We start from the raw sequence: 144,179 nt of genomic DNA, 5'->3' as shown, positions 1-144,179 counted from the left end.
TGGATGCAGAATCCCTTGACTGGTAGCACGTTGGTAATTGATGAGGAAAAAGATCTGGTGACACTGTGAAATTAGGCTGGGAGCTCAAAGAGTTATTCTTTGGGCTATTTCCAAACTAGGCCTGTTGGTGGGGGGAAATAAGGTGTATTTATTCAATCCGTTGTCGATTTTTCTGTCTGTTGGGGCATTTTTGATATCTTATTATCCAAGTTTGCAGAGATATAACCTTGAATTAGTGTATGGCTAAACACAGTACACTCAGAAGCTCTCCTAGAAAGCTATTTCTACAATCAGGGATGAAAGTCTTGTACTATAAACTGAATATAGGAACAAACATTCTTCATATATTGGGTCTGGATCAAAATATTGATAATGGTTAAAAATTACCAGGGTCAGAAGCTAAAGTCAGAGGAGTAAACACCTATTTTCACCAGCCAGAAAATAAGGATCGCTGACCTTTATAGCCTCAATTTGCAATCTGGCTCATTTGGAGCTTAATCCTGTTTCATCAGGTTGGCCAAGTAAGAAGACCCCAAACCTCATCTCCAGTGAAGTTCTTGGCATTTGACGACATTCGGTCTGTTAAAATGATAGCATTTCTCGAGTGTAACTGGCACTGTACAACTCCATTGAAAGACATAAAGCCAAGAATTTCAGGCCCTAATCCTGTAAATCCTTGCATTTTCTTTTAAAATTTATTCACATGAAAAGCTCCCTTGGCTTCAGAGACACCATTTGTATTCACGACTTTATGCGCGTGAGAATTTTGTATGATCAGGGTCTAAAACCAGGAGAACCAACAAGCCTCAGCATCTGACTCAAGTTTCCACCACCCAGTCCTACAAGGCTTTTGGCGGCTGTGGGTTTGGCTCTGCCACCGGCCTCCCCGTGCAGCCTCCACAACAGATGCCCAAGCGCTAGCCGTCGCTTTAACACGTCGCTAGTTATGGCGTGGTGGCAGAGGTTATGTTCTCTCGCGTCAGTACGCAGTACGTTGGATGAGAGGTGGGAAAGAGGCGCTTGCTTGTGGGTCTCAGGATGGGCGGTCCTTTCACGGGAGCAAGTGGCACGGACGTTGTCCTGAGAGATTGCTGGATTTCTGGCTGCTTTGGTTTTTTTTAACAAACTTAAGTAAGCAAGAATGTAGTCAGTGAGAGGTGAATTAGCTCCTCTCCAGCCTTCATTATACAGAGTGGATGGCAACTGTACTCTCAAAGATTCAGAGATGCATTTATTATCTAATTATGTATTCATCACCATGAGAAAAATTATTCATTGCAGTATTGCTGTTCTGTGCAGAACACTCCAAGAGAAGGGAGGGAGCTGGATACCATGCAGAGAGGGGGCTTTTTGTGGTTAGTGGTGTTTAATACCTACTCGCCAGGGAGCTTGATGTGTGGTTTATAGATCTCCTCAGCTAAGGCTAAAGTTCTTCAAAGGTACCAGTTAAAAATTAACTGTTTATTGTCGAAACGGCTTAGAGTGGGTTTACTCCACCTTGTAAGGCTTCTGGTCCTTGGCTCTGCTGATGTCAAGGCAGCTTCTCACCAGCGTTTGAACTTTTGCTTTCCTCTCGTCACCTGCCTGCAAGCAAAATGTTGTGGATCTGTCAATGTTTTTGTGATAGCACTGAATCATCCTTAGAAGCTTGCTCCAGTCTACTCGGTACATACTAATGTGTTTTGAACATGTTTTTTAACATATATGTCTGTTTAATCATCTGGAATCATTTGGGAAGGGTAATGTTAATCTTTGGGGTGCAAAAATTATCCAGTAGCTTAAAAGAAAGGCAAAACCAACAAACAGCTGCTCGCTTAACACCATTCAATCTCCAGTACAGAGGAATCAGCCACTGTGGAAGATGACTAGCAACAACGCAGCAAGTGAATCTGTGGCAAGAACGCGAGAAGGGAAAGGGGATTCTAATCTGCTTTTGGGTATTTTAAAACAATGGTGAAAAATATAAGTTAATTTAGTCAAATGAAGGGCATTGGCAATAGGGCAATACCTCGTGAGAGTAGTTCACCTACACACCAGCACTGTGAAAGACGCCATATAAAGGACTGCTAGAGGTGGTCAGGGAGGACTCCCCGGTGTCTACGAGCATCCCTCTCCCAGGCTGGCGGCGGGTTTCTGCCCGGCTGAGGTGGCACAGTGGGAGTTACGGTGCTCAGCACCGCGGTCTCTGCTCGTCTGTTCTCCTGTGGGACCAAAGGCTTACAAAGGTGCGCTGTCTGTATCCATCTGTGTGTCCCCTGCTAATGACTTTTGAACTCATTTGCTGATTTCATCTGAACTTGACAAGAAGATAAAGGTCTCAAAGATCAGTAAGTTCCTACAGGTTTCAAGAGGTTTCCAATTAGTCTTGAGGCAGGGGCCCAAACTGTAGAAAATCAATATAGGAGAGAATAAAAACCACATATATAAATGACCAATTATGTCAAATACTTCTACCGGAACTTCACCCTCAGGCACCAAAGGCAATGATGAGAGGTAAATGTGTAGGAAACCAGGTTTCATTAGCTTCGTTAGCTTGCAGAACTGCTTGTTCCGTTTTGGGTGGTTAAACAACCGCAGGAGAAGTTTGATTGCTGAAAGGGCAGTAGGATCTGGGAAGCGCGTGGGGACAGTGGATGCTGGCTCCGGCAGACCTGTCACTAGGCCAGACACATTCGGAAGTCTATGCAATGAGGTGTCCAAACCCAAATGACCTAATTGCCCTCAAATGGAGACAGTTATGGAGGAAGGTGCAATTGTCCAAATACTTGGAAATTTGGAACCTTGGAGCAAAAAAATAGTCTGGATAGCTGAGATAGCAGATGAGCTAATGATTGGTTTGGATTTCATTATGACTGGTAACTTTGTACTAAATGCCAGGAACAGTCTGTGGAAACTCCCTTTAAAGATGTGTCTTGGATCAAACAAATGATTTGCAGGCCATTAGTTTGCTGTGGACAAATTGTCCAGGGACAGACAGTGTAATAATGGCTACGTGTTGCAGGAGTTTTCCAGCGAAAAAAAAAAGGAACGACTGAAACCTGTTTAAAGATCGAGCGCTTTGCCGGGGATTTCAGCTGTGCGAGCTGACGTTGGTCTGCAGCAGACACAGGATCTGTCCACTTTCCAAATCCAGGTTTCTGACAAGCAGCCAGTAGCAGAGGCGAGCCCCGCGGTGATTCAGCCCCGCAGATTCCCTGGTTCAGAGAATCAAGGACAGACCGGTACAGGTGGAGGAGACGGTGGTTTGCCAGGGTCTCCTTTGGAAGGATCTGCTGCAGATCTGTACTCATAGCTGGGGAGTGGCAAAATCATCTTGGGAAGCCTGCAGCTTGGCCGCGGCAGTGATTCACCCTCGCTCCACGCCAGCCAGACCCGGGCGAGAAGCTGCGTTAGCGTGGCAGAAAGTAGCAAGCCGTGGTGGGGGAGCAAGGCGAATTAGCTCAAGCCGTGATGGTGTGGGTAAGCAGCGGCTGGCTCCGCTCTCGGCAGCCTGGAGCAGGGGCAGAGCAGGACCTAAAACAAAAATAACATCAGAGAAATCCGTGCTGTAGTAAAACGCCTCTCCGTGCTACTGGAGAAGGCAACAGCACAAATATTATACAATGTCTTGAGAGGGCGATGGCTGACTGCGGAGAAGCCTTCGTTTCCTTTGCAGGACTCGGCTCGCTGCTGCGGAGGCGGTGGTTGAGCAGTGTCCCTCTCGCTCACGGGGAGTGCTGGCACCAATACTGGTGTTTGCGGTCAGGATGCACTCTGCGGCTATTTTCTTTGAGTAAATAGTTTCCTCATTCAAAAAAAGAGGCCTCCATCACACTGAAGGTAATCACAGGTGGAAATAAAATTTTTCAAGTCATTTTTTCAAATAGTTTCAGCAGAGGAAGGAATTGGAGTGAAATCGCTGATGCCTTTGGTGCCGGCTCTGTCACTGAGCTGGTAATTGAAGGAAGAAGCCATTGAGAAGATATTTCAAGGCTTATCCTTCATCCTCTGTTTTTCTTACAACTCCTCAAACAGAATTTTACTTTTGTTTCATTTCAGGGCAGAAGGAGCCAAATCGATCATATCCCTCTACATAAAGCACAAGTGTCTTTTTCCTTTTTTTTTGGTTTGGGTTTTTTTTCCCCATTTTGTCAAGAAAGGAGGAATGCACTGGTTTTTTTCTGCCCTTTTCTAAGCAGATTTTGGTTCAGCAGCCAAAATGGTTAATGCTTGCCCAGCCCTAGCCAGGAGAAACGTGTCTCCATCCCGTGGCTCTCCAGGCTGCGTAGAGGGAGGGGGAGCTCGCCGGGGGGCCGGAGCGAGCGTGGGGCTCCCCTCCCGTGGGGCCGGGCAGGCCCCAGCGTGTGCGTGCCAGTGGCGTGGCCCTGTGCAGACTGGTTTGTTGGGAGACTAATTGCAAACCTGCCCTAACCGAGCGAGCAAAGAAAGAGTTGCTCAGGGGAATATATGTGTCCAAAGGAGGTGGGGGTTTGCTGTTGCCCTGAGTTGTTAGACGTGCAAGCACGCCTGGTTTTGCTGCTGAGGGACTGGGTGTGCTGTCACCAAAACGGCCTCCAGAGCTGCTCAGGGATTCCCAAAGGGGAGACCCCGATACCTTCGTAACATGTGGTTGGGAATGGCTTGGTCACAGCGGGGAAAAATGTAAGCTTTAAGGTGATCTGTGTTTAGGTGATGGGGATAAATCAAAGGATGCTGAGAGCAGCTGTCAATGGGTAGAAAAAGATAGTGATTAAAGGAAAAAGACAACAATTCATTGCTGTGGACATAGCGAGAGGGGTCCCTGCCACGTGACTGAGAGGAGACGAGAAAGGGGAAACAAAATCTGGAGAGCTTTTCGTGGCACTAAAATTGCTTTGCTTTTTCACGTGCCCGGCTAGGATGTGCTGCAGGTCCTGGCACCGCCTGAGGCTCCGCGGAGGCGACGAGCGAAGCCGGGGTGGAAGCGCCGCGAGGGGCTGATGTACCCCCAGCCCCGAGGTCGGTCTCCTCGCGCGGCCGCGAGCCTGCGCCGTTCCCACCCACCGGCTCGTCCCGGCTGCTCCCTCCCGTCCCCTTCCCGACCGGCAAAACCGCCGTCCGTGGGGCCACGTCGTGAGCTGGCTGAGGCATCTTATCCTCCCGGAAAATACCCTGGCACCAGTGGAAAATTTTTTTTTGGCTGCATCAGCTCTGCGATCCACTTCACAGTGTTGTGGCAACACATCCCGGGGGGGCGGAGGCCGGAACAAGCAGCAGGGCGTGGGAATATTTTGGTTTGATATTGCCATCAAAGGTAGGAGCCTGCCCTTCCGTGTCGCTGAAATTTAGAGAAAGTGAGCGCCACTTTCCTTACAGGGTCACTGTGAGCAGCAGTGTAAACTTCTTTCAGAAATCAGGTTAAAACAATCGTGGCTTCCAACTCAAACACGCCAGCGCCGAAAATGCCGTATCTGCAAGGCCCACGGGAAAGGGCTGCGGTGGGTGTCTTTTGGTGGCGGCTGGGATGCTGTAGGCAGCACCGAAGCAAAAGTTTTCAAATAAGCTTAAAAAAATAAGTAATTTGTCTGTTTTTCTCACGTGTTCTGACTCATTTAGGGATCACGTTTTCTACCTAAACAAGAACATTTTTTAAAATGTAATCAAAATTACTCCAGAAGGTAGGGCTTTAAGCAAAATAGAAATGTATTGAGACTGACACGAGAAGTGTGGGAGTTGATAACTCCAACACATTTACTTGTAACTACCGTCAGGATTTTGAAATTCAGTTGCGTCGGGAGGTTTCATGAGGCAGCTAGTTTAGAAACATTTGAAGCTGGGTAGTTGTGCCTCAGCCCTAATTGCAAGCAGAAAGAAAAGCATGTTGAAAACAACAATCTCCTCTTTTCTCTGGGTCCCAGTGAGCAAAAGGGAGGCTTTAAAGAAGACTTTGTTGCAGAATTTCCACTCCCAGCACTGAAGGATTATAGCCCCACTTTTTTTTCCTTTTTTTTCTTTCCACTATGAGAGAAAGGCAAGTTCACTGTAAGTTGAAAAGCAAACAACCAGGCTAGGAATTTCTATGTACAAAGCAGATGGGCGCACATGGCCCTTTTTGAGATACTTGGGCAGGTCTCCTTAACCACGGCTTGTTTTGCACGCGTATCGCTCCACGCGGGCCATTGTTGCCACGCACCTGTCTGTAATTTTGGAGGTTCATCTACCTCCAGCAAACTATATTTAAAAACTCAGTGCTGATTAGAGGAAAAAAAAAGTTCAGGGGAAGGGATTTCCTAGTTCACAAATAAGAATGTGCAGTGGAGCACTCGCTAAGTAAACAGAAAACATGGGCAGCTGAGAGAAATCAATTTAGCTGAACAAACAATGTTCCATGTAATGAACTACTAATTATCCTTTTATGCCATGTCAGTCTGAGTGATTACAGAGCTGTGCAGTTTAATTTGACGTTTGAGCATTGCCTTGCTCCATTAGCCTCATATAAAGCTACGACACGTTGGGAGGAATTAAAAAAAAAATGGTGGTGGGCTGGGGGGAAGGGGGCTGCGTTTATCCAGAACTAAGTAAGCACCTGTAGCAGTCAGGGGGAAAAGAGCTTCCTCATTTTTCCTTCTTTTGGCTTTTTAAATTCTTGATTGTGGTGAAAGGGGCAGCACTTGGGAGACACGAAGGAGCACGTCTGATGCTCATAGAAAACTCCTTCAGCATGTTGATAATGTCCCAGATCTTTAAAGCCTGCATTAAACTATCATCAAGGGCTAGAATAAATAAATTGCGTAGATCAGGCACACGTACAGATCAAGGGGAAAGCAGATGGTAAACAACACAGTGTCGAAGCAAATATCTTTTCCTGGATACTTTCTTTTTACTGGCGATTTGCACACAGTAGGTAAATCAAATCCCTAGGTGCTTGGGAAATCTCGTGGTTAATCTAGGACTGAAGGACATGTATTATAAATACTGCTTTATTATCATACTGTTTGTCCAACTACCTGTACTGATAACAGGATTAGGGGGAATTAACATATGGAGAAAGCTAAAGACAGTTTGTTGGGATATATATTATGGCTATTAACTCTAGGAGTACCAGTGCAATACCTATAGTCTGATATAGAGCTACATATTTTGGACTAGATTTTTGTTGTACAAAAGGTAAGCCAGGCCCAACATCGCCCAAGTTCTAGGGGAAATTTCCATGGGAAAGGTGCCGATGCAGAGAGGACCATGCCCCGTGTCTAGGTCATACAGCTACATGTGAAACAGTGGCATGAGGGATAAGTATGACCCAAGTGTCCAATGGGAATGTTTATGGGGTTGCATTCACTTACGCACAAATTGAAAAGCAAATGTTTAAAATCCATTTGGCCTAACTACCTGACATTTCTGATATGCACACCACTGAAACATATGCCATGGCACCCTCCAGGCTCGCTCTTCTCCCAGTGTGAACATAGATGAGAACTCCCAAGTTGGGGCAATGTTTAAAGAAATGCCTTTTCAAAATATGTCTTTAAATTTTACTGTAAATCTCAACGAGAATGAGTAGCAACTTGAATGGAAAAAGAAAGAAGAAAAAGGAAAGTAAAAAGCCTCCCCAAAACAGGGAAACTCAAAGATCCAGTCGACTATTTTGGCTCAGACGTCACTCATACAATGCCGGATCCTTGGCATGGGCAAGCTGATTTCAACGAAGAATCCCTCTGTTGTCAGCTAAGGATGGGGCCTGAACACGCGCGCAGAGGACGCGGTGGCCCCTCTCTTGCACTTGCTGACACACAGCCTGCTGGTTTTGGCCCTCACCTAGGCTGTCCCCAGGGCCTCCATCCTGTCCCCCTTCCTTTCTTTTTTTTATTTTTTAGGTCTGTTGAGAAATATCACTTTGACAACCCTAGAGACTGGGGGCTTTTTATCCGCCACTGAAGTACCGCAGAAGTGGAAATTTTCCTGACGCTGCGCTGCCGAAAGGCTGCAGCCCCGGCGCCGTTCAGCGCGGGCACGTGCTGATGCTGGGACACCTCTCTGCTGCCCGTGCCGCGGCCCTCAGCCTGCTCGGTTGGCGTTTCTACATAGGACTCGGCCACTTACAAGGTGATACCGTTTTTTTTGTTGGGCTTTTTCTTGCTTTTGGCGATTATCCCCTTAGGCTGGATTGAAGCTGAGCTGAATTATGGCTCCGGCTCCGCTGCAAGGCATGACCGAGCTGCAGGCTCTTACCCCAGGGCTGAACCGGCCCCTCTGCTTCTTCCTAATGTGTGTTAGACACATTGGGGCCTTTCTCCACTGTGCATTTGTAACTCCCATTGACGCTAATGGCTGTGACATGTGTCTGTCCCGCGGAGAATAGACCGCATTGACTACAGCAGTTCCCCAGCCTTGAGCGATGCTCGTCACTTGATTAAGCCAAACTAATGAGGCACGACCGGGGCCAATGGGAATGTGTGGGACTCGGGCGTCGCAAAAGCTGGTGGAAACCTGCAGCTTTTACTGGGGGCTGGGTTTTGTTTTGCCAGGCAAAGCCACAGGATGGGGTGCACCGTAACGGGTGCTGTCATAGAAATGAACGGTGCGGAGAGGGTTCACCATCGCTGACGAGAGCACCCCGAGTTGCCCTCTTCTCGGGGCAATTAAATGTGAGAGTGTCCTGTGTGCCCAGGGGGGTTTAAAGCTACGTTTGGTCTTGGCTCCTGCTCAGTGTCTTTCTACCCTGGATCCTGAAGTGGCTCTTTCTCCAGGGCATATGTACGGGTGTCTTTTTGGCTCTTTAGCAGGCAGCCTACAGGTGGCTAAGGCAGGCGGCATCCTTTTCACCCACATTAAGCAGCATCAGTTTGGGAAATGTGAAAGGTGGGAAAAAGCAGAGACCCTGCAGTGAGTGTTCCTTGCAGGTCGCCCACTCTGCCAGAAGAAGAGCCACTGGAGGCACAGCTCCTCCGCCGTGCGCTCGCCCTCCTGCGCGCTGCTGGCCACCGCCTCCGAGCGCAGAGCACCCGCTGCACTCAGGAGGAGCTGGGGGAGCGTGCAGGGCTGGAGCCTCTTTTGCTTTGCCTGGGCCCAAATCATCCAAACTGGGCCAGATGCAAGAACGCAAACTGAAGGTATGTGCTTGGGATCTCAGTCTAAGTCTGAGAGTGACTGTGCTTGCAGAGAAACAGGTTGGGGGGAAAATTAGGATTTAGGAAGAGGCTGACACCTGAGAAACTGAGAGCTCGGATACGGCCTCTGTGAGCAGGCGTGTACCCCGTACGGACACGAGATGCTGCTTGCTGAACTGAGGCCAGGAGCCCTGGCCTTCGTGCAAACGCAGCATCAGCCAGCACCACTGTGTAAACGCGAGGGCACAACCTCGTAGTCCCGGGCCAGACTGCAAAGGCAGATAGGTCAGATGTAGAGCATGAGAGAAAACAGCATTAAAAAAACCTAAGCTCTATTTTAGGACTTGCTGTTTTGGGGAGCCTGGTTGAGAAGTTGCCTGTACTTTCCCCTGTACTTTACCTGCTGGTACATTCCAGGTCAGAGGAGGTTTGTATTTTTGTCATATTGCAATACTTGCCTTTATGTAAGTGCTGCTAAGAATAAAATTAGCAGTGGGAGAAAAACATCAGTTTGATGTCTAAATTTGGAAAACTTGATGAATAAATCTATTAACTTCGTTGTGGGGAGAGAAAAGAATAGCAACCCTTTGTTTAAAGAAAAGATAAAATAAATATAAAATAAGAGCTGATTGCCCCCTCTGGTTTTCTGAGGTGGGTTTTTTAATGTTCTCTTGTCCCCTTCAGAGGATAAGTATTAATTGACTCCGATTTGCGAGACTCTGGCTTGAGAAGATATGGTCAGTTGGCTCTGCGAGGCTTTGTCGTGATTATCAAACGCTTTCAGCATTTGCGAAGGGAGAGAGCAAAGGGGGAAGGAGGGTTCGTCCGCTTGAGTAGGCGTCCTCCCAGAACGCAGGCTGCTGCCAGGCGTTGGGCACCACCTCCGTCCTCGCTGGCACGGCCGCGGCGGGCAGCCCCCGTCCTAGGACACTCGTTAATCAGCAGGGAGGCTGTGACGGGAAGCAGCGTGGGGCTCTCCCAGCCTTGGCACAGAGACTCCAAGCTTAAAACTGCCCCGAGACCTCCAGCCTCCTCCCGTCCCTGTGTCCTAGGCTGTGTGCGACTCTGTGCTCCCATCAAAAACCATGGTGATCAGAGGACACATGAGAGTCTTCTGGCTTTGTCCAGAGCTGTAGGGGACACTGCCATCTGCACCTTGCAAGGTGCCTCCTTCTGCCTGCCCCAAAGTTTAGCACAAGGTAGTAGAGTCCCTGTCACAGACCGTAGCGTTTTATGGCAAGCACCATCTTCCTTCGCCCAGCATCTCTGGCAGCTGCACCCACCACTTCTCTGAGCATATCCAGAACAGGTCACCTTTGCCTTTATTGGTAAACTATACCTTCATTGGTAAATTAGAAATTATTTATTAAACAATTGAGGTTGAAAGCAAGAGGCTAGAAGTGAAAAAATTTATTAGTCAGATACTCAACTAGTATAGTCCTGGTCTATCTTAAGAGGTGGATAACTTCCTAGTTGTCTCATCTGTTTTTCTCTTGAGGTCCCTTATTTTTGTTCCAGCTGTTAGAGCTGAAAGTTCAGCGTTCACGTTCTGCAGAAGCGCTGCCTTCAACCTGTTCCTTCTTTCCTCTCATCCTAATCCTCCCCTCTAAATCTTTTTGGAGTAAGAAGCTGGCACACGGATGTGAACGTCCTGTTTAGTAGTTCTGCCCAAGTGGCAGCCTTGGGTGCTTAATGACCATTTCCCTCTCCTGTTTCGTCCTAAATTGGCTGGGCATGGAGGAGAAGCAGTGCATAAACTAAGCAAATACTGTTTATGTTCTTCCTGTAGCTGCGCCTTGGACACCTACGGGTCATTAATTCCTTTGTTCCCAGCCAACCTGCCAGCTGGTGGCTCTCCTGCCCAGTTTGAGCCGTTCCCTCCGTGTGGGCTGCTGACCTGCTCCCACTGAGCCACGCTACGGGACGTCTTCAGGAGGGATCGGGACTCTTGGGACGTTACTAACTTTCTGCTGAGACTAGAAGTGCTACAAGTGATACAGTCATAATACAGATAACCAGGAGCTCTGTCTCTTTTCCCACCCTACCCTCCACATATTGGCAGTGTTAAATGAAAGAGTAATATTATTACTTTGGTGGGGGCATTGGGCTATGCTAGCAGGTGGATGCCACTGCTGAAGAGAGGCCAAGAGCTACGCTGTGACTATAGATCCATCACACAAAAGCCCAAAGGTGTTACTGCAGCCGCCAAGAAGCAGCCTCTGATAATGGAAAGAAAATCAGCGTCATCTCATGACACTGCTGTTCCTGTAGGTTGTGAATTTAAAAGAAGGCAGGCTGAGGAACAGAGCATGGAAATCCCTGCTGATCAGGAGCAACACTGTTTTCCTCCTATAAGAACATTTGCTCAGCTTTTTGATTTCCAGTGTTTCCAGTTGCCATATCAACCTGAGAAATCTGCCTAGCAATTGACAGCATATTTTTCAACAGAAGATTTAAAAATTTAGTTGCATCAGCTCCAGCATCTGATTGCTGGGATTTCACTTCATCTTATTTTATTTTACTCCTAGTATTTGCTTTCCAAGCCACGTTAGCAGATGACCAAGGATCCCCACCCTCCCTTTGACCAGGCACATCTCAGGTTCAGCAGTCCACGCGTAGAAGTTGGGCACCAGGTCAAAATGCAGCAGACATCAGTAGCAGGGATAAAGCTTGAGGGACACATCCTTCTCGGGTGGCAGGCTGCGAAAGGCCACGAGCATCAACAGAAACACTCTGGCTTAAGCTAAGAGGCAACTTCAGCTTTTGCGCTGCTCTGAAGGGCAGGTGCAGGAGGCGGAGTGGAGGGCAGGGAGGTTGCTCCTGGCTTTGCCGCTGGACAGTGTGTTGGCGTTTTTGGACCTGCATCCACCCCCGTCTCCCTCCCAGCACCGTCGGGGTGGGGAGGAGCAGCGTGGGGAGGGAGCCTGCACCCATTCCCGATGGTAGGCCAGGACCTCCATGTCCCCCCATCTGTCCATCCATGTCCTCCCTCCAGCCCATCCCTGGCCATTCATGGGTCACTGGTGTAAATGGGGACTGAATCTGCCCCAGTGCAGATGAATCTGCAGGGACTTTTCTGTGGTGAATATATTGTTTGGTTTGTTGTGGGTTTGTGGTGGGTTCTTTTTTTTCTTTAAAAGGAATAAGAATGGAAAACAAGAAAGTCAAAAAGCCCTGAATCTTTACCTTTTTAAAGTGGAGACACCGCCACAGCGGGACATAATGGCTCGCTGTGGTGGTGGTTTGCCTGAGAGCCTGGAGATTTATGTAATGAGAAACACAATTCCTGCAAAGAACATTGTTAAATCTTTTCAAAATTTCAGCTATAAGCCATTTTATTGCTAATAATATGGCTAGATTCTCCTTTTGAAGAATCTGGGAATGTTTGACAAGAGGGGAAAATGGAGAGGACTTGAGGCTCCGTAATCTGTATTTTCCATTTACCTTGCTTGAAGCTTGAACAACACATGTGCCACAAATGATTTGTTTATTCCTAAGCGCCCCCAAGGAGCCCAGTCTCCTTTCTCAGGCATATAATGGCTATTCAAATGAAAGCTTTAATAGATTGTTGCAGATCTGATATCAATGCAGCAAGAGAAAGAGATATGCAAATATTCAAAATTAAACAAACTAGCTCCTGCCCTTTGCCTTTGGAGGTGCAGTCTCAAATCTGGATGGTGTCACCAATGCAATGAGTTTGTTAGACTCAGCTCTCTGGAGAAGTAGTTCCTTTTTTCTTTTTTCTTCTGCTTTGCCTCACAAAGCTGTCGCATTGTTGAAGGTATTTTCTGTCTGTAGCACTCGTGAGTAAGGAGAGCCCCAACCGTGGCTGAAATCCATGATGTGTTCTGATTTGAGACCGAGGAACGCTGGTAGGAGAAGCTCCTGCTGTGCTGGTTTGCTCCACATCTTCTTAGACCAAGGCCCTTAACCTCCATGCCTTTCCCTGGGCATTTCCCCATAGAGTAGAAACAAGTTTGGAAGAGTGACACAGTCAAAAGCTTGCAGAGAGTAGAGCTGTAGTTCAATTTGGGGCTACGGTCTAAACAATATTTGGTTCTGTCCACACTGCGATACAGATTAGGGGCTTCACTGGTTCTTAACACAGCCCGCGTTCCTCTTTCCCTCCCTGTAATGTGTGTGGGAGCTGGGCCCAAAAACCACTTCAAAAATGTAAAAATAACATGTCATCCACCTAACCATTGAAACTGTGCCAGCAGCTACTGTGTGCATTGAACAGCAGGGAAAAATAGTAATTTTACATCAAAAACACCATAAAAGTTTTCAGTGTCTTCTAGGCTCTTGTAAAACTGCTATTATCTTGTCCAACCCCCAAGGCTTTTCACACAATTATCAATTATGCTGCGTGGATTTCAAAAACGGCAGCGTCTGAAGCACGGGCCGCGTGGCAGATCGCACAGGCAGCGGCGGCAGCGGGGCTGTGCCCGGTCGGCAGGAGGTCCCCATGCACCTCAGCCGTGACGAGGCTGCCGGCCCGGAGCATCCCTCTGCCTCCGTGGCCTTCCTATCTTCTGTGCTCTGAGCACAAGAGCCTTGAAGCAAGGCTTGCCTCTTGCTCCATCATTACTGCTGATCAACCACATGTTCCCAGCAATGATGGGTGGGGCTCAACCTAATATATATATTTCTCCAGATATACATATAAACATCTAGAAAAGCCCTTGCTACAGTATGAGCAATTAGAAATGAAGACAGAGCCCAATGCCCAGCAGCAAGCATGAGAAGGACCTTGCTTCAGTTGGGGTATGTGGAGAGTCTTCGGGCTGTAATGGGGACCAGACTATGTTGGAAGTAGTGTGGGAAGGTGGGTTAGCATCTCAGAGACTTGATGCTCTGCTTCATTAACGGTAGCCAAGGCACCTTGGGGTTTGGGGGGTGGAGGATCTGATGAGGGCAGATGAGGAAGAGAGCTTCAGAAAATAAACTCTCAACTTTAATTTAGCTAGTCGTTTATTTCAGAAGCAAGGAGGGAAATGTCCAACAGCCCAAATGATAGGGTAAAGAAGATCTTCCCATACAAGTGTGAACAGTATCATACAGAAATGTTCCTCAAAACTGTATTTTGTGAGAGCGCTTGGAGCCATAGCCAAATCCCATATTTGAATGTGGCTAGACAGTTGGTTTCTACTTGTAATTAAAGGCGATCTTTGAAAACCATGGCCATGTTTAAACACGAACTGGGCCGTAAGCTTCTTATGGGCTGTGGTTACCAGAAAAAAAAGGCTGACTCACAGTGGGAGAGGATTGGCTTGGAACGTTCCCATGCAACCCTCCCCGCTTTCCGAAGGGGCCCAGCCTGTTCCTAGAGATCCTGGACACCCCGCGCTCCCATAGACTTCCCTTGACACTCGCAGGTCGTTAGTATTTCTGAAAGACCGACCTAAGGGCTTCGGACGAGAGGCGTTTCTTTTGGCCTGTCAGCAGTGCAAATGAGAAGAAAGAAAATGGACTTCTCTGAAGTTTTTCCAAAATGCATGCCCAATTCAAACAGATTCGTCCAGTTTCCTTGCAAGCGTGAGTTCCAGATCACAGCTAAGTCTAGCACAAACTGCCCTAATACCATCGCCAACTGCATCATTTCTTCATCGAGCCCTTGCTAAACAGTGTACAGAAGCAGCTTGGTACAGGAATTTTCCAATTAAGCATTTTCTAATTCAGAAATATTCATTAAAAACTGATACATCTTGTGGGAAGCTCTTGGTTTTGGCATATCTCATTTTCAATTTAAAACATTTTACTTGGTCAGCATTTTATAATGAAAGATATTCTTTTTCAGATAGAAACACGTGATTCTATAGGAAAAATATATTAAGGAAAAAATAATATTTAAGCATGAACTAATGCCAAAATGTTTCATTAAGATCCAAGCAGCATCTAACCAGTTTTTGTTTCTTTCAGACTACTGGTTTTCAGAAATTGAGATTGCCATTTCTGGTCCTATTTGAGATTGGGGAGAAAATGTGAAATTCTGAAATCTTTGCAACACTGGAAACAGTTTTCCACCAAGCTCTCCTCAGATGGGATTGCAGAAATTCTTCTGTGTTCTCCTTCCTCCCTGGCTCCGTTACCATGCAATTCTGTTCACGCTGTTCTCCAAGACAAAATCTGAGCCAGGCTGAGATTTATGCTGATGGTGAGTGCCTGCCTTTCTTTTTTTCTTTCTTTAAATAAAACAATTTCCTAAGGCATTGAAATGGGGCTGATAAAAAGCAGCTTTTAAAATTCATTTTAGGAAATAGTTTGAAAGCAGACCATAAAGTCTCGTAACTGTAGGTTTGCCCTTAATTGTACCTCACTGACAGCCCATTTTCCTTCTGCCCTGCAACCAGTCTCCTTTTTCTTTAAGAGCAAAACATACTGTATGCGACTTCTGAAAGGTTTGTGGGGTTTCACGCCAATTGGACAAGATCCGTAGGTAAACAGTGTCACCTAGTGGCTAGACGGCACCAATTTTCCCAAACTGGGAAAGAAGTTTTTCCATTTTGTCCTAGAAAAATATTATTTCAAGTCGGAAAGAGCCCTGTACTGAGAAGTGGGATTGTTTCCAAATCGCTGCAGAACCGAAGATGCACGATGCGGTGGCCAGCACTGCGCTGCAATACGTCACCGCACGGGCACCCATCCAGTCACACCAGCGGGCACAAAAGGGGAGAACCAGTTCTCCATCCCAGTGCCTGAACAGCGCAAGGTTAAGGCAGCACAGCGTGACACCCTTGATTCCTGGGTGTGTAAAGGTGTGCTGGGCTCCACGGCGTCTCCTGCCCCGCCAGCTGCCCCTCTCCGGGCACAGAAAACAAGAGGATGTCAGTAGGTGCCTCTGCCGTGCGATCAGCTGAGGCTCCCGAGCAGTAAAAGTAAAAAATCGCAAAGTACTTGGGGTGAGAGATTTGGCAGAGAGCATCTGAATGCTGGAGAAAGAGTATAAGCGCCATGGAAAAATTTCTCATCCTGAGAGGGTGGGATGATGACTTTGGGGATGTGGTGGTAGGTATCTATGAGAAAAGCTGCCTAGAGAGAGCAGGAGATATGATAAGGCTTGAAGAGTCTTCTGAGTTGGAAGTAACAGGTTGGAAATTCAGGGCACGATAGCCTCAATCAAGGGTAAAATGCTCCAGAAGGAAGGATATGCCCCTGAAAACTAAACTGAGACTGGATATCCTGAAGACCACGTACAGTACTAGGTTTCTGCCTTCTAACTAACTTGCTGCCAGGATCCTTTGGAGTCAAGCTGAATTTGAACCAAAGCACTGGAGGAAGAAATTAATATAAACAGAGTTGAGCCAAGAATTATGGAGTTCAGTTCTTCAGGTTTTATAAACATCTTGGGGGAAAAAAAAAAAAGTAGAATTCAAGCAACAAAGGTGAGAACTCAGGTAACTCGGTTTCTAAACAACAGAAATATGGGCATTCAGCTGACTTTGTGCAGGGTGGGTGGGAGAGTGGAGGTTTTGTGATCCCCTCTCACGGACCCCTCTTCTTCCTCCTCCTGCAAGGCCACCACTGCAGTTTGTGAGCAGATCCTGGGAGCAGGCTTGGACATCTCAACTCTGTAGTTACAATTGCATCTGTTTTTTTCTGAAAATTCCTCTAATATCCGTACTCCTTTCCTCACACCTTAATGAGCTGCTTCCCCTACAGCTCCTCCTGACGGGGCAGCGAGGGCACAGCGCTGAGGGGCAGGGGAGACGGTGAGGACCCTGTCAGTGGGAGCAGGGAGCTCATCCTGCCTCATATGTTGGGGCAAGGTGGTTCTCTGCTGTTATCACCCAGTGCAGGCAGCTGTGGTCCCTTGGCTGTTGCAGGATGATGGGATCATAAAATAATTCACGTGGGAAAGGATTTGGGGAGGTTTCCAGAGGTTTCCTCAAAGCAGGGTCATCCGAGACCAGGACAGGCTGCTCAGCGCAAACCTCAGAGAATGGAGAGAGAGAGCAGAACTTTTCTGGGCAACCTGTTCCAAAGCTTGACTGTCCTCATGGTGATATAGTTTTTCCTTGTATCTAGTCAGAACCACTCTTCTTCTGATTTATATCTGTTGTCTCTTATCCATGTCCACCATGTGCATGTCTACCATGCGCATGTCTACCATGCACCCCTGGGCTGGTTTCTCTTGCTGAAATCTGTGGATTTGCTGTCTCAGTCAACTACTCTGCCTGTAATTAAAGCAAGCCCTGCCAAGAGCTCTGTCTTCAGTTACATGGCCCTGACACAGGCAAAACCATGATTTCACTGGCTTCATTCATGACGTGCCTAAGAGTCGCTGAGATCAGAATGGGGGGCTGCATGTTCCCTATGGAAAATTCTTCCCAGCATGCTGGATCTAATTGAAAAATGCATTTGTGCAGTGGTAGAGTGTGGGGACTTCAGCCATGGACCTGCTGTGGTCTGCAAAACCAAGCCCGTCTCGTTCAGGGGTCTGACAGGAGATAATACAGGACACAGAAAGGGGCAGGAGTACAAGCCATCGAGATCTTGGAGGCACATTGAAAAAGAACCTGAAGGAGAGGAAAAGCATGGTTCCAGAGGCGGCTCTTCCCTGTCCAAGAGGCAGCAGGCAGGAAAATGTGGAAGTGCCTGTCTGAAAGCTCAATAGTTGCCCTGCAGGATATTATCAGCTGCTTCTTAACGTCGAGACCAGTCGTGAAGAAGAGGAGGATTGTGTGAGGTGGCGAGGAAGAGAAAGATGAAAAGGGGTATGACCTGCCTGACCTGCAGGCCCTGTATCATCAGCCCCCAGCGTGCTGGCTGTGGGAGCACTCTCCGACTGAACGTTTAGACCCAGGACTTACGTTGACATGGATTTGGTCAAAGCAATAAGCCAGAGCATTTTGGAGAATGTATGAATGAATGTTAGAATTGTAGTCAAAATGATAAATATCTAATTTTCATAGTTCAGGAAACCTGAACTCTAGCACTTAATTACCTTCCAAATAAAAGGAAAATATGGATTGATTTTTATGGCAAGTTGTTCTGCTAAGTTTGTGTTTGGCCTCTGTTTTCTTCATTTTTGTCACGTACCAAATGGGTGGTCTGTCATTCTCCAAAACGGTGAAAGTGATTATCAGGAAAAGCCCAGGGAGCTCTGTATACAGGCAAGATAAAATATGCTGCAAGTCAGGACACTTTCTCACCTGAGTATACACATCTGTTTCCAAAACAAACACCGGCATAACTGTATTTGGTCTGTTTGGTGCGGTCTTCCTTCAAACTATTTCATTTTTCTTTCTCGTACTAGTCTTCTTGGACCAGTTCCCACTGATCGAATCAGAGGAAGACACCATCTTCTACTGGTCCTCGCTGTGGGCATCGGCTGCTATGGACTTAGCACTTTGATTACTCTGTGCCTCGGTTTACTCCTCCATTAATGTAAGTTCTGCACTGACTTTCCACAGTGCTTTTATTCTTGGGATCTCAGAGCTCTTTTCTTAGCTACCCTCTCTCAGATAGTCAAATCATTACTAAATCAGATGCTTTTCATTTTTCCCTTCTCAAAGAGAAGGCGATACTGATTCCTTTGCTCATTACAGTGTACATGGGGAGGAATCCTGTTGAGCTCAGTGATACTACAAGACGTAAAAGCAGCGTGTGAGGTCAGAATCTTCCCACGTGAGTTACAAGTGCAAAAGAAAAACAGGGAGCAAAAAGCCTGGATGGATCAAGGATCCCACTCCTGGGAACAACGGAAGGAAGAAATAGAAGTAGCACCTGGAAAATGCTGCTCTCGTCAAGAGAGGCCTCCTCCCCTGTAAAATATCTGTTAATGCTAATATTAAACAAATAGAAATTCACCTATTCTGTGGAATCCTCTTTTGCCTCTTTACAAAGACACTCATAGTAAAGCCTGGGCTTTATTTTTAACAATAATAGGAAAAGAAACTCTTGTTCCACCAGGAAATCATAATTTCTTCAGCCAACGTCTAGTCTGAAGTCTGAGGAGAGCTGACATATCTCCATAACGGTGTGTAATGACAGCCCAGACATCTTAACGTTCTCAGCCTGGATCCCTCCCTGCTGTCAGCAAACGCGTTGGATGCTCTCGCTTGGCCTCCTGGCTGCGCACGCTCCCGTATCCGTGTGCGGTGATGGCGCCGTGCCGAGCCCGGGGCAGGCTGCCAGCTCCCCCGGGGACGCAGGTACTGCGTAACGGGGGGGTTTACCAGGCGGCGGCCTAAAGCTGAGAGTGCTCTTGCCTGCATACAAAATTCCCTTCTGTCTGCGATAGCAGCACACACGAGTGCTCCTAAGCCCCATTTGGACCCGTTTATACACACATATGCCAAATGGCAGGAGAAGAAGATTGCGTGGGCAAACGCCATTGCCAGAAAGGCAAATTGCATTGCTCAGGTAGATGAGGAACCTCTGGCAGCTGGGAAAGGATATAAAAATATGATCACATTAACATCCATCCCTCAGGCTGGCTGGGCAAAGGAAGATCCAGGGCAAGCAGCAAGCTGAGGAAGTGGGCTGGTCGTGAAACACCGTGTGTGCGTGTCTACGTGCGCAAAGTACAAAGTTTCCAACCCAGCAAAAACAGCTGGGTTGGAAACTTCCCATTCCTTTTCTCTTTTAATGTGAAATCAGGCTTCAGAGTTAACAAAAGTATTGTCTGCAATGGTCTTTTTTATTTATAAAACAATATTTCTAGACAGCATATTCTGTTTCTGAGTTGCAGAGAAAAGTTAGAAAATCTGCACTTGGCTTGCTTTTAAGCATGTCCTTGCTTTAAAAGGTTAAACTCTCCCACTTCGTTGACGTGCTGTTTTCAGTATCCATTGCCGGTCTCCAGTAGTTCGATCTGATATTCTGAGGGAAAATAAGCCTTTTCTCACCTGCTCTAGGAATGTGGGCCATGGAGGACGTCTGTTGACTCCAGCTCCAGTAACATGGTCCATGATACAGTGGGAAGGCAGCGCCACAACACAATATATCAGCTCTAAGAAGAAGGGGTGGAGGGAGAGGATGTAAGTGTGTATCCTCTGCCTGAATATTAAAAATGCAGCAGCTAGTGCTGTAGTAAGGGAGGTCATCTTTTATCCATTTGAATGATGAGTGCACAAGAAAAGTGAGACACAAGACTTACAAGCTGTCTGCATCCCGTCCTTCAAGGTGGCCTCATCCGCTAAGCAGTCACATTCCTGAGTACTGGGGAAATCTGAGGAGCTAATAGTTTCCTCTGACTCAAAAGCAAAACAGCAAAGCAAAACCAAAACAAAAAACACCCAGCGTGTTTCTGAAGCTCCCTGTTTAAATCTGCTTCCCCGTGTGCATAGGATTTGTTTATATTATAAGCCATTTCTCAGGGTGATTCAGCTTAGGGCATCGGGTAGTGTGAGGCTTGAGGACTTCAGCAAATTTGAAGGGAGAGCCTGGAGGAACTAGGAAAGACTCCATGTTTCCTCAGCTTCCCTCCCAGCTGCCCATTCAGATTTTCCAGGAGTGCTATGAAACAAGCTTTTTATCTCCATCACCAGTTCACGTCCAGTCCTGGAGGTGGTCATGCCTTTCCTTGAGAAAACATCTGGGAGCTTTGAGAGCTGAATGGCAGGGGCCATTCAGTGGCACCTCCAAAACGTTAGCAGATCTCAGGTCATTTTCACATGAAACAGCCGTGTGAAACCCCCCACTGCTTCTGGCTTTACTGGTTTAAGGCCGGCTGCTTGCAGACCCTAATTTGCCCTCTTGTTCCTTGGGGCGGGCTACCAGGGTAGGACATTAATGAGGCGAGGAGGAGGAGGTGGCACCACTTCTGTGCCTGTAGGCCTTCAGTCTCCAATGGTTTCATTCCAGCACCTTTCCCCACGGTAAATGCAGTGGAGATTCTTGTTCGTATTCTAAAGGCAGCACTAAATGGGATGTTTTAAGCTGAGAATATTTTCCCGGCTCCTGGAAAGGGTTAGACACACAGCTCTGAGGTGGGCCGAGTGTGTGATTGCCATCAAACTAAGCAGCCGTGTTCAGCTTGTCTTGGATTTCTTTATATGAGACAGGGGATGATTCATAAAAGGAAATGCTGAGGCCACACAGGTTGTCAAGTCTCTAGTCTAACCAGGTGTAATGACTGAGGATTTGCAGGCGAGCTGCAGTTAAGGCAAAGAATAACAGATCACGGGTCAAATCCATCCCTGATGCAACGCCACCATCTTCAGTAAGAGTTACTTACCCCATGTGAATCTGGCCCCATGTTCCTCACTCATAAAATAAAGCAAGATCCCTCCTGCAGCAGAATCAATTGGAAAAGGGAGAAGGAAAAAATGCTTCTTTCTAACCCACATTAAAAATAATCGCTTTTTTTGTTGCACAATGGGCAGAGAAAACCAGTCCTACTAGACACCACAGTACAATTTCCTCAGCATGTCACAGGGGGAAAAAAAATGACATAACCAAGAGGTCTCTTTCATCTCTGCTCAGTTCTAAACAGCACAGGGAAGGGGGGAAAGCACATCTAGATATCTAGATATCTCTCTATATCTCTATGTCTATCTATCTATCTATCTATATATCTATAGAGATATCTAGATGAGCTTTCCCCTCTTCCCTGTATCTGTATCTATAAGCTGTATCTATATCTAGATATATAGCTATGGATAACTGTATCTATATAGTTAGATATATTTGTGCTTCCTAGGTTGATTATGTCACCAGTGTGAGATCTGGAGGTATTCAGGAGGAATTTTGCACAGAGTTATTTAGAAAAAACTATGATATTCCGTCTGTTGATTAGACCTGTTGTTTAAAAATAGTACAATATATCTGTTTTAAAAGCCTGCTAGAGTTTTCACTGCTGCGTCTTGTTTTCTGTCTCAGCTTTTTCTTCCCATTTGGCAGGTCTGTTGTGTATGTGAGCTCTATGGGAATGCAGAAAAGCCACCTGAGGGAGAAAATTGCTAATCACTAAAAATTACTAATCATTCTTTCACACTAAACAAATCCCACTGAGAGGTTTTTAGTTACACAAAGGTGGATTTTTTTTCTTTCCCCTTTTCGCTCTTTCCTCCAGCTAATGATACAGATGTGCAAAATACAGGATATCACATCCTACTACGCATTAGCTGCAGCATTTTCATGTGATAAGATCTAGGTCTGAGTCAAAAATAAAAGCACAATAGCCTAAAAATTTTCTAATGCACACCACTAGCACTTTGCAACCAAAATGGCAGGAAAAACAGCTCAGACAGTCATAGAGCAATCTCTCCGAGGTTAGTTGTATTCCAGCAGCGGTGAGGTCCCCTTGCTGAGACTGTGGCCCCTGTGCGCTTGCCGCCTAAAAGAGTTTACAACGTAAAGAGATGAGGCAGAAGGTTGGAAGAGAAAGATACAATTTGCTCTGCAACTCCAATGACTGGGTAACTGTCTGAAACTGGGCGGCGAGGAATTCACCATAAAGGAAAAAAACCAGTGGCAGCCCTGCCTGTATTTAATTATGCCATTAATGTATATTTAAAAAAAAATAAGAATCAAGCTATATATCTTTGCTCACTCTATTCCACTTTGGGCCTCAGAGCACAGCTAAGCACCTTCTGCTGACCAGAGGGCGGCATATTTGGTCACTCCCTCAGCCTCTTTGGAAAATGCTTCAAGCTTTGGCTTTCCCAGCGCATTCGGGGCAGCCGGGGTTTCCGCAGGCTCAGCCGCTGCACCACAGCCCTGCAGGGGCCATCTCCCAGGGCTGCAGCGTTCCTGTTTCCCACCTGAACAGACAGAAAATGAAGGCGACAAAATTACCTTTGTTTTCAGTCCATTTCAGTCCATCATCAACGATTTTATTGTGACACGGTTATGGATGCTCCATCGCTGAAGAGGGTCTCTTTAATTTATGTTGACACATTATGGTTTGATTCTTTGGACCGAATTTAGGCCTGCTGTAAGCAAGCTGATCCCAGGTACGTAATACTTGGAATAGATTTTTATTTCCACCCCGTTCCCCTGTTTTTTCGCTGTATCCATGAACACAGGAGACATCATCTAAACCAAACCAAACAGAAGTGCAATGTTTTCTATCACTGCTGTAAAGTACTCTGGAACTCACCTTTTTGTGTCAGCTGTGCCTATTCAGGTTGCAAAACACGAGACCCTCTCCAGAGCATTTTTACTACACTCATAAAGAAATAATGGAAAACCAAGAATGGTTCCTAGAGAAAGGATGCCACGAGGCGTAAGCAATGTCTAGCTACAGGTCCACCCCTAATCTCTTCCCTGCACAGAACAAAGTAGGACAGTGCACCTAAAATCCATCTATTTTATAACCAGACTGGCTGCTGCTTTGCTGTGGTGATGAGCAGTGATACTTAAATGCTGTCGCTGAGCTTTGGGATTAACACCTTGTGGGAAGCAGCTGCGAGGAGCTGGCACCGCTCGGCTCTGCGGCTGTCCGGGAGCGCAGCAGCGGGCACCGCCGCTCTCTGTTCCTGCAGATTGCCTTGCTTTGTGCTTTCCAAGTCACTAAGTCTTTTGCCTTGAAATATTTTGTCTCTAGAGAAGACACACCGGAATCTTCTGAAGCAGGACACGGCATTACGTAAGTTTGATGTTTTGACACACTGATATTTTTAAGCTTCCATAACTTACTGAATTCCACCCAAGTTTGTAGTTTCAATACCTCAGAAACATCATCTGTCCGTCAGTTTTAGGCTTCCTCAGAAAGACTTATTATTTCCATTGCTCCATGCCCCAGGGGTCCCTCCGACGGAGCCTCCATGGAGCATACTTCGCATGAGAGGCCGGTGATGACTGCAGACTTTCTCAAAAGTCAATATAAAGACTGTGCTGTAAAGCTGCTGTTTTGTGGCCAAAACACGGCCCTGCCTTTATCAACCAGTGATAGCTACTGGCATCTGCAGGAGACCACAGTGTTGCAATGAGGTGGGTTAGTACTAATTACAAGGTGTTTATTCAGTCCAAGTAAAATACACAGCAGTTTACTCATTAGCACCCAAAATAGCACATTGAATTGGAGCAATATGTTATACAAATAGGGGGTTACAGCTAAGCAGGGTGCTTAACTGTTTACAGTTAATTTATAGTTACCTAAGGTGCTCATTTACCTTGGTAAGAGCATACATCCACAACAGCAACTTCCTAAGAGAAGGATTTCACCACGCTTTAGAGAAGTGTAGATGCTAGGTCTTCTCTCGTGTTATCTGACCTTATCGGCATTAATGTGTTTGCAATAGGAAAAGATGCTTTTCCTTTGCCCAGGTATGGTTAAAATGGCCTTTCTCGACTCAGCTTTTCTTCAGCTGACCATCTAATAACTAAAGCACAGTAAAAATTTAGTCTATTTACCTATGAGGATGTTATGGGAGGCAGCGTCGAAAGCCTTGCTGAAGTCAAGGTAGACGACATCCACTGCTCTCCCCTCGTCTGCCCAGGCAGTCATGTCATCATAGAAGGCTATCAGATTGGTCAAAATGACTGAGGAAGAGGCAGACCAATAGAAAAAGAGGGCGTTGGTCTTGTTAACCCACAGGTGAGGTAACTTTCTGCCTATCAGGATGCTGGAGAGGCTATAAAAGGAGGAAAAGAGAGGGAAGACATTTCTGTCAGAAGTGAGCATGTAAGAGTAATTTTAGACAAAAAGGGAACTCAGGTAAGAGTTATTGTATGCAATTTAATTCACTTGGTTTGCAGTAAAAAAAAAAGTAGTTGCTATTTGGATTCTAATCTATTATCTTTTTTTGACAATGGTTTTACTTCTCTTGGTCTGAGACACATTTCTGGAGTGAACTCTGATTTCTAGAGTTGTGGAGCTTTGTTTTGCTCTTTCTCAGGTAGGAGACGATGCTGCTCTGGTGGGATAACATTGGCTGTCTGCCAGATGCCCACCAAGCTGCTCTCTCACTCCTCAACAGGGCGGGGGGCGAAAATGAGATGTAAAAGCTCATGGGTTGAGAGAAAGACAGGGAGGTAGAGTGCCCATTAGCATCACTAGCAAAACGGAAGGAATTAATTTGGGGGGAAAATTAATTTATTGCCAATTAAAAAATAGAGTAGGAAAGTGAGAAACAAGAACACCTTCCCCACCCCACCCCTTCTTCCCAGGCTCAGCCTCACTCCTTTGTTCCCGACCCTGCTGCCTCCTTGCCCCACAAGCGGCACAGGGGGTGGGGGCTTGTGGTCAGTTCGCACCGCTTTGGCTCTGCCACTCCTTCCTTGCGCTTTTCCCCGGCTCCACCGCGGGGTCCCTCCCGCAGGCTGCCGTCCCGCAGAAACTGCTCCGCTGTGGGTGCTTTCCCACGGGCTGCAGTTCTTCAAGAACTGCTCCAGCGTGGGTCCCTTCCACGGGGTGCATCAGTCCTTCAGGAACGGACGGCTCCAGCGTGGGTCCCCCGCGGGCCACAGTTCCTGCTGAAAAACCTGCTCCTGTGTGGGCTCTCCACGGGCTGCAGCTCCCTTCGGGGCACATCCGTCTGCTGCAGTGTGGGTATCTGCTCCGATGTGGTCCTTCGTGGGCTGCAGGGGGACAACCTGTTTCACCATGGTTTTGTCAATGGGGAAAAAAAGAAGAACGTGAAACCTTGTACATATCTGTTCTGTATTTCTGCTTGACTGCGTTTATTGCGTGTTTGTAAGCAAGCTCATTTTATCAGCTGGTTTTTTCTTATTAGGTGTTCATACTAACAGGGATTGCTACACAGTGAAATCTCATCAGTATTCTGGCTTTTTAGTATCACTGGTCACTCTGCCCTAACCCTAGATGTATGCGCTGAATAACCACATTGTTCGTTTATAATGTCCTTGGCTTTTCTATAGCCTTGTCCCTATGACATTACTTGTGGACACAGTGGGCTGGATTGAAGACAGTGAAGTTGAAAGTGGTGATGTATGCAGCTATGTAACTGTGAGAAGAAATGTATTGATTCCACATACTTCCTTTTCTAACCTGCTGTAAGGTGTTTCATCATGCAGGACATCATGGAGATCTTGTATTTGTTACTTAACATACATTGAAAGGTCTGACTTCTCTTTCTTGCTGGCTTTCTGAATGGAAAAAGCTGTTGTTAACATGTCTTGCGTGTCAGAGATCAGGCTGCTTGTGATAGCTTACGAAGCTTTGAACGTATCTAGTAATAGAGAGGAATGGCAAACTGTTATATTAATGTAGCTGAAGCACAAAAAGTGAAACTATTGACCTCGCTAGCTCTGCATTTGGGGCAAATGTTACTGCAGTGAACAGAGTAACTTTAACCAGCATTAAATACAAGTTGTTTTGAATTTTTTTTTTTATGTTTTGCTCTGGTATAGATAAATAGGAATGCCTGAGAAGGGCTGGGCGAAACGCTAAAGATAGTTGCAATTTTGCAAACGTCAGGAATTTTTTTGGTAAAAACTTTACTTTCAGACAAAGAGGCCAATAATGAAATAGAAGCAAAAATTATTGCTATGGGTTCGTATGTCACTGAAAAAGCCTCTGTTACTCAGCTTCCTTTTCTGAAATAATGTTCTTCTAAATCGACCAACCAAACAAAAAGCCTTTGCTCTCGCTCTTGCCTGGCACGGCTTTGCTGTGCCCTGAGCAGAACCAGCAGGTATCCAGCAGGCGACCCAGCACAGCTCCTGACCTCCCTCAGGCAGGGGGTCCCATGAGTTACACCGGCTGGCTCCTGGACTGTCCAAAGACACTGCAAAAACATGTGGCAGGAGACGTTAATAAGCTTGTGTTGAGAGGTATGTATGAGCTACAGGGAGAAGCCGAGTGCTCAGTGGCTTTCCATTCTTTTCACCCAAATGCACTATCAAAATCAGCCTTGCAGGGCAGTGTGGGGGAAGATAGGGCTTATCAATGGGCTGTTTCCAGGCTCAGGGAGGTTATGTGCCTGCCCAAGGCCCTCATTCCGTGGAAGCGATTCCTGCCATAGTTCATTTACGCGGCCTTTCCACTGCATGCCGCACCGCGTTTGCTGGCACGGCTGCCGCCCCGGCAGGGGATAAGGCCGCTGGGGGCAGAGGCACCGAGGCACCACGCTCAGCCAGCCGTGGGTTTGCGTGCCTTGCATCGCCCCGTGCAGCCGAGAACAACTGCCCTCTGCCTTTTCCTTGCCCATGGACGCGAGCCCAGCGCCGGTCCCCAGTCCCGCGCCGAGTCTCTTGAAGCAGCCTCCTTTCACCCCGCCGGCGCCCGGCTTCCTCGGGGCGCCGCGGAGCGGGGCGCGTTCGGGGGAAGCCCGTGCCGTGGCCATTAGCGCTGCGCCGACAGCAGCCTCTGCGGATAACGAGAAGCCCTTCTGCCTCGCTGCTATTAAACTGCTGCCTTTTCACGAGAGGAATCCTGAATTCTTCCTCAAACCTAAACAAAAAAGCGAGCCTTTTATTCGTTTCATCATTATCTAGGGCTGCCACATTCAAATGATTCTCCAGCAGTCCCTTCATTTCCGAGTGCACATGTCGAGAAGGGATTGGAAGCCTTTTGATTAAGAATAAGAGGTGATGACACTACAACCAGTGCAGGGTTGTCATCATTACCGTGTACCTGCACTTCCACAGAGCTCTCGCTCTGGGTTGCCTCTGATATAAAGCTGCTGTACTCTGTGCCCTAATTGAATGGAACTATTTTATAAACACGCATTCCCTGAATCCCAGAAAAGATCCTTTTAGAGGGGAAGATATGGGGAGGGTGGTGGGGAGGTGGGGAGCTAGATGGGCTCAGTTCCTGGCAGACCAATTTTGTCTGAGAGAGAGGTTTCTTTGTTCCCTGCAAAACTGCTTGTCGTCTACGAGCGGATATCGTGGGGTTTTTTCCCTACAAGTCAAATGAATGATCTGACCACCCACTTTTAATCCTGTGATTTTCTGCTTTTGGCCTGGATTACAAGTCACCTGTGGCCACCTTTAGCTCGTAGCAGGCTGCAAGTTTACACAAGGCGCCTTAGGGAAAACATCCGTTCCTCCCTGGCCCCAGTTGTTGACTGTTCGTGTCTGATAATTTAACTGTCTGACTTGGTCACAGTAACGACCTTCGGGTAGCAACACAGGGAAGAAACCTGCCGTCTACCCGCCAGGATGCTCTCATCTGTCTCATGAGATTGTGTTCACGTGTACATCCCAAATCCCCACCGCTTCTCGCAGGAGCGACGCGGCGTTAAGCAGCGTCCCTCTTTTCAAGTGCTCCGTGCTCTGGAATCTCCACTGGTGATTTACTGTTTTCCAGGGTAACTTTTAAGTGCTGATTTTGACCGATATTCCTGTCCTGGCTATTTCTCTGTTCCCGTGCGATATAATTGCAGCTGTGGCAGTGAGAAGTGCTGTGCCTGAGCCTTGAAGGATGCAGTATCTGTGCTGGGCCAGTGCCTTCTTGGAAACTGGTCCCCCAGTTGCAGTTCAATAGTTAAACTAATCCTCTGCTATCTGTGTGTTTAAAGGTGAAAGGCTTTTATTGTTAAACAAGCTTTCCCTGGAGCCTACGTTTTAGTAAGAATACTCTAAAACTGCTATATGAAATTGTATTAACAGACAACAACATTCCAGCCAATTCCTGGTACGATTTCAATAGCTATGTATGAAATTTACTGCATAAGGGATGTTGAGTTAAAAGTGGTCAGAGGAGTTACTTTTATCTTGGCTTACAGATAGCATTACATTTACACCTGAACGCAGGGTGAATTATCAACCAGAGGAGTTGAGAAGGAATCTCTTTTCTCCAGGAATGGCAATTATATTTGATTAGGTACATGGGAGCTTTTTCCTCTCCTGGCCAAGGAGCTGAGGGCAGTGCTTTGAAGACACCCAGCCTCATGATCAAGGTGTAAAGCATGATGACAAATGTGAAGTTCCTGCAGGGTCAGAGTCAGCTACAATAGTTCAGGGGATAGGGCATCGGACTGGGACTTAAGAGGCTTGACTTGACTGCCCTGCTCCGCCACTGGGCTGCAGGACAAATCACTTCCTTTCTCTGCCACAGTTTCCTTATCTGCGAAATGGTGGTAATGAGCCTTTCTTCCTCATTTCTCTCTATAATCGCTCTAAGAGCTGCAGGTAAAACGTGCTAGACAAGCACTTGGTATTACTGTGTTTGATTTGTGGGATTTTTCTGTGTGATATCCTCACGCAAGGGGTTGTTTCAGATTTGCGCACAGGAGCTCAAGGACCGTGGTGTTTGTCATCCTGCTGTTAACAGCTCTTCCCTGAAATCGTTTGGATGTAGAGGCGGTACTCTGGTTTTGTTTTTGTTAGGATATCTGTGGCCTGCAATCTTAGTGCAACAGGATTTGCTAGTCAAGCATAGCCCTCGAACAAAAGCACCCGGAGGATGTGCCTTTTCAGATGCTCTCCTTTGCACAACACACCCCCTGTCCTTTTGCCTCTGGGCTCTGCTGGTCCCCTGTTGAGAGGCCTCCGTGCCTGTGGTCGTCAACAGTTTGCCAAGATGATGATGAGGGGGAGGAGGAAAAAATCCCCTTGACATGTGTAGTAACCTAAGCCTCATTCCAAATGTGTTTGCTTAAGCATTGCTAAGGGTTCCCTCCTTCCCGTCCCCATCGCGTCTCCCCTCAGCCCCGCTTTGTCCCCGGAGGGGAGGAGGCTGCTGGAGGGGGGGGGTCCTGCGGCGGGGGCTGCTGCGGTCTGGGCACTGTCGGGCAGCGCGCGCAGAGTCCTGGTCACCGGCTCCCCTTGCTAAAGAAATGCATTGGGATGAAGAGCCCTAATTGTGAGGTGATACCCACCGAGTGTCAGAGCAGGCGGGGTGTGCGTGACGCCTTTCGTTTGGGTCACTGGAAGTGACGGATGCCGGAGGACGGTAGAATAGTTCCTGCTGAAACCCGAGAGGCTGCCTGTGTTGGCGGATGTCACCCAGTGCTCGGCAAATGCATTCAGATGAAATCGCTGCGATCTTGGGTTTCAGGCCTAAGTGACCACTGCAGGCAGCAGTAGTTCCTGCCTGTGGAATAAACATTTGCTGAACGCACTTCAGCATAACAACACTTTGTGCAGCAAGCAATCGCTCATCACCCTCTGCCCCTTCTCACTGCTGCGACAACCCAAACGCTACCCAGACCACAACTATGTCAATCTCTCCTAGGAGTGTTTTACTAAGAAATTGCTGAATTTCACTTCCCTTGACCAGAATTCAGGGTGCAATATTTGCTTGTTGAGTGTATTTGAGTTTGCTGTACTGCTTTTCCCCATCTGTCCCTTGGAGCTGGAAAGCAGGGCACTAATGGGAGATGCAGGACATGCAGCCTTTCCACCAGTGTAATAAGCTTGGTGTTATCAGTGACCTGAAATATGGAATGGCTTGTCCAAGGCCATATGTTTCCTTGCCTTCGCCACCTCTCCAGCTCATCTGCTGAACACCATTAGCATTTTGGGGTCGGAGCTGTACAATGCAGATCACTTATCCAGTGCTGTGGGATGTGAGATCTCACTCTGATACGATGAGGTTTTTTTAGTGGCAGATCAATTTTCAGGAGGTGCAATGGGTGTACCTTTTCTTGGCAGAAAACATCGCTTGCAGAGTGAGGACTGGAGCCAAGTCTCTGGACCCCTGGCCCAGCATGCCATCTGCAATGGGACCTTGTTCTGGGGCTGGAGCTCCATGATGCTACCATGCATTTATGCAGGAGGACTGCTTGCAGTAAGAGATGAAGGGGTCTGCTTTGTAAAGACGAAGCTGCACCTGTAAAACCCTTGTAACAAAGTGTGGACGATGGACAATATTATGACTTCACGATTATGAAGATGACAAAAATGGAGAAGTGTTTCTCTTGCATTTCATCAGGCCTTTCTGCAGTATTTAACTCTGGAATCAGATTTCTCCTCCTGTTTTCAAAATTTATAGAGCCAACCATGAAATTAGGGTCGTGTCAACTGGAAATAAGGAAGCATTTGACTTTGACACTAAAATTAATTAAACTGTTATTACATTGATCTCTACAGCATCTGTTCCACTTGTATGCAGAAATGCTAGTGTGCGCTACGGGGCCATTTCATACTGGTGGAATTGGATGCTGTGATCAGCCATATGCTGATAAAATTATTCTTTTGTCAGCACGTCTGCCTGGAATTGCTTCAGGAGCTGGAAACATTCAAAGCAACAATGCTGAGCGCTGAGTGCTTAAGATTGCTGATGTGAAAGGGACTTTTGGTCTCGTTCCATACTCCACGCACACTCCGTGCCTCATACAGAGGCTGGCAAGCTTGTTCCTGTGTAAGCCTCTAAAAATGGGCTTTTAGAGCACTGGTGCTTTGAGACCAAACTTTGTTTACTGAATGGGGTATCACTTGTTTGCAAAGCTCCGTCCAACTCTAGTCCAGTTGAATCCGGTAGTTCTGTGGCCGCTTTGGGGGGACTGGGTCAGACCCCAGAGAAGTCAGGGTAGAAGAAAGCGGACAAAACCCCTGCTGACTGTGTCAGGTGGAAGGTAGAGGTAATTAGGCTGGTTTGTTGGATGGTCCTTGATGACCTGTCGGTATTATGCTTGTGCAGCTCATAGATAGATCAGTCACAGGCACCAAATTCCATCAGAATATAAAAGGTTTGTGTGGCAAACGAGAGCGCTGCATTCACGCTTTGCCTTCCTCTGTGGCTTGCATCCAGAATTTGCAATGAGTCCCTGTTTCACTACACACGACGAATGTGAGATTTGTCAGGTGCTGGGAGGGGAACTGGAAAGCAGAAGAATGAAGCAGCCATTGCAGTGGTTTGTAGAGCAACGACAGAGGAACTGTCTCAGTCCGGCGGCTATCTGCATTCCTCCCAGCGTGGTCAGCATTGCACGTGGAGCCCTGCAGGGAAAAGAAAGCATGCTGGTGACATGGGCCAAATCCGTCCATGGCTAAAGATACCCTGATGATGAGCAGAGCCTCATCTGACTGTCTGGCTACTGTCCATATCTGTAATTAGTCCCTAAATATGCACCTGAAACACAGCTGTTGGAACCTTTTTTCAGGAAAAGTGGCTATTTAAAAATGGGTGTTGTGTTGAAGAATTTTCTTTTCAGTAGTTTCTGTTTACAGTTGAAAGCAATTCTCTTCAAGCCTTGAAAAGGATGTAATTATTTGCTTTTACAATTAAAGCCATAAAAGCAGCTAGCTATTGTTGCATGCTCCTTGAAAACATGCTATCGCTTTTGATGACCGTGATATTATTAATCAGTTAATTATCATCGCTGGATTAAAATAAAAATGCCCAAGTAAACACAAACGCCTTCTCTTTAAGGAATTCATCTGAACGCTTCTGAGCTTGCCCGTGTGCTGTTGAGCACTGGCTAGGGCTGTGCCGTACCTCTGTGCACGACCGCCACGCTCTGGCACGCAACGTCTGCAGGCACAACGTCTGCAGGCACAGCCTGCAGCTCTGGAAGCGTGCAAGCCCCTGGACGGGTGGTGCTTTGTAACAACTCCATCAGATGTCACCACAAGGTATTTGTCTGTCCGCGAGGGCCAGCTAAGTGATGAGCTGACACAGCTACTCGCTGGATGGGTCACTGGCAAAACAGACAGGTTCAAAAATTTAAGACATTTGTTCCAACTCCTCCCGAATGTCTTGCTGCTTTGTTCAGCTGCCAGCTCAGTTGTCTTGTGCAGGCAAAATAACACACGTTGGCACTTAAAACAAGCTGTTTGAAAATGGCCGGTCAACCCATAGTGGGCATAAATACTGAATTTTGTTTGTCTGGAGGGGGATTTTTCTGGCCTTCCTAGGGCTGTTTGCTGCCTCCAGTAGAGCGGAAAGGCAAGGCAGCCCCATCCTCCATGCTGAGCGCTGCGGGTGTCCACACCTGCACCTGGGCCACCTGATAAATATTTTAAGTTTCTTCACTCTGGCCTCAATTTTGTGTCCTGTTTTCACAGGTGTAGGAAAATCCACATCAGCCCGCGAAGCTGGTTTTAAGAGACAGATGTAGTTTTTCTGTCTCCAGAAGTGCAGCTATCTGAACCCACACTGAAATGGGAAATCTGGTTTTGTCACGTTGCGTTTCAGACTCCCATCTCCTTTACTCAAGCAGGATTTGTGTGACCTATAGCCAAGGGATAGCTTGGTGGTTTAAAAAACATTAGTGGTAATGTCCTAGCCCTGTAGGTAAGTCAAATGAGTGTTATGGTTGCAAGCTATAACAAGCCATAAAAGCTAATGCCCAAAGACAGTAACAAGAAGTACCAAAGACCTATGGTGGAGCTGATGGCTGAAGAAATGGACAGCCCAGTCTTGTTACAGCACAAGGAAAAAGCTGATCTGCTTTTCCTAATTAAAACTGCAATTGGCACTCAGTTAGGAGGCTTAAGAGTTGCTTTCCATTTAAAATCTAATTTTTTTGAGAATTGCCCTAACGATGCGCTACATCAAAGTTCCGTAAGCGCCTGCTTTCTTGAATTGCCTCCTCTGCACCCATGCGTGCGATTCTCTCTTGAAGTGGTAATGGCTGGTGATGACAGCTAAGGGACGGGCGCAAGCTGATCCCGCTGGCCAAAACAGTTGCATAGATGGAAGATTTATCAGAAAATTTATCAAACGCATCACTACTTACTTCCATGTGTTGGTGAGCATGGTTGAAAGCTCACCAGATGGCCTTATTTTGATGAAGAGCCTGTATGCTCCACTGCAGTATTTTAGCAGCCCTGCCCTCAAGACTGCTGAGACTCCTTGAAGTTACACAAGCCTACGGATGCCAGCAGCTCTGCAATCACAAGCCACGGCTCTGCACTCCGGCTAATTACTGCTGAAGTCAAAGGCAGCCGGATTATTTCCTGCCAGAAAGTGCTTGAGCTGCAGCGGAATGCATTCTGTGTGCCGACCCGTCTGTGTGAGTTTTACTGTTTTCCATCCTGAATGCTGAAACTGAGGCCGAACAGAAATGAAGCGACTTGCCAGCGGCTGAACGGAGAGGCACAGGCCACAGGGGGACAGAGGCGGGGCTGGTGGCTCCCAAGATACATTCATCAGTTGGCAGATTGCTCTGTCCTACCGGCATGCATTGCCGGGAAAATTAACTACCTAAATGAGATGATTTTGAAAGGACTTTTTTTAGCATCTCCCTCAGCTGGTTTTTTGGTAGAGGAAAATATGGGATGTTAGCCAAAACTATGTATTCCTGTAATGGCCAAATGTTATTCAAGCACCAGTGCTAAGAGGAGCGGGATTTGGCCTTGTCTGTTTGCCCTGTGCTCTTCTCTCTGCTCTATACTACTCGATGCTGGATCAGGGATTACTCCCCACTGTTCAGAAAACAGGAGAGGTACGTTCACATGAGCAGCTCTAAAACTCACTGAATTCATTGTTAATTAGGAAGGGGCAGAGGAGAGAGCCCTGTCTCTAACTCCCTTGCTGAATTCTTGCAAGAAAAAGTCCAGCCTCAAGTGTATTTAAATTTTTACTGCCAAGGTAAATCCTTGCACGAAAAAATCTTACAATGGAAATGCTGACAGGTCCTTAGCTATAGCAGCAGTCTCTGCCATAATAAAGATATTGCATGTTATCAATAATCCTCTTTTTGCCTGAATCCCTGTCTTTCTAAAGAGAAAGGGCTTACTGACTGGGCAAATCTATTTATAAATTTTGTCTTGGCACAAGAGGAACATATCCACAATGCAGTGGGGATCTGGGGAGGCAGCTGGTCTGACGGCACGCAAGCAGCAAGCCGAGTGTCAGAGCAGGGCACTCAAATTTTCTCTCATTCCTCTGAAAGCGGGAGTGGGGGGAATTAAGAAGGAAAAAAAGCTTTCCTTTGAACAAGGCAGGGTCAGAGGAGTTACAAAAGATTGAGTAAACTGTCACACTTAGCTCACTGAAGAGCTTTGAAGGGCTTTCACATACTACTCGCCATTGGATGGAGTCATCTGAACTGGGAACCAGGGTGCGCGTGTACTTACACCGTACAGAGGCACACGCGCCGCGGCAGCCCAGGCTGATAAGAATAGCTCCTCCTGGGGTTTGAGGGTGCTTTGCTTTGAATAAAATGAGGGAAGGGTAAAGCTGGAAGGAAAAGAGATAAGATCTCAAGGAGGACACTCACTTTTTCCCCCCCTCTGTGCCATGTTTAAAGGATGTTTTTCTTTGAATATGCTGTGGTGGATTTCACATCTGCTCACTTCTAAGCAAAGTCTTACAGAGAAGATGTTGGATTTATTTCATCAACAGCATAAACTGGAAAAAAGGTTGAAGTCCTGTCATTTACCATCTTTTCACATTAATGATATTCCAGTAGAAACTGGACTTTTTCCTTTCAAATGGTGAGAAATAGAGGTGACAATGCTGCTTCATGTTCCTGTACACCTGCAGCTGAGCAGGACCAAATAATTGTCGTATTTCCCCAGGTCCTTGGCCCATTTCTAACCAGCGTGATAGAGAAGAAAGCCACTTAGATGTTTATTAAGTGACCACGTTCCTGCGAGCACCGGGGCTTGCTTTCTCCTTCCTGTAGTTACTTTTCACAATTCTTTGTATGCATAGCATCAACGCTGCATATGCACAAACACGGAGCTCCTGCGTGCTATGAGTCACCACCTTAACTCTGCCTGCAGGCTTTCATTACAATGCTTCACAACCCTTCTGTACGTGGTCTCCTTCTGGAAACACTCAGCCGTTGATAGAGAAACATTTCGCTCGTATTGACGGGGCTGACAAAACGATGTGGTAACGAAGTGTGTGTAGAAGTAGAAAGGGGTGCACCGAAAGGGCGCGCGGTCTGAGCGGCACAGCTCTGCTAACGGTAAGACGGGTGTTTGGGCGGAGGGGAGGACGCGTGCTCTTAGCTTTGCTTCTCATTTTCCGGCAGCTGTGTTGCTTCGCAAATCCCACAAGTGCTTCACAACAAAGTACTTTATGTATTAGTATACCTTGGGCAGGATTTCTTTTTAAAGAGCTCACTGTTGTCCTAGCAATGTTTGATTTCAGGCCAGGGATGAATGGTTTTGAAAATCCCACTCTGAATGTATATGGCCGTCCTCTATTACATGGATGTCAAATTTTCCTCTTCTTATACCCAAAGGCTAAAGTTTACTCAAAGCAGAACAGCAAGGATCACATTGCTCTCGTCAAAATAGCTTACAATGTGCAACCAATAAGTAGGTCACTTATCTGAATGGGATACTGTATAAGTAGCATGTTTGCCACAAGAGACGTATGAGTGAGTCCCCTATGGTGTGTACATAATAGTCTGTCGGTCTGATTCAATTCCCACAGATGTTTAAACTAGACCTTGGTTTAAATGGAGATGGATCAAGGGGTATGCATCACGTATGAACTATGGATGTGTCTTTTTCCACAAGGGCTCACTGAAGTAACCGGGGATGTCACAAAAGGCCAAAATTGATTGTATAAGTTCCCTTTCAGTCTTCACAAGCTATTCGAATGATCCAGACATATTTCTCCAGAAAATGCAGGGTATGCCGGGGAGGAGGGTCATGCATGTGGCAGCGTTAGCTCGGGACATCCATGAACTGTTCAAATCCCGCAGGTGACCCAACTCTGACCTTTTTAGCGACTAAAGAGACACGAGTGTTTCTTTTACGTTTCTGTCTTCATTCTCGGCTGGCTTTGGCAGAGCGGCTCAAAGTTATGGGGAAGATGATAAAGACAAAATTCCCAATTAAAGCAAAGAAATACTGAAAATCTTGCTGGAGAGGCTGTAATTCGGGCAACTGCCTGCTGACTGCCTTTGCTAATGGAGCACATTACATCCAACAGCCCTAGCCTGGGAAGGGAGTCGCGCTTTGGGGCCCGGGAGCTGCTAAGCTTCCCTTCCAGCACTGTGCATTTTGGCAGCGCTGGAGAAAATCTCCCTCCCTCTGCAGTGAAATTCCATCTAGGGAAGCGCACGACCCAACGCGTTTCAGCTTAAGCTGTGACATGGCTTACGTGAAGATAACCTTTGACTGCAAGGACCCAGGAAAGCGCTCGCCACGGGAGTCCTCCAGCCAAAATCCCAGCGCCCAGTTTGCTTCCCTCTGAGTTTTGAAGACTGTAACTATAATTAGGAGGTGCCTTTGATGGATTCCACCAACACCTCTTCTCCCAGAGGACAAAAGTCAGGCTTGTGGCTAGTGGGAGATCAACTGTGAAAGCCGAGACTCCAACTGTATTGCACGGAAAACCATAAAGAAGGGGACAGCGTCATCATTAATTTAAAACTATTTACAGTGCTGATAACATGACACAGAGAAAGGACTGGCACTGAGAAAGGATTGTTCTGCAGGGACAAGTTAGTTCTTCCACAGTTCTCATTACAGGAATTGCCTTGCTCTGGAGGACTGTTATTCAACAGCAAAGTACAACATTTTCAAGTGATTTTAAAAAAACAAACACAAGAAAAAACAGCCCTCGTTGCCCTTTGTGTAGTGGCATATGTTCAAAGTCTGGTCGGCCAATCCAGGGTAGAAGAGTTGAGCACTGAACAGAACTGAACAAGCCCAGGCTGCCTGGCTGTACACGCTCTGCAGCTATCCATTTTTTTCAAGGGGACAGGAGGTGCATGTGGATTTATTCCCCTGGGTATCCAGGCTTATCTGCTTTCAACCAACATAAAAAGGAAGAAAAATGATGTGCCTTATTAGATGCTCTGTATATACCTCCCTGACTGGGCCCTCACTCCTCACCTTGCTGTAGCTCCCCCTACTAGCAGCACAGGGTTGATACAGGTCTACCGTCTGCCCTTGGTCTTTGCACAAAATTTCAGTGCTGAAAACTGAGCTTAAACCAACTCTTCTCGTGAAGGTGTAAAATTAATTGCGATTTTCCTTCTCTTGCCTGTACTAAGGTACTTCACTTCAAGGAGCACCCTTTAAATCTGTGTACAGGAACCCTGGGTGCCATCACCACAAATGCTATGTGGTGTGTTACAGAGCAGGCACGCATGACCTTCATTAGATGGCAGATTTCCACATGAAAATGAACATTAGCAATTTCGGCCTCAAAAACGCTTCTGAAAACAGTTAAAAGGCACTGAGAGCAATAAAATATTAATCATTGGCAGTTTTAAGAAGGTAAAAGCACTTCCCAAGGGGCATCTTGTGGTGCTACAGCCTTGCCTTATGCACAGTTTCCTACCTCTCACTTCCTTCCTCATTAGGTTGGCATTGGGATAAAAGCGCAGAATGGGTCAGGAGGTCCCATTCCAAGTAATTAGACAGTTGCTTCTTTTATCTAAGTGTACCTTGTTAAAGTATATCAGTGTCAGCAAGGTTAATTGGAACTTTAATACATAATTGATGCTAATTTATGGCCCTTTTTGTTCCAGGATGCTCATGCGGACCCTAAAGTCAGGATACAGTTTTCTTGTTATTAATTATATACTGAAAACCAATATCCTGTTGGGAGGAGACCCACAACTTATTATAGCTGCATAGCTTTTCTGCCCCTAAACCCCTTCGCTCACTAGTGTTTCATGTTTTTTTAAAAAGCTCATACTTAGCCTCAGCATAAAATAAATGTAAATGTTTATTTCTGCTTTCACCAGTCAGCTTTCCTCAGCTCAGTGGAAACGCTCTTCAGTTGTGCTGCTGTGAGCAGGGCAGGCTCCAACGCTGTAGCGGACACTGTTGCTCCCACAAAATGCTTTTCCTCCCCAAGCTGACAAAATACCCATGAAGAGAGAAGTAAACGCTATCGCTGCCTTTTAATGAATTTGCAGGGTGAGGCCAGGGCTGCGCGTTGCTTTGCCGGGTGGACGCTACTGCGAAGGAGACAGCTGGAGAGGCAAACGAGGCTGGGTACCGTGCACCCTTGAGGCACGTTGTTTTCACTGCCCGAGGTTTGGACCGCCCGGGGGCAGCAGCTCCCCCCAAACAGGAGTATTTAGCGCAGCCGGAGAACTGAGCTTCTCACGGTGATATTTCATCCGAGGCACCCGGGAGCCTCAAACTTTGTCCTTCGTCCCATGGCGACCAGGAAGGGCAGCAGAGGAGGCGTGGGTCACTCGGCAGTTCCCACGTAAGATAGACGGGGAGCTGCTTAGGAAAATCATGGGGGGTATAGGATGGCCTGTTCATTCGTTCTCCTTATGCTCTGCACATCTCGGATTCAACGTCTATGGGCTTTCAGTGCTTGTGCAGGCAAAATGTGAAGAATACTCTTCCTTCTTGTCAGTTTAGCTGAGAGTTTAGATTTTTTTTGTCAAAAGTCGTCTTCTAGCACCTAAGTATAGCAGGGGTTGCACAAAAAATATGGTGTTATCAGACGCCCCTGCTTAGACATATCCCAAAATAATGCCATTTCTGGGCTTAATGATGGTCCGTCAAGTACGCTGGAAGTTCACCCGCTCCTGTACATTGCCAGATACTCGAACCGGTTAGATCTGATACGTGTACCACTGGTTCCTCCTCTAATTTGCTCCTCGGTTCATTTTGTTCTCTGGAAACCAGATGTGGCATAACATGATAACATACCTGTAGTGCGCTATGCTGGAACATGACACAACATGTGTCAAGTTTCTTTTGAACCTTTCTGAGATCAGGTATCAGTCAAAAGGAGGTCATTTTAATTATCAATGATTAATTAATTAGATGATTGTTGGACAGATGAATCCAAAGATTGTATAGCACTCTTGATCAGTGTCTGTAACACAGAAGAAAAATTAAGATTTTTAAGTTGAATGAATGGAAAGAGTGGTGCTCAAAATTTCAGCTACTCGTGTGAGATTTGTGTAGCATTTCAGAGAGCTGAAAGTGATGATGTGAAGTAGCATCTGTCAGTACAACCTCATGAAGAGTGGCAAATAATTAGGGATCAGTCTGCATTTTAGAAATTACTTCTTGATGTAAAGATATTCCTACGCCTTTTGGGGTTTTGTTTCTATATGTCCAAGCTGAACTATTTTTATTCACGCTGCTATTTAGGGATTTGAGTGCAGCGCAAAGCTGGTCTGTGCCAGCAGTGCTTGCCCAGTTATCCCACGTGGATTCTCCTGCTGATGCTGCCGGCCGGTTTGGCTGGGGACCTGTAGGACAGAGTGATCCTGTTCAAACTGAAGGCAGCACTGATCACAGAAGGCAAGGCACAGACATTGGGATGGAGAAGTTTTGGCAGCAGAAAAATTGCTTCAGTCAGATCTGTTGTTTTTAATGATGTCTCGTGTGTTCTGCAGCTCCGTATGTGCCGGGGCCCCGAGGGCACTAATGGTCCTTGCTGGCCCCGAGCTGGCCAGTGGCCCCATTTCAGCGCAATAGTGTGTACACATCTCCAGCGCCCATGCGCCCAATATTGTACATAACCTAAAGTGCTGCCGACCTTTGATATAAGATCAGTGCCTTTGGTAGAACAGCCTTTTGGAGACCAGTTTACCCAGGTGGGAGGTGAGGGGATGTTAACTCTCTGCTTTCCTCAGTATTTCAGCTGATGCAGCGTTGCTCTTGCATCACGTGAAATGTTTGCGTCAGACAAAGGTACGGTGCAGGTCACCGCGAGAGGGAGCGTGGGGAAAGCCTGGAGGTCGGTCGTGGCTCCCAGCAGGAACAGAGAAATACGGAGGTACCAGTGAGCTCCAGCTGCTGCAAAGCAATGAGGGTTTGGGCCTTTCCGTAACAAAACTGCATTTGTGAGTGCCTGCTCAACAGGAATTGTGTTAGCAACTGTGGCAAAGAGGAAAGAGGGTTTGGCAAGTTGATTGGGCTCACTCTTGCCTGGATGGCTCGATCGGCCAGTGTTTAACACGTCAGCCTCCACGTGACTATAACCACTTGAACCAGCTTCCTCGCACTCGGTGCTGCCTGGGTGCCAGAATCTCTCCAGGGAGTTTTGGGAGCTCTGGGTAAGACGGCACCTTGAGCAGCCTGATAACTGGCGTGGCGTTGCACTGTACCTTGCTATAGAGGGTTTTACGTGTGGCATGGACTGGGTGCTCTTGGCAAATTAAAGGTGCAGTTCGGTATTCAGGGGTTTTTATTTAAGGAATAATATGAATACACAGAAGCATGCTTTCCAAGGAGAGTGAGACTGAGACAAATACCACTAAAAACTGAAGCAATCTTGAGGCTACAAAGATTGCACGAATATCTCCCTTGGCTTTTTCTCTCCTTATTCTTTCCTGTCTGAGGATTTCACGAGAGAGGACTGAGTGGAATCGATTAACCTCACAGAAACTCCAGCAAGACTTAATATTCTCAAAGGAAGGTCACTAGGTTTCGGTTTGTGCCAGCACTCGCTGTCCTGAGGTATTGAAGGCTGGGGAGCTGGAAGTGAACCTTGGTCTCCAGCAAAGGAACTAGAGAAATCTGCCAAGCGATTTGAATGGAAACTGATGTGGCAGTAATTTTTTTTCTTTTTTTCGAAGTTGCTCCTGTTTTCAGGACCGTGCTCACCTCAGAAGGGAGGCTGGGAATAACGCTTCACACGGCTGATTGTTACTGCTTTGGTGGCACAAATAAGCAGAACGGGGAAGGCAGCGAGTGCATTAGGGCAGGGGGAATAAAGACGCGTTTCTAACCTCTCGCAGCAATAGGCAGCAGGGCACATAATGAGCTCTGCTCGCTGGGGCAAACTAAAGGAGTTTCCCCACCTCCCTCCCGATGCCGCATCTACCCGTGCCCCGTGCAGAGCAGTCAGCCAGCGTTAGCAGCAGACAACCCTGTCTTATTAAGCGCGGGGTCTGATTTTAGTTTTTTTTTTAGTTGGATTTGATTGGAGGATTTTATTCTCCCTAAAGGGTGACTGAGAAACCTGCGGGCCATCAACTTGGATGGAGTTGGCTGGGATTTTTTCAAAGTCGGGCCAGAAACTGTCCCTTATCTCCACTGTAGCTGCAGCAAGGCTCCTCAGGTGAGGAGCCAGTGCTGGAGTAAACAGCCCTTCGGAAAAACAAAGCCCCTGTTTCCCTGAAAACGTCTGCAGTAATTAAAAGCAAGGAGTGGTCTGAGGCAGAGGCTTGGCGTGACAGGCAGGCTGGTGGCGGGAGCTCCCCTCCGCTCAGGCATTTCGCAGCTCTTGTGAGGCCGCCTGCTCGTCCCCACTGCTTTCTGCACCTTAGGTACTGCTTTCAGTTAAAAGAATAATGATAATGAGAATACTATCAACTCACCAGTCTCTTTAAGACAAAGAATGTGCAAAAAGTACCTCAAGGTCGCCTGTTTCTAACCAGCCCCCCCAAGAAGCCCAAGGATTTTTTATTTTTTTTTAGGAAGCGAATGTAGAAAACAGGGGGGTTCACTTACTAATAAACAGTTGACTCCAGCAGTGACTGAACAAAACTGGCTAATCAGAGCTCCCTCAGGAGGGCCAGCAGAATTGGGAAGGGCACCACTGCTCATACCAGGAAAGTAGCTCCTTCTATAGCTCCATCACCGGCTAGAAACACTTAAACAAAATGAGAAATACTCTCCAGCCTGGTCCCCAGCCCCAGGAGCAGCCCTTCCCAACTGCCACTCCGCCTGCGGAGGTCCTTTCTGGCTGTTAGACATGTTTTGATTTTTTTACCTCAGGGGCACTTAAATTATGAGGCTGTACTTGCCACACATAGCAGATGCTGCTCCCTGGGGTTTTTAGCTGCTTGGATTTTAAATCATGCTGCTGCTGCAAACTAATTAGGTCTTTTTTTTTGTATGTGTGTGTTGTTTTCCTGGTCAGAAGAGTCCAGTGGATGTTTCTGCTTGAGCTGTTCTGCTACTTGTTGCAATGTATTTGCACTAATGGGCACTGATTGCACTGAGGATGCTACAGGCATCCAAAACCGCCTTGTGCTTTAGTATGAAGGGGTACCGTGCGACGCAGCAGATGCTGGCTTTGCAACTCTAAAATATTCAGGCATTATACATCGCCCCTTCAAAGCCGTTCAGATTAAGTCAGTAGAGATGTCCTTTATTTCAGACTCACAAGTTTCTGTTGTAAGCATCGCTGCATGTGTCGCAGAGCAGTGGTTTTAAAATCTTAGCCTTCAAAAAGAGACGAATGGGATTGGGGTTTTATTGAGTCTATGTCGACAAGCTTAGGCTGTAAGTACTTTCTGACACCTATGACTGTGTTTGGCTCCAAAATAAAATGTCTCCTGAAGACATTCCTGGGAAATGCCTACTGAAACGCTGCGTAAGCCTCGCGCGTCCTCCAGGTGTGCTGAGCTCCCCAGAGAGTTTGCAGCTGCTGTGTGCAAACCCCAAGTTAAGGAGCAGATCTACCTTTCCCCAGCGTCCCAGTGCGCGCCGCAGCCGCGCTCGGTGCCCGGTGACGGCGGGGAGCGCGGGGCCCGGTGGCGTTTGCTGCGCAGCCCGCAGCCGCCCCAGCCTGCAGCTCCCTTCAGCGGGCCGACGGCGCGGTGCAGCGCCTCGGGGCTTGGCTCCCAGGGCCTTCCGACCGCGGCCGCTTGCTCCCAGTACGAAACACCGCTACCCGACCCCGTTCCCTGTCCGTGTAGAACTGTTAACATAAACCCCGTTTTTCAGCAGTGTTGACACAAATCTTAAAACAAAGTCTCTGTTAAAGACGGGGACGGATGCCAGCTCTCCCAACTTCCACCCGGTAACCAAAAGACCACCCTTTCCACTTGCAATAGTCTGCTTAGCAAAAACCTGGACTCCTTTGTTGGTTGTAAATCTGGACCTGAACCCCCCAGCTGAGCTGGCTCTCCCGCTTGACTTGGAAAGCGAGTGCCTCTTTCATGCGAGCTCATAGAGCTGGGACTGCGGTAACATCAAACAGCTCCTTCCTTGGTCAAGTGGGTTGCAAAAACAAATGTGCTCTGTTGCTGTGTGCCTCCAGCCCAGGGCAGCGGAAGACCTGAAGACCCCAGTATTTATCTGCAGGGAGCAAAAGAGGCCATCTGAGGCGGTGACAGGTGGAAGGGAAGGAGTTGTCTCCTCTCTCCACAAGGCATGAATTACCCTGTCGCTACAAGGACACACCGTAGGCTCTTACATCTCAAGTGCTGAGCGTGTGACACGCTTCTTTCACCTTCCCTCTCCCCGCTTACTGCGGTGCCTGCATCTCGGCCATTTGGAGCACCATACCGTATGGTCTCTCTCCCCCTTCTTGACCCCATGGGCAGACTGTGCTGATGTCTCTGGACAAGCAGGACAGGCTGTAGGACAGCAATGTCAACGATGAGTCCTTGGAACTAGACGGGCTGTCTCTGGCATGTGACCTCTGCCTCCCTGAGCCCGTGCGTTGGGGGTGGATGCTAACTCCAGCCCTTCCCGCACGCCATGGCTGGCTGCGTGGTGAGGTGAGGTGGGCAGATAGCAAGGCTGTGCTCCAGCCCATCCCCAGCAACTCCGGTACATCGTCACCAAGTCCTTGAGCTGATGATGTAGAGTCCTTTTGGTTGTACATCTGAATATTGGGGGAAAATTGTTACAAGCCTGATCCTTTGTAACTTACATTGCCTACTGAGGGCACCGAGAAGCTCCCAAGGAGTCACCTGCTGCTGCAAAGCCTTGACATACAACTTACAAACCATGACACAAGTCTGGAATTAAAAGTGCTTGTTAAGAGCTATGTGAATGGCCAGAGCAACTATGAATGGAAATATGGACAATAAAAACCTGACTGAGTTACACTTCTGCACATAAAAAGCTTGAATTTCAAAAATCTTACATTGGTTTTTTCAGGTTATCATAAAAAAATGCCCTTCTAAGATTTCTTTCCCCCATAGAGCCCATGCAAATTTTAGATTTGCATCCATTATTCATGGGAGCTGTTTTATTTTTATTGGGTTTTTTTTCTGTGTGAGTGAAGTCATCTTTATATAAGAGCTAGTATTCGGCCTGAACCGCCAGGTGATGAGTATTACTTACACGTCTGTCTTGTATTTGTTTCTTCTTATTTTTACACACGCCTTTCCAATCCCTTACCTTGAGTCTAGCATGCCAAATGTGCTGGCCTTGCTGAAGTTCAGCCTTCCCATCACCCACTAAAGTTCACGCTGCAGTGTATGGCATCAGTGATTTTTAAGGAAGTAATCTATACCACTGATAATAAATATTCAAAGGGCACTGATAAGTTTCTCTTCCCTGAAAGTATGTCTCGACAAGGAGAATGCAAGTCTAGTCTCCATATCCACTCAGTATAGATAAAGGAAAACCAGTGGCCTGGGTTGCTGGCAGCCTGCACTGAGCTGGGGCTGACGGCCTGTCTGCCAAATGTTTGATTTCAGTATCAACTGCTTCGGCTGTCTGGTCCCCAAGGGTTTTTTTCTTTATCATCCTTCAGTGTGATGTGATGGAAACATACTGATAACATGCAGGCATATTAGAGTAAATATGCGAATTTGAACCCCCCGTATTATAGAAATTGTTGCGTTTTATGAGAAGCTAAAGAATGAATGGCTTCCTTGGGCGCAGGGGCCAGGGCCTGGCTTTGGATGAGAATCTGAATTTCCCAAGTCCCAGGAGCGGTCAGGTCTCGTCTCCGAGCTCTTGGCTTGCAGCGCGCTTTGCGGAAGAGGAGTTGTGTGGGGTAGCACATTCGATGCATGTGCAGAAAATCAGTAGCGAGTCTAATTGGTGGCTTTGAATGATGGGGGAGCCGGCAGGAGAGAGCAGGAGATAAGATCTTCCATAAACTTGTTTTGTTTAATTCCATGGTTTTGAACATGTGGTCTATCGACTCCTCACGAGCATTTAAATTACATTTCCTAGTGACACTGAGGGATGCGTTATTAATGCAGGATGGTGGGAGGTGTGTTCACAAATCCGTTTATCAGATAATGGGATTAACGCGCATACCTCCCGAGCGCTGCTTTAAAAAACTTACTTCTAAATCTACATATTCAGCGACTACAGCAGCCACATTCCAGCACAACAAATGAAAGTGCTGGACAAGCATTTTGAAGGCCTTCTCTCACGGTTCTGATAATACGGCGGCAGCCCGAAAGGGGGACAAGCTCTCCTGCTACCGCGTCGGTTGGAGGACGTGAGCTTCTGAGCTCCTGATAAAGTGAAACAAAGGCAGAGGAGATTGCAGCTGCGTTTGAAGCAGAAACGAGCAACACCGAAACACTGAAGGGCACCGTCCTGGCTGTACCAGCATCTCCTTTTCTTCCAGCGTCAGCGGGAGACAGAACGGGCCCAGGCAGGGAAGGGGAAAGATGCAGATGATTTAAAGACAGAATCAGACCTAAACTTCCCAGTTAACTTCTGCTGTGTCCTAGATAGGTCTGGCGATGCCACAGCCTATGTCTGTTTGTGTGCACCGGACTATTATGACTTTTTGTGGTTTTACTTCTTATCCCACCCATATTCTATATTTTTTTCTACTCTCTACTATATTCTTTGTAGTTAACTGCTTTTTTAATACGTAAATTGTGGTTTGATGTGTTCTTTTCCTGAAGTCTCACCTCTAGAAGCAGTTCTTTGAGTTTAGAATATGATCAACCCTGTGTTTTTACTATTGTGAGCATTTTACGTCTATTTCACAAGAAAAGTACAAGCAAATGCATCAGAGAGGGATTCTCTATGAGAACTAGCAGAACACTGTTCTGCTTGTGCAGGGACATGTACCTTACTTAGCACGAACTTCTGGGCTGTAGGTAGCCAACCACAAAGTTTCTTGAAAAGCTATTTCCATAAGCAAATACAGTTTATTCCAAACTTTATCATCTTTCTCTCTCTCTAAAACATTCCTTGAAGGGGAAGAGAGTATGCTTTTTTTTCAGGAAAAGAATTGCAAGTTTCTCTTCATCTTTGTTGGTAGAGACACAGCCAAAACTCCTCAAGCTGACACCGCCGAACCTGTAAGTGCTGTAAGGACAACCTGCAGCTTTGTGGCACCAGCCTTTACAGCGCGCTCTTTGCTTGTTTCGTTCTTGCAAAGCAGGGACGAAGGAGCAGTTTCAATATGCAAAGAACATCCCACCACTTGCAGAATGAGCTGGTTGCTGCATCCTGGCTTTGGCAGGAAAGCACTGCTAACTGTCCCCCCCCATACGACTTGCTGCTGCTTCTTACTCCCCTGCTGCAGCTCCTAGCCCAGCCCCATGGTGCTGGCAGTGCGGGCAGGCACGGGGGGAGGCATTTCTTACCCTGACTTTGCTGCTGAAGCCAACACAGCCAGCACGCTCTAAGTCTAATACACTCACGGTGGACGTGTTAATGTCCACCTACCGAAGAACATGCACAAATTTAAAGATTAGCAATAACACAGCAAAGTATATTGTGAGATAGGATACGGAGTTTTATGGAGGAAAAGGATTAGCAGCTATTTCAAAAAGCCGCTGCAGTAAAGGAAGTGCTGAGATTTTAATAACCTAAGGTATTAAGTTTTTATCTCCATTTTTCTAAAGCTCTGCATCAAGGTTTTTTTGGAGCCATAGGGAGGATTTACACACACGCATCATCTACTAATGGAATCTGGAAGCCAAGCAGAAACTCTGGGCATCTTGGGACAAGCTGGGCCCAAACCTAGTGCTTCTTCTCTTTATACAAGTCCAGGGTGCAGGCTGGGCCATGGCCCTGTTAGGAGTCACGGTTCCGTTTTGGCTCCTAACCTTCAAATGTCAAGGTAGCCTGGATCTGTGCGAGTCCAGCACACGAATTCATTTCTTTGGACCAAGTAGAACGTAGAAAGGTACACACTGTTTACTCTTCTTTTGCTGCTGCAAGGCCAAAATTGGAAAGAATCAGCCTGGCATCAGTACGGGATCCAGAAGAAAACATCTTTATTGCAAGCACTCAGCTGTGACACTTGCAGTGTGTGACTGTGTGTTCCTTCCACAACGCTTCAGGGATCTTTGCCTTAAAAAAAATTTCTGGTAATGGCACTAAAAAAGTGTAACTATTAGAGTACGCCAAGCTGCTGCTGTCCATGTTCATGAGGAGACTTCCCTCTCTGACTTATCCTCAGGAAAAACCTGTATGCAAAGTGAGAGGAATGTGTTAAAAGACTGTACAGTTTCATGACCCAATGCTGAAGAGAACTGCTCTGACTTCAGGAGCAAAAGATATGTAATATCTTTATGAGGCTAAAATACAATTATTACAGATTAATCCTGTATTAATCATTGGGTTATATCCTGGTACACATGCATTCTGTGTCCAAAGGAACCAATAAGGAAAATTTCTGGGGAAAAACCCTTGTCCGGTTGGATTTTTTAATTGAAGGCAGACTTTTTGAAGCATCACACGTAACTGAGGCGCTTAGCTGAGTGTCTGGGCCCAGCGAGATAAATAGCGCAGCAGTAAGCAGAGGTGGCAATAGATGAATAAAGAGGGACAGGAACGCTGGCCGTGGCTGTGCGGGGTTGGCTCTCCACAGCCTGCAGCACGGCGTAAGCGGGTGCTCCCGGTGCCGCCTGGCAGAGCGGCCTCAGAGGCCTCCATCTTCGTCCCGCGTTGGGCCAGCTGAGCAAGGTGCGAGCTGCCGTCGCGCCTGCGCCTGCTGGAAAACCCAATCATCGCTTACCGACCTTCGTGCCGCCCTCAGCGGACGGCTGCTCGGTTCATGTCCTGGCGAGGCGAGCCTGGCTACAGGGATACGTTCCCAGAGCCGGCGGGACGCCTGTGCCGTTGGACTTTGTCCTCCTGGTGTCCCGCGGGTGCCAGGAGAAGGCGGCCTGCAGAGACTGCGTCCCTGCCTGTGAGGGGCGGGTGCCGCCCCGCGCTGGCGGGGCAAAAGCTTTGCCTTAGCCCTCCTTGGCGCTGCTTGCGTGGTCTGCCTGCGCCGCTCTGCACATGGCCTCTGGCGGGGGAGGACTGTAGGCAGCAGCCAGAACACACCAGACGCTCAAGGCGGATACGGCAGGAGCAATGGAGAGTAAAATATACGTGCAGGGAGCTGAAATCCGTAAATCCTAGCAGGGAGTCAGTCACCTTTTCCCTTTTTTTTTCTAGCCACAACCTGTTTTCTCCGTTGCGATTATACCCCGACTCCCTCCCAAAGAGAAAAGGGAACGCCCGCCCCGGGGGATCGGGCCCGGGATCGGGCCCGGGATCGGGCCCGGGATCGGGCCCGTTCCCGCAGCGCAGGCCGCTGCCGCCCGGCCCGCGGGTGGCCAGCAGGTGGCGCTGCAGCACCGCCCCGCCGCAGGGCCCCGGCGCTGGGCGAAGGGCGCCGCTCTCCGCCCGGCCGGAACCACGGCCGCAAGCGGTTCCCGGGCGGACAGCCAGGGGCCCGGCGAGCGGCTGCCCGTCAGCCTTCCCGACGTCCCACGCTCGCTTGCAGAGCACCATCACTCGGATACATAATGAGGCAGCGGGCACGTCTTTCAGTGGTTTTATTTTGGAAGTCTGCGGTGCAGCTGTGTTCCCGCACGAGCTTTGGCTGTACGGTTTGGGAAGGTAACTTCAAACAGGGCTGGTCTCCGTTCTGGTCCAGCGCCGTCCGAGGGCGGCTCGCCGGGGTCCCCGGGCCCCTGGTGATGCTGGCATCGCGCGGGGCCACGGTGCACGCTAGCCCCGCGGCTCCCTACGGCACGGCTCACGGCAGCGCTGACGCTCAGCGCAAAGGGCGCTGGGCAGGTACGGAGACGGCTCTGCGAGGGGCTCTGCGAGGGCCAGACTGATAGCCACTGACATGGTGCGGGAGCCTGATGGGAACGAGAAGCTTAACTGTGTTGCCTGAAAAAAAAATAAAAAAATCTGATTTTACTGCCCACAAAGAAAAGAAAAAAACCATCCCTTTCCTTGTATCTTCCGAAAATCAGCAATAAGCCTACTGGGTATTTTTCTGAGCTTTAAAAACTGTGTCTGTGCCCGTCTCAACCTTGGCATACGCTAATGTCAACTGGTTTTATACTGTGTATTTGTACTTCCATGAGTGAAATCTTAAAGCTCTCTGAAAGGGAAAGGAGTTTCTGTTAGCAAGGGAATGACCAGCTGCAGAAGCGATTCAGTGCTCGGGGAAGTAAAGCTTAAAGGGAAGCTGCTGATTTTCCCAGACCTGGGCCTCTCTACATCGCTGAAGGAATAATAAATCAGTCTTTTTAAACAAGCTCACACAAGTGAAAAAATGTGACTGTTTCCCTCCCATACAGGTAAAAGCTGAGAACTTGTTTGTTTAACTGAAATGGTCCTCTCCAAAGAATTGTTTCCCCTCTACAGTTAGGGAAAACTGTGTTACTCATCTGTATTCATCTGTGCCTACATTAAATCTGTGAGGTAATGCTATGGGGAAGCGATGCTCCTGTGATTCTCAGCAATTGTGACTACAGGACTGAACGCCCTCGGCAGGACTGAGCCCACCTGGCTGGCTCCCGTCAGCCTGTACACATCCAGCTCAGCCTGGGTAGACTGAAACGTCTTGTAAATCACAGTAACGCCGACGGGAAGCCTGCGTAACTGGCGGGTGCACTGAGCAAGCACGATTCCTTAGGGAAACATCAGATAGTAAATATTATTTCCAGGCTATTTTGTTCTAAATCAAAGCTCTAGTTGCTAGGCAATTTAGCAGCCTTAAAATTCAAGATGCTTCTCAAGCTGAATTTTACCGATCATCATTAAACTCTGCAGAAGAGGTGTTTTCCTTTCTCCTGAGCAAGAGATTTGGAAACTTGCTGTTGACATAGCAGTCATCCTGCTGCAAACGAAGATTTCTGCCAAAACTGCATCAGACACCCTTGAAAGCCCCGGCACGTCTGCGAGCTTGACGCGCGGCCCACCTCGCAGCCTTCCGCAGGCGCCGGCGCAGCTCCATGTGGGTGTCAGTTTTCCGACTCCGCTTGCAAAGTGCTTAATTGTGATGGAGCCCCAGACGATCAGCCTGTTGTGCACGTCCTCCCCAGCGAAGGGCGGCCTCGTGACTGGCTCCTGTTACATCAGCTCCCCCAAGGTACCGATCGCAGCGATAAATAACGTGTGCTGGGGACTTCCCAAAGTGATGGGTGGCTTTTTAGAGCCTGCCTCTGTCGCAGGCTTCGGTCATAAAAGGCATTGCCTTTTTTCTTCTCTTGGTCTCTGGTTATTTTGAAAGTGTGTTTTGTTTCCAAAGCTAATGGCGACATTGTTTGCTTGCCAGTCAGCTGGTTGGCCATTGTTCTTTTAAATCGGGGGGATTTAAACTGACACTCTCTGGAAAAAACAGAACTTTACAACTGGACTCAAACAGATAAGGGCAGTGAGAAATGCCACTCGGTGTTGCAAGAGGGCTGCTTTTAAAACGGTCTGCAGTTGCAGTGGAAAAAGAGGTTGTCTGGCAGCCGGTAACGTAGCGATCCACCCGACGTTTTGATTATGCTGTTATAGCTGGTTTGTCAAGGGCGCCTGAGGAGCCAGCTCGCGCGCCAGAAAAGCGAGGGAACAGTTATCCCGCGAATGCTCAGAAACAAACGTATCGCCGTTTCAGGGTCATCTCCCCAGTGCTGTTTTGCATTTCCAAGACTCATTTCTGAAGGGAAAAGTACTTGGACAGTATTGTTCAGCTTTGGCGCTTTCAAAAGCATCTCAATGGGTTAGATGCCAGATCAACAAGACTGAGGCTCGCCATATGAACTGAGCATCTGAAAGCCAAGGAGGCAAACGCGTTTAGGACTGAAGTCAGAAAAAGTCCAAGATTTGTTCAAAAGGAGACAAGAACTCTATCACGTACCCAGAACGCGTCCTCCCCACGGAGTGCAGGAGCTGTCAGACAGACATCTCCTGTCTGACTATTTAAAGCATTCTCACGCTCCTGGTTTTTTCCTATTTGTATGCACAGAGGGGGACAGAGAAGGGTGCTTCTGTTTTCAAATGAGGCTGGAACGGGAGAGTAGAAGAGCATGCCTAGTGCTCCCAAACCCTTTTTATCTTGCATCTTTCCATCTGCCTGCCTGCAGTAATGATAACACCCACAGGGATCTGCACCTCTCAGCTGGACAGGGGAAGTCCAAGCACGGCAGGGAGAGACACACAGCTTCAGAGCACACCATGGATGTGAGTGCCCGGCTCAGGGGAGCACAGACCGGAGATGTCGACTTGAGGAGTTAAAGGTGGGGAACAATTCACCCTTGGGGACGAGGATCCAGGTACAACAGCAGTGCTAAGGATGAATGTGGAAGTCAGAGAGAGTCAGTGAAAAACTTGTAGCCAAAGCCGCCTAGAAGGTTTTGGGCGCTGGGCTGTGTCTCTTCAAAGGCTGCCATCTCCTCCGGAGGGGAGCGCTTCATCTCGCGATCCGTGCGTTAGCTTGTCAGCCGCATTCATACTCTGCCCTCCCACGCTCAGCAGTGAATTTCTGAACCCGCTAATGCTCCTGTTTTCACATGTATTTCCTTATTATTTTCCTGAGAGATGAATCTCTCTTGTCACTTCACTTCAGGCTACGCTGTAAGTTGTTTTTTTGTTCTGTTATTCTCTGTAAGTGCTGGTGTGTAACTGAGCTGTCACAAGAACAAATCGGCAAAATAATTGTCTCTGACGGGGTATCCACACCATGTAACGCCCAGTGCCTGGCACAGATATTTAAACTAGCCAGAAAAACTGCTCTGAATCACAGAAAGGCTTTGATTTTTGAATGTGTCGTAGGTCTGAGTGTTACCTCCTCATCTTGTCTTGCCCTCAAGGTCCCTCTCCTACCCCACCGGCTTGGAGGCAGCCTTTGCCTTGCCACTGTGCAAGATGGAGAAGTCATGACCACTGTCTCAACACAAGCCTCCCCCTGCCCACCACCAGAGCCATGCGTACTGGCTCCAATTCACAGCCAGGGATGGGGCTAAGCATCTGATTTAGAGGTAGGGCTGGCTCAGTCCAGATGGGCTGGTGGGGCTCCTGCTGCAGGCTGTCCACCTGCCCGCGCTGCCTGGATGCTGGGATGGGTTGTGGGTGAGCTCCAGCCCAGCTGCAGCCTCCAGCTCAGCACTGCAAAGCCAGGCAGAACTGGTGATACTGGGGAAGATGTGAGAAACTGCACTTTTTACACAGGCATCTTATTTAGGCACACAAAAATTGGCTGTCTGATTACATGCTGGTTTGCAATTTGTCCTGTTCTCCCCTCGCTTTGATCTTAGAAGGAACAAAGACTAAATTTTATGAAGTGTGTTCAAGTATTTAACTATGCAATTAGAGGCTGCAATTTGAAAGTCCCACTAATTGCCTGTCTGCACCATTAGCCATTTAAATAGTTTAAAAATCTATCCCCTCAGTACTTGACCCTGTTTCATAGAGCAACTTCCTTCCACTTGGGCACCCAGCCAGTACTCTGGGTGCGAAGGCAAGTGAGTAACGTGGTGCAGGGGATTCTGCCTTTAAAAAAACCAGAGTTTCTCCTGCAGCTGTGGGGTTTCTTTCTCCTCCCATTTCACCTGCAGCCACTGCGTCCTCACTCCTGCAGACAGACTGACTCTAGCCATGAGCAAGGGAAATATGTGGCAGTAACAGAGAGTATATCTGTACTGGAAGGGATGGTTAAGAAATAGAAACAAAGCCTTAAGGTTCCTTTTCCCCCCACCTTCAAAACTACCACCCTGCAGAATAGCCAAGGTTGACAACAACTACAATGTCCAAACATGCTGCCTAATCCCGCCATCAGATTACAAGGCAGGCTCCCTCACTGCGTCCCTTGTTCTTAGTCTCCTTCCCTAAGCTGCTGCTGACTATTTTGGAACACTGACTCAGGCCAGCTCTTCATATATATGTATTTATATCTATTTTCATATGTGATCGCTTTATGGCTGTCCTCGATAGATTCAAGAAAGCCATCAACCTCAGACAAGATTTATTAAAGGTTTTAAATTAGCACTTTTGTTTAGATAACGTAATGGTTATGTTAACAGTATATATTGATGAGGAGAGAATTGTACCCAAGATTCATGTATGAAGATATGTAATTTCAGAGTAGCTCAAAATTTGTAGTTAATACCATGTATAGAGAGACGTAAGGATTTGTGATTGTTCTTAGGTAGACTTTAGTACTAGAAAACTGCAAGCTACTAGCTAATTATCACTCTTACTAAATGTCTGTCTGAGTGCAGAATACAGCTTATGAGCTTTAAAGCTTGCACTAATCAAGAAGCAAGATCAGCCACTGATGTAGGTCACTTACAGCTGAGGTGATACATAGCTGCTCCTCATTGATGTTACCACCTGATCATTCATATTGATGAAATAAAAAGTTACAGTTCTACGATCTGAAGTAGGGGAATAATTACATTTTGATTATTAGAAAGTCAGTCACCAGTCCCATTTGCACAAACCCTCAAGCAGATGAAAGGACAGAAAAACTAAATGTATTCAATGATGCATCATCTGAATTGTATTGCTTATAAAGAGTACTGGAGCTTCCATATAAAGTCTTAATTGCTGTAATATTGTTATTTTAACCACAATTATTGATTTATATTGCAGAAATACTTAGAGGCATGTAGTCACTGGGCTGTGGGCTGTTGAGGGGGAATCTTTCTATATCTCTCCTTTGCTTATGCAATGCAGAGATGATCCAACGCTTTTATGGAACAAAGACCTGGGACACACATCTCAGTTGAGCATCCTAACCACCATATGATGTAAAACAGCCTCTCTTTCTGTCCCAGTGATTTTTTTTCATTCACTGAAAAACTGTTTCAGTAGGCAGGCTGCATCCCACAGGACACTGTTGCTTGATAGTCAGAGCTTTCTCCCAGAACAGAAGTGATGCAGATTCAGGTCTGCCTTTCCCTCCTGGCTCAGGCTGCTCTCTGCACTTGGTTTCTAAGGATATCCCCCGTTAAGTGCTCAACATGCTTAGAAGAGAGACCTTGGACTGAGGCACAGAAATGAGTAAGAAAGACATTAGAGTATGTCAAGCAGCTGCAGAGTGACTCCGCATCCTTCTGTGAGCTACTGAGCTGCCAATTCCTACTTACCTTGGTTCCCAGGGAACGCAACTGCATTGTTTTTACGTATTTTTCATATTATGAAAACTGTTGCCATAGAAGTTTACAAACTTTTGTGCATGTTAATCATCATTTGTAGTTGATATTTATATCCTGGTTCTCCTTTCACTTGTGCTGGTGTAACTGGGGAGTGGTTTGGTGAGAGCAGGTCCAGAGCAGATGTAGATCAGCACAGCACTGCTCATTTATAACGTGGGACACAGTTCATCGTAGCTGTAGCTCTGCCCCAGTAGAGTTATACCAAAGTACAGCATTATGGTTCAGTTCTTGAATTCAATACCATAACTGACATCTAAAAACTTACAAATGGAGGCAAGTACCCCGTAGCTGTGAGGTCTAGGGCTACTTAGCACAAGTATAGAAGGAGCATATTGCAGGAAGAATATAAAAGGATTGAGAGTTTATTAAAGCTTAGAAAGTCATTCACACTCTCTCCTTGGATTACTTGGACGTGTATTTTAATACTCTCTTCTTTCTAGTTTAAGTAACATTGAGGTCATGAACCAAAGTAGCAAAAGCAAGAAAGTTCACAGTTAATGGTGACGCCGTCCTTAACTTGCCCCGAGCTGGAAAGGTGCCTTCATGGCACAGCAGAGTAAGGACACGGCCGCAAACTTAACTCGTGTTTTGCCTCTGGCAGTGTACAGCACAAGTGTAAAATAACTTAAAACGCTTGGTTTTGGTTGAGAAGCAGGACCAGTGAACAAATGTCTGAAAGGGGCTGCTAGAGACAGAACCAGTTTCTAATGCTCAGGTCTTTACTTAGTGGTGCTGTCCTGGCTCGGCAGCTATGGAATAACGTGGCCAGGGTCACAGAAGCACGCGAAGGCTTGGTCTGCCATTCCTTGCGCTTACCAGTGATGGTTTTCCATGGAGCGCAGTGAGTACTGGGTTAGACCCAAAACTAATTAATTTTCCAATAGCTTGTTCTAGAAGTTATTTTTAGTTTATCCTGACCTAGCTGCATTGTCATTTTGTTAAGAGCACGTTGATAAAGTAATTCAATCAGACGACGTACTAGTACACAGCAGAATCCATAAAGCAACATCTTGTGTAACAAGAGATGTGACAAGGGTTATCAGGTAGGAGCTATCGTTTCCCTCTGTGGTATTGAGCTCATCGTACGAGATTCCGGGTGACATTAAATGATCACGTTTCATGGGTTCTGACTAAACACTTGCCAAGGATGATAAACCTTAATTCTTGCTTTTAGCTGTCTCTGGTGTAAGGGCACATCTCTGACTTGGAGAAACCCATTCCATTTTCCAAGCCCCTGCACCAGGAGGTTTGCAAAGCAGTCGCTGCCTGAAGATCTTACCATGTGGCAAACAGCCTTTTCTTTCTCCCAGCTCCATTCCTGGAACTGGCTGCAGTTGTTTAGAGACAGCTTTTTGTTTTCCACGGAACTTGAGCTGTTGCTGATCCCAATATGGAAAGTCACGGTGCAAGTTTTAAGGTGGAAAATTTGGCCTTACTCCTTTTAACAATTTGCTTAGGCCGTGATTTTCAAATCAGACTGCCTAGACGTAGCTCTCTAACAAAAGTCTTTCGAATCCATCTGCAAGGATTTGAGCAGCAATTGCCCATGTGTTGATGTGGCCTTCCTGGCAGGAGATACCGCACGTCAAGGAGGGCACGAGCCCCTAATTCAGGGGCTCCAGTTCATGCTGTGGTACCACCACAGGCAATCTAGATTGATGATTTCTGCTGGATCAGCAGTGGGAATAACAGAGCCTGAAGTTAAGCATCTGCTTGAAGTTATGCATGATACCAAACTGGCACCTTAAATCTGCACTGAGGCCTCTTAACATAAAGCTGAGTGCCTTGGCAAGCTTATGTCCACATGAATCATAAATCCTGGTGACACAACCCCTTTAAGAAGAGCAGTAAGAGCTGAAGCCTCCTTAGTGGAAGCAATCTGCTTTGTTTTGTTCCAGTGCAGCCAGAATACTTGGAAAATCTTTCTGTCGTTCTGCGTTCTCTCCCGTTATCAGAGTTTCTAAAACAGCATGGTTCAGTCAATATTCTTTTAACTAGCTTGTTACTTTATCTGGTTAGTCTTTTTAGGGGCTATCCGCTTGCCTAGGGAAGTCTGTGTGGTTTGATTTTATTTTTATTCTGAATGACTGCAGTCATCTGGCTGTTTATGTGAATGATTAAAGTCTTTGAAAGCCCTGATGGATTTTTTTACTCCCTCATTCCCATTACATTCCAGATTTCTGCAAACGCAGACAAACGTACATCACTTTGTTAAAACAAAGGCTATTGTTAAACAGTAAATTAACTAAACTCAACTATAGGACTTCTACTATAATGACAGACTAACGAGCCAAGTAATTTGAGTGATATAAATAAGGAATGGCCAGAAAGTGAGGGAGGCTGTAACAGAGTCCATTATAATAAGAGACTGAGTTTACCGAAGCCTTTCAGCAGAGCGATTATTTTATAATGAGCCTTATGAGCAAAGGCCCTGGGCTTGAGCCTGCTTGTGCCTCTGTATTGCCATAACAGGAGAGCCCTGTCAGCGTTAGTGGGATCTGGTTCTCCTGAGTCCCGGTAGAACCGGAGGGGAATCCAGTCGCATGGCTGATGCCGCTCCTTGGTAGTGCCTTTCGACCTGGAGTGCAAACCCAGGCTGGATTTCATGCGAAAGAACCATTTACGTACGCTGCCCGGCTCGGACGCGGCCCTGGCAGGGGCGGTAGCGTGGGAAAGGGCCCCCAGCTTGGAGCTGCACAGCGGGACGAAAGCACCACTTGCGTGGGAGAGGGTAACACGGGAATCAGGGGAGTAGCAAGATGGGATTTGAAGTGGGAGGCTTGGTGGAAAGGACGGTATTAAACTGTCTTGCCTCTGAGATGAGGCAGTATGATGCATTTATAGTATGTGTATATACATCGGTTTTGCGGAGCTTGTTCATAGATTTTGGAGCATCAGAGTACAGGAACTAAATGGGCATGGGCACTGGATGTGACACTGAGGGTGTAGCACCAGGTGAGCAGGACACTTTAGGGATTATCATCTATATTTGAAGAATTGAATGGATCTCATTCCACAGCACCAAGCCCTATACAAACATATTCCAGGACAGAGAAACGTTTCTATTACATTGCCTCTCATAACAAGCAGTTAGGCTTGGTATATGGATTTCTTTAAGACACTGTCTTCCTTGCAGAGCAGCGTGACGTGGTGCGAGACACAGGACCAGACCAGGAAAAGGAAATCCTGCCAAGGTGGGATTATGTCCAGGATTTCTATTCATACAGCCTGAGCTGGAGATGTGTTGATAGAGAGTAGTCCCTGCTATCCCTGCATGAGCTCTTCCTTAGCCAATGTTAAACATTTTTCCTAGCGTACTGGCTGCCAGCAAGTGGCACAGGATACTATAACGACTTTTCACTGCTGTCTCAGATTTTCCTGACAATGATTTTTGACTGTGCTTACTTGTGCCTGTGTTGGAAGAAGAGGATGTAAATCAGAGAGTTTTAGCTGTTCTGTTGTTCAGTTCTGTATTCAGGTTTTAAATAAGCTCATGCCTATAAAAGTGCCCTTGTTGCTGTCACCCGTGTTTGGCTTCCAAGCTACATACCATCACTGAAATTTATAGATATTGTGCGGCTTACAGATGCTTTGTGGAGATTTTTGAGGAACTGTGACTGTATGTGAGTGGAAATGGTGTTCAGGGCCCAGAAACAAAGAACAGGCAGAGTCAGAGCAGTTTCTTGTGAGCATAATGGCTGGAAGTTTAAAGCCATTTAAAAATGGCTGGAAGAGTCTCCTGAATTATTTTGGGCATTGCAGAGTAAACAATCATGCCCCATTTGTACAGTCTATGACATGGTAAGAACAGAAATTCATCACCTCAGTCCTGAGATCTCCTTGAGCGGGTTGATGCCATTAAGATTCACGTTAGCTTTTCGGTGTGCCGCTGAGCACCGTGAACCAAAGACACGCGGTGCTGGTGAGAATGATCCACAGAGGAGGACCAGTGAACGTCAGACTTAGAGCCAATGTCTCTCTGGGTTTTGCTTTCCCCCAAAGCTGAATATTGTGTCATCCTCTTCTGTTTAGATGCTGAATGCCACCAGGAAGCGGTCTGTCCTCCCAGGACGTTTCTGAGTTCTCAGAAATGACCCGAGAGCTGTTTGGACCTTGCTGGGGCAAGCAAATAGACATCAATGCTTTTACAAAAATACATACGATGGGCACTTTTTTTTGTCTGATTCTTCACTGTGCTCTAAACTGAAAAAAAGATCTCCTCCTGGTAATATCCTTCAGATATTTGTACCAAGTATCTGAAAACGTAGCTTGAGAAATACTGATAATGCTGATTAGTCCAGCTTATTGCACAGGAATATTTGTGCTTTACAAATACTGACCACTCTTCTCGGGAATGGTTCAGCTTGCTTTTGATTACAGTTTCCAGCCACATTGAATTCTTCCCTGTAGCAGGTGCAGATGAGTATGAGACCTGAAACACAGAGCAGCAACGTGCTTCTTGGGGAAATGGCAAGTGACTATATAATTTACTCAGTAGTGTATTGCTACTTATAATTATTGCTAATTAAAAAAAAAAATCAGCACAAATTGCATGACAGCACTGTGTAAGATGGGTATAGAGATAAAACATGAATACAACCCCTATCTTGTAGGTTGGCAAATGAAGTGTAAAATGCTATTGTTTGTTTACTGACTGCCTAAGCATGTGATGAACGACTATCTCTGCCTCAAGAGGTAGCCCAAGGTTTCCAGTGGTATCAGTCTTCCTGTTGGCGATTCATTTGTGCAAACAGTGGAAAGCTGAGCATGTAACCATGAAGGCAATTACCCGATTACTTCTCTGCCCCTGCAAAATGGTGTTGTTTCTCCATCCCCTTTCAAAACTCAGGGCTGCACTGGAGCGAGCCCGGGAGGGCGAGCCCCCCTCCAGCCTGAGCAGGACGGGGCAGGCCCAGAGCCGCGGTCGCGCCTGTAAACCTCTCCGCTGCGAATCGCTGCCTCCTGGCAGCAATACTTCAGCGAACACACGGGCAGCGGGAGGAGAAGCCGGATGCACCGCGGCGCGTCCAGGGCTGCCGAGGGGCGGGAGCGACCCGTCGTCCTCCCAGGCGGCGGTTGCGTGTATCTCCGCGTCAGGAGACTGTGGGACAGGGTTGTTTTTAGGGTGCGACATCCTTTTTCTGCTTCCTGCGCAGAGGCGCGAGGAAGCCGCAGGGGTGAGGCTTCACCCCGGCTCGCACCAGAGCTGCAGCAGCAAGCTGCGCCTCTGAAAAACATGAAGGCCCGGGCCTCCTCTAGGCTCTCCGTGCTGGTCCAGCTACTGGCAAACTCGATGGGGACGCTGGTCTGGGCAGCAACAGATAAATAAATAAGAAAGTCAGGTGTGAGCCTGATGGGTGTCCGAGTCCTTTCCCACCCCCGGCGCAAGACGAGAGCGGAGCAGCAGCGGGGTGGGGAGGGCCGAGTGCCCGGGGCAGCTCCCGCCACCTGAACCCAGCCGCGAAACCGCCGCGTCGCGCTCATCCCCGGGGGCTCAGCTCACAGCACCTCGGCCCGGCGCTCTGGGAAGAGCCCCCCTCTCTCCCTGCACCACGCAGCACCCTGAAGAGTATTTCACCTCGGAAACGCCATGGCGCGAGGTCTCCGCAAAAGCCCCTCGGCACCGTGCACCGCACGGGAGCCGCGCCACGGTGGCATGAGATCCCCGGTTTTGCCGGGACGTGCCAGGTAGCATCACTGTTTTCCCACACCAAGCAGTTACACTCAAGCATCGTTTTGCCTTCGCAGGTGCTTCTTTCTTTCTGATTTTGATCTATGATATTTTATTCATTCCGCTTCTGGCCCCCTGGTTCCCCACAAAGCACCGCCTGTCTGCAAACCAAGCTGGAGGAGTCAACTGAGCTCTGGAAAACAAAGCAAGCTCCCAGTGAAAATTGTGGAAAGCTTAATCCGTTTAGTGGGTTAACACCGAGGTGCAGTGGTGACCAGACAGTAGATTGTAAATATTTACATAAATAAGGTATCTGATAGTATTGGACTCTCTAAAGTACAAGGGACTCCTAAATCCAGCGGGTACCTTAAATCAGATTCAGGTTAAAGTCTTGCCTCCGTTTTTAACAAAGTGATTGGATACTGCGACAGCTTCGTAAGGGAGGGCTGGGCTCCTCCTCATTTGCAGTCATTAAGTAAAGAACTGGTTGTCTTTTTTCTGTTGAGGAATAAAAATGTCTAGTTTCACCAAAAAGTAGGGCCTGCCTATGGGAGGTACTGAGTGAAACTGCCTGGCTGGTGGCAGGAAGAAGGTTAGACTAGAAGGTCTGACTGGCCTGTGAATCTACAGGATCATTAACTACTAAAATAAATGCTTTAAAATTAATTTAGCAATTACCCAGCAGCTCTTGAAGAGGGACTTAAAAAGCGAACTGTGGAAAAGTCATGAAAACAACATTATGACAAGACAAAGCCCTAGTCTCCCAACTCACCAGGCCATTGAGGCCCCAATGGGAAGACTGGAATGGCTCATTTTCCTACAATCTGCACAATGGATCGTCACTTCTCGATGCGTGAGAAGTACCTCAGAAGAGCACCTCTGTGTGGCAGATCTGCCCACTGGGGCAAATATACCAAAGATTTACAATTTTATTCTGTACGGTCTATGTCAAGTGTTGTTAATTTTAGTGAGAACCAGAGAAGTTAAATTTCACCTGCCATTTGAACAAAATGGAAAGCCATAAGCAACAGGTGACTAAAATAATAGAATATTTTGTGGCATTTATAGGAACATCTATAGCCTTTCCTTTAATAGCAGCGTTGGAAGGATGGGAACTAGTTGTCCCTCAGGAAACACACTGCTGGTGTAGCCAGCTCACAGCCCTATGGACTAAATATGAATAAAAAATGCAAACAAATACAAATAATTATTTGACCATACTAGCTTTCTTCTGGAACTCGGTTTGGTGCTAAAATAATATGCGCCCCATTAACTTTGGTCCTGAATGCTCCTGGTTTGCCTGGTCCTTGCTTGTGTAGCTGAGTGCCTGCAGGAGCATCACTGGAGCCCCAGGATGATGGAGAGATTCATTCCCACGGACCTGTTACAACTGATCTCCCAGGAGACTGACTCTCCCTATCCACACATCATTTCCTTCCTTTTCACGCTCCAATTCAAGCTCTGATGTTCAGCCTCTATTAAAACTGAAAAAAAAATGATTAATTATTCTCCAGGAAATAGGGATCTCCTGTGGGATTGTATTTTTTTATATTACTCTTAACCTAGCAGCATCGTTACATTGCCACCAGAGTGGAAATGTATACAGTACAGCCTGCAGCCTTAGCTATCTGATCTTATATAGTACAGTCTACCCGTGTACCAATTTGTAACATGGCCAAAGCCTTGTGAAAGCATCCCCATGTGTAGAATTACATCTGTGTCATATTTATTTAATGATAGATTTGCTAATACAGCACCTGCTAAACAGAAGTGCGGACTGCGTTGAAATCAATCACCGTATGCAAACTGCTTCTAGCAAATGGGATATCTGCCCAGTTTCTTTCTAGCCAGACAGTTGAGTATAGTTGTAACTATGCATATCTCTGTGTGTTTAGTCATCTTTTTTAACATAGCTAATAACCTTGACTGTAAGATATTGGACACATATTAAATGTTTTTCTCTTTCTACTGTGTTTAATTAAAGGAAAACTGGTGCCCTCTCTGGACTTGGAACCAAACTGCTGGGAAGTCAGTGGCCGTCAGGAGTCAGGGCCTCCACGTAATTCGGGAGAAAATTCAGTTTGCAGCTAGAGCTCTAGCTAAAGCTAGAGTTTCTTCTAAGTCTTTGTGTGCATGTCCTTGGAGATGGATGTAGAGGTCTGAGCTTGAAAAGGCCGTGTTGGGGTTACCGCTTTCTGGTGATGCTTTCCTGGGACGCTTGTGGCTGCAATGCAGTACGGTGGGCCCTGAGCTGCCGTCAGACCGGGGTGCCGTCTGCTCACTCTCCACATCAGATATGCCTTTGGGCGCGTGCCTGAGGGAAAATCCCTCTCCTCAGTGGTGTGTTGACCTGAAACAGCCCCAGGGGAGGGAAGCATGTCTGGGAACCCAGGGGCCTCATTCTCACCCCTTTTACATCCCTGTTGTAACCCCACTGGCTTACCTAGACTTCTTCCTGGACGACTACCGCTCCGAAACACCTCTGAAATACATAAACAAACACTTGTCTCTACAAACTTCAACGGAGTCTCCTTGCTTTGGAAAACTGTCTTATTTAATTTGTGGTTTTAATTCTCACTTGGAAGCTGGAAGTACTTGAGCTATAAAAGGAGCTTTGTGCACTTGATGCAGCTGATTTGATTTCCACCATGAACAATATATTGATCATTATTTGCAGGAGTATGTCTTGAATATTTCTGATTAAAGTGTCCGCCAGAAAGATGTTCTAAAAGTTGAGGTAACCAAAAGAAATCTGGGGGTTTTTAAGGCACTGGTATAACGTTATTTATGTTGTATTAAATAAATATAACATTAATGATAATTAATTAATGGTTAATTATTAATTCAATCGTATACTATCAAAGACTGACATGGGGTTAATACTGGCCATCACTGGAGGGAGAGCCAGAATCCTTCCATGATTGCTATTAATGTCTTTTCTTCATGGTTCTGGATGAAAAATAAAGCGGGCATAAAACCTGACAGTGTTTCTTTAGCTTTACAGGTAACTTTCATATTGGTGTCACAGGCTCTCACCGTCATAAATCAAACAAGATGGTACATCAGTTCCTTTCTGTATGCACTTCTCGCTTTTTGGTTAAAAGACCATTTTTCAGACGTGCCGAGAATGAAAGCTTTAGCTACTCAAATATTGGAGAGCTTTTCTGTAACAGCAGATACCAACAGAATAACTGTTGCTCAGCTGTATGCCATCATTGTCACTATAAAGGGCACTGGCAACTGCAGAATACCTGACAAACTGACAACTTGACAGGGACACGAGATGGTGAATTAATCTACCTTGGCAGAAGGCTGTTGGTGAATATTTAAGTAGGTTAATAGTCAACATTGGAACCCTGCAACCAAATACAGGTTGGCAGCAGAAGAGAACAGGTAAAACTGATATCTAAATTATACTGTTAATAGTGTGCTTCAATCTCAGAATGAAAATCAGATTCTCAAATCTGAAATAAAAGAGTTAATAATCTTTCCTTACAGATTCTTTTCTGAGCAACAGCCTTTTCTATCAAAAGAAGGATTTTTTCCTTTAATTTATGTGTGCCTTTACACAGGCAAATCCCCAGTTCCTTATTTAGCTCAAAGATACATGTGTTCCAATAGGAAGATAGGTAAGTTCAAGAAAGAAAAATCTATTAAGAATAAATAAACCCTATCTGGATTGGTTTTGATAAATTTTGAACATGTCCATGAGTCCCTCAATTTCTCTGGTCTTTCTCGCAAAACATCATGAGAAATGCCTGCTGGGCTGGCCACGTATGACAGACAGACAAGAACAAATCTCTTTGGGGTGGCTTTCATGGCGGTGTTACAGCCAAGATTTGTGTTCCTGAGGGTAGCATCAATCCAAGACCAGAGCTGGAATAAAATGAGAAGAAGTGAAACAGGAGCATAAGGAAGGTTACCAACCACGTAGATGATCTAACCTCAGCTGTTAACTGCTGTACTTTCTGGGTCACCTGCAGTATCTTTTTGGCAACGTGCAGAAGGGCTAACTCAGCTGGCACCGCATACATTCACCTTGCCCAATATCATTAAAAATGTACAAGTTGGAGAATGCATTTTGTCCATATCGCTTTCAGGTACGTTCAGGTGGCATTTCTCCAAAGGGCTAACACAGTCCAACGGGAATTGTTTTAGCCATCTGTGTGCTCTGTAATGAAGTCTCTGACTAACCCAGAATCCTGTTTATCTCGAGAAAGGCTCCAGGGTAGCCATGCAAGCCGGGTGCACTGGAAACTATCTGTTTTCTAAGGACAACTCAAATGCGGGTTCATAATAAGAGCTAGTGCTGGTCAAATCCATTTGCATTGGGAAAATGGAATGACGGTTCTTGTGGGAATCTGGTCTGGGTCCAATACAAATCAGTGTTTTCATTCAGCATTCAGATTAGGGAGTGCTCTGTTGTTATATTTGCAGACAATACCAGGCTGAGAGGCACTTTTAAGGAGAGGTTCCAAATTCAAATAATCTTGGTAAACTAGATAAATAGTCTGCATGGTGCTAAAAAAAAAATGATCAATTAAAAAAATAGGAATTATTTAAGAATAATAAATTGCATGAGTATTAGATACAAAGTTACTGATTTGGCCTGCGGGAAAAAGAAGTTTAAAATGTCATAGCAGAGCATATATTGACCAGTAGTCAACGGTGTAATTAGCTATGGGGGAAAAAAAACACCGTATTTTGTTATGGGTTATACAAATGTATGCAAGATATGTGAAATGATTTTTCCACTCTGTGCAGCACAGGTAAGGCCTTCCTCAGTTGAAGCACTGGCCCTGTTTGGTACTCAGCAATTTGGAAAGGAGGTGGCCAACTGGTAAAAGCCCAGGTGAGAGCAACAAAAATAACCACAGATTTTATGAGCAAAACTTGAGTAAACTGGGTGTTCGTCAGGTTAAGGAAAAAGGACTATGTTCAGATAGTACAAAGCTATTGCTCACTATTGTTCCTCATATTTGGGCCAGGATAAGAAGCAAAAAATTTACCTTCTGGTGAAGAAGATCTAGGTTAGAGGTTCAGAAAAACTTAATGCTTGGGGGGGGCTGTTGAGCCTTTTAATGGATTTTTCGGAGCAGCTGGATGACCAGGACTGGCTGGTGCAGCAGGCCCTGCCTCGGGCAGAGGGTGGGGCTGGAAGACTGCTGCCCATTTTACTTTCTAGAAGAGTTGCTTAACTCACAACTGATGTCAGTGATATTGAAGTATCTGATTATGTTTTTGTGGAATCAGCAAAACTGGGGATGAGCAAAACAAAAGGAAATACAGTTACTTAAAAAACATGAAACACTATTGTTTTGCTTGCTATTGCTCGTCATCCAATAACCTACGCTCGAGTACTGTATGCTGGGCTGTTGCCTTACATTTTAGCACGGGATTGTACTACCTGCCATGAAATCTGTAAATTATCAAGTGGCTAGTAAATCCATCATTCAAGAAGCTTTACTGTTAACCATAATCTCATATTGGATTTGAAGTCTTCATATAATTAATACAAGCAATCCTGTCACCATCACTATCGTTGTGATGCTATAGTCCTGGTTGTGACAGCAGCATGACTTGCGCGGAAGTGCAACGGCAGTAATTAAACCAATAGATACAACTGGAAAAGACGACAGACGCCTGAGCCCTTATTTCCACTGAGAGGCACTAAGTTTTTGACTGCACGTGTTGTTTTAGCCTCTGACCACATAATGTTATATATCACGTCACCAAAGGTTAGTTATGCAAGGTAAAACTTAGTTAATCTGTGTGGATTCCACAGAAAGAATTACTATAAATATAAGTTTCAATTTGTAAATACATTTACAGTGATTGTGTTGGGTTTCTTCCACATATATTTTAGCCAACAGATTCATGGGCAGGCATGGTAGTAAAAAAAAAATAAAAAAATTGGAGAATATTTGCAGGACTCACTCACCAATTTATAAATGTGAATATTCTCTGCTTAAGAACGCGTTCTGTTTTAGCAAGCAAGAAGTAGAAGGAATAACATGTCAAATGTGAAACAGCTCATTCTTTCAGTACTTCCAAAGAATAATTTCGGTAACATTTACAGAGCAGAGATAAGCCTCCAGTGGCCTAGCACTGTTCCCACTCAAGTCAATGAAAAGCCTGCCATTTATTTCAGCTGGACAATCTCACAGCTATTTTAGTAATTAGGTTCATGTAATTAATTAATTACATAAAATTATAAGCAATTTGTAGACAAATACAAAGAAATTAAATTAACTGCATAAAGTACATGCTGTGAACCACTCCGCTGCAATACTTATCTTTTGCTATTGTGCACCCTTAGAAATATTCCAATTAAAAGATACAGTTCAATAAAAGGGACTTTTTTGTAAAAATTAAGAATAATAATTGTCATAAGATTATTTAATTGCTGTGTGGATTATTTTACACAGTTTATGGTGAATTTTATGAAGCTGGTAAATTCCAAAACATCTTCTGGAAATATATCACAAAACACAATGCCTAGTGCTCTCGCCCTTGTTTGTCTGAGTCCAGCCTTGAAATCCGTACAGCATCCTGTCCCTCCTGGCCATTTTTCACTCAGCCCGTGAAATAACTTCTTATTATACCAGTGGCACAAATCCCAGGGTAAAATCAGAAACAGGGTCAGGCTGCCCACAGAGAATTTAGTGCTCCAAAGCTAGAACCGATTTATGACCAACAACTAGTTTGTTTATAGCGATCTTCGATATCTTCTGGCTACTCTGAATTACGCATTGTTGACGTACCCTCAGCCAACCTTTACTGACATTAACGAAACGTTGAAAACAACAGATATTCAACTAAGGACAGAGGAAAAAATGTTTAAAGACCTCTAGGTTTGTTCCAATAGGTGCCTCAACAGGGTGAGGCTTCACATCCTATAGGGCTGGGCGGCAGTACAGCGATAGCACCGCTGAAGTACCTTTCTGTGATCAAGCATACAGCACAATAAGGAAGCCGGCAGAAGGCTAAAAACCAGACCTCTCATTCCATTAGCGTCATTATCAACTAAAACTGTATGCTTTCAGAAACAGACAGGAGATTGGGAAACAAAAATAAAAATATGCAGGGAAATCACAAAATATGGGAGATTTATAGATTTACAGCTGCAGCAGGCCTAGATGGAGAAGGTGAGACAGCAGAAAAGGGATTAGGATTAGGATTGCTTATGCATTTATATAACGTTTGTCCTAAATTTGATTACAGTACTCAGTAAAATGAGAGCTCAGTATTCATCATGCACAGCAAAAAAATTCACATCAGCGTCATGATTTACATTTGCAAAAATAATTAGGAATCATTTGTAAAATGCTTTAATTATGTTAATCAGCCACTGTTTTGCTATACTTTGAAGACATAAAGCATTGTAGGAACTTCAGTCAGAGCAGCCATACGTTTCTTTGTCTCATATGGCTGCAGGAACATCATCTGTCATGTTCACAGCTATTTTTTTTTTGTCCCTGCATGGTAGATTATTGCACCCTACTTCTAGAATACTAGGCCACAAATGGATTTTTAAAATAAAATAAATAAATACATATATATACACGCACACTCAAGTTTTGAGTACCCAGTTTCAGATTTATAAAGCTTGAGTTTAAGAAGTGCTAAACACTTCCTGTGATTTTATTCATTACTGTAGTTAGTTCTGAGGTTTGACTCTGAAATTACAGATTTTTGAAGTTCTGAGCCTACGTGACTTTTCTTGAAGCTTAGCCACAAGTGGAACGTGACGGTGTTGTGGTATCGGTAGTACCATGATCTGTCATTAGACTATACATATACTCTTTCTGTATGATATACAACTTGTGCTAAAAATCATCTTTTAGTTATGGTACTCCATCCTAAAGGCCAGTAAAGTCTCATTCCCCAAGAGTAGTCTATATAACCCCACTTTACTATGTTTACCCCAAAATAAAGAGGGGGAAAAAAAAAAACCCAACCCCACCCCTTTTTGTGATTGCTATGCAAAAACACCAGTGTACATTGGTGCTAACCGAAACTAAACCACACCGTGCTGCGTCCGGGGGTGAGGAGAGCGTGCCTGACGTGCACGCAGCAGCACAGGGCGCAGCACAGGACGGGGGCTCCCGGGGGGCAGGGGGCGGTGGGGGATCCCCAGACTGACAGGCCAGGATCTATCCCACCACCCTAGCGAGGGAGCAGGGCCAGCCTGGAGATGGTGGCCACGTTCAATCAAGAGACCAGATCGTCAGTTTATGGTGACGGAGCCTAAATGAGACCAGGTCCAGATCAACAGGTCCACGGCCGGGCAGGGCTGGAGACTGGCACCCCATGGTGTCGTTGGGGCAGGATGGGCAGCCCCAGGCTGCTGAAATGGAGCCCCCAGCCCCACGGACAGGATGGGGAGAGGGTCTGCTGAGGTCCACAAAGGTCCATTAGCACCCTCAGGGCCCTGGCAGGGTGAGGGAGGTGAGCAGCTGTTTGGAGACAGCATGGCATTGCTGGTGGACACACCTACGCTTCTTGGGAGATCCGCCTGGAGCTACGGAGTGTGTTATTAGCACACGTGTTGGCACTTGGTTGAGGTAGGAAGGACGGTGGTGCTTAAGAGACTGAAGATACTCATTCTGAGATGCAGACAGGTCCCATAGCAAATATCAGCTGGAGATGTGATTAATTTACAATTTCTGAAGTGCCAAAAACTTGACTGTAAACACTGTATTGGAAGGAAGAAGTGGTTTTGCCAGCTTATTCTGTTTGGCAAATGCTTTTGCTAAACCCTTTTGCTGTATAAAATGCACCCCTCTCAGAAAAAATTGCTTTTACAGCTGTACTAATGAACAGCCTCAAGAGTGTTAAGTGCAAGCTAGTGATTTTGTCTTGGTCTGTGAGACCTTCCCATACCCGCTGATATATCGGAAACCTGTGTTCGTGGCCAACATTGGCAAAGCTCTTTTATTTTGTCCTTTACAGCCCAAGGTGGCTGTATCAGTTTTAGATGAGGCACTGAAATTTTCTGTGCCTCTCCAAGGTGTCTGTCTTGCCCCTCCAAGCTGTCTCTGCCTCGTTTGCTGAGGCATATGCGTAACGCAGACACACTGGAGCCCTGTGCTTTGTCACGGACGTGCCCGAGTGAGGAGTAACCATTACTCTTTAAGACACCTGTACAAAGCAGGTACAGCGTTAGAGTCACCCTCCACCAGTTAAATCTCTCGCACTCTTGAGAAAGGGACAAACTCACTGACACTGTCACTGACCATTGATGCACAAGCTTAAATGGTGGGGAGTTGATGGGGAGCGATGAATTAAGGCACTCCTAAATTGTTTTGCCTTTATCCTTGGAGGAGTTGAGAGAAGGGAAGAGCCTTGAAGAGGAGCCTGTGTGACCACAGCTCATTGCTGCTGGAAGCAGTAAGATCCATAGGCACCCAAGTCAGGTTTTCAGCGTTCAAGCTGGCTACAACCCAGCCAACAGCACAGCAAGGAACACCTTGAGGAATAGCTGCTTCATGACTTGAGTGTGGTATAGGGACATCTAAGCTAGCTTTATATGCGCTAGCTCAAATACTAGAAAAGCTGAGCCCTGGAAACATAAAAAATATATATCATATAGGTGTACCTTTAATTATGACAAGCTTACTTCATATCTAAATCCCACTGAGATTTAGTAACAAAGCTTTTTCCTGCTTATGTGACTTGTAAAGTCTGAAGCAGAAGGTACTCTCAGAAAACCTATATCAAATTCAGTAGTTTGTCCTCCAAGACACGGGAAACGGAGGTCCTGCGTGAGGGTGTTTGAAATCCTACCTCCCGCTACCTGCAGAACGTCCCATACAGTAGATGTTACCCTATTTTGAAATAAGCTATGAAGCCAAAAGAGAGCGTGTACAGCCACGAACAGGATTCCTATGTTCCTTTCCCACAAAGATCTCAAACTTCTTTCCAAAGTAACATCCCTAGGTGTGTACGTGTTTGTATTGCAGTTGTCACGGCAATGTCCTAGGAGGCTCGTGTCAAGAGACCTAGATACTAGTCCCTGTGTTTATTCTCCAGAATTCAATCTTTCATTAGCCACTCAGTGGTCTCACCTGAGATGCTACAAAGCAGAAAAAAGCTTCCCCATAGAATATATTATGAGTGTTTATTAAGAAATCCCAACATTGAGATGCATCCTTTTCTGCCTGGCAATTTTTTACAAGGTCTAACCATGAGGTTATGAGTATGTCCAATAATCACCTGAACATCTAAATTAGAAAGGTAAATTGTTACAACAGGGCCAGTATAAGCATTAAATAGTTGGAAAAGTGTATTTTTATAAATCATTAAATAAAGAGACTGGAGAAAAAAAATCACATTTTATAAGGATATCCATGTTTATAATACAAAATAGCAAAATGATGTCACTGTCCAGGATATAATAGCAATTAACTGGCTAATCTTAACACATTTCCTCACAACACCCTGTTTTACAAGATGGTGAGTCCTCCGGTTTCCATCAAGACAGGGCCATTGGAGATGTTCCAACCCTTATGAGCCATGGGTTCAAAATTTAGCTCTTCCTTTACAAAAAAAAAAAAAAAAAAGAAAGAAAAAAAAGGGCATGAACAACCAGAGTTTTATTCTTCATCCTGGTCATACTCAGCTTCATGAAGATAAGGGATGGCTTGTAAACATTTCCTGTTTCCTCTAATCTTGGACTGCTTCCCTAGGGAAAAAAAAAAGGCAGTTCTAGAGAAAGCCACAAGCCAAACATTACGGCTTACAGGCAACACATAATTAAAAAGTTAACAGTGAGGCTGAAAGGGAGGATGAACTGTAACATTTTCCACAGCTTGCTGTTATCCTGGGGCCTTGCAAACTGGGTAGCACTGGCCCTCAGCTCTCGGACTTGCGCTCAGCAGGCCAGGCTGTTTCACACAGCCAGGAGAGCCTGCGCGCGCAGGGCATCTTTCCGTGGAGTGTGGTGCAGTGCAAAGTCCTCCGTGGGCACGCAGGGGACCTGCCAGGTTTGACCTTCTGCATGCCGCACGGAGCCCCTAACCTGGCGCTCCGGGATCCGGCTCCGGTGAGCTCAATGTGGTGGGCAGAAGTTGAAGCTCTACACTGTAAACAAAGCTTTCAAGTGAAAAGAAAAAAACAATAACAGAGAGGTGAGGTTTTATGTCAGGATCCAGGTTTTAGCAATTGAGAGAATGGGTAAGTAGAAGAAATAACAAAATAACACACTATTGTGTAGACCCAGTAAGCATCTTGGAAATGTCACCTTGTGCATCCTGTAATTTAATCTGATCTTATTTCTTGCAGGGCACAAAAAGGGAATAACAATCCAGACACAAGGTTTTCCTTTAAAAAGCTCAGTTCGTTTTCTAACTCTTTTACTTTTTCCCTGAAGACCGGTTGCTCTAGACAAGAATCCACATGTGTGTTTAGATGAAGGGCCTGAAAAATCAGCCACTGATTATCTATATATAAGTGGTGCTTCAGCCAGTAATTGAATGCCTGTGGAATAAAGGTGCCTTGAAGCTTTTACATTTGTGTACACATTTTTGTATCAGATGTGTCCTCATCTTGCTAAACAAACATCTGAAATCACTGCCCTCATAGATACCTAACTGGAAAGCTTGGAGTCTCATCAAGAAAGCCTAGGCGATGGGTTAAACCTAACCTTCATATCAGAAGGTGACTTGTTTCTTCAGCAGTTGCTTGATTTTCTGTATAAGCCAGCTGTGCGAATTCAGGTGAGGCTTCGGGGCAATATTTTAAATTGGGATCTCTGATATGGGGATCTTAATTTTTAATACAGTTGACCTTTGATTTCAGAAGTTCTGGAGTATTATTGACTAATCAATATCTGGCTTGGCTGCTCTGCTTCAATTTTTCTCTTCTGAAAACTATTTACTTCTCAAGGGTGAGATGAAACTTCATAAATGTCTAGTGTGGGCTTTTGAACAATTTCAAAGGTGCAAAGTTTTACTAGCCAGAATGCTAGGCAAGGATATTACTCTGGTGGAATTTTGCTGTGTATTGGAAAAGGAATGCGGTCAGACCCTTCTGCTGCACACAGCAAAATAACTTCATCCTGTCAATATACTTTCATCCACTAAAATATATACTTTTTAAAGTGAAAAATATAAACTGCAGGGTTCAAATCACTTGTAAATTGCTTCCAAGTTGTGTCTGGTGAAATAGTATCATTACAGCAACGTGGAAGAGGAAGCGCAAAGTAGCTTTATGTAACATAACTGCAAGCCGTGGACGTAGAGGCTTGCAGAAAGCGCAGCTCATACTGGAATTTGGCAGGGACACGGCGACAAATATACTCGGACTTCAGAGAAACGGCACGCGATTTTTCGCGTGTAGCGGTCAGGACCCTGTTCTACATCTGATGATAAAGGAGGAGCACAAGAATATCGAGCGTACCAGTTAAGCTTCTGGCTTAAGGCCGCTCTCAGGCAACGTGCCATCGCCATGAAATCACTCTGTTATTTTAGACTTCACATTAGATGAATAGGGTAGCGCAAGCTGTTTGAAACTCATCTTTGATGTATTTAAATGTTTTGAAATAATGCGTAGCATTTAATACAGAGTTTTGCTAACATTAGCTTCCCTAAGTGCCTGATGAAATCTTACTCCCCACTGTTTTATTTTTCTAATTAAACGTAGGTGCTTAAACCACCAGCATTCACCACACGATTCAGTTGTTCAGACGTTGTATCATCTATCTTAAATCCTGAATTATGTTCTAAATTTCTCACTGAATGCTAAAAACTACATTAGCTCTATGGCAGATACGATTATGATTCGTTGCTATATATCACAATTACGTGGAAACAAATGGGAACGGCAGGAATAGTACTGATCCTCATACGCAAAAAGACTTCTCTTCAGGTCAGCGTCAAAGTTGCCATTGACTTCACTGACAACAGTATTCGGTCACAAATACTCGGGTATTTACTGCTTAAAATAATCTCCTTTAGTTCTTAGCCACGCAGGCCCAGAAGCTGCAGACTTGTATCGGTGTGTGTTTGAAGCTGAACACTGCTTTGTTTTCCTAAGTAGTAGCTGTTTTCAGAGCAAAAGGGAAGATTTCAAGGCCATCGCCACCTGACAAGACCGCACGACACCCGGTTGGAACCAAACCGCAATTCAGGGCAGGGCTGCCAGCAGCAGGAGAGCTGCGCCAGGTCCTCCCAGCACCTGCTCCCTGCTTTGGGATGTCTCCACGCTGCGCGCTTGCTTTTTCAGTTTAAATCAGTGGTTATCATCAGGCCTATCTTTTTAAAAGCCTTTATTCCAACATGCGCGTGTTTTGTCTTTTTTTACGAGAGAGCAAAGATAAAAATCACGCAGTTGTGAAGCAGCTTCCCTTCACCAGAGAAGGGGGGTCTCCGAGGCGCCGAGGCCGGGCTGACGGGCCCGGGGACCCGACGGCTGCCAGCGCCGCTCCCGCCTGGGGAGGCGGGGACTCTTCCAGGCCGCCCCTGCCCACGTCCCCGTCGGAGGCCGCTCGGGCTCGGGGCCCCCCGCCCCCGGACGGCCCTGGTGCTCCGGACGCGGCACCACGGGGCAGCGCAGGCGGCAGGACCGGCGAGCCGCCCCCGCCAGGGCCGCGCCGGAGCAGGGCCCCGCGCCCGCCTCCCCCCGCCGCCATCCCGCCCCTCCCCGCTTCCCGCCCTCAGACGTCACTTCCCGGGGGCGGGCGGCAGCGCGGGGCGTCCGCGGCGGCCCTGTGATGGCGGCGGCGCGGCGCCGCGGGGGCTGTGCCGCTCCGCAACCGGCGTCGGGCCCCTGCGCCGTGGCGAGGAGCCGCGGCGGGCGGCTGGCCTGAGGCGGCGGCACTGCCGAGGGGGCCCCGCCGCGGGCGCCGCGACCCGCGCCGCCGGGGATGTTGCGGTGGGTCCGGCAGCAGCTGGTAGGTGCCTCCCGCCGCCGTGGGGCGGGGAGGGCGCGGCGCCGGGCCGCGGCCGGGGGCTTCCCCTGCACCCCACGGGCCCCGGGGCCGCCCGGCCCCGCGCCTCGCCCCGGCCTTGCAGGGCCGCCGCGTCCCGCTGCCTCTGCCCGGGCGCTGCGGCCCGGGGTTCCCCGGGGGAAGCGGGGGTGCGGGCGGCCGGGCTGAGCGGGAGCAGGGCCCGAGCCTGTGAGGGAGGAGAGTCCTCCCCGTGCCGGGGGCGGGCAGGCGCGGGGCTGGGGCACCCGCAGGCTTCCCTGGGGTCGTTACTGTCGTTTTTTAAAATTTTCATTTTAAGGCGTATCGGAGGTTCCGGGTTTTTGGGGTTGTTTCCCCTCCTTGAAGCCACGTTGACAGAGAGGAAGGCGCGCTCCCTTGCCTGTGCCCCGCTTGGGGCAGGGCTCCCCAAACTTCTTTCCAGGGAGCAGTGACGGTGCCTTTTTCTGCGGACCGAGGCTTCAGGGTTTGCTCCCTCCCTCCCTCCTCCGCCTTGCGAAACCTTTCGGGGCTCTTTCCCCCCTGCGCGCCCGTCTCGTTCGTTGCCCGGTGCCCGAGGCCGTGCAGCCGCTGCCGCCGCGCCGGTGCCGGGGCTCCCAGAGTGACGGGAAAGAGGAGAAAAACATCCGTGAGAGGCTCTTCGCCGGGGGAGCCACTCGAAAGAGGCTGCGGGCAGAGGCTGCCTCCCTCTGAACGGGCGCTGCTCGGTGTGGCTGTGCTACAGCGGGGGCAGACCGGCCGGCCGGGGCTGCGGTGTCTGTGCTGCTGTAGCAGGGGGGTACCTCCAGTTTGGCTGTTTTGATTCGGGTGTTGGCCAGCTTCCTGCCCCCTCCAGCGTTATTTCTCTTGCATTTTCTCAAAGGGAGAAATTCCTTTTAAACGATGTGTTTACAAACTTACTTTTTCCATTCATGGGAGTTACCTTGCATCACAGGTGTTGCCCAGGTTAGTACAAGAACTTACATTAGTTAGGTGTTTATATTTTAATGGTTAAAGCTTCTGTCTCACTAATGACTTGTTTAATTTGTTGTGTCGCTTTTTTAAAAAAAAGATTTTTTTTAAAAAATTTTTTTCCTCATTTTCTTCCCCTACCTCCTTTCCCATGGCCCATAGATTTTTCCAAGATCCGTGTCTGAAGCACAGAGCTTGTGGCGATGGTCTCAGCGCCGGCTTGACTGTGCTCACTAGTTCGGTGTGACACCAAGAGTTGTTGACCTGCAAATTAATTGCTCTGTCTGAGCTCTGGCTGCATTCTTCTGTTCTGTTACAGTCACGCACATGTTTTTTAGAATAAAGCCTGTTTGGTGGAACATAGCTGTCATTTTTTCCCCTTGAAGGTGGCTTGAGGTTTGTGTGTGTGGTTTTTAAAGCAGCATTATGTTGTCTTCTGTAGAGTTTAGATTAGGACTGCATCAGTGCTAGGAATTAATGTATCAAACGTGGTTGCTTTTCCCCCTGTGAGTACACTGACCAGCTTTCCTGAAATACGTTTGCCCTTAATAGAAAACAAAAGCTTAGGGTAACAAGATAAGCAATAAACCTAGCACTAAGGGGGTTTTATTCTTCTAAAGGAAAGTGTTTGATGGGAAAATAATTTTAAAACTTGCACGAGTTTTGGCAGGGAGGGATTAGTGTAGTAGAACAACAGGATAATAAAGAGTCAAGATGCTTGAACAGACATTTAAATATGGTACTAAGGAAAAAAATATTGCAACGATACATGTTTTGTGTTTTGTTTTCTATAAACCTCACTGTTTGATGTTAATGGCTTGGTTGTTTCACAGCTCATAAAGATGAAAAATGGCCTTGGTAGGTATCACACTGCATGTTTCTTCTGAGGGACACTCGGACAACTCACCCCTGTGTGTAATCGTTGGTTTAACATAGATCCCACCATACATTCACTTCTTCATATGTCCGTGATGTTTAGTTTCTGAAAGAATGTCAAAGGGCTGAGAAAATAATCAGAGCGAGTGGGAAGAGTGGGGTGGCAGAAATAGTTGAATCAAAGGGTGGCAAAATCTGTGTCTGATTTATTTCTGATAGGAGAAGAGAAGAATGTGTGGGTTTGGATGCCTTTAGAGCGTGTATTTGTACCTGCGCTTGATGTGGCAACAGGTTTTGTAAAAAGTGTTCTCTTCCCTACAGGAGGGTTGGAGCCAGGCAAATATGTGGGAGTGATTTAAGTGGGATGTCGTAGTAGTACAAAAGAAAAACGTTGGTGTGCAAAAATGTTGGAAAGTAGTAAGGGGTTGGGGAAGCGGGGAGGGGCTGGTACTTTGCTGAAGGTGCTTTTAGGCCGTTAAGTGCTCTCTGTGTGAAACCAACCGATGTTTTGCAACTTCTTGTTTGTTTAAGATGACAGTATTCCATACACTAATTAATGAGGTGGTCTTGAGCGTATATCATCTTGAACTTGTGTTCTCAAGAGTTGTAAAAGGGAAAATGAAGCAGGTGGTCTTAGAAGTAAGTGATGAGAGAACCTGGTATGGAATTCAAATTATTTCAGCTAAGTTCTTTAAGTGGTGACTTTGCTGTGCTTTAGTCTGTGAGGATCTGTGCGTGCCTGTTACAGCTGCATAAAGGGATGACTAGGCCTCTGAGAACAGGAGGCGTGCTGAGAATGTCAGACTTTCTTCGTCCTTATTACGGTCGTACAAGTCCAAAACAATTTTCTGAGGTGTTATTTGTCTTTTCAGTGATTTGTTGTATTACAGAAGTTGGTGACAGTGATAGTGTTGCTCGGTCTTCAGTGCCTATGTGGCACTCTCTTACAAGCTGTCAGTTTGTTTTGGCATCATGGCCTTCAGTCTGCTTTGTTTGCTCAGAAACAATTAACACCACCCTACACAGACAGTTTATCAGTGTCGGTTCACCTAATGCTGTCCCCTACTAAATAAGTGTAGTAAGTCATTAACAGCATGCAACTTTCTAGTTAATATTATTGTATGATAATATCATTATGTCGCTAATAGTTGGAAGTGCTTAGGTTTTAGTAATAAAATATATGTAGAGACAAATGGAGTACGGTTCATTGCTTTGAGTAAAATGCCCTGATGTATTTCAAAGACAAGCTCTGAGCAGGAAGGATGCCCGAGTCCCAGCTCTGTTACCTTGGGCTCTCAGAAAGCCAGCAGGCACGTGGGTTGGCTGAGGGTTGCATAACACCACGGGCACAGCCAGCTCTGCTTGAAAAAAACAACCGGGTAAACAACAGTTGATAGGAAGCATCGTTAATATTCAGGAATAGTACACTCCATTTTATTTGCATTTCCAAATATGATGGGTTAGACTGCACAGCTGATCTGTGTACAGCAGAGTGCTGTTGTGGCTCTCCTGGTCCCGTTTGTGCAGTACCAATACAAAACAAGAGTACAAAGTGGCATTTTGTAATGCTCAGTGACTTGCTGTGCCACTTCTAGTCCGATAGATTTGTGACATTGTTTGGACTCTGCTGATGGTGTAACGTGGAGCGTGGGAGCTGTTGCAGTGGTATTAACAGAAAGTAATGACAACTTCCATTGTCTGGCAAGGAGGTCTTCAAAAATTGTGACAGAATACCTTTGTATGTATAAATGATCTTAGCTGCATCATTTTGAACTGTTAGTCCTGTCAAGTGAAGAAGGGTCTCTGGATTTCCCTTCTAGTTGCTATTACGTAGAGTTTGAGCCCGTTGATCTGTTATCTAACAGTGCAGTGATGTACAAAAGATACTGCATGGAGAAAACCTAAGAGCTACCTGCCTGGTCCCTCCTTTACACATGACAGTTCAAGAGAAGCAGAATTACACTGTATTTGGCAGAGTATCTTCTTCCTACAATTTAAGAACCTGAATGGTGGTGTGCACTGACAGCAACTTTCATGCTATGCAGAGCAAGGTATTCAGGCAATGCAGCTTTGGTATTTAACTGGAAGTCAAAGACAAAATGTGTAAATTAATTCCTTTGGATCAATGGCTTTTAACTGGAAAACTTAGTTACCAGGCTATTTTATTTTGTGGTTATAGGAAGGTTCAGCTTGGGAGGGACATCAGGAGTTCGTCTAGTCCAAAAGTCCTACGTAGCCTGCGCTGAGAGGTGATCACAGGGTTTTCCCTGTTTTGTGTTGGTTGTCCCTGTCACACCCCACAGCCCCCCGCCCGCCCCGGGCAATATCTGTAGGAGTGTTCTTGTTCGTTTTTTGGATGCATACTAATGAAAAGTTTCTTCTACTAATAAGGGAAATGTCCTCGAATAGGTTCGTACTAGAGGACTGTGTGTTTGGGACGTTATTCCCTTTCCTTCCAGGTGTTGGTATCTGTTAAGGTGTTCGGAGAGGGGCGGGCGGTATTCTGTGGTAACTTGCGGTATTGGCATTCGGAACAAGGTGGACAGCCTTTGATCTCATTGTTTGCACTGACACGTGTGTGTTAATCTTTTTAATCATTTTATAGAATTGAACCAATGCAGTTGCTTCTTTTTTTGCCCCCAAAGAATTCCCTGCATTTTTTGAACACTGAAAGTACTTTGAACTAATCCAATGACTGAGAATTGTAACTTCCGAAATCACATTGCTTTTCTGGAGCACAGTTTGCCCCCTCTTTTCTTACTTGTCATTGAAGCCTGTTCCCCTTTTTGGCTAAAATTAAATGGGTGTTTGTTATTGTGTACTAGAAAAATAAATGCGTATTTGCTCAAAAGAGTTCCTCTGGTTCAGGCTGCCCAGCTGATACCTTCTGTATTGTCACCGAAGGATCAGTGAGATGCGTGTTAGAACAGCCCAAAGGTTGCACGGCTTTGGTTAGAGTAGTTTGCGAACTGGGGTTTAACGACCCTCCTCATGTCACTTCACACAGGAGAAAATGTGGCCCTCTTTTTTTGCTAGAGATATTCTGTGATCTGCTGGACTAGTCCTCCCACTGTGTTTGGGTCTTTTAACCTTGTTTTCTTTTTATATTCTGTGACTGCTGAAGGCTAATACATTTGCAGCACAGTGTGTTCCAAGGCGTGCAGAACCTGGCCCTGTCTTCAGCCAGCTGTCCCTTCCAAACGGAGACATCCGTTGGGTCCTGTGTGTAATTTTTAAATCTTACCTCATAAAAATTAAACTCTAAATTTAAAAATTGCCTACCAAAACCTCATCAAACCAGTCTTGACCCTGTTTCTTTCAAAGACCATTTTAAAAATGGGAAAATCAGGGTTGTCTGATGTGCTGCCTTTCCGTGAGACTTGGATGTTTGACCTGTATCTTGTCCCATTCTTTTTTTTTTTTTTTTTTTTTTTCTTAGCCACGAGCCTTTTAAGCAGCCAATTTTTATTGTGCCAAACTTCCACTTGTCACGCAATAATATGACCATTTCATTGACTGGGTGATATTCCTGCACTAACAGGGTCCTGCTCCCTTAATAGTTACTGTCTATTTGTTTTATGTGACTGAGGGAGAAAAGTATTATTTTGTTGACAAAGGGCAAAAGCTTTTTGTGTTCTGGTCAGTGTTATCTGGTGGGATGGAAAGATGGTTGGGATGGATGCCTCTTTGTTTGTTGCTAAGAGATTGCCTCTGAACTCTCATCAGAAGGTAAAATTCCTAATCTAAGGCAAGTAAATATGTGCTGAATTTAATAACGTTCAACATGTGTTTTGGATATCACTGGTATTTGTTTTTCTAGTTTTGGATGGGTTGGCTGAATTCATTAAAACTTTTATTTGCTTTCTTCTGGGGTGGAGAGATAGGAGTTGTAAGGGAAAAATATAATAATGTGTTTAAATGTCATTAAAAACATTGTGACTTGTGCCTTTCACTCGTGATCTGCCCTCTGTTTTTCTTTATTGTGTCGTGGTGTGCTCAGTAGTTATGACTGGTTTTGTAACTATTTCACCAGGAAAAAGGTATCTACAGTATACCTCTAAAAAAAAAATCCTTTAATTTCTAACACAAAATCTGTTTGTAAGCCAACAGATAAGAACTGCAGCAAAATAGATATGACAAAGTGCCTCTGTAAACGCAAGGACCTATCTTCCAGCTAAACACAGGTGACGTATTTGCAGCTAGGCTTTTTTTTATACAAACCTCACTTCAACTGCTGTTGAAAAAAAAACACTTAGCAGTAGCACAGGCCGTGGTAGAAAAGAGAGAAAGTAGGACCGACAGCTACACAGTGATTTAAAAAACAAAACCCTGCAACTCCTTGGCCTCCCACATACTGTGACTTAAGAGGATTTTTTTTCTTGTTTACTTTGAGTAAAAATAAGCATGGGAAAGGAGAACTTTCCTGTAAATGGGAAGGAGACATAATGATGTACACAAAAGGGAAGCTGTTTGTTTTTATCCTGAAATATTACACCGGGGAAAGAAGTTTTATATGGTTTATACCACAAAGGGGTTTTTTTTTTTTTTGTTATATGTTGTTACATTTTGTTACTCTTTTACTATCCCTTTGCACATTTTTGTGCTAGTTTTATGGATGGCTGTGCTAATTTTTGCAGATATTTACGTATCTGTTTGGAAAAAGAATTGCAACAAAACAGAAAGAAAGCTTAATATTTAGCAGGCTTTAAGGATAAACTAGTTTGTAGATATGTCCGAAAGCAGGACATTAAACTGATACTTAGATCATAAATCAAGTTTGAAATGGAATTAAAACTTAGTGATATTCGATGAGCGGAGTAGACTCAAAACTGTAATGTTAAGTTTTACAGAGGAGGCTTTATCGAAGCACGGTAAGAGGAAGAGGCAGACAGTTCTAGCGATGAACTAAATCCTCTTCCCATTACATTTGTTGAGCAACAACTGTCGGAGCAATTGTCAGTATAATTTTGGCACACATTTTGAAAAAGGCTTAAGATTTATTATATAGGGGTGGTTCTGGGGGAAGAATTTTTTGAAAAGTTTTTATTTCATACTGAAGGAATATGTGAATTAGACTTGCAGTGCAGGAGCTGATCAGCCTAAGTAGTTATTGCCTACTAGAACCAATCTAAATATTGAAAACAGTGGGTTTCAATATTCGTATGGGATAATGGTCATATGAGTAGCCCCGAACAGCAGCCCTTCATGCTTGCGTAAAATAGTTTTATAAATGACTCTTCAGAGCAGTGGTTAAACAGCATTTCATTTCATAGCATTTCATAGTGTGACTTTGTTTAGTAACTGCTATTTCTGTGTGATTGATTATTGCACAATTGTAGCACTTCCCATGTTCAAAGTACTTTATATATTTTTAGCAGGATTCTTAAAAGTGGCTATTGATTTTTGAGATCTCAATTCTTATTTTGTAAAATATGATGCCCTGTAGTTGCCTCCTGATGGGTGTTGGGGTATTTTAAAATTAAGCAGCGTACCTAAATCTCTGTTAAAATTCTTCACTACTAACAGAAACCGGACATGTCATAACAGTCTTAGAGCGCTATGTTAGAAAGCCTAACTTGCCTGCTCAGCTCGCTTTTCCTTTCTGATTTTATTGATGTGCAAGACCAGTATGTTTGGCATCAGTCACCTGAAGAGAGAAACTGGCACGGGGAAGTATGTTACCAGTGAATGAGGCCAGTTTAGCTGGATTGTTATTTTTGCAGATAAATAAGGAGAAGATGATGGCTTTTTAAATTTTAAGTAGGGATTTTCCCAAGTTATTTCTGTGGGCATTTTGACAAATAAGGTAAGATAAGAACAACTTGAGCCGTATGTAACTAGGACTTTGTTGCAAGCACCGCAGTGACTTTTCTAAATACAGTACTAGGCATTTTTTTAACTTCGTGAAAGGAAGGATTATTGCTTCGTGACTTCTCAGGCCTTCTTTCCTAGAGTGTTTGTTCTCACAAAATAATGTAGTCTGGTTATAGGTCTTTTAGGAGGTTGCAACGTGATTTGTTATCAGATATTTTAAACAACCGTGGATATAGTAAGTGGGAAGAGGAAGTTGCGTGAATGGTGCATGACTTTTAATACTGTTTTATTTCTTTATTGCAGTGATATTTAAAAGAGGAGGGACAAATTGCATGGCACTATGTAAACCTCAGGGTGCTTCAGCTGATTCACTACCTCCGTTGTTAGAGCAGTGTTTAAAATTGCTGCGAGAGGCTGTTTCTTGCTTCACGCTAACCTTTGACATGACAAATTCAGTTTGACTACTGCCCGGTTATATGACTGAAAGAATTATTGGCTGACTGTTTTGAAGACAAATTTACACAGACTTCTGAAAATGTGCATGGAGTGTGAATCTTATCTGGCAAAGGGAGAAGTATTGCCTGTATGCTCAGAACGAAATCCAAAGGAAGAAAATCCATTTCTTCAAAGCACCTTTAATCAAAATATATCTTGCCAGCAGCAGAATAGCAGGCCCTTGGGCGCTCTGCCAGGAAGTCTGGTGGTCTGTTTCTGCGGCCGCGGTCAGTCAGTCACCTCCCGAGGAAAAAGGCTTCCTGAGACCGAGTTTTCTTCTGTTTATTAGGCTTTTTAACTAGTGCGTGGTGTCCAAAGGGCTTTTGGGGGAACTACTCCTTTCCTTAGCAGTGTTCAGTGTGGTTTTTGAAAGGAGGAAGAGGCGCTAGTTGAGACTTCCTTCTTTCAAAGCCCTTTCACTGAGCACTGGTCACATAGCAGAAGTTCTTTTAGCAAACATTATTTTGCTTTTTTTCCTGTAAATGCGATGAATGATGAATAAGAAACACTGGGACATCATGTTAAAGTATACTAGCTTTATGCAAATCATAAGCAAAAATTGCTTGTCAGATGATTTGTAATTATCGGTGCAGGTACCGCAAAGCTTGAAACAGCAGTTGGTTGGTTGTGTGCTGGTCTGGTGTCACTAATCCCCGCTGGAAGATCTGCAGGTGCCCGCTTCTCGCTGCTGTAGAGTGTGTGGGGAGGGGACATGCATGTGTGCTGCCTTGAGTTAAGCTTTTTAATGGTGACGTTTAAGAAATAAGAGTCTGCAGTAGATAGTGTATATTGTATCAACAAGCTGACTGAGAAAGCTCTTTTTCTTTCTTATTTGTTTATGCTTGCAGGTGTTGAGAGGGCAGGCACAGTTCTTTCTTTTCATAGTTCTGTTCTTTTTTTGTAGTGCTGCTTCTCCTTTGCTTGCTCTGCCTGTTTCTCTAGTTGCCTAATTCGTTGATCATGCTAATAATGGTTCCTCAGCAGCAATATAAAACTCTTCTTCCACACTGTGCCCTTTTGTTATACCACCAGGCTGTTGGCATGACCATGCAATTGTTTTAGGGAACCGATACATTAAAAAAAAAATAAAAAACAACTGGGAAAATGGTGGGGTTGCGGTTGGATCAGTTTCCCAGTTCGCTTTACCATATGGCTGCATGGGCAGTTCTCCTAGCACAATGGTGGAGATGGAGGCAAAATGCAGGAAGGGGTTATTTGGAGGAGAGGTGGCTGTTGAAGCCCGTTTCTTTCATGAAAGAAGTAACATCGCTGTCAAAAATTTCTCCTCAGTTCCCCAGGATATGTTTTCTATGCTGTTTTGAAGGAGCCTAATTATTACACAGAGAATGTCTTTGTCTAACTTTCAGAACACTAATGAAATCACTGCTGAAGAGGTTCAGTCAAAATTACTTTTACTTTGGTTAGTGTCATTACAAATTTATCAAAAAAAACAAAAACCAACAAAAAAAAAACCAAAAAACAAACTACAAATCACTTTCTTTCTTTCTTTCTTTCTTTCTTTCTTTCTTTCTTTCTCTTTTTTTTTTCCCCAAAAAAGTTATTTTGGTTTGTGCTTTATAAATCAGCATGGCTCAAACATCTGTGTGTTGTATGTAAATGGCATTCGTTTAGACTATTTTCAAAAACAAACATGTCAAGTTTGTCTGGGTGCAAAATTTCTATTGGGGACGAGCGCATTGAAGATATGAGAGCTGTATTCCAGGGGTAGATAATGCCTGGTTTATGTTGATAAATCAGCTGAATGGTTGAACTTTAGCCAGTAAATCTAGATGTAATTTGCAGCATGAAAGGGGAAAAGAATCAAACTGTTTGTTTGTTTGTTTCTTAATCTTGTGGTCATGTCTTATTTATTTACAGTTGATTCATGTAATACGCCTGATTAAGAAGCCTTAAATATCAGGTTTTGTAATAAACTCAGCTTTATTTGTCACGAAGTCAATGATCTAGGCACTTAGGTAGAAATCACTTCACTAGATAACTGCAGGAGGACTAACTTTTGTTGAAAGATACTGGTGACAACTGAATCTTTTTGCAAGACTCAAAATTTAAGTTAGGGATTCTCTCTATTTAGCTGCAGAAATCCTTTGACAAGGGTATGTTACCCTAGTTTTGCAGCTGAGTTCGATAATGACATTAGAAAGAGAAAGAACTGTCTAATAAGTGAAATTAGGAAACTGCTTTCTGCATGTCTTTGTTGGCTTGCATATAGGTGCTACGCAAAATCCCTTCGCTGGGCAGAAATTTGGACTACCAGTCAGTTTTGTGTCAGGAACAAGATCTGTGACCAGCCCCATAGTTACAGAAAAATTAAAGGCATTTCAATTCTTGAACAATTAAGTTTAACGTCTGTGCAGAATTTTCGTTGGAGAGATGTGTAATTAAAATTTCTCTGGAAGATCTGCTTGGTTGCAGTCTCACCAGCTAATTATGTGGTGACAGGGTTCTTAGGTAATTTCAAATGATCTTTCATAGTTCCAGACACGAAACTTGGGAAACCTGGGTGCTGTTCCCAGCTCCGACACTTCTTTCCTGCTGTGCCTGCAGTCAGGTCACTGAGGCGGTCAAGGATGTGTCCTTTTCCAGCCATAGCTCCGACAGCTTGAAGAGGTTCTTGTCCCCAGCCTGCCTTGCTCGGGCATTGCCATCTCCACAGATCTGCTGACTGCGCAGCTTTTACACTTTCCCCATGACAAATTTCAACAAAAGAGTTAAATGTGTATAGACGGCAATTTTAAGCTGTGTCAGCTCCACAACTGCCCCCATAAACTGCTATGGCCTGAGGTTCTGATTTGGAAAATAGATGCCTCGTTTTTAATCAGTTGGGTCTGCTTCAGTGGAGGTATTCTGCCCTGATGGAAGTGCTTGTGCAGGTAGGCTGGAGTTGAGGTTAGGCTTGTTGTATGGAGGGCTTTACGCTTCATAATAAAAACGTCATTAAACTCATCAACTTTCAGGTGCTCGGATAGTGGCCTAAAAGGGGCGTATAAATACTTCGGAAAAATTCAGTGATACCTTAGTCGCTCTGAAATTTTTCGTTTATCTTTTACTAACTTTCAGCGATTGGCATGGAGATTAGCATTTATCACCATCGGAAGACTGCCAGTTGCTTTCTTTGCTTCTTCTGTTTTTTCCCCTGCTTTGCATCTGTTTGGTTTAGAGTGGGATTTTTTCAGGCTGTGGAGTGTAACTTTCCAAAGTGAGGGTGTCTGGCATTTTGTGAGTGCCAGACATTTTCTGAGATAGAAGAGCTGTGTACCTAGTCTTACTAATTAAGCTCATTTTTTCTTGCTTGCAAAACGCTTTTATTGTGGCATCTTCTGGGTTGAAATGATGTGTCACTAATGTCAGATATCCAAAATGCTTCTACTACAAACATTGTTCTCTTTTTAAATTTTGTGTCAGCATTTAACAGGTACATTTTTTTCTTCTTACATTCATGCTTGTATTTATTTTCTTGAAGTTGTATTTCTTAAGTTGTGAACAGTTCCTTTCTTTTGCTTTTGGCATGCTATATATTCTTTCCAGTCCTTTCCCCTATCTACTTTTTGTCTCCCTGCTCCACTCTTTATCTTTAAACAAGCTTTCGCACTGGAGCGTGTGACTCGAGCAGCCTTCCACTGCTTGTCATCTAAAGTTTATTCTCCTTCAAAGCTCTTTGGAAAATCACCCTTCCTTTCTTTCTCCCGTCTTTCTTCTGGACCTCTTCCTTTCTGAAACAGAATGCTTCTGTAGGAATGATGCCAAATACGAAAATTTGTATGTTTGAGAGGATTTTTTAAGTATTCCTTTACTTTAAAATGACACCATCCTGAATGTGAACATACCTAATGCCCCGTGTTAAAGAACTTTTATCGATTGAAGAAAATTCTTGGTTGGTTATCCCAGCCATGTTTATGCAGCTCGTTGTGCTCGCTGTTCGCCACCCTCTGTAGTTAACTGGTGCAGAAGTACCTTCTGTTGGAGTGCTGTGGGGTGTCGGTTTTTACTTGACACGAGTCAAGGCCGGAGCCTGGTTTCACAAGTGGAGCAGTACACCTGCAAAGGTAGTTTCCTCACCTCCAGTAATGGAACTGGTAATGCCCTTTCTACCTGTTTCATCAGCTGGGCTTCCACTTGGCACCAAAGACCAAGGAGACGTTGTGTATGCAGCACAAAGTCGGCTCTAAGATGAGGACTGTCTGACGCTCACGCTGAAATTCACCGCTTCCTGGACAGTCATTGATTCCCTGGCGAACAACTTAACCGTTCCAAATCTAATTTCACTAGTTTGGTCCATGACTTAAAGCTTTTTGTTTCTTGTTTTAGTAATTTTCTTGGCCTGTTGTCTGAATTATTACTGTTTTCCTGTCTTGCTTGTCGTCTCTTGCCATCACCTGCTTCTCCAGGTCAGGACATTACAGCTAGGAAGGGTTCTGGTGAGTCATGTAGCCCCAGGAAAGGCTCAATTAAAGATAGACTTGAATGACCTAGATATATAAGCCCTTGTATTACAGAGAGATTGCAACCTTCCCAAGTGACTTATTTTGGTTTTTAATTATTCCTTTCCATAAGAAAGGAATTTTTGTTTGTTTTTCTGATATCCAAACTAAATTTTCCTAGCTGTAACTTAAGCCTGCTTCTGTTCTTCTTTTGTCCTTCAGATTACCCCTTTTCTCGGTAGAAGAGTCTTCTATATATCGGAAGATGTGCTAGTATATCCCAAGTTTCCTCTCCTCTAGGCTAAATGACCCTAACTTGTTTGCTCTTTGCTTTTCAGATTGTTTAGCCTTGTGCTATATATCGTGTTTGCAGGATCTCTTGTGGCTCATGTTCCACTGCTCTGGATGCTGTCCAGTTGGTTCACAGTGCTTCAACTGTGGCTCCCACTCCTCCCCAGCCTCCTTAGTACTGAAGGCCCTTTTCCCAATGGGACGAAATTACTGGCTCACATTCACCCTGTGATCAGCGATAGCCTTGGATAGCCTTTTGATCTTTTTCTACAGAACTCCTATACAGGCTTTTGTTCTCTTCATGTAGAGGCAGTTAATCGTGTCTAACTGCTGTAACTTTGCAGATGACACCACCTCAGGACTGCAAGAACACCACATGACAAGAAAAAAATTCAAGATCTGGTGGTGTCGTCTGCAACGTTAACACCTGTATTCCCCTTCCCCTTGCAGAAGCAGTTGATGAAAATACTGACCATTAGACCCGAAACAGGTCTTTGGTTCCAAGGGACCTCACTCAGATCTTGTGTTTTGGCAGGAAACTATTGATAAGTATGTTTGGGTATCTTTTTTTTTTAATGAGTTTGCTTTCAGTGTTTCTGCCACTCATGTATGAATTGGTGGTAATGGCAGGGAATCATATTTGAGGTGAGACAAAATGTTAGTTCTTGGAGATAGAACTTGCTTGGAGAAATGCTATTGTCTAGTCAGATGCATATGCCGTTGTTTTTAAGCTGGTGAGAATCTTTTCAAAATCCGGTTATCACGGCGTGCTAGTATGACTTGTTTGTTTTGACCTTTTACTTCTCTCATAATCTGTTTTATTAAGGTTATCATGAGCATGGCTGTGAGGTTTTGTATATGTTTTCATCTCCATTTCTATTTCTTCTTTTTTAAGTTTCACAGGGCTTCAAGTTTGCATGATAGCAAGTATTCTCTATCCTTTTTGAGACTTAGGATTTTTTCTTTCATTTTCCAGAATGAGTACACAACCTTAAAATTGAGATTGCCGCCCCCCCCAATTTTTGAAAATTCTCTGGACACAGCAGACTTTAATTTACACATTAATTTTGTTTCCCATTCAAAAGCTGCTATTCTAAAACAGTTCTTTGATATCTGGATATAATTTTTCAGCATAAAGACAACAATTTTACAAAACTACAGTTAATTAAATAGTCTTGATAAGCTTTTTTTTTTTGTGTGTTTTAGGGTTTTGACCCACCGCATCAAAGCGATACAAGAACTATTTATATAGCAAATCGTTTTCCCCAGCATGGCCATTATGTTCCTCAGAAGTTTGCAGACAACAGAATCATATCATCCAAGGTAAGGAACCAATTTGTCATGGGAAAACCACTTGATATGTTACTTAAGAAGTTGTGTAGCGAATGTGCGTGTGTGTATTACATCTAATGGTGGATACACAATATTGAAAATGAAACAAGCTCTAAACTTTTTTGAAGAAAAAGCTAGGTTGCTTCCTGTGTAGTTTTTCTCCTGCTCTCATCCCTCTTTCCTCAGAACCGCCCTAAGTACAGAACAATTAAGCATGTTGGTCAGAATTTCTGAAGAAAATTAGGTTTTAGACCAGTGTTGCATGTGTCTGGATGTGATGCATAGAACCACTTAAAAGGAAGGATGAAGCTGGTTGTGAGGATTTATAAAATAGCCAAATTGTAAACTAGTACCCTGCATAAAATAAATCAGCAATGGACTGCGGTTGCAGATTCCCTCCTAGTGTGACCTTGGATTGGAATCAGTAGAACTGATGGTGGGGGTGTGTCTTGTCGCTGTAGTGTAGGAGGGAAAGTTACAGCTGCAAGAATTAATTTCCTCCCCGCTAGCCAGGATGCAAGCAGCCAAATGACTCCAGCTGCTCCTGTCCCAGTTGGTAGGAGAACATTTAAAACTTTGACTGTAAAGGCAATGCAGTTCCTACCCCTGCTTCCCTGCTAGCTGTACCTAAAAAAACAAAATAAAATTGGATACAGCAGTTCTGTGTGGGAGTAGGGCAAGACCAGAAGAAGGTTTGAGGGAGGGGATGTAAAATGAAAAGATTTAGGTTAAGAGAGTTTAATGGGAAGGGAACTGAATTTCATTGAAAAATCGTTCAGTATGTCATAACTGTTCTTCTCTCTCTCCCTTTTTTCCCCTTCAGTATACAGTGTGGAATTTTGTTCCAAAAAACTTATTTGAGCAGTTCAGAAGAGTAGCCAACTTTTATTTTCTGATTATATTTTTGGTTCAGGTAAGTTGAATAATACTCAGGAAATTGCAATTTATGTTGTAAATTCTGCCGCTGATTTTTGTTCTATGAATTCAAGTTCTCTACTTACATATTCTGTCTATAAAAACAACACATTTCCAGCCCCTCTGGGAAAGTAACGCAACTTTAAAAAGAACTATGTCCAAATTTAAGTACTGTCCTTGGGTTTTATCTTTGTGAATGCTAATATATTTAAGTGTGCAGCTTCAAAATCCTTTGCACTGCCAGCACAGGGACTCAACTGTCTGCCTCAAAATACAATTTAAAAACTGTTAAGTTAATAATAAAATTCCAAAGAAGTTTTTTGATTTTTGTGGCCATCGGTGGTGTTTGAATAAACCAGGAGTTTTGCTCTGTGTGTTTTTAAGTGCCTCTTGGACACTAGTGTGCAGAAATGCAGACATTCAAGTTCACTTGCATCGAATTGGGCAGTATGCTTGCTTTTGAGCTGAGCATAGATTATTGTATATTCTCATTGTAGGTGGAATCTTGCTTTTGTAAAGCAACACACTATTGTCACACAGTTCTAATATCCTCAAATTCAATTTGTTCAGATACAACGAACACAAAAAAATTTACAGCTAGGATTGACAGTTTGTCCATTTGGAAGACAGTTGATACAGTATAGGTCAGAAATATTACTGTGGCTTTTGTAGAATAGTATATTTCTTCTAATTAAAGAACATCCACAAGTATATTAAAAGTATGACAGTCTAAATTTTCTGTGATCTTTGCACCTCCAACTCTGCAATTGTACTTGAATTCTGTTGAGCTACTGCAGACTTAGATGAAGGGTAAGTGAGAGAAAGGTTTTAAGGAGAGATAATAGCTTTTGAAAGACCAATTAATATCTGAGACGCAGACAAGATTTTGGGGTACACAAACTTTTCTTTCAGTATGAAATAGAATGCTTTGAACATGTACAGCCCTCCACAGTGATTAACCAACATTTACAGTACGTATCTGAAAAAGATGGTACCTCATTTGACAAAAAATGGGAATAGTGAAGAGTTCCTAAGATTTGTCTGTGATTGTGCAAGATGTAGCAGGGCCAGTTCTGCAATTTTTAATCCATTGCCTCCTGTGTCCCTTGCTCTTGTTCTTTCACGTTTAGAAAGAATGAACTTTCTAATGGGCTGAAAATTCCTGTGTTGGGAGTTACTAAAGTCATATACTTCTAACTTAGTCTAAAAGAATATGTTGCCCGTCCCATCTTCCTAGTTAAGAATATTGACTTTGTCATTCGTGTTATGATGTTTCATGCTGTTTAACATATTGTAGCATGAGGAAGATGCGGGCATGCTGGAGATGGAACATAAATGCTACTTACTGTAACCACAGGCGGTGTTGCGTTTTTAAAGCTTTTGTTTCTTTTTAATGCAAATTTACTCTTTAGTTCAATTTTGAGTCGCGTTCCTTTCAAACTGTTAGACTTCAGTAATATCTAAATGTGATGTCTATGAACAAGTACGGATGTAAAGGCGGAACTTCTATCCAGAGTAATCCTGTTCTCTCAGTTCGTGACTCAAGCGGATGCCCTAGTTTGCATGGGAAATGTCTTGTCTATATGTCTGTATTCTTGGAAACCGAACAGAAGAAAAGCTGCAGTCATTTTTGTTCATTTGTTAGAATGGAATTCTGTTTTTATTCAAATCCCATTTGGAAGTTCATTAATATCTAGTATTTTTTCTTTTTATAAAGCAAAGGTGCCTTTAAAAGTTGATCACCATGGTATCCTGTCTGTCATATGAATCTGATGTGACCAAGATGCAGTGTCTGTCATTACCACCCTGTTCCACTGGGGATGACAGGGCTGGGGCAAGTTCTCATTGTGTGATTTTAAACGTGCAGCACAATCCAGTCCACGTTGTTCACCTCACATTTGCATGCTGGAAACATGGTGCCAGACTGCATTTTGGTCGCGCGAGGCTCCACACCAGTTGTGTGATGGATGCGTGTCCAGCTGTGTAGCCGGCTAAGGGCCGTGGTGTTCCGGTGAAAGAGGCAAAAGGAGCAGGCTGCCGTGACAGTGCCACCAGCACAAAACTTGCTGCGTTTTCACATATGAGCCTCTCTTGAGAAAGGAGAGTGTAGATGGCAGAAATGTCATGGTTAACCCTATTCAGCCAAAAATCAGATGCTTTTGGCATGGGTTTTCTTGGACAACATGCTGCCAAGCTGAAACTGCAATGCTGCAGTTGAAGAACAGACAATATTGCAGGCTAGATCTGATTTTTGTTGTGTTCTATAAATTGTATGTGTTTCAGTGGGGAAAAAAATAGCTCATGCACGTGTTGTAAGGTGGCATAATCTGTTTTCTCTATGAGGTTCTTGGCTCTTAACAGAGTAAACTTCATGTACGATTGTTTTGTTTTGTGTTTTTTTTCTTTAACGGTTCCCAAAGCAATGCCATAAATCTAAGGTAAAGTGGATCAAATCAATGTCCATGGTTTTGAATATGTTTTCTTTACAACACTTGACCATGTTGTTGTTTTTCCTGCAGCAGAGGAGAAACACTAACATCCCCCCCACATACAGAATTTTAGTGTATACACTGCACTTTTGGCATGACAGCAATAATAGCACAAATTGTAAAAATTGCATGTTAACTTGGGGGAACCAGAAAGGAGCAGTCTAAGAAAGAGTGTTCTCTAATATCTAATAACTGTGGGAAAGAACTATTTTTAACTTTATTGTCACTTCTGAAGTGGATGTTATTATACTGTACATTGCTGTTAAGCAGTAGATTGTATAGAGTATTGAAACAGCTTCACGAGATGTAGGTTTCCTTCCTTTGTAAAATATTTTTGAATTCATCTTTGCAGGATGAAAGCATATCTTCCTTTTGCTAAGGACTCTTAAAATTGGCACATGTATTACAAATGTGATTAAGTCCGCTGTATGCCCTAGAACCTTTGTTTGCATCATTATTGACGTGTATTATTTAGGTGTCAGGAATTGAGTTTTGGTCCAGAAATACTGTAGGAAGTGCAGTAAAAATACTCACAGTTCGTAATGAGGAATTTGGAACACAGTTGTCATCTTGCTTCATTGGGGATTTTTTTGAAAGTACAATTGTAAAAATAAAATTGGGGCTAATTTTCACATTTTCTTCTCTTTTAGCTCATGATAGATACCCCTACCAGTCCTATTACCAGTGGATTGCCATTATTCTTCGTCATAACTGTGACAGCCATAAAACAGGTAAAGGGGACAAATCTTGTAGCATGAAGTCTGTCAAAGGTAAAGTTACTTAACAAAGTCTGAGCAGGATAATGTTTGGATAGTGAAAATAAATTAAAAAGGTGTCATTTTTAGAAAGGATTTTGTATTCAATGTTTCTTCTTAGATGCTTGAACTTGAGCATTTTGGTTAGTTGTCAAGCGCTTAGTGACTCACTGTGGTACTCTTAAATGGACAGTGAATGACTATCAGACAGAATTTTTGTCTAAACATTACATGTCACTTGTTGTAAGACCTTTTCTGAAAGCTTCTCGCTTATTCCTTTGGCACATCTTGCTGCATATTAAAACCAATCCTCCGATTTGACACACTGAGAAGGGAGCTTGGGTAGATGAAGCAATGGTGGAATCCACGTTTGTCAGTAGTTAAAAGGCAAATTTTGCCCCAAGGAGTATGTTTCGTGGCGTAAAATAATCCTGTACCAGGTAAAGGTCCAGTTTAGAAAGCTTCTGGTTTTGTTTTTTCTTTGGTTGCCTAAAACATTTTGGGGTGCTTTATAGCACTTTAAATAAGAAAAATCTTCTAAGTATAAGTTTAACAGAAACCTTGTTCAGGCATCATACTACATCCTACTAAGACCTAGAACCCCGGAAAGAGAATGTTAAAAGAAAAAAAAAAAAGGGAAAGAAAATCAATCTCCTGTTTTCTTTAAACCCTTGACGTGAGAGGAGAAAGAAACAAGCACATAAATAGAGTTGATGTGGATAGAAACTATAATCTCTTCTGCAGGGAGGTAGTTTTCAGGAACTGTCCCCTTCAAAGGGTTTGACAGTGCTGTCTGGGGAAGAGACGCAGTCATAGCAACTGAAAAGTAAGCAGGAGACTGTTACGGAGCTACAGCTGGAATTTCAATTTGTCTTCTGTGCCAGTAAGACCCAAAGCCACCCTGAAATAGGGCAAAAGTAAAAATAGCTCTAGCTTTCAAGCGGATAGAATGGTGTTTGGAGCAGGGGGGATCTTAATGCTGGAGTAATACTTGAACTAACATTCATCTTGTTGCTGTGCAGTTTGTATATGTAGAGTGCCCTAATCCTATTCAATTGCAGTGATTATAATCACATGTTAAGAGCTGTAGTCATAAGCAGGCAATGGAAGATATCCCTTAAAGCTGTGTGAATGGAAGGATTGTGCAATTTAGTTATAAATACTAGATTTTTTTTTTTTCCAGAAAGAAGTTGGACTTGTATAGGTCTGAAATAATCCAAAATAATCTCTTACCACCTTGTTTCCAGATGTCCAATCTTGTATTGGGAAATCTTAAGTATCTTACCATCAATTGCAAAGAATAGAGATTCTGGCATTCCTTCTAGTATCAAATCATTCATGACTTGCCAAGCATCAAGAGGTTTTTGTGATTGTCTCAATATCTGTCCAAGGACTGTTGGAACCACCTAAACTGACCTAATGGACTCTTGTGTTTATCCTACCTGCTGCAAAGTAGGCAAACGGTATTCACAAGCTGCTACCTTGGAAAGACGATGCAGTGTGCTAGTTCCGACAGACTGCCCTTGGACAAGGAAGAAAGATGAATCTTCTGTTGGAATGCAGAGGGGAAAACCCCCAGTACGGTGTCACAACCAGCTCCCGTTTTCTCTCAAACCAGAAGTGGAATAGGAGGCAGATTTTAGGGGAAGACACCCCTTTTGAAAGCCGCAGGGCACTGGTTCTACACAAAGTTACGTCAGGGTAAATGTTAAACCGTAACTTAGTAGTCTCTCAAAAGATGAAGGGGAAGAAGAGAAGCATTAACTGTACGCGGGTTTGAGAAGCTTAGCGGTGGGTGGAAAAACTCTCCCCTGCTTCCAGAAAGCCAGTTAAAGTGACACCTCTAGCAAACCTTGAAACTCAGCCTTATTTTAATCTTGGCCAAGGAGACAGAACTTTTTCTTCTTAGAAGTGTAATTGCACCTAGGTCAGAAGAAGGACATGCAAGACTGCAAAGTGATGCAACTGATGCTGTGTCATTTTCTCTATCTCGTTAGCCAGAGCGCTTTCCTCCTTATGCCTGTGAAGATGTGTGTGCAGCCCTCAGAGGAGTCCAAAATTAAAAAATAAAAACAATAAAACAAAAATTAAAGTTAAAAAAAAAAAAACAAACCAAAATACAACAAAATAAAGGTATTTCCTAAGGAACTTCAGGGAACTTAGTCCATTTCAATAAGCTCATAGGTATTTAGCAAACAAGCTGAGTGGACACAGATGTTTACATGATTGTCAGGTAAATTAGAAACAACTACTTTGCAGGTTTTGATTAAATACAGACCTAAACTGAGAATGAAAAACCTGGTGATACAATAATTTCATTTTGTCCTTTTCTCGAGTACATTGATGCAGTTATTTAAGCACAACTTAAGAATATAATTTAATTGAGGGATTTTAATCTTTAGTTTCTGTTCATGCAATTAAGCAACATTCATCTTTCTTTTTAACAATATTTTTGCAATATTTGCAAGTGAGGATAAGGAACTTGCTGAAAAATGCCGCAGTAGGTAAATTTGGGGGGAATTTAAACTGACCACAGTAAGTTGGCTCTTAAGAATTCCCTGGTGTGAGGCTTTACCCTTGTGTTGTAGGCAGTAGGTGTCAGATGGAGAAGGCAGTGAAATCTGTACTTTCTAAAGAAGGTGAATTTCAGTTCTTTGCCAAATGCCCATATTGCTCAGCTGTTCAGGTTTATGAGACAAATGCCCCAAGGCTACTGGATGTTAGTTAAATCCTTGTTTTCTTCTGTCAGTCACCTTTAACAAGGAGCTGTAGGTACTGACTCTTGATGCTTTTTCACACTGATTAGGAAGTGCTCTTACAGAGTCTTACTTAGGGATTTTAGGATTCTGATTTCCCAGTAGCTCTCTGTGTGGCTGCTATTGCTACACACTCACTAATTATTTATTTCTAAGCAGTTGGCATATAAAGCTTCCCTCTTTTTTTTTTTTTTTTAACCCTAGGTAGTGCAGTTGTGCTGTCCTTTCTCTTTTGTGCTAGTAACAGTAGAGGTGCATGAAGCTAGAACTACAAAACTATACTTTTAACATGCTAAATTCATCACAGAACTTTCCTCCAAACTCCAATCAACTGCAGAATTCTCCAAACTGCATCTGCATCAGTACTCTTTGTGTTATGACGTTCATATATAATGTCTGTAGCGTTCTAGGGTGAGTTGGGACTATGCCTGCTGTTTCAGAGGGCCCCCTCCTTCTGTCTGCAAACTTCCAAGGAAGTGGTTTTAACTCTTTTCACCTTTTTTATACCTACAGAAAAGCATTTTAGGAAGCGTCTCCCTTATTGCAAATCAGTTGTAGAAGTCTTGCCAGGATGTAAGAGGCAGTTGAACTGCTGCATAGACTGATCCACTTTTTGTGCTTGCTCGTGAGGCTTTCCAAACGGTACCGAGACTTGGGGATCAGAGATCATGCTATTGACAATCGTGCTGTTAGATTAAATAGGCAAAGTATTAATAGCTTAGGAAAATAGGAGGGGATAGTATACCTGTATTCACTCTCGTGAGTACTTGCATGTGTGCGCATGGGATAAAGGGTGCTTAAAGAGGTGCTGAATATCGGGTAACGGAATGCTGCTTAATTTATCCATTGAACTCAGTTGCTGCAAGCTGTTGCATTAGGACTCGCAAAGAACTAAAACTTTGAGACATCTTTTCTTGCTATACAGAGCTGATGTGTGAACAGCATATCATACAAAACTAAGAAATTAAGATGTCATGCATAGGCTATGACAGGAGCTATAAGAAGTGCTATATGTATGACATGAGGAAGTAATTTCAGTCTGTTACTTTTCTTTAAAAAACAAAACAAAACCATAAGAGAGGCTGGGGGTGACTGTTCCCAGTTTTGTGGTATATGACTCCATATAGATAAAAGATGGAATGAGTGTTCATCTCGCCTGCAGAGAATGCCACTGCCTGTTTGTTTTAACAGGACTTGGGACTGTTCGACTTTCTTCACCACTGTTGCTACTTTATTTGCCTTTACTTATTTGTGTAAAGTGCATAAAAATTAAGAGGTTTCCCAGGTTCTTGAGTAACAGCTGTAGCAGAAACTCAAGAGAAGTTAGTAACTGTATTCAAGCTATGCAGCAAGTAATTTGAAGCACATTTGCTTAGAAGATACTTGTTATGCTTTTAAGTTTCTTGCTTAAAAAGTAAATTTGTATGTTTTCCACAGGGTTATGAAGACTGGCTACGACATAAAGCAGACAATGAAGTCAACGGTGCTCCGGTTTATGTCGTTCGAAGTGGTGGCCTTGTAAAAACTAGATCTAAAAACATTCGGGTATGTGCCTAAGGACAAATTGAAAATTGTGTTTCTATTGCATAGCTAAAACTCTTGTTTCATTACTAATCATCATGGCCTGTTTCATCGTGATATGGTAACAATGCTGAAATGAATTCTTCTCTTTTAAAACTCTATTTGTACACTTCTCCTTTGTGTTCCCTTCATTAGGTGGGGGACATTGTCAGAGTAGCCAAAGATGAGACTTTTCCTGTTGATCTGGTGCTTCTGTCATCTGATCGAGTCGACGGTTCATGCCATGTTACTACCGCAAGTTTGGATGGAGAGACCAATCTTAAGGTCTGGGATACTGCTATGAGATAGAACGGAGTTGACTTGCAATGCCATTTTTATTTCAGCCTGTTGGAATACCGCCCCCCCGCCCCGTAGGCCTGTATCACTAACTTAATGGACACTGTTTTACAGACGCATGTCGCCGTCCCAGAAACGGCAGTGTTACAGTCTGTTGCCAACCTGGACAAACTTGTAGCTGTTATAGAATGTCAGCAGCCAGAAGCAGATCTATACAGGTATCACTTTATTAGTAAATATTTTGAAATTAAATCAAAATGAAGTGTTTAATATTAGGAATGTTATGGGTCTTGCTGGGATTAAAATAGCTTCAGACATCTGCTTAAATTTTAGGTTTTAATAGTTAGCATAAGTGCTTATACGTATGTACTTACTGAAAGTCACAAGTGACAAGTTAAATTTGAGTATTTCAGTAGAAAATCGGAAATTATAGGATAATGTTTACCTTTTGTATTTTAATCGTGGCACTTACGTACATTTCTGTTCTAAGCAGTAAACTTGTTTCCAGATTTTAAAAAATTAAATGGCCTGTGAGTCTGCGTGGGTTGGAGAAAGAGTTGTATAAGGTTCTGCCAGGAGATTTCAGTACTATATAGTATATCTTTTTTTAATGGAATTAACTCAAACCACAGCAAATTGTTGTAAGCTTATGTTAATTCTAAGGATATGTGTTGGTCACGTTTATTTTGATTACGCTCAAGAGAAGATTTGCACTCCATTCTTCAGCAGCAAAAATTTAGATTAAAAACAGTTGTATCTGAGTGTGCTTCATTTCAGCTTTTAACATCAGCAAGCAATGCCCTAGACTCTGTAAAACAGCACCATAGGTAACAAAAGCTGTGTTCCTATCCAAGTTTCTCCTGAATCGTATGACAGAAAATGGTAGCTGTAGTAGTTTTCAAAATCCAAGTATATCACAGCAGCTATCCTTAAGTAAGCTTTGGGATCTTTGTGAAATATTAAATTCCTGAAAACTAAGATACTTAGTTTGAAGAGCTGTTCAAATATTTGATCCGTAGTTCAGTTTGTAGAGAACATCAAGTTAAGATACAATTACTATGGAAGTTTATTTCCCTATTTGTAGCTGGGGTCATGCTAAATACGCAAGTGTCAAATTTTAAAAGCAGAGTAGATTGGCTTTATTAAGTGAAAAATTACTGTTTCTGGTAGATAATATGCTAACTTACATTTGTTGAGGAATTATTTCTTACTGAAACATCAAGAAGTTACAATCTGTTTTAACTGAGTAAGAAATATAATCTTTTGTGGTTTTATTAGTGAAATCTAATAGGCTTTCTCAAACGACTTCTTTTCAAGGATAAATGTTTCTGCTGTTAAATCTCTTGTAAAATTATTAGCAGTGTTGCCATATTGTTTTCGTTTGATTGTTAATAAAAGTTGATTGTTTTGTATTTGTGAACCATTAATGACTTTTTTGTAAATGTAGAGGAGGGTTTTTTTTACATTTTTGAGTCTTTATGTAGATATTTCTAACACATGGCCATCTTTCATAGATTTGTTGGAAGAATAACGATAAGTCAACAAACTGAAGAAATCGTACGGTAAGTAAAATTTTATAAGATTAATGTTTAGAACTGATGGAGGTGGTTAAAATCATGACCATCGCAGGAAAGAGTTAGTTCAATATACGAAAGGGAGAGTATTTTTACTGAAAGTATCAATTGTAGCTGCATACTTCAGCTGGAGATGAGAAAAAGTTAGTGGAAGTAAGTTCATTACTACCCAGTTTTTTGGATTTAATAGGACAATTCTGGAAAATGTGGCTGTTCTGAAGGGGGTAATTTTTAGGCAGTGGTAATCAGCTGGTAACTTTGTTGCTATTTGTTACTTAAAACATTTATTGATCGTAAACATTTTCCAGTGGCATATTATGTAGACTACAACAGATCCCCTGTCATCTGTTCATCAGAGGCACTGAGCAGGTGCTTTTGCAGTTGAAATTCCTAGAAATTATTGGTCTATTTTCACAAAGCCTCTGCTACAAATTTGTAGCTTTTAGTATATATTTCAAACTACCATACTACCTGGACTGTAAAGATAAGTGCTTACATCTGTAATAGTCAACACATAATTGTGTGCTCATAAAGCTATGTGCGTATAATCATGTGCTCACAGCCTTTCCCTGTGCAGTCATAGCAAGTAGCATACACCTAAACACATGTGAAAATAGAAAAATAAAGATGTGAAGCCACTTACAGACCTATGTGTGTACTTCCTCAGGAGATTGCTAATTGCAGGTTGGCCCCAGCTTAGCAGCCAAGCATCCACTCAGATGCTTAACTTCCCACCACCACAACGGGACAGGAGAGAAAGCAGGAAAAACAGGAGTGAGAAAAGTCATGGTTTGAAATAAAGACAGGGAAATCACTCACAAGAAATGTCCGGATTTGCAGGACTATTTAGCGTGCCAGCTATTTAATTGTTTTCTCTTGAGAGCTGTTGATAATCAAGCTTTCAAAAAACTTGGTCACCTCTTCCTCAAAATGTGAAGTGCTGTGTCATGATGTATAAATGTGTGACAGAAACAGGTAAATCTGTTACGATTCTTTCACTCTTCTGATGTCCAAAATGTTATCCTTTACACATTTTTTTCGTGAAATTTCTACCTGAATCAAATATTAAAGCAGTATTCTTTCCCATGTAATGTGTGCTTTCAGTCTGAAGAACCGAAAGTCTTTCAATCTGAGAGCCTCCTATGAGGCTGGCAAACATCTGTCAGTTTTAGATAGGAGTAACACGGAGTTCGGAGTGAATCAATGATTTGTCAAGGGTTTTGCAAGAAATACAGGGATGTAGAAGGCAGATCACTTGGCCCCGAGTCCAATGCCTCAGCCACCCCCACACACTGCCCCCACCACCCCCAAACCCCGCAAAAACCCACTCAGCTGTTTTCTGAGGTTGCTTTATGTGCTACTTCACTTAGAGCTTTGCAGAATTCATTACTGCCAAGCTTGACAGGTTCAGCTTTGGGATAATCTATCAAAATAATTTATTTGGCAACATATAACAGAGCCAGTTTAAAGGGAGTGTGAAAAATAATTGCAAGTTCTGACTGCTGGTGGAGCTGTATCTTCTGACTGTCAAAGATAAACTTGTCTAGTCCATGTTGCACTGATGCAGGTTTTGTATGTTGGGTTTGTCAGACTGGTTTTACAAACCAAAAATACTTGAATCCAGAAATATACATTAGGTTTCTTACAAGAAAAGGTTAAACGCTTGAGCATTTAGTCCCTTTTAGTTCAATTTTTCAGTTAAATTTTGAGTCTAGCCTAACACATTAACATCTGTATGGGTAATTTAAAGAACCTATCATAATCCGTGTGTATAATTGGTGCACACAGTATTTGTGATGGTTAAACGTTTAACTGTGGGAGGTGGGGGGTGAGGTTGGGGTGGGGTTTTTTGAGTAACTCCGCATTATGCTTTCAAAGGAACTTCAAGTACAAGAACTTTGTTTATGTAATAGCGATCAGGGACTGCTTGTGGTACAGCTAAGGGAAAAGTAAGACAAACCCAAGGGCCTGTATGCTGTAGCACTTAGTATATGAGCTTTAATTCTTGTGCTTATACCCAGTATGTCAGCCTGGCCACTGCAGTTGTTCAGTTTCTGCTTTCATTGGAAACACTGGCAAGAATAGTGGATGCACCTTGTTTGCTTGTTTGTTTGTTTTCTTTCAAACCAACCCTGCTGGCAGTTTCTAAAGATGATACAGCCACTGGAGTAGAACATGGGGCTCTAACCTTATATGAACCTTGATTCTAACTGGACCTTTGTTTTCACAGCGCTGTTTACAGTTAACTTAGCCAATGAAATTAATGTGTTATCGTGGTGTGATAGACGCGAGGAAGAAACATTTATGAAATTTTACTCATGTGTTAGGAAGCAGAACTTGCACTGTTGTGGTGGTGGCGTGTCCATCTAGTTGTTTGTTTCTCTGGTATGAATAGCTTTTGAACTTGCAAGATCATTTCAGTTTGACAGAGAGGTAGAAGTCAGACAGGTGAAATAGCCAAACCTAGAATAGCAGTCCTGTTGCTCTGGGAACTCAACAGGTTTTTTGCCTGCTGGCTTCTCAAGTAACTTGCAGGTCTCTCTGAACCAGCCATTTGGTATATTTATCTCAGCCACTAATTATGGGGTATTGAACAGTGGTGGGAGAGTACGGCAGTGACCAAAGGAGACGTGAAAGCAAACTGAGGGCTCTGTGGAGATGCGTGGGTGAGGAGTGGTAAAAGGGGCAAGAGGATTGAAGGTGGACCTAAACGAGGATGGGGTTGGAGTTGTTGCAGCGGGAGTTCATAGGGGATATAGGACAACTTTGCGTAGGAAACTGGATTTCACTAGTCCTACAGAATCAGAACAACTAATTTTTAAATGCTGATATGTCTATTTCTTTTTAGACCTCTTGGGCCTGAAAGTCTCTTACTTCGTGGAGCAAGATTAAAAAACACTAAAGAAATATTTGGTTTGTAGCCATCTAAATATTTAAAGAGTATTCTCTTCTTAAAACATGTTGATGAACTGTGGTTTAATTCTACTTGCAGTGAAGAAATTGTAATAATCTTGCTGACTGTTACCTGAGGGGATATGATTATAGATGAAAGTAATGATATTATACTGAAGAATGTCTAAGGATATAAAGTTCCAGCTCTGCTCTGTGAAAATATTTGAAGTGGTTTGATAAGGGAGTAATTTAACTTCAATGGATGAATGACTGTCATTACTGTTACCCATTGTTCAAGATTTTCTCCTGAGATTTACCATTCTGATTTCCATAAAATACATATTGAAGAGCAGTACAGTCATAATAACGAACAGTGTTTTAGTAGGTGTTAAAATTACTTCAATGGTACTGTTTTGCTATAGCAGAATATTGCAAATACTTACAAAATACTGTCTCACCATTGTACTGAAGTAAACACAAAAGTAATATCACCTCTTGATTGTATCCTATGTCTCTTGAAACAAAAAATTCTGCAAATTGTATATATGCAGAAAATAAAGTACAACTCTTTGTTCCCCCCCCTTCCTTCCCAGGTGTTGCAGTGTATACAGGTATGGAGACAAAGATGGCATTAAATTACAAGAGTAAATCTCAGAAACGGTCAGCAGTAGAAAAGTATGTTTATTTTCTGATATCTTTCTTACTTGTAGAGTTTTAACTTAGTTTTTCCTCGGTAACTTCTTTCAGTAGTGTATAAAGTTGAAATACCCAAGTTTAGAAAGGAGTAAAGCAGAAAAAGTTAGTTTGGGAGGCTTGTTTTTTGAGATACATTTTGAGAATGATAGGTGAAATGCTGCTTGAACCAGGTGCTCAGAGATGGTTTTCACAACGGTCCCAGCCTCTGCTGTTCTCTGCATCCTTTGCTGTAAAACTGCATCATGCCTTTGAAGAGGATGGATTGAAATGAAGTCTTAATTGCTTACGAATCTTTGACCTGGTAGTATTTGATATAATGGAAAATAGCTTTGTTTCATGTAGTCTAAAGGATATAGTCTATCCCAATATGTTTTTGCAGCAAGTCCTGCTTCTAGCACAAGTCACAGGCTGTTTTAAAAATCTTTGCTCGTAGTTATGGGATAGGTGTTATTATAAGAGATTTATATGTTGAGCCTCGTGAATTGTTTTAAAAGGAAAAGGACTTCTGATACATTGCCTTTATTCCAGTTGCTAAAAATCTGAGATAGATAGCCTCCCGGCATTCTTTTGCAAACGTGGGATTGATTATTCTTCTATAGCCAGATACAAACAGAACTGTAGGGTGCACAAGAAAAGTTCAGTCATCAAAGCAAGGGGTGGAAAGATGGTCTGGCTAGCATTACAGAATATAGAGGCAAGTTTGACTGTATCCTGGTATAGCATGGCCTGGCTTAAGTAATCAGATGCACATGGTAGTGCTCTTCTAACTGAAGAAAAAGGTGCAGCCTTGGATTTCCACTGAGGTGGTTTGTACTGCCTTCACAGCCTTGCTAGATAGGCAGGGAAGAAGAGGAGAAGTCGGCCCCAAAATCTTGGACAACAGGTGTGACACAAGTCAGCTGTTGGGATGTTCTTGCACCTTAATCTAGTCTTCATATTGCTATATGTAGAGTATATCTTAGTCAGATGTAGGGTTTCTTTTCACTTCTGTTGCCTGCTTGTCACATAGAAACTTTATATCCATAGCGAACACAGGATAAATTTTTTAAAAAATTGTCCAGTAAGTTTCTGATCAATTCATGTAACCACAGTGTGTCAACAGATTAAGTAAAATAAACTGAATTTGTTTTTGTTTTTTTTTTAACCCCTTTGTAGGTCCATGAATTCCTTTTTGATTATTTATCTAATAATCCTCCTCTTTGAAGCCATTCTGAGCACTATTTTAAAGTATGCATGGCAAGCTGAAGAAAAATGGGATGAGCCTTGGTATAATGAAAAAACGGAGCATGAAAGAAACAGCAGTAAGGTAATATACTTCTACCCAGTTGCGTATCTGAGGAACCCTCAACCACTATATACTGAATGTGATATTTATTATGCCTCTGTTCTTGGATATAGGTGTAACTTCCACGTGATCTGCTTGCAAGCCTGTGAGCTGTTGTCTCAGTATTTTTGAGAGAGTTAGTCCTATGTAGCCTCACCCTTGTGTTAGAAAGATCTTACCTCTGCTACTCGTTGGACTTTTTCTTCCTTTATGAAAAGACCAAGCTTTTTGAAAATTTGGGGGTTTGTTAGAGCATATTTCTGATGTTCTGTGTTCTTATTATAGTTATTGTTCTTTTGGATGTCTTTTGTCATTCCTTAAATGACAAGAGGAGGAGGATGGCTGTTGTTGGCATGTTCCGTTGCAGTGATTTCAGAGTTCAGGCATTTTGGACATTCTGCGATGTTGAGATTGTTCAGACAACTTTGTAAGGCTGTAATTTTGCTCAAGTTCCTGCTTGCCTTCTCACTTCTCTGTAGAGACTGGAGGGATACTTCTTTGAACTGTTCCTTAAATCTGCAGTTCTGAGAAGTGTCTTTTTTTATCATTCTGTATTTTTCTGTGTTTTGTTTAATTTTTTTTATTTCTGTCCGAGTCCGCCTTCTTCCAAAGCAGTTCAGGAGCTTGCTGGAGCTGATTCTAAGTAGAGGGGATTTTCAAAGCACAGAAGAATTGGAAATCCAGTTTCCACGCGTGATATGGTGTCAGAGGTTTAACACCCGCACCCCCCGCCGCCGTCTCCCACAGAGTTGAGAATTGAATGTGCTCACTAGGTGCCATGTTTGCAAAAAGGTCCAAATCCCAAGTCAGGAGAGTTCTGTTCTGCTTCACAAGTCGAGTGAAATACCTAGTCGTTCAGGAAGGAAAAAGAAGTAATTCGAGAATGCCTTTGATTCAAGGAAAGTTAAATGTGTACTGGCACTTCAGTAGAACATGCAGCTTTCTCAGAAGCTTGTCATGCAAAGTGTTTTTGTGGTTTAACTGGAAAAATATCTTTATCTCAACACTGTGTTCTATTTAAAATTATTAAGTGAGGTTATCACTACAGTTACCAAAACCTTCTCAATGTATTCTAAAATAATCTTATCTAGAAGTGTCACTGTTGAAAAGTACCAAATGAATTTTAAAGTTTTCAAATTGTTTAATGGCTTTTACTTTTAGTACCTGCACCCACTTAACGCACTTTCAACTGTTCGAAGTGGTTAGCCAAGTAAATTCTTGGCTCCTTTTAATTGGAAGTAGTTGCTATGTAAGTTAGACTAGCCTGTGGAGACTTTTCAGTTGCGAATAGAATCAGCATAAGTATTTACTCAATCTTTCCATTCCCTTACCGTTGCCTTCAGGAGCATGCAGAGCCATCTGTGTTTCTGCGATGTCCCTCTCCTCCTATCATGTCTTTGTTTTTCTCTCTCCCTTCTTTACTTCCACGATCTGCTCTGCATTTCTCAGTGTGCTGACATCCTTCCTTGGAGTGCTTTCTGTTCATCTGTCTTGTGTTGTGCAGATTGTTATTTAATAGACAGTGCTTGAAGACGCTTGCTAACCTTAGTAATTGTCATTTCTTCTCAGTGTATCTTCTCTTACATGAATTACTGCTCTCAGTCTTTACCTGTCTTTTCTGGTTTAGTTTGGAAGATCTCTTAAGGCACAGAACTTCCTGAGTTTTTGTCAGACGCCTTAATTATTGGTACTGACTTTTATTAAGTAACTACAGCAACACTCCCTAATTAGGAATAACAGACCTTATTTAGCTTTGCCAACTGTTGACTACTTTTATACTCCCTTCCTTCAAAATGTTTTCCTACGCCAATATCTGGTAGAGTTGAAAGAGATGTCCCAGTTTTTCTCAGCTCTAATCTCTCTTGCTCAATATTGAAGTGTTGGTAAGAGTCTTCCCAAAGTACAATTTAGTATTGAGTTTGTTGTGCAAATGAAAAAGAGACTTCAAAGAGACTGTAATGTTGCATTTTAGAGTTTGTTAAAATTGTCACACCTCACAAAGAGAAATTTCTGTCCCATTACATAGCTGTTTACCTGAAATGTATGCGTCAAGTACAGTGATTTGAAGAGGCGCAAAAGAAGCCTGTGCCATCGAAACCCACACGGTCTCGTTCTTGTCGTGTAGTCTGGATCACCCATGTCGCTGGGGAATGCCAGGAGAAAGGAACCCTCTTGTCACTCTGCTGTCCTAAAGCAACACGGACTACTTGCAGTATTCCTCTAACAACGCGGAATATCAGTTGTTTGCCTTCACCGTTTATGGTTCCTTAGAAAAGCTATGAATGATGCTGTTTGATGGAATGGGGAACATGTTAGTTTTTTCAGACCCAACTCTTTCAAGAGACCTGTTTGAAAACAGAATCACAATGACAGTTAATATTAATTGGCAGCCCTCCTGACAGATTCAGTAGAAAGGACAAAAATTAACGAACTTGAGAATTGAAACATCCAGTCATAGCTTACGGCAGTCTTTTTGCATCAGTCTGAAGGCGCGTTACTGGGGCAACTTGGAAATGCCTGCATCGTCGATGTGTGTGTTGTCTCGCTCGTGTACGTGGGACTTGGTCTCCTCCGGCTCTGTCAATTTGTCATTTTTCATGCATATGGAAACCTAATTAAGTAACCATGTTTCACCTGATCACTGCAGTAATCTTTACGTTTTCTCTTTTTGTCTTGTAGATTCTGAGATTTATTTCAGATTTTCTTGCTTTTCTGGTACTTTACAATTTTATCATACCCATTTCACTTTATGTGACTGTTGAGATGCAGAAATTCCTTGGATCTTTTTTTATTGGCTGGGATCTTGACCTCTATCACGAAGAAACAAACCAGAGAGCACAAGTAAATACTTCAGATCTCAATGAGGAATTGGGACAGGTAGAGTAAAAAATGTGCTGTTTCTTCTTTTTTTCTTTTTTTTGTTTTTGTTTTACTTTCTATTTTCTACTTCTTTGTTAATATTAAAATTCATTACTGCAGACTTTTTGTTGGTTGCGCTTTGATTTCCGATTAGTTTAAAAATAAGGTATAAATATCTGATGGCAGAAATTAAAAATTTTACATGATCAAAGAAAGATGTGTAGTGGAGAGTGTGAGTTGAGATTTCCCCCCCCCCCCCCAACAAATACATTGCAACTCCAAGTCTGTTTTTTGTTTTATTTTACAAAAGGTAGAGTATGTGTTTACAGACAAAACTGGTACATTAACTGAAAATGAGATGCAGTTTCGGGAGTGCTCCATTAATGGCATAAAGTACCAAGAGGTCAATGGTAAACTAACTCCAGAGGGGTTTTCTGAAGATTCTCCAGATGGAAATAGGCATAGTTTGGTAAGACTTTTTTTTTTCTTCCCCCATTAGGCATCCTAAATAGAAAGTGTTTTGTTTCAGAGAAATAAACTTCTAGGATTAGCATTTTTTTAAAAAATCAGAATTTCTGAATAGTTTGAAGCTATTAAGTGTTACTGAGCAAATAATATTTATTAAACATGTTGAGATGCGATTATTTAACATGGAATACTTGGCAGATTTTTAAGTAAAAACATTTTTTTATTAAGTATGTTCAAAACTGGGTTGATATGTAAATGTTACAAGTAAAGTTTTTTCTTTCTTATAGATGAAAGAGGAAGAACTCTTCTTGAAAGCAGTTTGTCTTTGTCATACAGTGCAAATCAATGCAGATCAAACAGATGGTGCTGATGGTCCTTGGCACGCCAATGGAATAGCATCCCCATTGGAGTATTATGCTTCTTCACCAGATGAGAAAGCTTTAGTTGAAGCTGCAAGCCGGTGAGTTGTACCGCCAAAACTATCTAATGTAGAAATTGCCTACTAGGGCAGGCAATTTGTGGTAAAAGCAACCTTAAAAACGGCACAGAAAGATTGTAAAGCCCAGGGCCTAGCACTCTGTTTACTATGAAAACATACAAAAATAAAATACACAAAAACCTAGGCATATTACAAAGCGATGATTTAAAATATTCATGGAAATCCCTGAGAAATTATAATGGAGAGAGTATGTTGCTATTAAAACATCGTAGAAAGTGGGCATTCTTCATTTTCTTGGGAAACAGAGAGCAGTAATGGGGTGTAAGAGTCCCTCTCTCTTTTCTCTCCCCCTGCCCCCCTGCCCCAATCAATAGGCATTATGTCTAAAGTGATGATTAAATGTATATATTCTTTTCCTTTTAGGGTTGGAGTAGTATTTACTGGAACTAGTGGTGACAGTATGGAAGTAAAAAGTCTCGGAAAGCCAGAAAGGTATTTGGTTTTATTCTTTCTTTTGAAGGACAGAACAGTAGGGAAGAGTAATATAATGTTTTCCTCTTAATCCTCTCTGTTCGTAAGAAATCCTTGCCTTTCCTCAGCGTGCTGCTCTTAATGCTTTTCCCTTGATGTCTTCAAGACAGCTTGCATCTTATTCCTTACCAATTGAAACTGAGATGCAAGAATTTTGTGTGAGTTACTCTGTGTAGGTGTGTATTATAATAGTTTGTATCTTTGTTTGTATCAAAGGTTGAGACTGTAGTAGAGTTGGAAAACTGGATTGCTTATTCAAGTCTTACAGTTTGTGCTTTCAGCTCTAGAAGTCCCCAGAATCAGTCTCACGTATGCATAATCTAATTACATACGTTAAGCTTTCCCAAAATGAGTAGAAATATTATTGATAACTGTACATCTGCGGTATGTCATAACACCTTTTATCCATTTATCTGTGTCAGTTAGTAGGCAGTACTTCAAATGTAAATGTCTAATTTTCTAAACTAGTGGTAACATAACGAAAAATAGTCCAGTTATCAGGGAACAGACACTCTTTTTTGACTGTGTAGATTGTTTAAAAGTGTTAGAAATAAAATGTAGTTTTCCAAGTTATATGCGAAGTAATGATAGAAGGATAAAGGAATAGGTAGGAGCTGATTGTAATCTCCAGATGTAAAGCGAGTGTTCAGGAAAGTATTCCTATTGGTAGGAGAACCTTTTATTCTTATAGAATGGAATTAGATATGTTTAAAGTGATGAAAAGCAATCAACTGCACAAACACCAATAACAGTGATTGTTGCTCAACAGTGGTAAGACTACTTTTAGAGTTTCTATATAAAAATGACACTTCGGGGAAAGCTCTGTAGGGTAAGAGCATATTTATAAGTAATTGTCTTTGGAAATTTATTTCTAAAAATGTTTTCTTCTCCTTCCCTCTTCTATTAAAACACAAAATACAGGTATAAATTGCTTCATGTTTTGGAGTTTGATCCAAACCGCAGACGAATGAGTGTCATTGTAGAGAGTCCCTCAGGTAAGTGATCAGAAGTTGCACAAGCTGCAGCTGAGAACTTCTTAAATATTGTGTATTCTTAATGTCTGTTCTAATTTACTTTTTAGGGGAAAAGCTTTTATTCACGAAGGGAGCAGAATCTTCCATTCTTCCTCGTAGTAAGAGTGGAGAAATAGACAAAACGAGGATACATGTGGATGAATTTGCTTTGGTAAGTGTATAGGCTTGCCCAGCTGATCAGAAGAAAATTCTTCCAGTACAAATTCTATGACTTGAAGTGAACAAATTGCAGGTAACACCTTTTTGTTACGTTAGAATCTTGGCTACTCTGAATGGAGTCTTTTATTTTCTCACAGAAAGGACTAAGAACTTTGTGTGTAGCCTACAGAAGATTCACACCTGAGGAGTATCAAGAAGTTGGCAAACGCCTTCATGAGGCCAGGACTGCCTTACAACAACGGGAAGAAAGATTAGCAGATGTATTCAACTTCATAGAAAGGGATCTGGAATTACTTGGGGCTACAGGAGTAGAAGACAAGTATGCAATGGAGTTTCTGCTAACTACACTCAAAAACATAGCGAGTTTAGGATTTATAACTGAAATATGATGTATGCCATGAAAAACTCTCCCGCCATGACCAAAAGTTCTGTGCTATTCTTGTTTAGTGTGTTTACCACTCTTTGGTTTGAGGAGCATTCAAAACACGCATTGTACCAACAGATTTTGGCTTAGTAACAATGACATACAGTGGACTTCATCAGGAGAGATTCAGTGTACGTGAAATGGAATAATTGCCATAACTATTTAGGGTAATGGCCAATTCCTTGGGAAGACTTCTGTACGTAGCTACTTAACAAAGCATTCTGCTTGCGTAGTGTGTATTCTCTAAGTCAGAGGGTGTATGGTACGCTGGAGCGTACAGATGGAGCACTTAGAAGCTTTTCACCTACCACAGAGATAGTAATTGTTGTAGACTGTTTTAAAGCTTCTCAAATGCAGCAGTGGTGCCCAATTTAAATTAAGATATGCTTATTACAAATTTTTAATCACTTAGCAGGATTGAAGTTCAGTTTTTGTTTCATCAAGGCCTTCGTTTTATTGCTGGTAACAGAAAGTCATCTGCCAGACTATGATTCTCTGAAAATATATGTAACATTGGAAATACAGTCTTAAATCATCATGACAGTGAGGTTACAGGAATAACATGGAGTTACAGTGTGAGCTCTTTTTTGTAAAGTGTTTGATTGGTTATTTAAGATTTTTCTTGTTTCTAGACTGCAGGAGAAAGTCCAAGAAACTATAGAAGCACTCAGGTTGGCTGGTATCAAAGTGTGGGTACTCACCGGAGATAAGCACGAAACGGCTGTTAGTGTCAGTTTATCGTGTGGACACTTTCATAGAACCATGAACATCCTTGAGCTTGTGCAGCACAAGTCGGACAGTACGTGCGCAGAGCAACTGAGGCAGCTAGCCAAGAGGTAAAAATACCTGAGATGTCGTTATCTCGGTGATGATCTTAGCTTGGTTGTCTTTTATTTTCGGATTTTATGACAATCTCTTTGATGTATGTGCCAAACACATGAAGTTGCCTTTTTAGAAATTTATTTATTAATAAGAGGCTTGAAGAAGCAGTCTGGCTAGCAAGCTAAATTCTTTGTTTGTTGTATGGGCAACTGCATAGTTCATAACAAAATTTAAATTTTTCTGTCACACCAATACAAAGCCAACATGTTTGTCCCTGAATAGAATAAAGGAAGACCATGTTATCCAGCATGGACTGGTTGTGGATGGCACCAGCCTCTCTCTTGCACTCAGGGAACATGAGAAACTGTTCATGGAAGTTTGCAAAAACTGTTCTGCAGTGTTGTGCTGTCGCATGGCACCCCTTCAGAAAGCAAAGGTAAGTGAGAATATAATCAGGATTGTCTTGTAAGTATTTTTATCATGCTTTGAGGAGGCGAGGATTTCTGGAACTGCTTTGCTTGTTTGCCTGACCTTTTGTGTGACTTTTGAATCGTTGTTAAATTAAGTTGATCTGGAGTAGTTTGCTCAGAAGTTTCTATGTGCATTTGTGAAAATTTGCAAGCGGATGGAGGAGAGTCAGAATACTGCCACCATGCAAGAAAAAGGCTCATCTTTACTCATCCTCTTGAGCCTCCTGTAAGGCAGTAGCTATCCTGATCACCTGCATGCTTTTGCATTGCCTGTTCCCTCACTTCTCAAAACCAGAGAAGCAAAATTGAAAATTCATGAAGCTGTAGGGAAAAAAAAGTGCTTCTCTAAACATCTAAAAAATACCCAAGTTTGAGGAGGAAGTAGAAGGGAAGGGAGGCTGAGGCCTAGTCTCCAGAGGAGGTTTGCCTTAATGCTCTCTTCGAAGAGCCTTTTTCCTTCACATGTACTTAATTTTACTCAAATACAGATCAGATAAAATTCAAATTCAGATTATGTGGTTTGTCTTTTTTTTTTTTTAATTCTAGAAAGCTAAGCTCCTGAAGAGCTATAATATTTATTCTTTCCTTTTGAAATTTTCTTTCTTCACTTTATGCTTATCTTCCTTTTTTTTTTTTACTAATATTCAATTATATACCTCTATTGGAGTATTTTTTAATTTATTACACTTTTAGCTTATCTGTATGCTTTAAAGGCTTTTTGCCTGTATTTCCAGTAAATATTAAACCTCCAGTAATATTAAACCTCTGAAAGAGCACTGGTGCCCACTCTATTTTTGCACCTTGTCAAAAAGAAAAGGAAAAAAGACATCTTTTTACCTTAAAGCACTAGGAATCCCTTACGAGAGGCACTAGACGTGCAAAAGAGGGCAGGCTGTTTTACTGTCGCGTGAGTGACCTGTTTTGAGGTCACTCTTCCTGCTTCCAGCACTCAGCCAGAGTTGTAATGTGGGCTTCAGAATCACTTCATCGTAAAACTGTATAAAACTTGGTATAATATTAGTTTCAATAAAATGTTAAAAGGAAGTTGTTCGTGACTGCTATGAGAAAAACAGTTTGTTGGATGTGTCTACTTTTATGTACACTCTTTCGGCTGAAGTTTTTGCCATCCCCTCTCTTTAAGGTGTAGTTATTTGCCTGTGTTGTATCCTTGTTCTTATTTTGTCATTTAACTTGATTTATAACGTGTCTTGTACTGCCAAATTTGACAGCTAGCAGCCATTAATGCTTTCCTTAATTCTTATCCTGTTCAGCAGATAATCTCCATTATTTCCTGTGTTTTGCCATGGAGTACAGTAAAACCTAATTTTGATGGCAGTGACTCTTTAAACGCTGAAGTATATAAATCACTGAGAGAACGGCCGTACCGCGTGGGAAGGAAGGGCGGGAAGGAGGCGTGTGGCAGCCCATTCTAGCCTTGCGTTTGATTCTCTGCTGTAGGCATGCTTTTCTTGAGGTTTATTCCAGGGTTAAGCTGGAACTCGGCTTAATATTTCCTGCATCTTTTCCTTTAATTTTAATGCTTGTTAGCAGTCTCGCTACTTATTTTTGTATATTTTTTGGCTCGGAAACCTTTTTAAACATCTTTCATGTCAGTCATTCAGAGCTGCTGCTGATTGTTGTTGCTAAAATTTGCCAGAGGATTTGTCTTGACCTTTTTGCGTAGATTTTTGTCTGTCTAAATTACCACAGTCTTCAGTGTCTCGTGAGGACGGATCCGGGTGACACACTGCAGCCTTGCTACCTCTTAAAGGCTGCTTACTAAGATCAAATGCTAAATGTACTTGAAATAATTACCCCTTAGGAATGGGGAACCTTTAAACTTGAATATTCAATACCTGCAGTCAGGGAATGTATTCCCACAATCAGGTGGATTTCCCTGATCTGTGGACTGTATTTAAGCCCTGTTGTGTTCCTCGGGTGAAGCGAGTCACCGCTCCTCTGAAGCAATGCACTGACACTGCCAGCTAAACTCAATTATTCAAATACAGTTGTTTGTGTCTCTTTACCTGGTGCAGTGGTTGCTCTGTTGATATTTCCACATTGGGTTTTCTGGAACTTTGGGGGGAAAATGCAGTATTTTTTCATAGATAATATTTTTTATTTTTAGAAAGCCTTCTGGATCTGCATTTACATCTTTACCTCTGCAGCCCCTTTACGACTGAATTAGTGATGCTTCTACCTTTAGTTAGAGCTCTCTGGGACTTTAATGAATTACTAATTCTCCTTAACCAAAAACCTCATCTAACTAACTCCTCTCTCTTTAGAATATTGCTGGCACTTACATTAAAGGTCTGTCTCCTTTCTGGGAAGAGCGGGATATCACTGCTCTTCTTTTGAGGATTTTAGAGGATTTTGTATATAAACAATTTTTTTCCTTCTTTCTGTCATATCTTCTTCTGTGACTTTTCCAACTGAGAATACCCATTGGTGATAATGAAGTTGCTTTAAAAAGAAACTGTTTTCCTTAATAACAGCATGGATCTTTGAGCTAATACATTGTTTTTTCAGGTTCCTCTTTTACACTGATTAGTTCCATTAATTGAAAATGTGAAGAATCTGGGCATGTCTGCTAAAGGGCATCAAGTCTGGATTACTCCCTGAGTAAATTTTCAGTTCTAACTTTTACTTGACTGTTTTGCATGATAAAGCACCAAATTAAGAGTTGTAAAAGAACATCTAAATAAGAGCAGCAAAATAAGCTCAAGGCAGGCATAACATTTAAATAAGGTTTGTGCCCCAGAGCAAGCAGCTTTTCTAAAGGAGCAATGGATTTGCGTGTGTGATATGCCAAAGATTTTTTTTTTTTTTTACCCAAGCGTTCACATTCATAAAACATATTAATTATATTTACAGGTAGGTGACTAACTAACATACTTGGGAATTAGCGGCATGGTTTGTAGATAGTCTATCTGTCTAATCTGAAAAAATTCTACCCTTTTTTTTTCCCCAGGTTGTGCGACTGTTAAAAACGTCTCCAGAGAAGCCTATAACATTGGCGATCGGTGATGGTGCTAATGATGTGAGCATGATACAAGAAGCGCATGTTGGCATAGGTAACTTCCAGAAAAGATAAAGGCAAATAAGATGCAAATTTTAGTAGAGGATTAGATCATGAATAGTGGTTATAAACAGATAAACTTCTAACGTTTTTGCACCTGTGAATGACAGGGTGTTAATCTGAGTCACCTGTTGTAGCGGAGTTTTAGTGAAGTTTAAAAATTAAGGCTGTTTGCTTTCAGAAGTCTTCGGTTTAACGTGTAGTCTGCCAATAATCAGAGGTGCTGCTTAATGCTGCCTTAAGAACAGCAAAGATTCTCTGTAACCAGAATCTCAGAAGTACTCTGCTTCAGCTGTTGGAAGTGGATATCTCTAACTTCAGACGTTGGCAGGCTCTGAGTTCCTGTGTAAACTTGACCTTTAAAACTTTCTTTGTGCTGAACTGCCACTGTTTGCACCAGGTCCGTGTCACTGTAGAAATGTCATTTGTGCCTAGTTTGTCTTTGAGGAGAAGGCTTTCATTATATCTCTTGAGAGACTGTTATTGATTCTCAGCTAAGCTTGGTGGTTTTCTCTGCTTATATTGTTTTCAGTTATCTGTCCAGGACCTTCTTTAAACTTTTTTTTCTGCTGTGTTATATGACTGAGTACCAAACATACATATAACTAAATTGGTACCCATCACATAGCGTTTCGGTATTTCCTTTACTGACTTTGGTGGATGGTATTTGTTACAATAGTACGTGCTGAAGTTCTTACATAAGGTGTTGGTATATCAGGATATTCAATCTGTCACCCTTTGTGATTAAAAAGGTAAATGTAATGTTTAGCATGTAAATCATGTGGCCGTGATTTTTAAGACCATGGGTATAGCCTGCTTGAGAAGGTTACAGGCCAATAGCAAATGATGCTTTATTCTACAGCTAGTTTGTCAACTAACTGAAGCTTATTAAAGAAAAATTATCTGAGTTTTTATTGTAATTTGTAGCATATTAGACATTACATGTACCTTGGTTAGAACTAGCAAGTCTTTGCCATGGAGGGTGCTGCGACCTTTAGACTTTTTTTTTTTTTTTTTTTTTTTTCAAAAGCAACCAGCACTTTTAAATGTCTGTTTTTCAGGAATCCTGGGCTGCTTTTCTTCTGTAAAAGAGCACTTTTTGTTCTCTGTGTATGCTTATCCTAATCTTAATAATAGTTTTAGAAATGAATTCGTGTTCAGCTGTGACAAGTGAGAAGCATTGTCAGCCCATCAGATTAAGTAATCTGCTATTGTAAGAACAGCATTCTTTTATTCTGCTGTTGAGTATAGGTCATACGTTATTCCCAGAAAGTACTGTAAGAAAAACCTCTCTGAAGTAAAACATACTAAGTAAATTGATAATTGATGATGGATTGGTTTGGGCATTGTATGTCTTCCCATAAATCTTTTCTTAAGTATAGCTTATGGAAATAGTCTTTTTTTTTTTTTTTTTTTTCTTTAATTGCATCAGTATTAAACGAGCAGTTTCCCTTAGTTGTAGGTGTCAGGAATAATGCCTTCTTTTGGAACCGAAAGTTGCTGAATTCTTTACAATGTTGAAATGCAGGAATACAGAACTGTAGCTTCAGGTGCATGTTGTTGGGTTTTTTGAACTTTATTTTTTATAACGTTTAACCTGTTTTCTGGTTTGTTTCCCAAATATTACAGGAATCATGGGCAAGGAAGGAAGACAAGCTGTAAGAAACAGTGACTATGCAATAGCACGGTTTAAATTCCTCTCCAAGTTGCTTTTTGTTCATGGGCACTTTTACTATATTAGAATAGCAACCCTTGTACAGTACTTTTTTTATAAGGTAAGTCTTCAAGGAGTGCCAGTGAAGTTCACAGAAAAATATGTAACTTTTTCCCAGCAAGAAATTTTTCTCAGATTTAACATTTTTGCTTGGAACAGGTTAGATATCTCTGTTCAAACATGTTTTCTGGGCTTTTTTTTTTTTATGTTTTACAACCAAATGCAGTAGTTTAACTGTGAAATTGTGTAGTACTTCCACCAAGACATAGGTTTTAAATACCGCAATGAGTTTGCCTAGGCTGAGAGGCAGATGCGTGTGCTCTCTGAAAGCAGTATTACTAGCTTGAAATTAAATGCATTCTTTAGCAAGATGTAAAAGTATAACCTTTTTTGTTAATTGATTTTAATATGAACCAAATCCATTTATCTTTCTTAAAAGGAAAAAGGAGCACGGGAAGTAGTTGAGGGAGGGTGTGTGGGGAGGGGGCACGCTCTTTGCCGGCAGGCTCACCTCAAGAAAACTTAACAGTCCCAGCCTTGGCTTAAGAAATCCTGAGGTGAAACAGTGCAAGGGAAGCAAGCACCAGGGACTGAGCTCTCCCCAGGTGCCTCTCGGGGAAGTCTGGGCATGGAGCAGCAGGGTGAGCTCAAGCAAAATGCTAGAGGGAGGAGTGGGGGCACGCCTGGGAGCTGGATCCTGGGCTGAGGTGTTTGAAATGCTAATGTCTGTTTTGGTGTTTTACTTGATCATCGGTTTTGATAAGAAGTCAAAATTCACTATCTTACTTGAAATTTATCTGAGATTCTAGCATTGGCACCAAGCCACTTCTTCTGTTGTTTGCTTTCATGTAAAGGTAACAGCATGGTGCTGGGTTTTGGTTTCCGTTTTGTCTGCTCCCATGCAGAAAGCTCACATGATCAGGGCACAGGCTTTCTTGAATGAAATGTGGAAACTATTCTGCAATGAAATGCTTAAAAAGAAACTGAGGGGAAAATGGATGGGTTTCTCCTCCTTTAACACTACTTGTACTCCCATAATGAGACGTGTTCATCAAGCACATATAATTAAGTTTACGTTTTTCAGGTTCATTGTCCCAAAGGACAAACAAAATAATACATTCTCGAGCAAAGCATATTGCTTCACTTTGCCGAGTAAAATGCTGAAATACTTCATGCTCTCCCTTTGTATTTTTACCAGCTTGTAAAAGTTAGCAGTTTCTTTTAGGGTTGTGAGGCGTATACTGAGGATTAACTATTATTTCCTTCACTTCTCTTTTTTCAGAATGTGTGCTTTATTACACCACAATTTTTATATCAGTTCTTCTGTTTGTTTTCACAACAAGTAAGTATTGGATGCCTTACATCTTGGTGAACGTGTATGAAACGCTCAGGGTAAATAACTAAAAAAATGGGAAAGAACTACACAGGAGCAGCACAGATTTTACACTTAACAAATACCCAGGTTAGAAATGTTTGATAGCTTGACGTTACTAGGTGGTTATGTGAGTATAGCTTTTTTTCTAACTAGTAATTAATGATTTGTTGCTGCTATTAGCGTGCTAATAAATTTTAATAAATAAACCCAACTTTTTTCTTTACAAGACTGAAAATAATTTTTGTTTCTGTTTTCAGACACTCTATGACAGTGTATACCTGACTTTGTACAATATTTGTTTCACTTCCTTGCCTGTCCTCATATACAGTCTTTTTGAACAGCACGTGCATCCGCATGTATTACAGAGTAAACCTGTGCTCTATCGGTATGTATATCTTACACGTATTGTCACAGTAGCACATCACCATCCCCAATGGTATTTAAAAGACGTGTAGATGTGGCACTTAGGGACATGGTTTAGTGGTGGACTTGGCAGTGTTAGGTTTACGGTTGGACTCGATGATCTTGAAGGTCTTCTCCAACCTAAATGATTCTATGATTCTGTCATTTAGAACAACAGCGGCACCTGCAGAAGTCTGAACTTGCTGTTATGCATTCCTATAGTATTTCTATCTGTAATTTATGCAATTTTTAGTAACTATCTTGACGAGGAAGAACTGCAGCTACATAGTTTTCATCCTAAAAGTTAATTAACATGAGTATTTTAAGAGAAGCATCTTTTTATGTCAGTCATGTTAAGACTGGAAGAGAACTGAGCACTTGGTCAGCTTACATGGTTGGCAGCCTTCTCCTCCATTACATGCAGGAGGTGAAAGTCACTCAGAAATTAAAAACTAGGACACTGTGCTTAGGGGAATCACCGCAAAAAATGCTTTACTAAGAGAGGAGGTGATTTCCTGTAGAATTAGATGTCCTCCCAGTGGTAGCATGTTGCACTGCATACTGCTTTTTGGAGAAAAAAGTATGTTTTGTTTTGTTTTGTTTTTTTTTAAAAAAAGTGTCTTAGATGTTTCTCTTTTCCTAAAGTTTTTTTAAGCAGAACAAGGGGCAAGTATCAGGAGATGTGGCTTTTTTCTTCCTCTTGCAATTCCACCTCCAGGGAGAAGAATTCTAGTTTGTGCTATTCTGAATTTGACCCATTAGAGCGGGACCCTTGCCATTGGTGATCCCTGCGTAAAGCAGAGGCAAATCATGAGAGCTCAGAGTTCTTTTTTTGCCCATGATTTATGTATTTTTTTTATATGTCAGCATTTGTTAAATGTATCTTGGTGCAGTTGAAAGTTATATTTATTCAAAGCAGTAGCAGTCATGCAATGTGAATAGCTGATGGGTTATACAAAGACAATCTGAAATCCAAAATCTGTTTTATTTCTGCAGAGACATCAGTAAAAATGCCCATCTAGGGTATAAACCATTTCTTTACTGGACCATCTTGGGCTTCTTTCATGCCTTTGTTTTCTTTTATGGCTCATATCTTCTAATGGGAGAAGACACTTCTCTGCTGGGAAATGGCCAGGTACAATATCATAAGAATTATTTTACCACTGTATTTTTGGTGATATTTCTTAATGTTGTTTTGAAAAATCCTCTTGTGTCAGAAAAATCTTAAGTTGTGTGGTTTTTTTTTTTTTTGTTTGTTTGTTTTTTTGTTTTTTTTTTTTTTAATTTTTATGAACTACATAATTACCAAAGATGCTTTGCCAATATTCGTGTGTGCTCTCAAGAGTAACATTTCTTAGTGGGGAAACTGTAAGACATGTTGTCAGAAAGCATGTGTTCTTGAAGAACGTATCTTTCAAGATAATAAATGCATAATGGTTGTCTTAAACTTTGTTTTATTTTGTATACTGTCTTTGTCAAAATCATATGTCATAAATTCAGTAAATGAGAATTTATATTCATTCATTCAAAACTCATTTTGAGTTGGACTTAATTGCAGTGTCAAACAATGGCTTCTCTTTAGCATCTGTTATAAAATTAGGCTTAAATCTGAAAGTTGCCAAAAGTCTTAAAGCTTCTTCTGAAAATGTATTATTTTAATTACTCAGAATTTTTAAAAATTAAGTGGTGCAAGCTGCTTTTAAATTATACTTTGTATTCAATAAATAGGACTATCTTAATGAAATCATCAAATACTAATTTGACACTTTCTATTTTAAAGATGTTATAGTTAACAGGAGAAATTATATACAAAAAACTCTAAAGCTTGGATGAAACCCGTGCAAGTCTGCTTCCTCGTTTCCCCAGTTCTGAGTTGGTTAACCCAATTTCGAACAATTAGATACTGATTTTTCTCTATAAAACTGTTACGGGCAGCGATGCAAAAATACCTTTGCTTCTCTCGTTGTGCCATTCTTACTACCGACATGAAATGCTTGCTGATTCTCGTGTAGTGCTTGGTAGAGGTGCAAGTTACGGCACAAGGCACAACCATAGCGTCACGTTGTATTCACAGCGGTCACCTGGTGATAGGGAGTGGGCATGAGCTCGGGAAGTGTAGCCAAAAAAGGGATTTCCATTTAATGATGGCCAGACAATGGCCAGAATTGTCTTGAGTGACTAAAATCGGAGAGCGTGCCAGCGGGTGGTTAGCATCCCTGCAGAGAAGGGAGCAGTAACGGGGCAGTGGTGCGGCTAGCTGGAGTACTTGTTTCCTCGTGAGATGTTTGATAACAACATTAAAATAGTTGTGCTTTAGACTGAAATGTCTCTTACAGCTGAGGTACGAGTGTGTCCTCTCTTGGCGTTTGTTACAAGCCGTGTGACTTTGAAGTTCTTGTGAATTGGTAAAGGACCTCCAGTACTCTTCTAATGACGTAATTTTACACTATGAATCCGTGCGTTTCTGTGCATCTGTCTTAGTTGCCAAAGCAAGCACCTCACTTCACAATTGCTTAGTAAATGTCCGCAAGGCAGCAACGGATGTGTTTTCATTGTATTTAGTAACAAATGTTTAGTTTGGGGAACAGATTATATTCCATAAGTCTAGACCAGTGTTTTAATGTAGACTTTATGGAGAAGGTTCTTTTAATGGTTTCTTGTATAAATTAACCTCAAGATTCTTTAAATATACGTAGTGAATGAGCATACTGGAAAGAAAGCTTTCAAATGCCCTTTGGCTTCTCACATTTTCTGTGATGTGACTTCTAAAAATAAAAAAAGTCTTAGAATTTATTTGGAGTTGCTCTCTACCTCTCTGTGTTTGCTAGAAGATGGTTAGTGGAACAGGTAGAACTGTGTGTTGCAGTGAAATATCTGCGGCGCGTAAAGTATGTTGCAAATTGAACGCGTGCCTGAAAAAGCCAAAGTTACGGGCAAGAGAAGCGGGTGTACTGCTGAAGTGCTTTCTCGTGAGGGGTCCTCGAGAAGCCGTCGCCTCGTGTGAATGTGTGATGCAGGGTGCTGTTGGTGCAAGGCCTCACGTTTCCGTTCCCAGTTCTCAGTTCGGAGCAAAGCAGAATAGAAGAGACTGTAAACACTTTGTTAATGCTGGTGGTTTGTTAGACTTACCTCGACACATTGTGCAACAACTTGATCTTCTAGTTCTTTTTTCTCCCCCCTTTTTCATGCTGTGCATGTCGTCAGATATTGAAACCTAACAGGCAAATGGTAAGAGTTGAGAAGAGGAGGAGATACAAAATATTGTATCTGTTACTTCGCAGGATTAAAGGATGCAGCATCCACAGTGTAAACGTGTTCAAAAATAAAATGGTGGCAAGAACCTGTTCAGGTTTTGCATTGTAGCTCTGTGACCATTGAGAGCAGCGTTAGCAAAGACACTTTCTTTCACGGGTCCCTCAGGAGCAGTAGCCTAATTTTACTTCAAGATTATTATTGCAGCAGTTAACGGCAAGCATGTTGCTTGTTTAAACATTACTATCGGCGTGAAAAGTAAATAGAAGGCTTCAGAAGATGTGTTTTAACAAAGATCTTTAAAATTATCGGTAAATCCAGACTCACGGCTGCCTCGGTTTTGTACCTTGTGTAAAGATGAGGAAGGCAGTTGTGAGATCTGTCACTAGACTGTTGGGATTTTTTTTGTCAGAGCTCTGCAACAAGGTCTACAACTGTGCGAATCCCAGTTTCGTGCCTCTGTGCTGTACTAACAAATCAACTCTAGGATGACTTCTGATTGCCTGTCCGCATGTGGTACCTTTCTCCTTGCTTGCTTAGTTTGCTACCGGTAAATACCAAGTTGAGGGTTTGGTCATCGTTCAGTATGTCAGTGGCAAAAATGGCTACAAAACAGCAATGTCCACAGTTTCGGCACCCAGGCTGCTTACAAGAGCCGAGGAGTTGGACCTGTTGTAGAATGGCAGTGTGTGTCTGAGTAGCATGTGTGTAGATAGATGACAAACTCGGCATCCCTGCTTGGTTGTCAGAGCTGAGATTTTGTTGTTGTAGAACTTGTTCAGAGTTTTCATAGTTTAATTTACATGGGCAAGAGAATACAAAAGCGACAGATACAGTGTTTTAGAATTGAAGCTTAATTTTGTGTTTATTAGCCTTGAAACAAAGTGTCTTTTCCTTAGAATTTTCTTCGAAAAATACAATGGCACCATTATTTTTGAATTGTAAAATTGTGCTTGGGTTAAAAAGTGAACTTTCAGGTGATGCTGCATGTTAAAAATGATCTGGAAATGTTTCAACTCGGTGTTTTGCACTTATGTTAAAGTGAATACCTTCCACCCAACACTTGCTTTCTATTGGATGCTTGTACTTAGTTGATCAAATTGATATCTTCATTTTCCTGTCACTTCATGTTACTGTTTTGGACTTTCTTCATATTTCATGTAGCCTTCATGGTGATTTGTTTTGAACCAAGAAGGAAGGTGACTTGTGGATTGTTAATTTTGCTCTTATCATAAGCTGTATTTTTTTTCTAGTAGTTTGTGTTGTACCCTTCTTGCTTTTTCGCAATATTAGTTGTTACAAGCTTATGTCCACAGACTTGTTTCATTAGTATAGTTGACTTGAGAAGAATCTAACTTAGGGTGAATGCTCTTAACTGATTTTTGTTTTTTTTTCTTCCATGATTTTTGTCTTGCCATTTTCTTAGATGTTTGGAAACTGGACATTTGGTACTTTGGTCTTCACCGTTATGGTTATAACGGTTACAATGAAGGTATGATGATATACTAATTACCCTCTGTGTTTGGTTATGTAGGCAAATATGTAATAGAGCAATAATGTAAAATTGATTCAAAAGTTATACAGAAGTAATTGATTCTTGAGGATTCCAGATAAATTATTTTTCAGCGTTGGTTAAAATTTTTCCTTTTGCGTGTTACAACAATATTTAGTGTTTGAGCTGGAAGTTCCTAAGTACGTTCAGACCAGTATTTATTATTTTCTGTGAACTGGGGGGAAAAAGGAAGTTCATTCATGTTATCTTTGTTTTAGATGGCACTGGAAACTCACTTCTGGACATGGATAAACCATTTTGTTACTTGGGGATCCATTGTATTTTATTTCCTATTCTCCTTGTTTTATGGGGGAATTATCTGGTGAGTGATTTCCCCCCCCTCCTTTCTATAGCACATATGATTGTTAAAGCTATGAAAAAACACTGAAGTATTATGTTCTACCATGTTGCTCTGAATTTTGTGACAGGTGTCGGAAAATAAATTTTTAACCTTAGAGCGGCCACTCGCTTTTGGTGATTCTTTCAGAAATTTGGGCAATGCTCTTAAGCTGTCCTGTGCTCGAGGACAGAAATTACTTCTTTCTGACAGCTTGTGACTATGAAGGCATTTTTGTTTTTAAAAAGTAGATAGGTTCCCAAAGGTGCTGTGTAATAGGTAAATGTTTACAACAGAAATAGATGCTGGGGTTTGAGTCAGTAAAGTGATGTATTTTCGCTTGTATTTGGGGGTCTTGGAGGGATAGGATGGTGATTGATTTCCTGCAACGCAATTTAAAACTAAACCAGAACATTTCCTCCCAAAGTTCGGTACCCTCCTGCCCCAGAGTTTCTTTCCAGGTCAGTTCCAACAGATTGCTAGACTTCTTCACGGACACCGCAATTGTAACTCTGCATCCTGAGAGACTTGGTGCTTGATGTAAAATAAGATACACTTGAGCCTGCCTGTGCTGTACTTTTTGTTTCTAGAAGTTCCTTTTAGTAATTGCCACTTCTTTTAACTTTTCAGGCCATTTTTACATACCCAGGACATGTACTTTGTATTTGTTCAGCTGTTGTCAAGTGGTTCTGCTTGGTTTGCCATAATCCTCATAGTAGTTGCTTGTTTGTTTCTTGATGTTGTGAAGAAAGTGCTGTACAGACATCTACAACCAACAAGTACTGAAAAAGCTCAGGTAATGTTATGCTTTTGTATCCAACTTGATCAATAGTTAAAAGAACACATTTGTTAAAATCTGTCTTGTAAACTAATTACTTTCCTGTGATATTTAATTATGCTCTTATGCTCCTGTCATGTTTAATGCGTAAAAGTGTTCTCATTTCAAAAGGTAATTGTTAATTTAAAATCATGAAAATGAGGACACCGTTTTACAAGGAAATAACATTTATGTTTAAGTAATTGATATTAGCAATAGTAGAATTATTTATAAAGGGGTCACTCAGTCTTTTGCATCTCAGCTTGCAACTGATGAGAGGATCATGCTACACATTTTTGTACTGCATTAAAGATGGTAACTTATTCTCATTTTTGTCTAGGTATTAGAAGCTCTCTCTTCAACTAATTGGCACTGAATAGTTCTTAAAATGCGATGAAAACAATAATTTTAAAAATTACTTTAGTAGGACTTGTTTTGATTAGTATTTCTTAATTCTTGATCATATCATATGCCATGTATTTGATTGTTGATTATGTAATTAAAGATAATTACCCATGTGGCATTTTCATAAATTCATAGAAGAGGTCTAAAGATATGCTGTGATAATAGAATCTCCCTTTTGCCTGACACGGGTTACAAAAACTCCTTGAAATCATTCTGTTGAAATTAGGCTGTCTTTTAGGTAAATATCTCATCTATGTTTGAGTGTTTTCTTCTTTTTAGTGACAGTTATGGAGAGGTCATCCTGACCCATTGTTCTAATAGTTACTGTCTCTGGTTTCAGTTTTCAGCTTTTTATCTTTTTATACTTTTTCTGCTAAACTGAAAAGCCTTCTATTAAAAATTTTTTGTTTTATTCATGGTTAGGTTTGTGATCAAGCTAATTTTCTCACTGATAAGTAGATTGGACTTGCATCCCTTGTCAAAAAGGTTATTTTCCAGTCTTTTAATCATTATGGTATTTCTCCTGTAATCTTCACCATTCCTCAACCTCATCTTGAATTTTGGATTTCACCAGTGGACACACTATTCCAGCACAGCATACGTCGGTGCCAAGTATGGAAATAATGACTCCCCCAGCTGTATTCAGTTTACAAAATAATATGCATCAATAACCTGTTATCTTCTGCATCTTTTTCTCATCTGCGAGTGATTATGTTGGTTTCTTCCAGGTCATTGATGAGAAGTCAAATAGCACAGGGCCAAAAAAAATGAAAGTGAATGAAGAATGCAGTTGACAAAGATATCCCGTATACAGTTATGTTCTGAAACCCGTTAGAAGTTTTTAGTCTGTTTGTGTGCCATACTGATTTTGTGGTGTCCTAGTTGCTTAATTCAAATTACACTGAGCTATGTGCCATACAGAACTCTTAACTGCATTACATCAATACTGTTAACTTATGCATCTAACCTTGTCGTTTCTTTGATGTAAGTACATGCTGATTTACTTGAATTATATTACCCTTCTAATTTGTGTGTTAAAAAACCCACGTGAGACATTCTCTTAATTTGCCTAGGGTCAACATCATGCAGACAAACCTATTGCCAGCCAGAATATCCCATTAGTCCCTTTTCAAAACTGGAATATTAGCTGCTTTTTCCAGTCTTGGAATTTAGTAGCTAAAAGCCAAGGTAAATAACCACGAGCTTTCAGAAAACTGTTGAGCTAGACCTGATAAGACTCTTGATTGCATGTTACTGCACTTTTTGGATTAGAGAGTCTTGAGAAGAAATTCTATAGGTAATGATAGTTACTTATCTTTTTTTTCCCTTCAAAAACTAGTGGCAATATTTATTGAGCACTTCCCTTTCCTTCCTTCCTGTGCATCAGCTGTTTCTCTTTGGCAGTGTATCAGTATGGGGGTTGAGGTTTCTCGTGTTCCTAAAGTTCTTGAATTAAAAATCAAAAAGCCCACATCTTTTTTCCCTAGCCTTATCCGTATACTTGTTGCATTCTCTTGCTTTCTGAATCAATTCTAAAGAATTTCCAGGTTCGGTTTGCTTCCATTGCAGTTGTGTTGTTGAGAACACAGTTGGACTTCTTATTCTTAAGAAAGAATCTTGATGAATGTCTAACAGCTTGATTTATAGCCATGAGGACTTTGCTTTGTGCATCTCTTAGTCATCTTTTTTTTTTTTTTTCCCCCCTCCTTATTCCCATTCTACTTTGCCATTTGACAGTGTCAGCATTAGGGTCTATGTTTACCAAAATACTGTCTTTTTCTGAAAACACTTAATGCCTGATATTGCAAAGTTGAGGTATCTAAAATCTGATTTGACCTGAAGTGCTTCAGCAGCCAGTCAGTGGTTTCTCTGTGTGTGTCTGATAATGAAATCATAGTTAAAAATGTATTTGCGAAAAGAAGGCATCTGTTTGTTGCTTTCTTGAGGTTTAATTCGTTGAAATTTTCCCACCCTTACTTCTAATGGGACAGTCAGCCCCACTGAACTTCATCGGCTGCTCTTGTAGTGAGGAAGGAGACAAAGTGAACAGATGACCAACTTGGCACGTTTCTTGTCAACAAGTGACAGAATGCTTCTTTCATGACTGTACCTCAAGAGATTTGTTTAAAATTTCTAGTAAATATTTTTCTTTCCGTTTCAAAGCAGAGGAGAGGACTCTGACTTTCACATAGAATGAGCTTGCAGAATGTCTTTGTCCTAAAAGCTGAGGAATTTTCTGTGGACGTCATTCAAAGAACAAATATGGAACTTTGTATATTGCCTTTTTAAATGCAGTTTTTGTAGTGTAGGTGCGCCCTCTGTATAACTGAATATTTTTAATTATTCATTTTTAATTGTAAGACTAAGTATATTTGCATATTGAGGGAAAGAAAAAGTTTAGTTTACAGTTACTAAGTTTTTATCAGGGCAAGATAAATTGTTACATGAACCAGTCACTAATTTTTTCAGTCACAGCTATTTAAGTTATTTGTTTCTGTCCTCCATCATTTAAATTCTAAAATATTCCAAGGAGCAGTGAGCAAAACACAGGTTTCTCAGCTGAAAATGCTTGCCCCTATTGTTTTAATCTTTCAGAAACTAAGAGCACACTGGTTGTGCAAGTTACCCAGTTAGTGATCTGAATTCACTGTATCTGTAGGCGTCTGCCTTACTCTACTGAGTATATGGTTTTATATCTTTTATTTAGTATAAGGTCATAGTGTCAACAGCCAAGCTGTCTCTCATCAGTTGGCTGTTACATGTAACTAATTTATTCAGAAGAGAGCAAAGAAATTTAACTGGTATGAGAGAGAAACACTTGAGAAATTCTGGTAAAGATAAACTTTTAAATGTAAATATTGTTCTGTGTCACAACAACAAGAAAAAAAAAATCTATCTGTTCCGTTTTGGGAAGTCCGTATAGTAAAACTTGGCCAGGCAAGCATGAGTTGACTTTTATAGAGGGATGGGTTTGGTTAACTCTACTGTCCTTAATGCGCTTAGGGTGTAATTTTTTTTTCCTGTGTTCCAAGTTTTTTTGCTGGCCTTAAGCATAGTAAGATGGATTTTCTTTGACTTTGATCCGTTGCCCTGAAGTAGCTTCTGGGTAATTTCTGACTATAAGTCTGTTACAGAAACATATAGGAGGAAGTGAACAGTAAGGTAAATCTGAATCAAAAGATAAATCTTCAGGTAAATATAAATCACAGCACTGTTGAGGGCAGAAGGTAATAGTGAATAAAGATGTCTGGTAAAGCATAGATGTAAAAGTGTATAGGCCTTTTTTCTCAGTATGAAAGCTAAGGTACACTCAAGAACGGTCCTACCAAAAAATAACTGGCTGTGATGATCCCAGGAGCTGTCCTGCAGGTACCAGGCTTGTGTTCTGTATATGATGTGTATTCCACTTAAATAACAATGTCTTGTCCTGTGTCTTTCTCTTAGAAAATTGCTGCTGCTACTTACTGACATGTATGTTCCATCCCTTCTCTGTCCAATTGTAGATGTACTCCAACAGAGTTGCTTTAAGTGACGAGTTCATCGCACTGCAGCCATTGTCCAGGGCAAGGAATCAGCTGAGCAAAATTAGGTAGAGTAGGAGGGACAGTTCCTCATCAACTCTTGTGCATGCTGGAGGTGAACTAACCAGTGCTGAGAGAGATGGGAAGAGGCATGAATATTAGTGGGTTGAGAGAGCAATACCTGTAGTGCAGATACATTCAGTTTGGTTATTTCTTGGCTTTGCTCTGTGTTTTTGAGCCAAATGCTTCTCCTAAGTAGCATGTGTTGGACGTGCTTTTTTAGGAAAAAACATCCCTAGCATGATGCTCAACTTTGAGAATACAGATCTAGCTCTTCTTGCATCCATTTTTAAATAATCACAGTTTCTAGCATGGTTATAATGCTTTTAATTTTTTATGATCAAAATTAACAGTGCTTTTTGCATGTTGGATAATTTCAGCTTCATAAGGCCGTGACAGGAAGGTCCATGTATTTCAGGCAGCAATTTCTTGCGAGTTGTTTGCCCATTTTAATTTGCTTTCACTTGTGTTGAAAGGGCAGAAAATGTTTTAAGTTCGGGTGCGTACATACACTTGTGCGGCTAAGGCTTTTTGTGTTTGTTTTGTGCATCTATAAAGTGAGTGTTGTTTGTTTTCAATGTGTATGGATACGTATTCCTAAAGGCATTTGGCTACAAAGTCCTAGAAAATTATTCCAAAAAAGATCAAAGTGTACTTGTGTCTGTGTAGGTGAACCATCGTGATTCTGAAACCCTTCAAATGCACTGAGTTCAGTACACTAAATGCTATCAAATGCTGATGCTCATTTGTAAGACTAAAACATTCATATGCATAAAAAATGCCTCAACCTGTTTGATGTTTTATCCCACCCTTATCTACTTCTATATTCTATAGCAAGAATTAATGCAAAGAACTGAGTCCTTTTAAATATTTAAGGTGACTGTGTTGTTTAAAAACATGCAAATAGGTGCTAGAAGAACCAACCAACCTACGTGCTTGGGGCCTAATTGCTCTTTGTTTACCTGAGGGCAAGTAGGAGATGGGACGCTGACATTGTAAACGATTAGCAGAGAATTTTTAGTGGTTAATTGAAAGAGATGGTACAAGTCCTTGGGGGGGGGGGGGGGGGAAGAGCAAAGCTTTGTATTTCCTGTGAGAGTGTGCTATACCTTTGCAAGGCAAAACTAAAGTGGCTATTGTGTTCAGCTGTTAGTTGTCCCACTGAAACATAGCAGCTTAGATTTCCAAACACCCCAGGGAGGTAGTGGTGGGTTTGGTTTGTTTTAAATTCAGCGTGTCCCAGCTTTAAAACGGGCAAACTGCAGTATACCTCTTGAATTTTAGTAAACTTAGCAACATATTGGGGAGATTCCTCTGCAAAAGCTTTTACAAGTTAGCTTTTCAAATCCTTGGTTTATCAGTGTCATGTAAATAAGTTACCTCTTTAAAACTTCGGATAAATATATTTCCAGTAAACCTCTGTTTTCTCACTGAATTATTAAAGTGAATTACGTGGTGCATCATATCTACACCAAAGATAACAAGAGATTATAACAATTTTAAGAGATTATATATTTATAACGAGATTCTGTTAAACTTTCTAAATATAAACACGTTTTAAGGGTTATGCAACTGGATGGTGAAAGAAAAATAAAGCTGTCTAGGAATGCAGCACTGTAGTTATTAACATACTAAAAGCAGGAGAATGCTTGCTAACTTGAGGGGATTTTCTTCATATTACACTTCGGGAAGGGGTTGAAAAAAATGGGAAGTTTGTTTTTTTCCGTAAGTAACAAATGATTATGCAAATCCAGTTCTCTGCGTGTCAGGAGTTTTACACTTGAGCGTCTAATAGGAAGGTACAGAAGCACTGAGTGCCTTATAGCGTGCGGTTGAAGTTGTGAAGCGCAGCAAGAAAGAAACACGGATTTGGGCTTCTCCAGTTCTTTATTTGTAGTCTTTGGACAAAGTTCAGAAGCTATCCTGTGGATCCTTACCGAAAATAGTACAAAGGAAAATCAGTGAATAGATGGAAACTACTCACCTCACTATACTAAATAAAAACGAATTTGGGGCGAAGGCCATGGGTTAGTTTCTGTGGTGTCCAGGGCACCTGTTTTCCAAAAGCAAGGAAAAGCGTAGGAACACGCAACAAAGCAGCCGTGGGCAGCGAATTCTGCCCACACCCCTTGGTACCTGCCCGCCCAGCGGCTGCGTCCTTTGTGACGGCAGAGTGCCTGCAGGTTGATGAGCAGACTTTGGCCCTTTTTTCTTGTTTGTTAAATGTACAATAAAAACCTGGAAAGGAGTATAGCAGCAGGTTAAACCGAGTTATGCCTTCTTCTGCAGATGGGCTTATGTCCTGTTGATGTACAAAGGAGAACACCTTTATGAATGCAAATGAAAAGACAAGTATAATGTTGTTATCAATTGTGTGTCTGTAGGCTTCACAGTGTGCAGAAAATGTTCACGTTCATATTAAGTACATTTATAATGTACAGTTAAGAGCTTTGAGGGGGGTCTTCTAAGTGTCCGTGTGATTCCTGTAAGTCAAACGCAGTCTTGCGTGTGTGCCTGTTAAACCTTTGCCTCTGAACTTCACTGTCGCTGCTGTAACTTGGGGTGGAGAGGAGACGGGGCAGCCCGGGTCCGGTGCAGGCTTTGCCTTCAGCTGGGGACTGAGCGAGTGCTGCCGCTTGCCTCGGAGCTCGCTCTCCTCTTCTGGGGACATCTGGAATGGGGTGCTAACTGGGCCCCGTTGCATCTCGTTTCAGTTTTCCCTTTGTAAACAAAGTTCTGTGTGTGTGTATGTATGTATACATGTCTCTGTGCTTTATAAGAACTGTCAGAAATCTTAAGCCACATGTGAGAAGTGTTGCTCGGACAGATGTTTTAATTCTACTTACTGATGGGATTAACTGCGTTTATAGAGTTTTTACCTTTGGACAGTGTGTTACGACTGTACGCAATACTATGTAAAACACAAGAGAGGTTTTTATTTACAGGGAAGGCTGTCAGTGCGTAACGGTGTATCTGGGACTCTCCCACTGTAGCGTTTGCCTTAGCACAGCCGAGACCCTGTTCTTGCCCCGTCCGCAGGCCCATGGGTCTGTCCTCGCCTTGTTCTCCCTTCATCTCCGTGCAGATCTGCTTTCTTAGCTGTCTCCAGAACCCCAGGCTTCTGGCCCTGCCTTTACAGCCTTCATGGCTTGTCTGTATTTTTTCCTCTAGGTACTGTTTCATAGGATTCCCCTTCTAATAGCTTTCGTATCTGACCCAGCCCGGCCACGCAGAAGGCGAGTAGACGGGGTTCTGTTCCTTTTACAGCATGTTTTCTGTAAGGAACGTATGATTTCCAGAAAGACTATTCAAGTGCAAACGTGCATTCGCACTAGCAAAGTATACCAGAACATCTTAATATGCTAAACTTTGAACAAGGGTACTCTCTTCCTTTACAGGTTTGTATATTGTGTTAGCATAGCGTAGTGCTGATCTGCTAGCTAATCTGTAGAATCTATCACAGGAAGAGGGAATAAGTGAGAGAAGAATAGAATATTTCATATTTATCTTCAGTCACAAAAGTGCACATATTTACTTACCTGAAGATATGTCTGATGACTTTGCAATAATGAAATAATTTGGCATTTGTAGGTTTATTTGACTCAAAGAGATGAAGAGTAGAAAAACTAGAAAAATGTTGAAAACGTAAGTGCCAGTGAAGTTGTTAGATGTCAACATTCTTATATTTTCTTTTAAAATTTTAAATCTAATTGTTTGGGATTTTGCTATACAATATATTAAGGGATAAAGAAAGCGAGCTTTACAGTAGGGAGCAAGTTTTAACTTAATTGTGGAACAGTAATAACCATCTCGGATTTTCTGACGTGTCCACGTGGCATCAGGCACGTTGGCAGCTAGGACCTGGGCTCAGGAGAATACGCTGTAGTGCTCTTAACTTGATGTACAGGATTAAATACATTTCCTGTTCAACAAAGTCCCAACTCTATATTTCAGTGTGATTAAATGTTTAGTTGAAATGTCTGTCTTGTGGCATATAGAATACCCTTTAATAAGACAAACAAACTGCAATGGTCCTTTCTATGAGAAGGGGGAAAACAAATAAAACTCCAAAATTTGAAGCCAAAAATCTGAAAATTTGAAATAGATTTCAAATTTGTTGGGTTTTCCCCTTTTGTAGTCTATGGTGCACAAAAAGACTGAACACTTCTAATACTTGTGCACTGCTAAGCCGTGTTTGATCCACCCATTAACTTGAAAAAATTGCCTCTCTACTTTGTAAATATGCCTTGTTCTATCAAGAACAGACCTGTAAAACGAAAGTTCATATAAAAATGGTAACTGTTTTAAAGCAATGCAAGCATGGTGCTTTATAAGATTTGTTGCTTTTCTGTCCTTCTAGATGGAAGAAGATAAGGGTTCAGTCAGCTCAGCATGTGACTTTGCTGAAAGCAGGCACAGAGGGGAGGACAATAGGCAACTGCTAGATCCATCTAGCCTACCCGACAGTTCTTACGTTCACTAGGTAGTACTCCCGCTCTACCCTAATGTGTGTGTATATATATATATTTTTTTTTTTTTTTATCTATCTCATTTAGACAGTCATGGAGCCATCTCCAAAATATCCATATTTTTGGTATCTACAAGAAAATTTGCATCATAGTATGTGGGTTTGATTTTTCCATATCCAGCTGAATCATTCTTTTAATTCTGCACTACAGTTGCTTTTTGATTTATTACATGAAATGATTTAATTATTATATAAAGTATTATGTTTATCGTGATCCCGGATCTTACCTTATGAATATACTTTACTTTATTTGCAGCCCAAATATGAATAATATCAGATATTTCTCTCTACTTATTAATTTTTTTAAAGCATTGTCTCTCCTGCCTTTTGTTTCCTGAGGGTTTGTTTCAGGTCTTCAGAGACCATTATGCTCTACTGCCTTACCATGCCAGGTTTACTTTGATATAAAACTATGATGCTAATTGTCTGCCACAGAGAGAAAAGTGAGAAAAGGGACTCTTTAGTATAATATAAGTATCTTCCTTCCAGGTAGTGGATATAAATATAAAAATCCATGTTCGCCAGGCAGTGATACACAATATATCTACACATAAAATTGAATTTATTTTTATGTTGTCCTTAATGCTCTCCTAGTATTACTTTACACTTAACTGTGGGTTTGATAAAACATAAATGTTGCTTCCAGGCTTATGTAAGGTCATGTTTGCTGTTTTTTAAAAAAGGGTAATATTAACTTTTCCCTAAATTGTGGTTCAAGCATGATCCTAGCTTTTTGTGAGTATCTAACTTGAGAAGAACAAAGGAGATTCTAGTGAAGAAGAGACACCAGCCCTCCAGAGTCCGGAGCTGAGGGTTCAGTCCTTAGAAGCTAGTTTGGGCTACTCTTGGTTCCTCTTTCTGCCAGTCTTTGAATAATATCTAGGACTGGTGGCTCCCAGGTCAGCAGATTCGAGGGGGAAAAAAGTCTGGTCCCTCGGATCCTACACACAACCACTGTAATATGACCTCTTGCAGTAACTTCAAAGGTATTACTTGGTCTGCTTCAATGTAATGGATGAACTCTTTGAAATCCGAAGTGTAGGAACGTTGAGTTTGTTTTGTATCGCTGTGAGCACAGCGGTGAAGACCAGCGCATGTGTAGCGGGGCGCTTGCTTTCTGACCTCCTAGTAGGAGCTCCTTCTGCTCTGTGTAATTTCTTGCCTGACGGGCTGTGCGCGCAGTATGCAGTGGCTGCGAAGGTCGTGTTTGCTCGTGCTGCGGCGCTGCGAATTGTGCTGCTCCTAATGACGGTATCGGCTGTGACAGTACCATTGTGACTAGGTGTGATGGTCATCAGTAAGGGCATTCAGGGACTCAGGCTCTGTTGAGATGTGTTTTGTTTTGGTTTTGTTTTAATCAAAACCCCTTTTAGACCTGTCAGTCGCAATGCTTCTGCTCCTGTCTCTCAGGTATTTACAGAAGTTCATTGTCGTAGTAAACGTTCATTTTTTGTCCAGAAGGCCTCCCAAATGGGTGCGAGTTAGTCAGAAGCGTGTGTTCTGCCTGCCCTCGTTCACCTCCAAGGTGCAGCAACTGAATCAAGGGTTTCGGTTTGTAACGCTTTCTGTAAGTTCATGCCGCTGTTAACTGACCATCCTGCGAGCATCCCGTTACGCGGTGTGACGGGGAGATCTGGAGGGACCACGGAGAGTGCGGAACAGAGCTGAGGAAGGGGCAGGCATAGGATAAGACGCATGGAAACGCCTGTTTTGCCTGTGTGCTCCCTCCTTGTCCTACCAGTTGGGATTTTTCTTTTGGATTTCCAGATGCCTCTTGTTTCTGTTAGCTGCCTCCTCGTTGTAGTACAGGAATTGCTCTGTTACGAAGCTGTAATCTGTCAAGTTGCCTGTTTTGGGGGATTAGGAAGGAATGTATCCACTTGTAGTAAACCATTGCCATAGGAAACTCCGAGGTTCTTTGCTTTCCTTGCAGTGCTGGGCAAGTGTGGGTGGCATGAAAGAAATGGGGGTTGGAAACCAAAGTCTTTAGACAACAGTCAGCGACCTTTGGTCTCGTGGTGAAAAGTCGGGGGAAGCTCTTAAGTGAGTTGTGTTCTATCATAGACTAAGATGCCTCCTCCCAGATTTCTTCATTCACTGGTGTCCGAGTGTGAGGTGAGGATAATGGATGCTTATATTTAGCCTGTGTGTTTGGCACTTGCTTGACAGGATGCTCTCGTGAGGAGTTTCAAATTAAACGAAAAAGCATCCACACACTCCACACTTCTGTTTCCTTTTGGAAAGGATACCAAAGTCAGTTTTGGGTGGTCTCTCGCCAGCAGTGCTAGATTTCAGTGAGATTTTAGTTATGCTGTGGTTGACAAGTGTGCAAAAACAATATAGAGGAGCACACTGATAGATGGCACTTAACTTAAACCCATACATCTCTGTATTACTACTTCCATTTTGTTTGGGTCTTTTTCTCACCTACAAAGAATGAACAGTAGAAAGTTTATTATGCTAATGTTGAATTATTCTTCATGCTGGCACGAACGTGGCCAAACCTTTCCAACATCAGCCTTGTTTGCATTTAGATAAAAGATATTCACAGAATCAGGAATGTGCTTTTGTTCCTTACCAAGCCAAGGGTATCTATGGTAGTGATATAATGTAAATTATTATAGGAAGCTGCATTCTACACTTCTTGAGGAAAAATTATTACTTGGGGTCGGGTTGCTGCATTGTATTCTGCAGCCCTGGTCTGAAGCTTTCTCTTGATAGATTTCCCTTAAAATAGGGCAGACCTGCAGCTTGTATAAATTGTTATACCTCCACTGAGGTTAATCAGGGCATCACAGCTTAAACTGCATGATGCTCTGCTCCAGAGACTCACTGTAGCTGTAATGCAGAGAATTGCTAACCCATTTCCAACATTAAGTGGAGATGGTGCTAAACGGTTTCCATACGCTCACCAAGGCTGCATTTAGACCTCAGGAAGATCAAATTTTAGTGTATATAGACCTTAGGAAGGGAAATGGTAGTCTTATTCATCATTGTAGTTCTCCTATAAAATTGAAAAATATTCAACACTCTAACTTTAAGAAAACCTGCTTTTCCTAAGTGTTTTCTGATAACATCTTCATTGCTAGAATCTGTGAGCACTGATTTTTCTTTTTTTTTTTTATTTTTTTTTATTTCTTCCTTCCAGCTTACTGAGGCAGGTTCAGGTATCAACTGCTTGGACTCCGTGTGCTGCTTCTCAGGTGGGGAAACAGCATGCACATCTGTTAGAAGAATGCTGGAACGACTAATGGGAAGATGCACTCCAACCCGGGTCAACAGGTGTGGCATTTCTCTCAATAGCCTTTGCTGCAGACGATTCTCCTATAAACTGGAACCTGATGAGCCTGCAGCGATAGATGTCTAGCAAACCAGCTGCAGGTTTTGCTTATCTAAGTAGGAAATGCAACTCTTTATTGTACTTTTTTCATCCTAAAAGATTAGTTTCTTGTTTCTTTTTGAGTGCTTTCTTTTGGGATGGGGAGGGGGGGAAAACAGTTTTCAAAAGATTTCTGTTAAAACGTTTAGTTTGGCTTACTGCAAGTTCTTGTGTTGTATCTATCGTAATTTCTCTTGATTTGTACATTCCTCTCTTTAGAAAATCAAGCCTTGCTGCTGTTTTTGTTCTCCTTTTTATGATTATTTTTTTGCCTTCACGAATCAGGAGTTGTTTGTAAAGTCGAAAGACTTTTCCCTTTGGTTCTTGATGTACAACCTCCAAATATTTACCTTGGAGCTTGCGTTACTCCTGAAGATCTACACAAGGCTCACATTCCCCCCCTAACATATAACTTCATTGTTAGAAGGAGAGTCTTTAAATCTTTCAGCCATTGATTGATATGAAGATGAAATATTTTTGTAGTATAACTTTTATAATCTATTTCTAAAATCAGAGTAATTGACAGAACAGAGCCTTCAGGTTCTAAGAATTTTAAATGTTTTTTCAGTTCTAGAAGGTATCTTGTCAAAATCACGTGTGCCGTTCCAAAGTATGTGCTAAATAAACCTTCTTCCTTCACAAACCACGTGTGAAACAAACCTCAGTGGGAATAAAGCACGTTAGAGTAATCAAATCTGTTTAAGGAGCAATGCTGCTGTTGCAGTCAGCGTAACTGTGAGAAAAACTCTTACTAAATCTGCTAATGTGCCATCTCCCCATTTCCAAATAAAGAGGGATAGCTAACAAACATGGAAATATTTGGGGGTAAAAATAAAAGTAGTCTTTTGTACATCGTAATCTCTCGGTCCCTGAATGATATCATGGTCCTTCGTCGGTCAAAAGGCAAACCTGAAAAAGGTGCACTTCACGCGTTTTCAAGGAAACTCATTTTGTATTTGAACGACTCTGTCTCTTTTGGTTAAAGATCGTGATATCATTCATTCGGTATAAAATCTTGTGTGGGTAATTTTCACTGGCGAGCTTTGTCAGTTCTGATTCTGCCTTTAGGTATTGACTTGGTATGTAGTACCTCTCTGTTCTGAACCTTGTGTTGAACACGGTGTCTGTGGTTTCAGTCAGTTTCTCTCCTCTGGCTTGCTTATGAGATTTATTCAACGTTTCTACAAATCTAGGGTATGATTATGCAAAATGTTTCATTCCATATGAAAAATGAACTGTTATGATTAAGTACATTTTAAATTCAAACTCTTGCTGTATAGAAAGCGGGCATGATGTATAAAATAAACAATTTCATAGAATTTTTAATCTACAAGGTGAGCATTTAATTGGTCTAAAAATCAACACGTTGGTAGCAGTTTCTCTAAGTTTTTGGGGGTTTTTCCCACTTCTCTGTAAAACTGTGCTTTCCAAATGAGGAACTTCTCATGCTACTTTTTTTCATTTATTGTTATCTAATTAGGGCAGATTTTTAGTTAACGTTTGCCTTAGTAACATGTAGTCTTATAAGGTAGGTATTCTGTGTTTTGTTTTCTGCAATGCATTTACATTTTTACAATTTCCTCTTTTTTCACTCAATTTTTCTTTCTTTAAGAACTTAGAAACATTTATGGAAGATAACTCATATTTGACAGAATATTAAAGGCTTTTTGAAGACTCCTTTTTCTCAGGTTTCTTGTCTGCTTACCTCATGTAATTTTCAGAGAAAGTTCCATCTAGCTGAGTAATTCTAGAGTTGTTAGAACACGAAGTTAGTGTTATGTGTAATGAATGTGCCAAACGATCCTGGTGCTACGCTAAGGACTTGAAGTTTTGTAGTTTTTGCTTCTGCCTCTGGTTGAAATTACTCTGAACCATCTTCTAGTTTCACTTAAATTTATGTACAGTACAATTAGAAAAGACTTTTTTTTTTTTAAATTTCCGTCTTACTTGCTTTCTTCAATGACTTCAGTTCCTTCCAGTCAGCATTGGTACTTAAAATCTAGTCTAAAAGTCAAGGTACTAAGCCTGTTTCTTCCCCTGTGCTTTCCTAGTAATACGTCAAAGTCTTTGTTTATTTTTTAATGTACTGATCGCTTAAATCACATGAGGCAGTTAAAAGTTGTGAAATGCAGAAGGTATAGTTAAGAAATGTATTTGGTGATTTAAAAATGCTTGTAAAACTGTTTAGCCTTTGTTCACGAGCTGGAGCTGCTTTGATTTTTACCTAAAGCTGATTTCTTCAGCAGATTGCACAGTCCCAAACAGGATGGTCTTTTGCATGCTTGTGCTTTATAAAACAGCTTCTTATTCAACCAGGAGGTAGCTGCACATTATTTTTGTTGAATGAAGTGATGCTTATAAATATGTTGTCTGTGAGAGTGCCGTAGAATGAAGAGCACTATTCTAAGTAACGTTGCTGTAGCTAGCTTGTGTTGTATTCTGTGCTCCTGATATTCTGTCAAATATGATATTCTGTCAAATACAATAACTGAACGTGAAATCAAACACGGTATCAAATTTTGATAGAAACTTTGATGAATCAAAGTTGTACAAATGCTTGGAGTAGCGGGTCACAGGAATATAGTCTTTTGTACTTAATTTACTGCTTGTAAAATGTATTCGAGAAGTATTTTCTATAGCTTCCTTCACCAGTTAGCATATAAAATGTGTGTTGTGGTATGATAAAATGCATTTTTGTCTGTCTGTTCCATTAAATTGTCTTGTCTGTCAACTTGTCAGTCACTAAAATATTAAGAATGCTGGATCACGTACATTCTTGTGCAGTAGGATTCATTACCAAATTGTTCAGATCTCCCATTCGTGGTACTTGTGTCAAGGCATCGCATGTAAAAGTTCTAAAGAAACAGCAGATTTCTGACAGAGGCAAATTTGGAGGATCAGTTCGTTATATTTTGATTTCCTGCCTTCCAACCTGCTGGTTTTCAGCTTTTCAGATACAGTCCTATAATACTGTTCAACCAAGAACAGTATTTCTTCTAAGGAGTAATCTGTCCTTAAGAGAAAGACATTGCGAGATCCCATCGGACTCTAAAGCTGTGACGTTAGGTAGTTTTCCTGATGCCTTAAATTTTAACTTAAATTTAACAGTAGGGGATGAAATAGATCCATGGCTGTAGATAAGTTTTGCCTAGCCGTAGCTTGGGACAGCATGGATGTTTGAGACTAGAACACCGGTACACCGGGTTGCCGTGGCTGGCTCTGCACACCACAAGGCTGGACTGGAATGACCTTAGGCTGGACCAAATTGTGGCATTCACAGTGCCTCGACTTACACGTGCAGCGTTCAGATCTTCCTTGAGGCACGACATTAAAACTTTAGTCGTAAAACTGGCATACAAACCTCTGGTCATTTTAGTTCATAGTGATGAACGTATCTGTAGCTGTGAGTAAACTTTGCCAGAAAGGTAAACATAGAATTGTTGATTCCGTAGTTGGCATGACTAATGGCAGTATATTTTCAAAGGTTTGAATGAATTGCAGGTGCCTACGTGAAATTAATAATTAGCCTTTTAAAGAGTTACATTTGCCTAATCTCATAACACTTTTATCTTTTGCTTTCATAGACTTTTCTCCTCACCTCTAGATTGTAAGTTCCCAGTCAGCCAAACTTTTCTTTTATTGTTACTTTAGATCATGGAGTTCATCGGATCCCTTCTATGCCAACGACAGAAGCATCTTGACTCTCTCCACAATGGACTCACCCACTTGTTAACAGGGACATTTGTAGATGCCTTGTGGAAGCCATGGGGTGCTCACACACCTGTAGCAGGCGCTGAAGCGATTCAGTGCTGCATCCCTGCCCTAGAAAAGACTGGCAGGACCTCTCAGAACGAGCCGTGGCTCGTCTTGTGGGCTAGCATAAGTCACCTGGACAGTGATCGCTTCCAATATTTTTTTCTAATTATATCCACAAATTGCTATATAATTTTTATTTGTAAGGAACGCTTTTACTTCTGACCGTTTAATCTTTTTTTGTTACCATATGAGCAGATTGGAATCCTGCGTTTGATACTTGGGACCTCACTGTAGCACAGCGGCAAAATCTTTCTCCTCCCAAATCCGAGCGATCTGAATAGAACTGAATAGAACTGAATTTGCCCAATGAAACTTTTAAAAATTGCGTTGTTCATGACGACCCTTCACTTTAAACACACGCGTTAATTTTGAGCTGTCTCTTACAGACGCTGTCTTAGCAGTTTACAAATCGATTTTGTTATTCCCATGGCTGGTTACTATATTCTATAAGCAATCAGTTTAGTAATTTTTGAGAGTTAAATCCAATTCAGATATTTATGCTGGTGTATGAATGGCAGTATATTAAAGTCATTGCTGTGAAAAACACTTTTACAAATCAATAATTTGGAATAATAAGGGATATAACAGTTCACTGTTCTCTTACAGTATAATTCAGAAGCCAGTCATCTTTTATTATGCCCTGTGTGTCTTGTTAACAATTCTTGATCTTGACGTGGAAAAATGTGTAAGAATTGGTGGCTTGTGCAGAAGTCTCACTAGCGTAATTTTTTTGGAATTATTAATCCATTTAAAGTTGGGGAATTTTTGCATGTTGTATTCTTTTTCATGTATTTATATTTGGTCATGTTGTATTTTGAAGATACAATTAACTAATTCATTATCTTCCTATATCTGAAGGATCTGAGACATTGATGGCAATGTTTTGAGACCTAAGTATGCCAATAAAAACGGATTGCGCGGATGGAGCTGTGAATGGTACGTCTTGCAGGTGCATCTCCTGTCCCAGTACAGACGTGTCCGCACGCTTGGGGCTGGGTGGCGGCACTTGCCTGCTCATTCGGCTCGGCTGACTGAACCTGTTGGTCGCCTTTAGATGCGGGAGGTAAAGTGGAGGTGCTGCTACCAGGGACAGCCGTAGACATTGCCCTAGGTACGGCAGGTTGTATGGCTGGAGGCTGGTAAAAACGCTGCTGCTTTGGGCCCTTGTTTGGGAATCCGGTTGGAAGCCAGTCTCTGACACGGGAGTCCCATCAGTAATTGGAAGAATTTTCCTGTCAGACAGCTGAGGATGTAAAGCTGCATATTAAAATTATCTCTGGTGGAATAAACTGTAAATCGAATACAGACTGTAAGTAGCACCGACAAGAACTTCTTTAACAAAGATGTGGTTAAGCGTAGGATTTGGGCAAAACCAGTATTAGCTGCTTTCACCCTGCCTGCACAAGTTTCCACTGTTGGCTTAAGTGCTGTCTCCCAAGCAAATTAGATGGCAAATACTTTTTATTTCATAATTCAGGCAGGCACATCTTACCCTCCTGGTGTGGCACCTCGGCGGGGCCTGGGCTGCTGCCAGAGGAGTTGACCCTCTTGCTAGGGACATCCCGGGTCCGGGAGGAGGAGGTGTTCAAGAGGGCCGGCTGCCCTTGTATCAAATGCTCCGGCTGTTCCTTACCTAGAAGCAGCTCTGCCGTTCGTTATCCTTGACAGTTCATTATCCTTGTTCGTGACTTTGCCCAGTATTGTTTCAGTTCTCCTTTGGAACTTTATTTTTGCATTGATGACTGGAAGGCCGCAGATAGTGCAGGATTTTCAAGATCTCGTTGTTCAAGGCAACGTTTGTGTAGTAAAGAAATTGTCATTGCAGCCTCGTTTGGAAACTCGTAGTGAGGTGAACACGCAGTGCCTGAGGTTTTTGTCCCACTGGCATAGGTGAAGACCAGTTCACAAAGTGATTAAGCAGCTTTAAAAAGGAATTATGAAAACAGAAGAAGCAAAATCAAAATATAGCAAATTTTCCTTTTAAATAAGTGTTCATAGTTCATATCTGTGTCATGCCTTCAAATGCGTAAGGGCAGCGAAGCTTAAGCTTGAGGATGGCAGTGGTCCGCTAGATCCCCCATCGAGCGTCGGGCGGGTTAGGCATGCGGGCAGGGAGCCCGACGCCTGACCGCGCGGGCCGGAGCCCGCTTCCCGGGCGGAGGCGGGTGCGGTGGTGGTCCTCTCTCCAGCCCCAGGGAGCTTCTCCAGGTAGGCGGTAGTAACAGAGTACACTTGGGTTTCACCCACTCTTTATATATCATATATATATACACACACACACACCCCCACCCCTATATATATATATATATATACACACTCACTTTATATATCATGTATGTAATATTAAATCTGGTTTTAAAATAATGATTTTCTTCTTAGTAGTTTCTCATTCTAAGAGTCGTCATGCTGCCAGGGATATCTAGGAAATAAAGAATTTTTTGAAATACTCTGATCAGATATCTGCTGTTTAGCTGCATCTTTTATGTCGAAGCCCCCGTGTTCCCCTGTGCAGAAGTCGGTGTTTGTCGCGGTCAGCCCTGCGGTTCCCGCCCCGCGGGCAGCCTGCGGCGGTGTCGCCTCCCCGCCTGCGGTGAGCTGTCCTCTACCGGCGTCGCTGCCGGCCGCTGCTGCGGCGCAGAGGCTGCGCCGCGCAGCCCCGCTCCGAGCGTTCAGATGGGCTCCGCTCTGTAAGCGTGTGTGCTTTGGCCTTGCCCACACAAATGTGTTAATGACATTTGCACAAAAGAACAGGCCTGTATTTGAAGAGTAATTGACGTTCGTTATGTGTTTCTTCAAAACCTTCCATCTCCTCCCCTCCCTCTTCCCCTGCTTTCCCCTTCCCCAGTGTCTGTAAGGTTACCGAAGAAGCATGCATTTAAACAGTTCAGGAAGAACTTGAGAATCCATCTGTCTGCCAAGGTATATTTTTCTATTTGCAGTAAAGCTAAATCAGTAATTTCTTATGTAGTAAGAACGTAGAATTGGTTTGCGTAAGACCAGATTTTTTGGTCTGGCAGATATTTTGGAGGGAAGAAGTGACTGTGGTTTTGTACTGATGTCGCAAATCTTTTAAAACTACTTCTATTGAAGGAAGAAAGGTTTTGTGTCTGTATTTGACAGCTCAAGTGTGTGAAACCATTCACTGCGCGTGGGTCTCTGTAGAATCCTTCGCGAAGGAGAGCGAAGACTGCGGCTGAGTCCCTGCGGCGCCAGCGCCCCTCTCTGCCGCGGGGTGCGGATGGGCGAGGGAGAACTTGCCCAGAGGCAACGTCTCAGAATCGCCTCTCCGCCTTGCAGGCCCCGAGGTACGGCGAAACGCCGACAGACGCCCCGAGGTAAACGCGGGAGCGGTGTGCGGTCACTTCGCTACGCAGCCTCCCTGCAGAAGCACCTTCTCCATAGCCGCCGGCAGGGCAGGACCGAGTTCTCGGCAAAGTTCTTGTTCTGGGACGAACGGCCTTGGGTTTTGTTACTTAGAAAAACGTCATTTTAGTTGCCAGACTTGGGCTTTTTAAAGGGTGCAGTGGCAAAGATTAAGTGGGAAGATGCTCTGAATTGTTTCACAAACTAAAATGCAAATATTCTGCTTAAAGTATTCTGTACATTCTTAAGGTGAGGAGGGGGAGGGGGAACGAAATGCAAAGGAAGGAGTGCTGAAAACTTTGGCTTTACGTTTTCAGAATGATTTCTTGTTTGCTAGTGCAAAAGATGATTTGAGAAAAGATTATGCAACCTAGGATGCGTATTAGGCAACTGTAATTTCTTACTGGAAACCTTTGGTAATGCTTTCAAACACAGGTTTTTTTTATGACAGTATAACTAACTTCTATATTGGAAAATCTCATTTTTACCAGTGTTAGAAATGTCTCAAAGCTGTCGTCTACATTATTTTTAATAGCTTTGTCTGATGCTTCTGTACTTCTAAATACTAGTGATTTTGGTGAAATTCAGTGTTCAAAAGTGCCCAGTCATAGTGTGCTTCTGAACCGCCTGTCTGGAGCCTCCCTCCTCCCGGGCGCAGGGTGCCCAGCGGCCTCGCCTCGCCGCGCCGCCGGCGCTGGCCTGGGGGAGCCGCGCCTGGAGCCGGGCGCAGCCCTCGGCCTGGACGGGTTTTAGCCTTCTTTCTGTCCCTGCATTATTTCCCAGCTGGGCTTTCTTCTTTGCAGACCTGGGGTTTTTCTGTGAATGTGTTCACTGTTGGTTGGTTTGTGCGTTCTTTGCTTCTGTTCTTTGCTTCCCGCGGCAGGGTTTGTCTGGTTCCTGCTCCTGTCGGAACGGCTCGCTTTGTGCCAGGAGGAGGAAGGAGGGGATGCTCCTGGCGACCTCCGCTCTTCCCGTCAGTCGTCTTAGAAGCGCATTTGCATCGGTATTTGCAAGGCTTCTGCTTTCCGTAGTTTTTTCCCTGCTTGTAGAGGCATCAGAAATGACTCAACAGCGAGCCCTCGCCTGCTGCCAGGCCTCGGTGGCTTTCCTTGAGAGGAAAGTTCTCATCGCTTGGAAGTATTCGCCGTGCTCTAGCTCCGGCCGCGCTCTGGTGCTGTGTTGCCACCAGTACAGATAGCCGTTGTCGCTGTAGCTAGGACTTGTTTGTTGTTTCCCGTTTGTATGAATGCACAGGCGTGACCAGCAGCGGCGGGGCGGCTGGAGACGCCTCTGCGTGCGGCGAAGGGGAGAGCCCCGCGCTGCGGGGCACGGAGCAGGGCTTGTCGGAGGGAGGCCCCTGCTGCGCCGGGGTTCGTCCTCGGCGGTGGTAAAGGAAATGAATTTCATACAGCAGTGGGTTCTCAACCTCTTCATGTTTTGGCAGTGGGATAAAAGATAATCCATGGGGCGTGCAGTTTAGAAAGGGGAAAACGGTTAAAAATGAGACCGACTCTCAGGTATAAATAAGGTATCATTTTTGCAGCGAAGACTGTATTTTCACAATG

At 43.1% G+C, this 144,179-nt stretch overlaps 1 protein-coding gene across 4 annotated transcripts; it reads left to right on the top strand.

Annotated features, from left to right (window-relative positions):
* The first annotated feature begins 74,148 nt into the window (after positions 1–74,148).
* ATP11B (ATPase phospholipid transporting 11B (putative)) lies at positions 74,149–141,503 on the top strand. 4 transcript variants are annotated; one of them, XM_082319685.1, is made up of 30 exons: positions 74,149–74,319; positions 88,425–88,541; positions 89,374–89,463; positions 92,605–92,685; positions 96,903–97,010; positions 97,182–97,310; positions 97,437–97,540; positions 98,837–98,884; positions 101,745–101,809; positions 102,382–102,463; positions 103,640–103,790; positions 106,488–106,685; positions 106,978–107,136; positions 107,423–107,595; positions 107,998–108,066; positions 109,027–109,100; positions 109,187–109,290; positions 109,436–109,617; positions 110,355–110,558; positions 110,827–110,980; positions 113,986–114,088; positions 115,723–115,868; positions 117,090–117,149; positions 117,440–117,567; positions 118,581–118,719; positions 122,263–122,328; positions 122,607–122,710; positions 123,356–123,521; positions 135,205–135,338; positions 139,087–141,503. In XM_082319685.1, the coding sequence occupies exons 1-30, from the start codon at positions 74,293–74,295 to the stop codon at positions 139,166–139,168; spliced, it is 3,447 nt and encodes a 1,148-aa protein (XP_082175811.1). In that variant the 5' UTR covers positions 74,149–74,292; the 3' UTR covers positions 139,169–141,503. The 4 variants fall into 4 exon arrangements, with proteins under 4 accessions (XP_082175811.1, XP_082175812.1, XP_082175810.1 ...); XM_082319686.1 differs by lacking the exon at positions 139,087–141,503 and adding an exon at positions 131,889–132,011 and having other exon boundaries at positions 135,205–135,297; XM_082319684.1 differs by having other exon boundaries at positions 135,205–139,177.
* The last annotated feature ends 2,676 nt before the right edge of the window (positions 141,504–144,179 follow it).

This window comes from Platalea leucorodia (genome assembly GCF_965183815.1).
Source record: "Platalea leucorodia genome assembly, chromosome: 8".
NCBI classification, from domain to species: domain Eukaryota; kingdom Metazoa; phylum Chordata; class Aves; order Pelecaniformes; family Threskiornithidae; genus Platalea; species Platalea leucorodia.
This window is presented reverse-complemented; position numbering and strand designations above follow the sequence as displayed.

Bases quoted from the DNA above. Each gene is read 5' to 3' on its own strand.
- ATP11B (XM_082319684.1), top strand. From the start codon at position 74,293: ATGTTGCGGTGGGTCCGGCAGCAGCTG. The intron at 89,464-92,604 runs GTAAGTTGAATA...CTTCTCTTTTAG, and splicing joins TGATTATATTTTTGGTTCAG to CTCATGATAGATACCCCTAC. The intron at 107,596-107,997 runs GTGAGTTGTACC...TTTTCCTTTTAG, and splicing joins TTAGTTGAAGCTGCAAGCCG to GGTTGGAGTAGTATTTACTG.